Source organism: Pogoniulus pusillus, chromosome Z (assembly GCF_015220805.1).
Source record: "Pogoniulus pusillus isolate bPogPus1 chromosome Z, bPogPus1.pri, whole genome shotgun sequence".
Classification (NCBI taxonomy): domain Eukaryota; kingdom Metazoa; phylum Chordata; class Aves; order Piciformes; family Lybiidae; genus Pogoniulus; species Pogoniulus pusillus.
The window spans coordinates 66,818,897-66,963,075 of NC_087309.1; the positions used below are offsets into that span (position 1 = coordinate 66,818,897).

General features: G+C 43.1%; 1 protein-coding gene across 1 annotated transcript; it reads left to right on the forward strand.

Moving 5' to 3' along the window:
* The first annotated feature begins 952 nt into the window (after positions 1–952).
* Positions 953–118,370, forward strand: TRPM6 (transient receptor potential cation channel subfamily M member 6). The gene is made up of 38 exons (XM_064176336.1): positions 953–1,044; positions 1,844–1,882; positions 19,303–19,486; positions 19,843–20,056; positions 21,360–21,484; positions 22,202–22,373; positions 23,658–23,832; positions 24,936–25,059; positions 27,134–27,206; positions 27,327–27,427; positions 36,961–37,095; positions 37,593–37,646; positions 39,253–39,393; positions 42,336–42,470; positions 43,013–43,293; positions 44,515–44,743; positions 45,294–45,449; positions 47,312–47,446; positions 48,411–48,539; positions 50,445–50,696; positions 51,636–51,810; positions 57,672–57,786; positions 59,385–59,584; positions 63,354–63,486; positions 66,062–67,200; positions 67,867–67,979; positions 69,715–69,841; positions 70,736–70,833; positions 75,999–76,057; positions 77,523–77,548; positions 80,996–81,046; positions 83,184–83,249; positions 95,841–96,127; positions 96,337–96,419; positions 96,949–97,154; positions 98,664–98,715; positions 116,560–116,666; positions 118,109–118,370. The coding sequence occupies exons 1-38, from the start codon at positions 953–955 to the stop codon at positions 118,228–118,230; spliced, it is 6,105 nt and encodes a 2,034-aa protein (XP_064032406.1). The 3' UTR covers positions 118,231–118,370.
* The last annotated feature ends 25,809 nt before the right edge of the window (positions 118,371–144,179 follow it).

Genomic DNA, 144,179 nt, shown 5'->3' on the forward strand with positions numbered 1-144,179 from the left:
ATGAACAATGTTTGTTATTTGATTACTGTTTACCTGGAAGCATGCGATGCACATGAGAAAAAAAATTATCAGTATAATTATATTTACTCTTTCTGATATAATATCTCTCCACTGGCTGCCTCACCATGGGGGTAGTTCACTTTGATTAAAGAAAAAAAAATCATTCTAGTATTTACTGAATTCAGTCCCAAAGATGTCAGGCTTCAGCATCAAAAAAAACCCTGTCATTCCTTTCAGGGAATTTGATTCTGATAGGCCTGAAGAGAAAGAGGCTCACAGATTCCCAATGAGATTCTTTGAAAAAAAATTAGTCTACCACAGTGACTTTCCAGTTTACTCATCTGCAACAGGCTTCACTGAGACAGTTTTCAGTGTCCCAGTACATGAGTGGGAAAACCACAATGTACACTGTAAGTGCTAGATCTAGTCTTTGGTCCCTGCTTTTGCATTTCACTATAGTCCTAGGTCAGCAAACATATAATCAGGTTTAATCTATTCTTTACTCTGGTAAGAATACTAGAAGAAGGATTCATCTGTCCCTGTCAGGTCAAACTTTGCCATTTTTGACACAGCTTTAGTAAGATTTGGAATGTTTGCCAGTCTTCTGGAGGAAGTACATACAGTCTTTTTAGCAGTTCTGATTCCTCTTTACCACTTCCTGTATTATACCAGTGTTTGACAGCTCCTCTAAGTAGTTTTCATGTTTATTAGTAAGGGGTGTGAATAAATTTTATTACCAAACTTTTTCTGGAGCTGTCATAAGCTTGGGCATGAAGAGCTAGGATTTTTAAAAGATGTGCTTATGTTTCTGGTTTCATTTCACACTGTGATGAGAATCTTTCTAATTCATGGTATGCATAGATATGTACACAGCCACGTAGAAGTTCTAGTAGAAGTTATATGCTACTTCTAGCACTGTGCTTTTAAGTTCAGGAATGCAGTTACATTTGGAATGTCCTTTCAGTCCTCCAAATCCTGGATCGAAGAGGTCTTCAGTAAAAGAGAATGTGCACACATCATTCCCAGTTCAAAAGATCCTCACAGGTAAAACAATGAACTTCACTTCCTGTTACATTTAGAAAAAATCATAGTATTTTTTAATGGGCGTTGTACGTGGCTTGAATGAGGTTCTTTGGAATTTTTCAGGATCTCAGGTGATGGTTATGAGTTTTTATTGATGATATCACCTGTATGTTGTAAGTGAGGCTGTTAATTTTAGTTAGAAGTTAGCACAGCTGACCTTCCTAGGCTTTGCAGATGTGGTGTTCTCAGTCTTATTACCAAAACTGTGGTATGTTGAGAGGTTGAGTTATATGGAATTCTTAATCCTGTACCACTGTTTTCTCCCTTCCTCAGAATAATGCCCACTGCTGGTCACAGTCATCTAAGATAGAGGTTTCTGCTGGTGTAGCACATAAAAAGAATAGGGGAAAACAATCAAATCCTCAACCTGTGTTTTAGGATTTGAAAAAGCAAGCACAATTTGGCGTTTCAGATTGCGTCTCTTATAGATGGCATTGTCTAAGTAATTCAACGAGATCGTATTCTGATGGTGTGAACTTGTCATTTTTATTATATTGTTTTGAACACATGGATAGGATAGAACAGATAAAATAAAGAACTTATCTATAAAACGCAGATTTGATAGACAGTCAAATGGAGAACACCAAACAAGTCAATTAAATTACCCAGAAGTTACATCTTCCAGGGGTGACTGCAGAAGGGCATAGCCTTCAATGCCATTGACGATATTTTTTTCACAGGTGAAACAATAGTTTATGAATACCATTAAAGATGTTTTCTTTTAAACAAGCATGTATTAATTATCCATCTTGTATCACAGATGTCCTGCAGGATGTCAGGTGTGCCAGAATTTAATAAGGTAAGAATTCATAAATATTTATCTATCATTTTTATGATGCCCTGAAGTTATCAATAAATAGTGCTAGTCAAGGAAGTAATGACAACAAAAATGTCTTTCCTCCAAGATGATCAGAGCAGCATTTCTAGGGGTATGCTGGAGAATGCTTAGCATAAATCTGTGTAAAATAAATTATGTGATAGCCTTTAATTCACATACAATTGAAATGTTTATCCAAATACTTTGTGTGGATGTATTTATTTTCTCCTGAGAAATGAAAGGCAGAAGTGTGCCTTTTAAGTGAGAGACAATTCCAGTTCATAGGTCATATGAAGGAGAGTGAAATGAAAGCAGTGGTGAACAGTGACAACTATGGAAAGAGGAGGATGAAAGTAAAAGGTGAATAATGTAGTGTGACTGAATGAAGTACTCAGTTGCTGAGACGAACAGCTCTGATGCTGGCATGATCTGCAGCAGAGCACTCTGGCATGGTGCACAGGGCTGTTTTCCGAAGCAAGGTAACCTTGGGGAAGATTAGAGAGCTGCCAGGAGCCTGCATCTCACATCACAGCAATTGGATGTTGGAATCTGGGCAGGGCTGGGAGCAATGGCAGATTTAAACATGGTGTGACAGAAACTGGCACAGCTCCAGGTGTCAGGGTGCAGGGTGTGCTCTGTTCCTACAGCAGTGCAGGCCAGCAGCCTGAGCATATCCGTGGGAGGTGTGCACAGGTGGAGGAACTCCTGTGCTCAGTTACAGAGCTCTGGGAGGAGGCCACTAACCTGAGAAGTGTCAGGCGTGTGAAAAAGAGATAGAGTACTTGAATTTTATCCTGCCTTCTCTTGGACACATTCAGTAGGTGGATAGGATGCACAACACAGAGGATTCCCTATCCTATCCTCTCCTCTCCTCATTTAGCTGAACATAATGATTTGAAGGACAGGGGATAATGGCAGCAAGTTCCTGCCCAACACAGCAGTCATACCTCCTTTGTGATGACCCCACCTTCCCAGGTGCCCTTGCATAACAGATATAAGGCTCTGCAAGTGGAAGTGAACAATAATGAAGGACAATGGTTCACCTAGCTTGGAAGTGTTTCTGAAGTGCTCTTCATCAGAGGTGCTTTCTTAAATCTGGACAAGGTGTTGCTACAGGATGACAGGCACGACTGGAGTGCTATGCTGGGGGGATACAACCTCTTCATAAGATATAGGCAAGGGAGAAGAGGAGGAGGGGTGGCTCTGTATATTAGGGAGTCACTCCTTGCCACTGAGCTTGAGGTGAGGGACGAAGGGGTTGAGAGCTTGTGGGTTAAAATCAGAGGGAGGACTAATAAACTGACATCCTGGTTGGAGTCTGTTATAGACCACCCAAACAGGATGAGGAAACAGATGAGATATTTTACAAACAGTTGGAGGCTGTCTCAAGATCTTCAGATCTTGTCCTTGTGGGTGACTTTAACCTGCCAGACCTCTGCTGGGAACTTAATTCATCAGAGAGGAGGCAGTCCAGGAGATTTCTAGAGTGCATGGAGGACAGCTTCATGACCCAGCTGTTAAGTGAGCCTACTAGGGGTCAAGCTCAGCTTGACTTGCTGCTCTCCAACAGAGAAGGGCTGGTGGAAGATGTGACAGTGGGAGGCTGCCTGGGGTATAGTGATCATGAGATAGTGCAGTTTTCAATATGCAGGGGGATAGGGAGGCACTACAACAAAACCTACACCTTGGACTTTCGGAGGGCAAACTTCAATTTGCTTAAGAAACTTATTTCCAAAGTCCCCTGGGCAGCAGTCCTTGAGAACAAAGGGGTCCAGGATGGTTGGATCTACTTTAAACAGGAGCTCTTGAAGGCACAGGAGCTGGCAGTTTCCATGTGCTGAAAGATGAGCGGGCAGGGAAGGCGACCCTGGATGAGCAAACAGTTCCTGAAGGAAGTGGGGGAAAAAAAGAGGGTGTATCACCTCTGGAAGGAGGGGAAGGCTTCTCCTGACGTGTTTAAGGAGGTAGCCAGATTATGCAGGAGAAAAATTAGAGAGGCTAAGGCCCAGCTAGAACTTAGGCTGCCACTTCTGTGAAAGATAACAGAAAGCACTTTTATAAATTTATCAATGCTAAAAAGAAGGGCAAGAAGAGCCTCCACTGCTTACTGGACCAGGAGGGGAACACTATAACTGATGACGAGGAAAAGGCTGAGGTCCTGAATGCCTTCTTCACCTCAGTTTTCAACAGTAAGGAGGGAGGAGTTCAGGGCAAGTGGCCTCTTGAACTGGGGGATGGGGTTGGGGAGCGGTGTGTTCCCCTGGAAATTCATGAAGAAGTAGTTCAGGACCTGCTTGAGCCACCTGGACACCCACAAGTCCATGGGACCAGATGGGATCCATCCCAGGGTGCTGAGAGAGCTGGCAGCTGAGCTGGCCAAGCTGCTCTCCATCATTTTCCAGCAGTCCTGGCTCACTGGAGAGGTCCCAGGAGACTGGAAAATGGCCAACGTGGTCCCCATCCACAAGAAGGGTCGGATGGAGGAACCTGGGAACTACAGACCTGTCAGCCTGACCTCAGTGCCAGGGAAACTGATGGAGCAGGTTATCTTGGGGGTGATAAGAGCACACCTGAGGGATGGCAAAGATCTCAGGTCCAGCCAGCATGGGTTTAGGAAGGGCAGATCCTGCCTTTCTAACCTGATCTCCTTCTATGATCAGGTGACCCGCTTGGTGGGTGTGGGGAGGCCTGTGGATGTGGTCTATCTGGACTTCAGCAAGGCCTTTGACACTGTCCCCCACAGCAAACTGCTGGCTAAGCTGTCAGCCCATGGCTTGGATGGCAACACTCTGTGCTGGGTTAGGAACTGGCTGGAGGGCTGAGCCCAGAGAGTGGTGGTGAATGGTGCCACATCCAGCTGGCGGCCAGTCACTAGTGGTGTCCCTCAGGGATCAGTGCTGGGCCCCATCCTCTTTAACATCTTCATAGATGATCTGGATGAGGGCATGGAGTCAGTCATCAGCAAGTTTGCAGATGACACTAAGCTGGGGGCAGATGTGACTGGGTTGGAGGGCAGAAGGGCTCTGCAGCGGGACCTTGACCGCCTGCACAGATGGGCAGAGGCCAATGGGATGGCATTCAATAGCTCCAAGTGCAGGGTGCTGCACTTTGGCCACAACAACCCCATGCAGAGATACAGGCTGGGGTCGGAGTGGCTGGAGAGCAGCCAGACAGAGAGGGATCTGGGGGTACTGATTGATACCTGCCTGAACATGAGCCAGCAGTGTGCCCAGGTGGCCAAGAGAGCCAGTGGCATCCTGGCCTGCATCAGGAATGGTGTGGTCAGCAGGAGCAGGGAGGTCATTCTGCCCCTGTACTCTGCACTGGTTAGACCACACCTTGAGTACTGTGTTCAGTTCTGGGCCCCCCAGTTTAGGAGGGACATTGAGATGCTTGAGTGTGTCCAGAGAAGGGCGACGAGGCTGGTGAGAGGCCTCGAGCACAGCCCTATGAGGAGAGGCTGAGGGAGCTGGGATTGTTTAGCCTGGAGAAGAGGAAGCTCAGGGGTGACCTTATTGCTGTCTACAACTACCTGAGGGGTGGTTGTTGCCAGGAGGAGGTTGCTCTCTTCTCTCAGGTGGCCAGCACCAGAACGAGAGGACACAGCCTCAGGCTGCGCCAGGGGAGATTTAGGCTGGAGGTGAGGAGAAAGTTCTTCACTGAGAGAGTCATTGGACACTGGAATGGGCTGCCTGGGGAGGTGGTGGAGTCGCCGTCCCTGGAGCTGTTCAAGGCAAGGTTGGATGTGGCACTTGGTGCCATGGTCTAGCCTTGAGCTCTGTGGTAAAGGGTTGGACTTGATGATCTGTGAGGTCTCTTCCAACCTTGTTGATACTGTGATACTCTACTGAAGGGAAGAGAAGGCCCAATATGCAGAGTGGGGCCCCTTCATTTGGAAGTCTGGTGCTTCACTGGAGCCCAGGTTAAAGAGGAGAAAGCTTCCTATGCTGGTACAGCCCTCAGGTTACAATCCATGTTAACTTTTCAGGTAGGCAGAAATGAAGTTGCAAAAAGAATTTGAGGGCAATCAAGAGAGACTTGGCCTTGGGATGACTGATTGAGGGATCAGGAGCACAAGTAGTGTTCTCCTCTGTTGTTCCAGTTGAAGGAAACAGTAAGGTAAGAGACAGGCAGAGCCGGCTCTGGGTCTCACGTCTCTGTTGGCACTTCAGGTTGTTTGATCAAGGGTCGGTTTAAACAATACTAGGCCTGCTGACAACAGGTGGAGTCCCAAAGGGGTAAAGGGATCTTTGTATAGGAGTTAGCAGTACTCATGAAATGAGCTTTAAACTAGATTTGAAGCGTGAAAGGAGTAAAACCTGGCTCACTGGAAATAAGCCTTGTGGTAGCACACCAGTGTTTGTCTGTGACAAGGTGGCATGATTAGTGGATGAGGGAAAGGCTATAGGTATTGTTTGTCTGGATTTTAGTAAGTCTTTTGATACCATTTCTCACAGCATTCTCCTGGAGAAATTGGCTGCTCATGGCTTGGACAGGTATCCTCTATGATGGAGAAAGCCTGGGTGGATGACTGGGCCAAATAAGTTGTGAGGAATGAAGTTCAGTCCAGTTGGAGACTGTACACAAGTGGGGTTCTAGGGCTCTGTATAAAGTCCAGTTCTGTATAACACTTTTATCAATTTTCTGGGTGGGACTTTGAGTGTAAGTTTGAAGGTGATACCAAGCTGGGCAGGAGTATTGATCTACTTGAGGGTAAGGAGGCTTTAAAGAGCAGTCTGGGCAGGCTGGATGAAAGGGCTGAGGCATCTGGTATGTTAGTCAGCAAGGCTAAATGCCATACCCTACACTTGGATCACAATAACCCTATGAAATACTACAGGTCTGGGGAAGAGTGGCTGGAAAGCTGTCCCCCAAGAAAGTATCTGGGAGTGTTTGTCAATGCGAGGAAAGGAGATTGAGGAGAAACTGTATTGCTCTTTACAGTTACCTGAGAGGAGGTTGTAGAGAGTTTGGTGTTGGTCTCTTCTCACAAGGAAAAAGTGATAGGATGAGAGGAAACAGTCTCAGACTGCACCAGCAAGGATTTAGGTTGGAGATGAGGAAAAATCTCTTTATCGAAAGTATTGTCAAGCATTGGAACAGGCCGCTCATGGAAATGGTTGTTTAACTGTCATCTCTGGATGTATTTAGAAGCAGTTAGGGACATAGTGTGGACTAGTCAATGATAGTTTAACCATTAGACTAGATGATCTTCACGGTATTTTCCAGCCTCAGTGGAAATTATATCATTTATATTAATTCACTGTGTAAAGCAAGTTTCACTTGTGACACTATTGACTGTGAAAGAGGGTAATAGAAACATCCCTGTTGGCAGGCTGAGAATTTTTCTACCTTCTTTCTAGTAAGTATTTTGAGTGTATGCTTTTGGGGAGTCAAAGAACAACAATTACATCCTTTTGGTGTTTCTCAACTCACGTGGGCGTTTCAGATGCAGAGTACTTTGTGGCTTGTATTAATTGTTTTGTTTTGTTTTGTTTTGCTGTTCAATCAGATATTATTGCTCAGCTGGCATTGTATACCAGACTTCAATCCTGTATCAATGTGATCATGAATTATCAATTGTTGGAACAAAATTTTAAGTTTCCTTGGCATAGGCTTTGTGTCATAAGCTTTTGAAGGCTGGAGGAACAGGAAACAAAGAATTTGTGGTAGCTAGTGACTAGCAAATTGATGCAAAATAGCCCTGTCACCTCCATGAGTGGGATTATTTGTTTTTTACATTATATTAGGAAATAAGTGAGTTGAAATCAGAGCACTGTAAAGGGCTACATATACAGAATGGTATTGGCTTTGTAAGGCAAATGATCTTTAGAAAGGGTCAGTTCTGTCTGAGGGAATGGTCCTGGGTATATTTTGCTTTAGAGCAGATAAAGAGAGATTCAAAGATTTTTGCAGGTGTTCTGGAAGTAGAAAGGCAAGGAGGATTTTAATGCTTCCTGCTAACTTGTGGATAGCCAAGTAGGTATCTAAATTGAAGTTAATTTTTGCTTCAAAATCTAGTGGTTTAATCCCATGTGAACTGAGATTAGAACAGTCCTGCAGACCTCCCCCACACATCTCAGAGTGACTGTGTACTGTTTGGTCTGGAAAGGTCACTGGTATGAAAATTAACCTGAGGTTGTGGAAAACTAAGACTAACTTTCCAACGTATCAGCCTCATAATCACAGTTTAGCTGCATAAATGAGACTACAGTGGGAGAGGAAGAGAAGCTGGGAATGTACAACCCACAAGGTGGGTTTGTTTCTTTCTGGTAGTTGTTCTTTCACTTTTTATTCAGTATTTTCAGGCCATTTAAATGAATGTAAATCCCATTTACTGGTCTGTCATATGCAAGATGTGTGTCAGTGTTGGATGTTCATTTTAGTCAGCCATTATCTTGCAACATTTTCTTGAGTGTTAACTGTTCTTGTCCTCTTGTGTACACAGAACTTTGTTCTAGGAGAATTTTTCTGTTCCTAGGAAGGGGAAATAATTTTTACATGAGTGTTACAGCTGTATAATTGTATTCATTAGATCATCAATGAAAACAGTTTGGGTCCTCCTGAGGTCTGTAATTTTCCACGACAGTCCAAAAGTCATGTGAATGTACTTGATGCCTACTATAATTTGACTTAATATTGTAGACAAATGAAATCTGTTAATGATTTCTTACTTGCAGGGAATGTCCAAGGTTTGCAAACAGTTTATGAGTGAGTTATGCAACTATTTGCTACTTCTAAGTAAAATAACTCTGTTCAGTAGTAGCTAATTAATTTTCTCCCTAGTGTGTTGAAGTGACATCTATGTACTCTTCAGTACAGTGCTCACAAGCGCATCCCAGACAACACCTAGATCAATCTCACTTCCCAAATATTTGGGAATGTGGTGCCAAACTTCTGCATCCTTTCACATCTGGAATGTTCTCACAGATTGTCTCTGTTATCTGACCTTTTACATGTATTTTGTGGACACAGTTTCTAAAGTGCAGCTTGCTAAAGCACTAGATTTTGAAATCTAGCTACTAGGTTTACTTTCACCTCAGTGCTGACTCTCCAGATTTCACCTTGTTGCTCGAAGTGTGACTTACTCAGAGTTTACTTTTGTGTTACTGACATTGCTGCCTCCTTCACCAGTAGCTTAGTGAGCCTTCGAGGTGAGGAAAGTAAATTTATTGCAAAAATGCTTTGTATCAATCTGTATGATGTATAAATAGGAGCACAAGGTAACTCAGCAGGCACTTGTGGAGGTCTTCAGCACCAGTTTCTGCTTGAAACAGGCTCAGCTGTCAGTCAGGGCTCCTCAAGACGTCACTCATTGAGAGAGTGTCACCACCAAGGCCAGAGAAGAGCCTACCTTCTCCAGGCCACTGCTCCACCACTGGACTGTCCTCCTGAAAAAAAAAGGCCTTGAGAGCCATGGTCTAGTTGACTGGATAGGGCTGGGGGATGGGTTGGATTGGATGATCTTGGAGGTCTCTTCCAACTTGGTTGATTCTATGGTTCTATCTCCATCCTCAAGCTTTCTGTGTTTCAGCTTATGCTGTTAGCTTTTGCCCTCCTGCCATGGACCACTGTGAAGGGCCTGCAGCTTCCATTTTCTCTCATCAGTGCTTAAGGTAATGTTGGATGTCACTGAAACCACCTTTTTTTACAGCTGAATCATCCCTTGGTCCTGCTGCCTTTTCTCAGAGGGCAAGGGCTTCAACCCTACCACCTGTGACCATGATGGTCACTCTTCCCTGAAGTCCTTCTGATTTGCTGCTGTCTCTTCTGTGTTGGGGGCCCAGACTGGAGGCAGTATTCAGGCAGAGTCAGACAAGCACCAAACAGAGGACAGTCCCTGTCCTAACTAGGTTCTCAGGGTCATGTCCTGCTCACACAACCTCAGGCATCTCTGGCCTTTTTTGTGTCATTACACATGGGTGGCTGTGGTTCAGCTTGCTGCCCATCAGTGTCTGGGGTCATGCCTCAGAACTGCCCCTTCTGCAGGGCTGCACATGCCCTCCATTCTGTCCTCTTGGTCACTGGTGGAGATACTGAACAAAACAGGCCCTGCACTTCATACTGGCCTTCAGGCATCACCCACTCCGTATCAGGAACAGTGTGGCCAGTAGGACGAGGGAGGTTATTCTTCCCCTGTACTCAGCACTGGTCAGGCCACACCTTGAGTCCTCTGTCCAGTTCTGGGCCCCTCAATTCAAGAGAGTTGTTGAGGTGCTGGAACATGTCCAGAGAAGGGTGGTGAAGCTGGAGTCAGGCCTGGAACACAAACCCTATGAGGAGAGGCTGAGGGAACTGGGGTTGTTTAGGCTGGAGGCTCAGGGGTGACCTCATTGCTGTCTACAACTACCTGAAGCGAGGCTGTAACCAGGTAGGGGTTGGTCTCTTCTCCCAGGCAACCAGCAACAGAACAAGGGGACACAGTCTCAAGTTGTTCCGGGGGAAGTATAGGCTGGATATTAGGAGGAAGTTCTTGCCCTTCTAATCTACCCCAAAATTGCATTGGCCTTCTTGGTCACCAGTGCACATTGGTGGCTCATGGTCAACTTTCCATCCACCAGGACCTCCAGGTCCCTCTCCTCTTCAGTGCTCTCCAACAGGTCAGTCCCCAACTGATACTGATACCTAGAGTCTGTCTTTCCCAGGTGTAAGACTCTACACTTGTCCATGTTGAACTTCATTAAATTCTTGCCTGCCCAACCCTCCAGCCTGTCCAAGTATTGCTGGGTGGCAGCACAACCTTCTGGTGTGTCAGCCACTCCACCCAGCTTGGTGTCACCAGGACACTTGCTGACAGTGCACTCTGTGCCCTCATCCAGGTTGTTGATGAATATATTGAATAGTACTGTTCCTGGTACTGACCCCTGAGGTGCATTCCATCAGGACTTGTGGATTTATTGTGTGTCCAGATTACTTAGCTGTTCCCTAACCCAGTCCTCATTGACCAAGGAGAACTCCTTCATTGCCAGGTCTTCCTCTGGGGCCTTAGGGGACTGGCACTCCTGAGGACAGACTCCATCAGTAGAGATGCAACTCTAGTACCTTGCCTTGCTGACCTGTCTTTCCTAAAAAGGACATAGCCATCCATGACTACATTCCAGTTACGTGAGCTGTTCAACCACATCTCTGTAACTGCCACCAGATCATTAACCTCTTGACTGCAAATGGGAGGTGGTGGAGTCACCGTCCCTGGAGGTGTTCAAGAAAAGACTGGATGAGGCACTTGGTGCCATGGCCTAGATGACTGGCTAGGGCTGGGTGCTAGGTTGGAGCGGTTGATCTTGGAGGTCTCTTCCAACCTGGTTCATTCTATGATTCTGTGATTCTCTCTGCATGCATTGGTGTGCAGGCATTGCAGGGGACAAGCTGAGCACAGTGATTCCACCCTATCCCTCTAACCATGGTGTGTCATCCCTCAACTTGTCACATGAAGGCCTGATGATGTCATTATTCTCCTTCCCCTTAGCATCTACTTGAGCGTTCCCAGGTTCTACTGTGAGTCCTATCTCATTGATAGCCCTTGCATCTTCCTCAGTGCATGGCTCATTGTCCCATACCCCTTTGAGATAGCAGTGGAGCTGGCACTCTGCCCCACGAATGTCCCAGACTTGTTTCCAGTGAGTCTGCTTTTTCCCCTTTCTGCCTTCTGCTTTGGTTCCTTCAACCTTTCCGAGAACCAATTAGTCTTGGCTTTTGACCTCCTAGATTGCTTAGGAATCCTTAGTACCTTGTCCCTTCATGCTAGATGGCTAGAAAGAGTGCCAGCTTGAAGCAGAGAATGAGGTAAATGTTAAGCAGATAGTGTAAATGATGTTAATTACTAACATTAACAAAGGCTCAGTGTTGACTTGACGTCTCACTTTTGAGGTTATTGAACTGGTTTGTCTTGTCAGATTGTTAGTTCCTTTCCACAGGGTCTCTTCTTGCTGCTGTAATGTGCTAGGGTTTTGGTGATCAGTTAAAATTAATTCAGATTTTAGAAAATATAATCCAGTGAGGGTGAGCCTGGTTACTCTTCAGAGCTATCCTTCAGTCATTGTAACTTTCTGAGTCAGATTCAGACTGTGACATGGTATCTAAGTGAATAATATAAGGTATTGTAGTATTTGTCTAGGACTGATTTTGGTTCTCTGCATTTTTGAATGGCTTCTGGACAAAAAAAGCACTCTAGGAGCAGTACAATGACTACATGGTATTTTCAGGATGAAAGGACAATGGGATGTGTATGTTCTTTTTCCTATCTTTCATTTCAAAATATTTTTTTTTCTTTACATTTGCTGTCACCTGCCCAGAAAAAAATGGACCAAGGACCTTAATAACTCATTTGTAGAGAAATTTGTTCTCTAAAGACCAATAATAAGATCAAAACACTCTCTTCTGTTCCACCTCTTGAGTCATGCAGGGAAAATCAAAATCAACTGTTTGCCTCAGACTCTTTCTGAACAGATTTTATCCAAACCTGCCTCCTTTGTGCCATCTGCTTTGAAACTGCATTGCTCTGAAACACTTCTAATTGTGTCTCTGTAATGACTCTGAGTGTGGATTCTGAGTCTACATGTTATTTGATGACACATTATCAGAGATTATCTTCCACTTCTGCTGATCACTCACAGTCTTTTGAAATACTAATTTAGTTTTATATCCATAAGCAGCTTAGTGGCACTTGGTGTGATTCTCTTAAGTTCAGTTTGGATACTTTTTTTTATTTCATGAGCCTCGACCAGCTTGTCTATGAGAAGGCAAAATTACAATGGAGTATTGTTCTTCAAGTCATTAAAATGATGTTCCTGGATGAATATTTGTTTATTTGTTTTCAGCATGTCCAGTGCTCTCTCTGCTAAACCTTGGGGTTTTTTCCTGCCATTACAACAATGCAAATAGTTGCAGAGTCATGTACTGTGCCAGGCTGGACAATATTTCTGTTTAGATTAACTTGCAATAGCACCCCCTTATTGAGGCTTTTCCCTGCCCCAGCTAGTTAATTTCCTCTCCGTTTTTCCAGGATTCAGTTGTGAGCTCATTCCTGACTTCATTCTGTTGAGTCCTTGGATTTCCTTGATATCCTAGTTGTCTCCAAGAAGGGATAAGGCGTAGACATTCTAAGTTAGCTAATCCATATTGAATTATCTTAACAAAAAATGTGAGCATTTTGCCTTCTGAATTCTAGCTAACCATCATCACACATGAGACAACAGAACTCAAGTCTTTTCTTCAGTGTTAGGCTTCTGCAACTCTTCACTACCTAAGATAATTTAATTGAGTTATTAATTCCCAAAGGGACTAGGAGGCTTCCTTCTCGAGTCTGCTTTTGCAGACCATTGAATCAGCAAATGTTATTTGCCTGTGTTGAAAAATTGGAGCACAAACATAATTTCTAGGAAGGTACCTCTTCAGGATTTTGCAAGTAATCACAAAGTTAATATGTCTGAGTCCCAAAGCAGTCATTACTTTGGGTTGTTGAAGGCTGTTTGCTATCTTAAAAGAGGAAAAATGTAGAACATATATATATATATATATATATATATATATATATATATATATATATATATATATATCCATTTCCCAGGATATAGTAACTTTTGAAATATCTGAAGTAAAGCCAGACTGTCAGATGTCACTACACATTATGCTGACGTTAATCCTGCAGAAGAGACTGAACCTGTTGAAGCCTGTATTACAGTGATACTGACTGAATTTGAATCAGGGTTATTCATCCAATTGCAAACATTTAATGCTGACTAAGCTTCTGCTAATTTCTCTTTATGTTGCACTTCAGTCTGTTTATTTTGTATATTCACTTTGACAGTGTCCAATGGCTAGCGTAAAGATCCCCCTGAAGGTCTCTCTAGACTAGGGGTCCTCAAACTTTTTAAACAGGGGGCCCGGTTCACTGTCCTTGAGACTGTTAGGGGATGGACTGCAATTTGTCAGTGGTCAGACTACAGTTTGGTTCCAGCCCAGTAGTGTCAGGGGCCGGACTGTAGTTTGGATCCAGCCCAGTCCCAGTGGATGCTTGGGGTCTGCGGAGGCTGGCGAGTGGATTAAGTGGCAGGAAGTGGCTGCTTGGTTTACCTGGGGACTAGAGGACGGGGACAGGGGGGTTCTGTAAATACCATCAGGCCGGATTGAGGACCCTGGGGGGCCGTATCCAGCCTGTGGGCTGTAGTTTGAGGACCCCTGCTCTAGACTGATGGTTTCTTCTTTCCCTCTGATTCATGATAGTCGATCTCTCTCCTAGTAGATCATAGATCTCTCTTCAGTGCTTAGAATAATGCGGTAATACCTATAGCAAACCTGATGCCCTGAGATATTCCTCTGAAATGTGATATGTAAGACCTGAGCTGCGTTGCTTAGGTCAGAGTTGCTTTATGGGACTCTCAGACTTACAGAAGCACATAGAATCAGAGTATGCTTCAGAGGCTGTCCAACTCCTTGGCTGTTATTAGTGTTCTTCAGGTAGAAAGCAAATTTGTATCCAACAAAATACATTTATGTTTTAATTAAATCTCATTTTGCCGTTGTTGGGATTTTTTCAGCTGAGGTAATTTTTGTTATATTCTGTGTCAGAGAGCTACAGTATCCTTCTTTATAGAAAAAAAGTATTTGCACTATTCTGGTGGAGATCCTACAGTTGCTTGCAACTGTGTTTGTGTCCTGGGTTTGGCTGGGACAGGGTTCACTTTTTTCACAAGAAGCTGAGAGAGGGGTCCTTCTGAGGATAGCCAGTGGGGTATGCGATACCACAGATGTCATGCCTGATACATAACGGGGAAAGGAGGCTGGAGTGGGCAGCAGTGGTAGATGACTGGTGGTGAGTTGTGGCATAAGCAGCAAAATACAGGCTGCGTTGAGTGAGTACATTGCATTTTGTATTGCTGGTTTTATATGTCACTTCATTTACTGTTGTTATTGTTTATTCATTCTTTGCATTGTTCTTTTAAACTCTCCTTAACCACAGGGATTTATGTTTTGCTCCATTTTCTTCTCACCATCCTATCACAGGGAGAAGGTGGTGGTGGGGGTAGTTGTGTTGAGTGACTGTGGGACTCAGCTTTGATGTGGGGCTTAGTTTTGTCTGGGCTTAAAACCATAACTGTCCTTTTTTGGTACCCAGTGTGGGGCATAAAGAGTCGAGAAAAGATTGACTAAAGCCTGTTAAAACAATTTTGGCATGCAATTTTTGTATTAGTTAAACAGCCCATGCTCTTTGTGTGGGTCAATCTGTTTGCATGGTGGTACTATATAAATCCTAGTGTCCTCTATGTATTTTAGTGAGAATAATTACATCAGGGGTCCTCAAACTACGGCCCGCGGGCCAGATACGGCCCCCCAGGGTCCTCAGTCTGGCCTGCTGGTATTTACAGAACCCCCCTGCCCCCCAACTCCCCCCCACTGGGGGTTGGGGGGGAAACTAAGCAGCCACTTCCTGCCACTTAATCTGCTTGCCAGCCTCTGCAGCCCCCAAGCACTCACCGGGACTGGGCTGGAACCAAACTATAGTCTGGCCCCTGACACTGCTGGGCTGTAATCAAACTGTAGCCCGGCCCCCGACAGTGTCTGAGGGGCAGTGAACTGGCCCCCTGTTTAAAAAGTTTGGGGTCCCATAAATTAGATTACAGGCTGTGAAAAGGAAACAGTGGTGATGTCTACTTCACTCATAGGCTTGCTGGGATGTATGAAAACAAGAACACAAAACATAGATAAGACAGTCAGTGTGTGTGTCTCTGGCAGCCTGTGCTTTCACCCTGGGCTGCTTTCTGTGTAACTGATCCCTCTGCTTCCTAACCCTCCTGGCCGATTCTCCAAACTCACCTTGCATGTAAGGCAAACTGTGGGATAAGGTAGAGGGGTGGAAAGAAGGTGGAAGAGTGGTTGGGAGCCCCTCCTGGGGACTCTGATTTCTGGGAGGGGTGCTGTGTTTCTGTATTATCTTTAACTTGTATATTTCTGTATATAGCCGTAAATATTGTAAATATCTGCTTGTATATTGTGCTAAGATGTAAATATAGCTTCATTCCTTAACTTCCATCCCATCTGAGTCTAGTCTGGGTGATTTCATAAAAGTGGGAGGGCAGGTAACACCCAAACTGTCACAGGAAGACAATCAGCTGGGCTTTCTGTTAGGTGTGAGTAAAAGGTACTCCTTCAAGGATGATGTTACACGTACCCCAGCCAAGTGGGCCACCGTGGAGAAGAGGTATCTGGAACTTAATTGAATTATCTGTGCTGGAGGTGGTCTGCAATGATTGAAATGATGAGCAGTCACCCTCAGATCCAGCTGAGGTCCATGTGCACCACTCGTGGCAGAAGTTCCCATGAAGCATGCTACTATCATATGCCAACTCATCACAGTAATGTCCTGAAAAATAAGTCAGGCACAAAGTGTGACTGAATTGGCTGGCCAGCTTCAGCAATACTGAATACTTCTAAGTCTCTCTTTTTCCATATGGGCTTACAGTTTGTCTGTGGAGGAAGTGTCCCAGCAGTTCAGTCACTTTGAAGAGGACACCTCCTGCTCCATACCTCTACAGTCCTTTATGCCAGCTGTTAGGAGCAGACATTGCCCTACCCAAGTGAGAGAATCTGGGAGGTACGCGTCACAAGGCACCCTGTAATTTTGCCTGCATGACACAGAAGATGAACAGTTTTAAATGGTGCCCTGACAGCAACAAGACTTAGAGAAAGCTGAACAGAAGATTGTGCATACAGTAGCCTTCAGGCCAGTCTTAGCAGGACAAGATGTTACAAATGCATTGTACACCACAGATGAGAAGAGTGAATCCTATCTGAAGCCTCTGGCAGAGAATACCCAGGGAGACTTAAGTTGACCCCTAGGATTTTGAAGTTGTGGATACAAAGGATCCAAGGCAAACTATACTTCAACTGAAAAAGAGATTCTGGCAGCATATGAAGGAATTTGAGCTGCCTTGGAAGTGGTTGATAATGAGACACATCTCTTCCTGACACCCTGATTGCCAGCGCTGGGCTGGATTTTCAAAGGAAGGGTTTCCTCTGCACACCATGGAACTGATGTCACGTGAAATAAGTGGGTTACATTGATAACAATGATGGGGTTGAATAGGGAATCCTAGCTTCCTAGTCCTAGCTAGAAGAACTTTGGAACTAATAATGAACTGGCCAGAGGGCAAAGATTCTGGAATGTCACCAGAGGAGGGGGAAGATGTCCCACCATGTTATAAACTACCAGCTAACAAGAAGCAATGTGTCCTGTTTGCTGATGGGTCGTGTTGCCTTGTAGGGAAACACTGAGGGTGAAAGCCTGCTCTCTGAAGTCCTACACAGTCTGTGAAGATAATAAAGGAAAAGGTGAATCAAGCCAGTTTGCAGAGGCCAAACCCCTGTCACTGGCATTAGATGTTAGTGAGTGGTAAAGGTGGTGTCATGGATTGAGCTGATTGTGTTGAGCTGATGAATATATTCAAATACCATGGTACTGTTATGCCAGCTTCAAAATGAAACTGCTGGCTGCAGCAATGCATTTGTGGGGCTTGAAATTCAGGTAGTAACATGAGAGACTTCCTAATTGCTGTTGCTGTTTCTGGTTTCCAGTATTTGCAGTGTTGGCCTTTTCAGCTGGGCTGGCTTCTGTGTACTGAGATGGAGAAGTGTTTTATTGCTGGCTTCTGCTGCTGCTTCTGCATTTTGCTACACATTTTCTGCAAATAGGCTAAAGTAATTGCACATTGTATTATCTCAGTAAATCCTCAATCCAGGAGTTTTTTTTGTGTTACTTTCCTTGTGAGAGCAGGCTATGTTAACCCAGGATAGGTGGCTAGTGCTCTATCTCTGTATCAACTCAGGAGTGGCTGCATCAGTGGAAGAAAAACAATTGGCAGCACAGAGGTAAATTTGTCTAGGCTGCTGAATTACAGATGGTTGTTATGGCTTGGGTAGAGAACCTGACGGTGAGTATATGTTATATGGATGCACGTTTACGCAGGAGTTAGGCCACTGGAGAATGTCCAAAGAACCAGTGGCTGGACCAGGCTAAGACTGAAGTGGCTCAGGTGGATTTGGACTACCAGTGTAGGGGTGAATTATTTATAGCTCAGTGGGCCCATGTACCTCAGGTCATCAAGGGAGGGATGCAAAATACAGATGGTCCTGAGATCAAGGAGTGCACTTAACCATGGGCATTATTGCGCAGGTTGTGCATGACCATGAAACATGCTGCAGTAAAGCAAGCCAAGTGCTTAATGCATCGTGTGATATGGAGGATGATGGTAAAAATGTAATATGGAGAGACCTGCCAAGGTGAATGCCACATGCTCAAAATGGTGGAAGCAACTGCCCGATGGTTGGAAGCGTACTGTGTGCACCACACCACTTCCTGGAGCAATATCCTGGGCTTTGAAAAGGAAGTCTTATGATGATACGGCACCATAGAAAAAACTGAGTCAGATAATGAGACTCATTTCTGAAACAGCCTCATGAACACTTGGGCCAAGGATCATGGCATTGAGCTCAATGTGCTGCAGACCCTATCATGCACTAGCTGCCAGGAAAATCAAATGCTACATCAGAAGACTGCTAAAGACTACACTGAAAACAATGTGGGTGGAGCTCTTAAAAACTGGGGCAATCTTTAGCAAAAGCCACCTGATTAATTAGCACCAAAGGATCTGCCAATTGAGCTCTCTCTGCCCTGTCAAAACTCCCACATATCTCAGAAGGAGACAAATCCCTGTAGTGCATGTGACAAATATATTAGGGAAGACCTTCTGTGTTAGTCTTGCTTCAGGCAAAGGCAGACCCATCCATGAGACTGGTTTTGCCTTAGGACCTGAGTGGAGCTTGTGGGTTATGAAGAAGTATGGAGAATTCCACTGTGTACAAAATGATCTAATTTTGGGTGCAAACAGACAGTGAATTAAATTATGTAATGTTAATCATTAAATACATCTGCTGGGCAACGGATATTTCCATATGCAAAACTGAGCAATGTTCTAGGTTTGTTCAGCGAGCATAAATTTCATTTTCTTCCCAAGAAGCTGAGAGGGGCTACACTCAGGACAGCCTGCTAAGCCAGCCACTGGGGTATTCCATACCCTAACAGAGTCTACTATATAAAGGGTGTGGGGGGTGGGGACTGCTGCAGGGAGTGACCATGATTGCCTGGCAGTGGGTTCTGACGTGTGTTACATTTTACGTTACTCATTTTATGTATTACTTATTTTTAATAGTGCTGTTATTCCAGATGTTTGTTCTTTATACTGTTCTATTAAACTCTCCTTGACTCAGCCCACAGGGTTTTGCATTTTGCTCACCCACCTAAGGTGGGTGTGGGGCAGTTTTGTGAATGACTATCTGGGGCTTGGCTGCAGCTGGGCTTGAAACCATGACAGCTTAATATAAAGTAATTTCTTTATTTTTAATATGAGATGTTGCTGCGGACGGTTGATTGGAGACCACACAGGAATAGACTGTAGCTGGCCTACAGCTTATCAGGTTGCTCCACAGAAAGACGGTGAGGAATGGTCTGTGCAAAACCACACAAAGACAAGTCCAACAGATGCGTTTGGTACAATCAATTTCCAAGATGGAGATCACACCTACCATGCCAAGGTAATAGATGCTACATTTATGTGTCTCACTTCAGTTATCATTTCAGCATAAGAAAGGCAAAAAGTGGGTTTGGGTGAATATCAGATTGTCTTAAGAAGGCAGAGGAATCTGAAAGTAAGTTAGGTTAGACTGTGTGTATGATATTTTTACACTAAGCATTGCAGCAATTAAGCATAGTCTTTCTTGCTGCCTGTGTTGGTCACTGCTATATGCTTGTGCTATCATGTTAGTTGTATTGTGAAAGTTGTAATCTTTCACAAAATCTTTAAGACATTAATGTTAAGAATTTTGCAAGATACTGCATTTTTTTCCTCTTGGAATATTTAAAGCATCTTTGTTTTACTCATTTCTTACAGTATATTAGACTCTCTTATGACAGCAGTTTGGATCAACTGCTGCACCTGATGGTTAAAGAATGGCAGATGGAGTTGCCAAAGTTAGTGATCTCTGTTCATGGAGGCATTCAAAATTTCAAGCTTTCGTCGAAGATCAAGAAGGTTTTCAGCAAGGGATTGGTGAAGGCTGCTGAGACTACAGGAGCATGGATAATTACAGAAGGCATCAACAGTGGTAGTGTAACTGTTCTTTGTTTCAGTCTGACGTGGGTTAGGAACTTCCCCCCCACACCCCCTCTATTGGAATTTACCAGAGTAGCTCACAGGGCCTGGAACTAAGATGAAGCTGTATTTACAGAAAAGCAAAATTTACATGCATTTACACACAATACTTACGAGTATTCACAATTATATACAAATCAAAAATAATACTCCCAGACAAAAGGAACTGCCCAGAAGGGCTCAAAACTACCTCCCTCTTTCTCCCTCTCTATCTCCCGGACAGACAAAAAAAACAAGCAGCAAAGTTTATGTTGTTTTCTCTTAGCCAAAATTAATGGAAAGATACAAGAGCGGATTTAAGAGGGAGTGATTAGATCCAGCAACACAGACCAGACTGAGAAAGATTGTTTACATTTTAGCTTTTTATCCCTCTCAGCAAACCAATGAAAATTACAGACCTCATAATTATTTTCTTTTCACAACCAATGATCTAATTGATCTCATTAAATATTCCAATTAGCCTCAAACCAGCACACAGTCTTCCTCTGGCGTCGTTTCTCTGTGCATGAGCATATATACATGTAGGGTGCTATAAAGAATTTAGTTTTCTTTATAGTTTGAGATTTTATCACAAAATGTTCTTGAAAAAGAAACAATGTGTAATTCAGAGGCCGACGGCATGTTCCTTTGCTGTCCACAGGCATTCTGAATATTTTTTTCTATTAAAGAGCAGATTGTTCTGCCTGAAATATTGAAATATTGATAGTAGAAAACCAGAACCTATTTGCAGTCAATTTTACCTGCTTCATTTAAAACACTTTAGTTCTTAGGACTGTTGGTGGTGGTTTTGAAAAAGTTTTCAAAGCTAAATTCAACTTGTGTTTTATAATAAAGTAGGTTTTTTATTTGGATAATCCATTAACCAGCCTATTAGTAGTAACTGAAGCTCTCTGTAGGCTGCTCTCAAAAACAGCGAGTCAGTGAGTCACAGAACGAAAGAGTTTCACTTCCTTAGATTTTATTCAATCTGGTGACATTACAGGAGTACTGTCATTTGCATTTGTGTAAATAGTAAAGTTTTATGGAGGTAGAGAACTGCTTGAGCAACCTATATAGGTGTTATTAAATTAGAAATATGTGTTGAGTTTCAAGCGTTGGTGAATTATGTCAGTCTTACAATTCTTGCAGTGTGCATTAAATACATGATTTGAGTGGGGTTGTTTGTTTCTCATAACCACTGAATAAATTTAGTTGTTGGTGTTCTGTAGCAGGTCTCTGAATGTAGAAGAGAAATGATGATTTACTTATCTGTTTAGGAGTCTCCAGGCATGTTGGAGATGCACTGAAAGGCCTTGCCTCACCACACCTAAGAAAGATCTGTGCTGTTGGGATTCCTCCATGGGGTATCATTGAGAACCAAAGAGATCTCATTGGAAAAGATGTGAGTTGAAGACAAATTAATAATAAAAGCTTTTGTGTTCAGAGGATATTGCATCTTTCTTTCATACTTATTTTCTGCTTGTTGCAGTTTTCTGGTTTGGTATTTTTCTCAGTAATAGAGGCTTTCATTTTGCAGAGCAGTAAAATTCTGTGACACGTTGAGATTCTGTATTTTGCTTTTTAGTACATAAATTAGTACTTCTACAATGTATCTTCTGTTAGAAGAAATTGTCATTACTTTTTGAAATGTTGAAATTAATTAGGCAATTCTCTTGTGGATGCCAGTAATGTGTTACTTAATGCATGTGATTTTTACTCATAAACTAGAACTTTATATGAATGCCAGTGTAAGGGCACAATCTGCATAACTATCTAAAAACACTTCAGAGGTGTTTATCATCCCAAATAAATAATAGCTCACATGTTTTTAATGAGAATACACTCAGGAAAAATATGGTATTGTGGATCAACTGTTGCAAAGAAAGGTAACGCAGTGGCTCCTGCCCAAAGACTGCAAGCATAATCAGAAATGCTTTCTGTGGTATTAACTGAGGCTTTTTCTCCTAAGAGTCAAATGAAAGGCTATGTTTGAATGATGCAGCAAAGAAGTGTGATGGAGACTTTCAAAAGATCACAATATGATGAAGAAATACATACAAATCAGGCAATATAAATGGTGATATTTTGTTCATTTCATTGAAGATTTTTTTTTCTTTAGGTAGTTTGCCTGTACCAGACTCTTGGCAATCCACTTAGCAAGCTAAGTACCCTCAACAGCATGCATTCTCATTTTCTAATGGCAGATGATGGGACAGTAGGCCAGTACGGAAATGAAATGATGCTCAGGAGGAATCTGGAGAAGTACATATCACTTCAAAAAATACACACAAGTGAGTGCTGCTGTAGTCAGCTTTACAGCATAAGAACCTATCCTGAAAGCTGCAGTGGTACTTGACATTTCATGTTACATGTTGTGCATCTTCATTTGCCACAGATTTCATTGAGGTTGGAAGTTATTAATCGCAGGTGTCTTGAACTCTGAATATCAGGAGAATGAAAAGAACTGCATCTTTATAAGTCATAATGCATTTGGGCTAACTGGTATTCTGGTTTCTCAGTTGTAGACACATGAATTTATGAGATTATTAAGTATTAAATATTAAGTATTTGCTCACTTTGCAGCTTTGTATGGTCTCTGAATTAGCTCTAGATAGTTTCCTAGCATTTGCTATGTTCTTCCCCCATTCATTGCTTTTATCCTTACCACTCTTTTATATTGCAACCCTGTGATGTCCTCAGGTACAGAAACAGACTGATTATGAAAGGAATGTGTTCAGTCAATGTTTGTTTGTTTGTCAGATTGCATACTACCATTGCTTGCCTATACAGTAACTGGGTTATAATGTGGAAATCATGAGCAAGATATTTATTATACAGGCATGTATTTATTTTTGTGCACTAGATTGTATAAATTATGTGTGGAAATTCACTTTTAACCTAGAGATTTAAAATACAGGTTATGTTAAGAAGAATTTTACCAGGGTTATGATATTGAGTCCTTGCTCTCTTTACATGCTAACATGGCAATATTTACAGACTTCATAACTTACACAGTTTTTTTAACGTGTTTTTATTCAGATTTCCTTACTCAGGCTTTTGTTGTTGTGAGGTGTACAAGTCGTATTTTCTGGGTTTTTTTTTTTTTTTTTTTTTTTTTTTTTAATTTCTATTTAGTATTATTTAAGATTTTATTTTTGATTGTTAAACCCAATTCTGCTGCTGTAGAATTTCAGAAATTCTAAAGAAGTGTTTGATTACTTTGTGTGGAGATAAACAAATGGCTGCCGACCAGTTTTCATGTACTGTCTTGGTGTGTAAGAATTACCATAAAGAGCAAAGGGTTATTTTGAAGGATGTTTCTAGTTTTCCATGCTAGGGTAGCTTAAAATTTTGTCAGGAGGTGTTCATGGTCTTTTTGATCTGACTGCAGAAGTTCTGTGAAAATCTCCAAACGTGTAAGTCGAATTAGAGTCAGTGCAGGCATGATTTCCTCTCTATTGAACCGTATGTAAGACTTCTTAATGAGCACTTATTTACAAGATGTTCTGATTTTTTTTTCCTCTGTGTGTGTGACTAAGACCTGTTTGTAACTGGTTGGGTGTGTTCTGAAACAGGAATGGGCCAAGGTGTACCTGTAGTTGGGTTGGTGGTGGAAGGAGGCCCAAATGTGATCCTGATGGTGTGCGAATATGTGAGGGCCAGCCCAGCTGTCCCTGTCGTGGTCTATGAGGGCACTGGCAGAGCTGCAGATATCCTGGCTTTTACCCACAAACACATGGGTGATACAGGGTGAGTAGCGGCATAATGCGCCTCCTCCTGGGTCTATTGTGCTGGGAGGGTCTTGAAAACACCTGTTCAATACCGCTGAGATAATTTTTAATGATTGTAGCAGTGACTTCACTGTAGTCTATTTGCTGGGTTTTACTTCTGTGAAGCAAGAGCTGAATTTCTTCCTTCCCTGCCTCATACTAGTGTCGAAAGGATTGTTCTGCAGAATTTACTGTGACTTTTTTTGAGAGGGAAAAGAAATTACATCTAGCTGTCTTGAGATACTGTAACATTTCTTGCTTTTGGCAAGGGACACTGCTGGATGACCACAGAGTGCCTCCTTAGGTTTTGACTTAATCCTTTTTTCCTGCCGCTAATATTCTCTAAGTGGTCTGGGACTTGTGTTGCACAAAGCTTTTGAGATTCGGGCTGGGGTTAGTTGCTGTAGGAGCCTTGGACTGGGGGTAAGAGGTGGGCTGAGGTTCCTTGGATTTTGTTTACCCAGTGGTAGCTCAGATTTGTCATCTTTGTCTAGCTGTAACTTTATGTCACCTCCAGCGTAGCCTCAGCTGCAGATTCTATTAAATTTAACCTGATGATAATTTTACATCCAAAGAGGGAATAAATATATATATATATATTTATTGCCAATTAATATTTTTGTGGAAGTTTTTGAAAATCAGGACTTTTAAAATAAAATATTATCTCTCCTAAACATTGGGGATGGGCTGTGGATTATATTTCTGCCTAATGTGTTGCATTGTGAGCTATTTCATTCGTTTGTGTTTTCTTCCATATCTTTGATCTTTTAGCAAAAATAAGTTTGCTAAGCTTTTAGTGACTTTTATCTTTTTATTCACAGACAGTCCTTTGAAAATTAATTTTTTCCTTCATTCAGTTTCCAACACTTTACATGCATGTCAGAGTTCACGTTTGTGTGAATTATTATTGTGGAATACCATTGCTTTCTTTTGTTGAAGGAAGGCAAGGATAGGTCAACAGCGAAGCAGAAGTAAAAGATTTCTCATATGTCTCTGCTTTGCAAAAGTTTTGTCTTTTTATGAGGTGTGATTTGGGTTGGTAAGTAAGTATATATATATTCTTGCTTGTTAACTTTTTTCCAGGGAGCTGCGCCCTCAGGTGAAAGAGGAAATCTTAGTGATGATACAAAACACATTTAGCTTGGGACAGAAACAGTCCAGTCATCTATTTCACATTTTGATGGAATGCATGGAGCACCGAGAGGCTGTGAGTTGGGTTCATGCACTGAGTTTAGTATATCTTCATTTACTGTGGTACTTTTTGATCTTTTTCTACTGGGTTGGCATGGCAAAAACAGCAGTTGTAGAAGTAATGGTGTTATCTCTGATATAATGATAACACAAAAGTAGGCCAATTTATAAATCAAGTAGGTCCACAACTTCTCTTCAGTTAACTTTTCCAGTCTCAGTGGTTGCTTAGGAAATGACAGCCTTTCTGATTGTAGTAAAAGGCCAGAAATATTTGTTTCACAGGAAATGTTAAATAATTTTTTGGGGGTTCCCTTTCCCAGTCTCCTCCCCCTCTCCTTCTCAAAACTCCTTGAATCTCCTCTCATCTCATGGTACCTTAGTTGCAACTTGGAAATATTTCCGTCTTTTCTTTTACTTATATAAGAACTGTGCAAGAAATTGTCTCTGAGTATTAACATGTGTTTTTAAGATGTGCTGTTGTGTTTAGAGGCTCATGTGCTGATTTGTGAGTAGAGTCTTAGAATGGTTTGGATTGAAAGCAACCTTAAAGATCATGTAGTTCCAAAGGTAGAGTCCATCTTTCCTATAGGTCCCCTTTAAGTACTAGAAGGCTGATATGACATCTCCCGGGAACTTTTGCTTTTCCTGTATGAACAACCCCAACCCAAACTCTCTCATCCTGTCCTCACATGGGAGTTGCTTCAGGCCCATGATCATCTTCATGGCCTACTCGAACAAGTCCATATCTTCCTCATGCTGGGCTCCAGAGCAGGACATAGTACTCCAGGTGAGGCCTCACCACGTTGGAATAGAGAGTCACCTCCCTCGACCTGTTTGGGACACTTTTTTTTGATGCAGCCTAGTATATGCAACTGACTTTCTGGGCAGCAAGTGAGCATTTCTTGCTGATGTCCAGCTTTTTGTCCATCAGTACCCCAACTCCTTCTCCTTAAGGCTTCTGTCAATCTACTCATCACCCAGCCTGTATTTGTGCTTGAGATTGCCCCAGCTCAGGTGCAGGACCTTACACTTGGACATGCTGAATTTCATGAGATTTGCATTGGCCCAGCTCACTAGCTTCTTGAGGTCCCTTTGCATGGCATCCCTTCCCTCTGTGGTATCAACCACACTGCTCAGCTTGATTTCATCTGCAAACTTGCTGAGAGCATGCTCAATCCCACTGTCCAGTGAAGAGGTTGAATAATCCTGATGTCAATGTGGACCTCTCAGGCACATCACTCATTGTTGGTTTCTGTCTGGACATTATACAGCATATTCCTTAACTACTAAGTGGTCCACCTGTTGCTCCAGTTCAGATACAAGGTTATTGTGAGGGACAGCATCAAATAATTTGTGCTAGTCCAGGTAGATAACATCAATCACTGTTTTGTTATCCAGCAGTGTTGTAAGCCTCTTGTAAGAAGGCTACCAAGTTTGTCAGGCTCAATTTACCCTCAGTTACACCATGCTGCCTGTCACCAACCACTTCTCAATTTTCCCTTTCCTTTCCTTCCTGGTTTTCAGGATCATCTGCTCTATGATCTTTCTGAGCACAGAAGTGAGACTAGCCAGCCTGTAGTACCCCAAGTCTTCCTTTTTGTCTTTTTGTTAAAAATTAGGTCTATGTTACCCCTTTTCCAGTCACTGGAAACTTCACTGTTCTGCTGTGACTTTTCATGTTGGAGTGCCAAATGTTTGTCACAGGAGCGATGACACTTGCAGCAATAGTCACTAAAATGTAAACTACCCAGTATGTTTTTATTACTTTTGTTTTACTCTGAATGTCTGTTTTCTAGTTGAAAGCTGAGTAGATATTAGCCGTGTTTCATTTTTACATTTCTTAGTCTAATGAAGAGGAAATAGACCTGTGTTATTATGCAGTAGGGTGATCCTAGTTTGCCTGAGATGCTACTGCATTAAAAAATAAAATACTACAGTTGGTGTCTTGAATAAAGGGACCTTTGTCTGGGTCTTTGTCATTGCTTGTGCTGAAATGTGTATGATTTAATGTACTATGGCCCTTACCAAGGATAAATAGCTATGTGCTTCTCTGCCTCATCTCAAATAGTGTATTTCTGCAATCCTAACAGATAACCGTATTTGATGCAGAGTCAGAAGATCAGCAGGATGTTGATTTGGCAATTCTGACCTCACTCTTGAAAGGTACTGATCTAAAAATATTACCTGTTTTCATCTGGTGTGTATTCCCATTGGCTTACTGTTTCAAAGCAAAGGAGCAATACCAATATATGAAAACTTCTTGGTATTTTACTTGTTTCCTAGGTACAAATATGTCTGCTTCAGATCAGCTAGATTTAGCATTGGCCTGGAACCAGCTAGATATTGCCAAGAAGCACATACTGGTCTATGGACAACACTGGAAGGTATTGTGACTTTTCGTATTTTGCAGTGCCTTTATGCTTTATTATGATGACTAATTTCCCATGATTTGCATTTGTCAAGCTTTAATTAAGGAACACTTTCATGTTTGGTGTTACTCTTCTGAGGTAATTGTCTTCTATTTTGCAGAGGTGTTAATCTTAAAACTGAAGTATTCAACTGCAGAGTGTATCAGATGAAGAATAAAGCACATTTGTTTTTCCAAAGAAGAAGTGATATCTAAATTTCTTGTAGTTTTCACTGCTGGCTTTATAAATTTGTTTCAGTGTTCCATCCAGATAGGTATTTTACAAGTGTATTGGCAATTACTGGTGGTCAAGGATATTTCATTGAAGCTAGAGTGCTGTATTCTCCAAAGCATTATTGCCTCTATTTTCCTAGGTCTATAGAGAAATACAGAAATAATGGTCTCTTATGGTGCTACTACATTAAAAAAGGTAGAATTAGTTGTGGTAAGGTGGCATCATGGCATTATTTCAGAAAGTGTCTCTTAAGAAGAGCTGCAGTCAAAGCAAGCCATGTTTTAGACCTATCTTAACTCACTCTGTGTGAAAGAACATACAGTAGCAGTTGAATCAGCCCTACAAATTGTGTTTTTTAAGTTTTCAGATGTTACCCAGTATTTAAATATAACCCATCTTAAGTCAGTTTTTATTTTTATTAAGGTTTTTATTGATGGTAGATATAAAACTGTATGTGCCTCAACACAAGCCATTCCTGTTTGGCATGGGTTTTTTTTTTCAAGGAATTATGCTGATGCTCCTGGAAGTACAGATGTCTACAAGTAGGCATCCATAAACTAAAAGAATTTTTGTTGCTCTCTCTATGGATTCCATTCACTGTCGTTTCTTTGCACTTACATGAGAAAAGTGGCAAGTGAAACTTGCTTTGATTGATGAAGTAGTATAAATTATGTAGTAATATAATCGTAGGACAGGATCATAGAATTGAACAGGTTGGAAAAGACCTTTAAGACCATTCACCTTATCACTACCATGACCCAAAGAGACACATCTGCATGTTGCTTCATTTGATGTCTTTTGATCCTTGGCAACAAGGAGGCTGAGAGGAGACTACAACCCACTACAACTACCTAAAGGAGGTTGTCTCTTCTCCCAAGGAAGCAGCCACAGGTTGCACCAGGGAAGGTTGATATTGGACTTAAAGAAAACTTTCTTCACCAAAAGGATTGTTAAGCATGAAAACAGGCTCACCAGGGAAGCGGTTGAGCTACCATCCCTGGAAGTATTCCAAGGATGTGTAGTGGCATTTAGTGACGTGGCATAGTTGTGAATGTGTCAGTGTTAAGTAATGCTTAGACTTGATGGTCTTTAAGGTGTTTTCTGATGTGTATGATTCTATGTGTTTGGGAAAAAAAATACAGAAATTGTCCTAGTCTCTCTCTCTTTGACACAGAAAATCTTAAAGAATTACTGCATAGCCAGCCCCTCCTTTACTCCTGACTTCTGCAAAGCTTGTCTTTTGTTTTTTCCTTATTTCTGGCAATCTTTTCTGCTCTTTATGTAGTCATCTTTTGGGATAGGCAGACCAGAATTCTGCCTAGTATTTGAGATGTAGAATTCTTCATTGAGATATTTAGTGAAATACTAGTATTTAATAGAACATTTTTTATTAATCTAAGTATAAATTCTAATAGTCCGTTTGCCTTTTTCATTTGTGTCCCGGGTTTGGGCTGATCCCTCCCCCGGGAAGAAATTCACAACACAGACCCCCCCACCCCCCTTTTTTTTGAAAGTCAGGGAAAGATGAAATTATATTTTCTTGTAGTATAAGTATAACGATGTAAAGAGAGATAATAACTAGAGAAGGAAGGAAAAAAACCCAATACAATAACCTTAAGGGAGATGGGGGAGGGGTCAAGTGGTGGTGAAGCAGCAGAAGCAGCAGTAGCCAAAACAGCAGCCGGGGAAGATAGGCGAAGGCTGCAGCAGCAGAAGCCAGCGGGAGAAAAGAGGGAGAACAAGCTGTGCTTCTAGACATTGAGCTCTTGATGCTCCAATGAAATGATATTAATTTATCTATTGTTGCCATTATGTAGCCTATCCCTGGAATGTTCATCTCTCCCCTATGTCTGAGCTAGAAGATCAGCTCAAACAGCCACAATCCACCCCTTTAATATAATTTACCATTGCAGCATCAAGTCATTCTATGTAACTAGGGATAACATCAGTATCGTAGATGGTCATTTTCCAGGCTTCAAGCATCTTTCTTCAGTTTTCGGTCATTCATCTTCTCATTTCCGTCTGTCTCAGGCATTGGCTAGCTCAATGGTTTTCTAGAACAGTCAGATGTTTTCTTCAATGCGTGGAATAGAGCAGGACTCTTGGCACTCTCAGGGCTCATACTCATGGATAGCAGGCTCTTCATGGCTTTTGGGCACCACAATCATCTGCAAAAGAATTCATAACAACATATCTACATTCTTTCTGCCAATGTCAGATTCCTTTGTGGCACACATTGTATTTCACCGTTTTTCTGCTTAACCCAATATGTATGACCAGGTCCTTCAGCAGAAACCACCCTTGGACAGGTGTAGCCTCCCGTGAAGGGGAGAATACCCAAACAGACTTGCCCAACAAATTCTTTTCACGAATGACAGGAACCCTGTCACCTTCTACCTTTTATAGGACCTCTGAATGAGCTGGGCCAGCTCGTTGGTGGAACCTCTACTATTCACTACCCAAGTGGCTTGGGCTAGATGTTTCTCCCAGTTCTTTAAGGTTCCTCCCCCCATTGCCTTTAAAGTTGTTTTCAGCAAGCCATTGTAGCATTCAGTTTTGCCTGAGGTGGGTGCAAAATAAGGGATGTGATAGATCCACTCAATGCCGTGCTCTTTGACCCAAGATTTTATGAGATTGTTTTTAAAGTGGGTACCATTATCTGATTCAATTCTCTCTGAAGCACCATGTCACCACAGGATTTGTCTTTCCAAGCCCAAAACGGTGTTATGTGCAGTCGCATGGGAAACTGGATAGGTTTCCAGCCATCCGGTGCTTGCTTCTACCATAGTCAGCACATATTGCTTTCCAGTCCGAGAACGAGGTAGAGTGATGCAATCAATCTGCCACGCTTCACCGTATTTGTACTTTGCCCATCGCTCACCATACCACAAGGGCTTCAGACGCTTGGCTTGTTTAATAGCAGCACAAATATCACATTCATGTATAACTTGTGTTATAGTGTCCATGGAGATGTTGATTGCTCTATCCCGTGCCCATTGGTAGGTAGCATCTCTGCCTTCATGTCCTGAGGAATCATGGGCCCACCAGGCTAAGAACAGTTCACCTCGGTGTTTCCAATCTAAATCCAAATCACAATTTCACATCAGTTTGAAACACCTTGGCAGCCAAATCTGCCTGATGGTTGTGCTGATGTTCCTCAGTAGCTTTACTTTTGGGCATGTGAGCGTCTATGTGTCGTACTCTTACAGGGATTTTCTCTAGACGGGTAGCAATATCCTGCCATAAGTCAGCAGCCCAAATTGGCTTTCCTTTCCGTTGCCAATTATTTCTTTTCCAGTCCTTTAGCCAACCCCATAAGGCATTAGCCACCATCCACAAATCAGTATAGGGGTAAAGCATGGGCCAGTTCTCACATTCAGCCACATCAAGAGCACGTTGGATAGCTTTTACCTCTGCAAACTGGCTCGACTCACCTTCTCCAGCTTTTGCTTCAGCCACTGCTCGCATAGGGCTCCAAACTGCAGCTCTCCATTTTCGCTTGTTTCCAATAAGGTGACAGGAACCATCAGTAAATAGAGCATAGTTCCTTTCTTCTTCAGACAAATCACTGTAAGGAGGACCTTCCTCAGCCCGACTTATTCGCTCCTCTGGAGGATTTATACAGTTTGTACCTTCTGGCCAGTTGGTGATCATCTCCACTATGCTAGGTCGTTCAAGACTCCCCATGCATGCTCACTGTGTTATGAGAGCCATCCACTTAGACCAGGTAACATCGGTTGTATGATGTGGCTATGACCCCTTTCCCTTAAACATCCAGTTCAAAACTGGTAATCTGGGAGCCAAAAGAAGCTGAGAGTGTGCCTATTACTTCTGAAGCAGCTTTTACACCTTCATAAGCAGCAAGGATCTCTTTCTCCGTTGGTGTATAGTTTACTTCTGACCCTCTATATCCTCTACTCCAGACACCAAGTGTTCAACCACGTGTTTCTCCTGGGGCTCTTTGCCATAGGCACCAGGTTGGACCATTATCACTTGCAGCCGTATACTGAATGTTCCTAATGTCTGGACCAGTTCGAACAGGCCCCAAACCCATTGCATGAACTACTTCCTGTTTTATCTGATCAAAGGCTGCTTGTTGTTCAGGTCCCCACTGAAAGTTGTTTCTCTTTCGAGTTACATCATATAAAGATTTTACAATTTGGCTGTACCCAGGGATGTGCAGCCTCCAAAATCCAACTGTTCCTAAGAAAGACAATGTGTCCTTCTTATTTGTGGGATTTGCCATGGCAGAAACTTTATTTATCACATCCATTGGAATGTGACAGCGACCATCTTGCCAACGAATTCCCAAGAATTGAATCTCTCTAGCAGGTCCTTTCACCTTGTCTCACTTTATGGCAAAACCTGCCTTCAGCAGAATGTCAATTATTTTGTTATCTTTCTCAAAAACTTCTTGTGCCGTGTTCCCCCAGACAATGATGTCATCAATGAACTGCAGATGCTCTGGAGCTCCACCTTTCTCCAATGCATCATGGATGACTGCATGACAGATCATTGAGCTGTGCTTCCACTCCTGGGGCAAACGATTAAATGTATACTGAATCCCCCTCCAAGTGAAAGCAAATCGAGGCTTGCATTTTTCTGCTATTGGAATAGAAAAGAAAGCATTAGCAACATCTATGGTTGCATACCATTTGGCCTCCCTGGATTCCAGCTCATACTGTAGTTCTAACATGTCCGGCACAGCAGAACTCATGGGCGGAGTCACTTCATTTAGGCCGTGGAAATCAACTGTAAGTCACCATTCTCCATTTGCCTTTGGCACAGGCCATATGGGACTATTGAAAGGTGAATGGGTCTTTTTAATGACGTCCTGGTGCTCCAGATGACGAATCAGATCATGTATGGGCACCAAAGAGTCACGGTTTGTTCTATATTGCCTGTGGTGTACAATTTGAGTAGCAACTGGTAACTTCACATCCTCTACAATATGCTGCCCAACAACTGCAGACTCATCTGAGAGCTCAGGCCTAGCAGACAACTTCAGTTTATCTCCAACAGCTTCTACAGTTGCTATTCCAAAGGTCCACTTAAAACCCTTGGGATCCTTAGAGTGCCCTTCTCTCAGAAAGTCAATTCCCAAGATGCAAGGTGCATTTGGACCCGTTACAATGGCATGCCTTCGCCAATCACTCCCAGTCAAACTCATCTCTGCCTCTAACCTTGTCAATTCTTGAGAGCCTCCTGTAATTCCAGAAATAGTAATAGACTCCATTCCTTTACAGTTTGAAGGCATCAATGTGCATTGTGCACCTGTGTCCACTAGAGCCCTGTATTTCTGAATTTTCAAGGTACCAGGCCATTTAACATATACATTCCAGTATATCCTGTTGTCTTCCTGGTCCCTGGCCTCCTCCTGGTAAGAGGCAGGGCCCCCCTAATGTTGGCCATTACAATTGCAATTGGCACAGTGTTTAATGGTGTTAGTTGAATCATCGCCAGAACCATCTGAGTCATGTGAGGAAACTGAGGCAACTACTCTTTTAGGCTTCTCACTCTGTAACTCTCTCACTCTTTTTAGGAGAAGTGAGGTAGGTTTTCCATCCCATTTATCCATGTTTTCACCAAACTGGTCACATAAGATTAACCAAAGAGACCCACGTGACGGTTGTCTATTTTTTAGTGAGTTAGGCTGAACTGGTCTTCTAGGAGGACGCCTATCCCTGATGGCCGAGACATGTACCCACTCTGATGGTGAAGAAGAAAGTTCACTGCCCTTTGCCAACTGGGATAGGGAGGTTTTAAATTCCTCCTTGAGTTGTTTCATGCTATCTTTAATCTCTTCAGTCATAGTATTTATGGCTGACACCATAGCATTAACCCTAAGGCTATCCTCCATTTGCCTCATTTGATCAGCGAATTCACCCACAGTCATAGAAGTTGTTGCATCATCTTTCCCCACCATTTTACTTGCCAGTGTATGGGCATAATTAGAGGGGGCAAGCTGAATAAGTTTCTTTAGGAGAGCTCGGCTCATAGGTATCTCCTCAGGGTCCTCCATTGTATAATCTCCATAGATTAGCTCTCTTATGGTTATCTCTCTCAAGCACTGAACCCCCTGTTCAATTGTATTCCAGCATAAGGGCCTCCAGGGTAAATCATCCCTGTTAGGGTACCGCAGTACCACAGCTGTCAATACTCGTGACCAGAGGTTAGAGTTGCCACCAAGATGTCCTAAGTGCTTATCTATGCCATTGTCTCTCGAGAAAACTCCCAACTGCCTTACTGTCCGAGGGTTTATTTCTATGGTGTCCATGTCTCCATGCCAGCATCTGTTCAGCCAACTCATCAGCAGTTCTCGCTCTTTCCGGCCATAGTCTTGCCTAATATGCCTGACCTCCTTCCTTGGCAATGGGGCTTTCTCCTCATCATCATTATCATCTGTCTCCTGAATGTATTTTTCCTTTGCTTTAGCCTTCCCACTCCTTGTGCCCACAAGGGTACTGGCCTTCACACCAGCCAATGTACCTTCTCCTGGATCCTCTTCCCTTTGCTTACCCTGCTCTGTTTTATCCCCATCGTCATCTGAGCTATCACGACCCCCAAGGCTAGCTGCCATTTTTCTCCTCGGTTTAACCAGGGCAAGGGAGACCTTATCTAAAGTAAACTGTGTCTTACTCTGGGAGGTGGCTTTTACTGAATCATCTGAATTTTGTTTGTCTACCTGGCTCTGTACCTCACATGGTAGTGGGGCTGAGGCTGAGGCAGAAGGACCCTTCCCCACAGCAGCAACAGCAGCCGGCTCAGCAGAGACAAGCGGGGCTAAGGCAGGAGCAGTGGCATTAGCAGGCTTGATGGCGTTAGTGGGTTTGCCTTCTGAGGACCTTGCCACCTCCCCCAGTACTGCTTCCGGTCCCCTAGTTGCAGGCAAAAGAGTCTTTGCCTCAGCAGCCTCTCTGCTGGCAGAGGCTCTGGTGCCAGTGACCCTCCTACAGATCAAAACATTCGAGCCGCATTTTCCACAAACCAGTTCCTCAACTTTGTTTGTGTGAGGGACTTTGCCATAGCCCACACCGTCTGCAGCCAGATCCGGCGCTGCCTCAGCAGTCCTTTGTAACTGCACTTCTGCAGGGGTTCCATTGCCTCTACCTTTACTTTTCTCTCTTCTATTCGGTACGAACAGGAACCAGATTGTTTCCTGCCTCCATGCTTCAGGGTCAGTAGGGTATGGGCCATGTCCAACATTTTTTCCTTCTCTCAAAGGCTCCAAGGCAGGACATTTCGCTGCTCTGCGAGCAGTCTGTCTGCCCGGTGCCGTGGCCTTCCCTCCCCAGCTTCGGTCGCAGACTGTTTCTTTAACCCTTAGCTCCCTGCTATTGCCTCCAAGAAAGGTAAAAACCTCACTTACAGCCTGTTTGTTCCTGCATCTCTCTCGTCTCCACTACAACCAGACCTACAGTAGCAGTCAAAACCATCAAGTTCATACATATTAGGCAGACTACTGGGTAGCTCATCTCTTCCAAATAACTCCTAGTCTCTGACACCAGCATAACATACGGCACACCCTCAGTGACATTCCTAAACCCTAAAACATTCCTAACAACATCTCCAACCTTCATTAGCACAGCTTTTACCGAGTCCCAGACCATCTTAGCGAAGAATGAGCACACTTGATAGTGCACCATAGCTGTAAACCACTGCTGAACTGATAGAGTCAGAATTGAGGCAATAATAGGCCAGAATATATCAAACAACTTCATTTTTCCCTGATGTTCCTATTCTGATTATCAATCAAAAGGGAAAAAAACCAAGCCAAGATTGTGCCCCACATTGGGCGCCAAAAATTCTGTCCCGGGTTTGGGCTCATCCCTCCCCTGGGAAGAAATTCACAACACAGACCCCCCGCCCCTTTTTTTTTTGAAAGTCAGGGAAAGATGAAATTGTATTTTCTTATAGTATAAGTATAACAATGTAAAGAGAGATAATAACTAGAGAAGGAAGGAAAAAAAAACAATACAATAACCTTAAGGGAGATGGGGGAGGGGTCAAGCGGCGGCGAAGCAGCAGAAGCAGCAGTAGCCAAAACAGCAGCCGGGGAAGATAGGCAAAAGCTGCAGCAGCAGAAGCCAGCGGGAGAAAAGGGGGAGAACAAGCTGTGCTTCTAGACATTGAGCTCTTGATGCTCTAATGAAATGATATTAATTTATCTATTGTTGCCATTATGTAGCCTATCCCTGGAATGTTCATCTCTCCTCTATGTCTGAGCTAGAAGATCAGCTCAAACAGCCACAATTTGTTTCCGACTTATAGCCAACTTACATTCAGGCTTGCAGGAGGTACATCTACTAACATTTTTTTCTGAGTTATTCCCAAACTTTTCTGTGGATAGGGTTGTTTCACAAACATTTGCACATTTACCAGTTTGACCTGAGTTTTTTTGTTTGTTTGTTTTGTTCTGTGTTTTTTTCTTTTTCTTTTTTTTTTTTTTTTTCCATCTGATTAGCCTTTTCTGTACCTCCTCCCATTCAGTTTTATTATGATGGGTGCTTTTTGGTTTTGGGTTTTTTTTTTTTTTTCATATTATCAAATAGTATTGCTAAGTAAGTATTCAGTATGAGGGATTTCCTTGGTCTTCTATTGCTGTTATTCTTTTTTCATACTGTCTCTGTTTAGGGTAAATCCCAACCCCCCTGTAGAGTAAACTCACTACAACATGGATTTTTGGAAATTCAGGAAAAATGAAATTGTATTTCTTAAACTGAATATAAGAGTATAAGGAGAATAAACTACTACAGAAATATAATAACCACTGTTGTAGGTAGAGCTGTGCTTTGTGGTGTCTTTGAGAGAGTTTATCTTAACACAGACTCTATCTCATGCTTGAATAGAAGTCTGCTTTAAAGAACTTCAAGTTCTGTAAAGAGTTTGTGAAAATGTAGTACCTTGAAATGGCTTGTGTCATGGGTCAAAAAAGAAAGGCTTCCTACCACTGCCTGCATTATCATACATTAGCTTCTGAATAGAATTAAAGAGTAGAGAATGTATTATCAGTATGGTTACAAAGGTAGATTTGTAGAAGTATCTATAGATGTTGAATGCACAGATCTTCCAATCTGTTGGACTTTTTTCAAACAGGTGCTTCCTCCAGCAGATTTTTCTTTGTACTGTGCACTTTAAGTGTATGTAGAGGCAAGTTATTGTAATAAATCAATCTCTAGCTGTTCAGGAATGATTTTTTTTGTTAGTTTTTTTTTTTTTTTCCAAAAGAAGACAATAATCTTCTAAACTTTTCCTTCATTTCTGTCTGTCTGGAGGTTGGAGCCTTGGAGCAGGCAATGCTGGATGCTTTAGTGATGGATCGTGTAGATTTTGTGAAACTGCTAATAGAGCATGGAGTGAACATTCACCGTTTCCTTACCATATCTCGTTTAGAAGAACTCTATAATACGGTGAGTATTCAAAATCCCAGTGCACAACTTTGGATAAGAATGTGTAGAAAGAATACTGTTTTGTTTAAGAGATTTAATAATTAGGTCACAATTTTATTTGAAAACTAATGTATTTTTGTGATTTTTCATTGTAGTGTTGGATTTTTTATTTGATACCTCAATTTTTTCTTCTTGATTCGTTGACATGAACCAGACTTGTACTGTCCTGAAACTCATGAGAAATGTGTTCTGATTCTAAATTGGTGTGTGATATGTGCTTGTCTTGCTGAAAAGCATGTCTTTTAATCAAAATGAGTTCAACTTCTTTCTAAAATGTGTCAAGATTTAAGGTAGTAAAGGTGTTGAGAGTGGTGTTGAAACGTTTTTAAGAAGTTGAAAATATGAGTTTGAATCACAGTACCCTGTGCTGAAGATCTTTTAGCTGCTTGATTTTACTGTATTGATTTTCTAATGTGGAGTAACATGGTTGTTTGTTATCTTTCCTTTACACACCACAGAAACAAGGACCATCAAATCTACTATTGCATCACCTAGTCCGAGATGTGAAGCAGGTAACTGATATAGGAAAAGTTGGGAAGCGAAACTGGTAACTTATAATTTTAATGTCTAGTGGCACACTGCTATTAAGGTAATGCACGTTGCCCAGATAGATGGTAAACAACCCGTCCCTGGAAATGTTCAAGGCCAGACTGGATGGGAATATATGCCTGCTCATTGCAGGTGGGATGTAATTAGATGACCTTTAAGGTCCCTTCCAGCACACACCACTGTGTAATTTTATTAATACAGGGGAATTTTAGGAATAGAAGTGATGAGTTCATTACTATTTCCAGTAAATGGATTTATATTTATCCCATTGATTCCCCTAAGCAATTAACTAGCATACTATGACTGACTGTTTTTAAGGGTCTTGTACCTTAATTTCAAAGCCATGCAGTTCATGTCAATCAGACACTCTTTCTCAAGTTGCTGAAGTGATTGTATGAAAGACTTAGTGGAGTAGTGCAGTAATTATGCTTATTGCTTTAAGGTTTTCTTTTTTGTTTTTAACCCCGAAAGCTAAAAATTTCTGTCCTGATTGAGCAGGGAAAAAAAAAAAAAGAAAAAAAAAAGGATACTGTGACAAGATACAGTACAATTTTAATGTGCTGTGCTGCCTAGGAGAACAGAAGGTGGCAGTGGATGACTATTGCATGGAGCACTGATTCTGTTACTAGTTTAGTGTTTGCTTTGTTATTTAGCTACACAGTTAATTTATTTCGTGTTTCTTTTTTCTCTTGCACCTCACTGCACTGCTTAGCTAGGAAGGGATGAACTGTTTTATCTGCATCTAGTCTCCTAGATGCGTAGCATGCAGGAGATGCCTAAATCCAAAACTAGATGAATGGCCTAATTCTTTCCAGGGTATGAATGCCAGGATAAAATAAAATGGTAAATCTGACTGTTTGCAGAGTTCTGTGGTCTCATGTCGTGGGATTCTGATGTAGTTTTCTTATTGTGGGTGACTTTCATGTCAGTACCATAATGGTTCTATAAATAGGGCGTTCTGGTCTCCATGGCAAACTATTTTCTGTGTTTTCTCTCAATGGTGGACTTATTTGAGGTCTAATTCATGTGACAGAAATGGAAGAACTGAATGTTGAAAATATATTGAACTTTTCCAGGTTGAGAATTCTTTCTCTTTGATGCTGAAATGGTTTTTCTTCTTAATATGATCCCTGTCCTAAATTCCATAGCCTGATTACATCTCAGGGCACTGGGAAAATACAGGTGTGATCTAAAGGGGAGCTTTTGGCACTTTCAGTAGTAGAATTTAGGTAGAAAATGGGTACATAGTTTCAAAACTTTCTATAGCTGGATATGCTAAATTCACTTGGGACCTGTAAACAGGTCTAATTGCTGAAAAGCATTTTTCACCTGAGCTTTTCTAAGTTTCCATAAGTGCTCTGTGAATGAGTTGTGTCGTTGCAGTCTTACTACACATATTAACACTTACCAGAGTGGTGTGAATGTGGTTTTCAGAATACTTTCTTTATTAACACAGCCAGTTTTACTGCTGCTGCTGCTGCTGACTCATCTCATAGTGGTAAGGCTCTGACATGGTTGAATGTTGCATATAAAAGCATCATTAAATGCTTGTGACCTTACATATTTCAGAATACCCTTCCCTTGGATTACAAGATAACACTCATTGATATTGGGTTGGTGATAGAGTACCTCCTTGGTGGAGCTTATCGGAGCAGCTACACACGGAAGCATTTCCGAATTGTCTACAATGATCTCTACAGAAAACACAAGGTAACCTGTGTGACATGGTTATGACTGCTCATGAAGAAAAGCCAAAATATGTTATCTCAGGTTTTCATTGTGATTTGTCTGGAGAGCATCAGTTAAATGTGTGCAATCCACGTCTGTTTTATGAGTTTCTTTGGCAACTGTGGAGAGATTGCAAATAAAAGAGATGAATCTCTCCCCAGAGTACTCCCTGCTCCTCAAGACCACAGGTAATTGGTTCCGCCTGATAGCTGGATTGTGTGTGTTGTCTGTCATCCATCAATAAAGAATGACACATCTGTACCAACTACCATTTTATGGTTTGCAAAACTGTTTTATATTTCTGCTCTTGCAGCTTGCACTGCAAGTTCAGACATACTGAATTCAACAGGCATTAACTAGACTTAGAGCACATCTGCAAGGCATAGTGAAGAGTAATATGGAGATCCCTGACTCTAGTTTTGAGCAAGGTTTTTAATCTTTTAGAAGCAGTTCAGTGTTAGTGATAAGTCTTCCTGCCCAAGTGTTGTGGTTTAACCCCAGCTAGCAACTAGGTCAACAAGGCCACTGGCAGAATGGAGGAGAGAATTGGAAGGTAAATGTTAGAAAAGCCATGGGTTGAGGCAAAGACAGTTTAATTAAAAAAAACATGTAAGCAAATTAAAGCAAGGAATTTGTTCAGTAATTCCCATCCGCAGACAGGCATTCAGCCATCTCCAAGAAAACAGTTTCTTGGGAAGACAAACACCATCACTGTGAACTTTCCTCCATTCCTTCTTTTCCCCACAGCTTTATATGTTGAGCATGACGTCATATGGTATGGAATATCCTATTGGTCAGATGAAGTCAGCTGTCCCAGCTGTGTCTCCTCTCAGCTTGTGCACCCCAAGCCTATTCACTGATATAGTGCTATGAAGAACAAAAAAGGCCTTGAATGTGTGTAAACACTGCTCAGCAATAACAAAAGCATCTCTGTGTTATCAACACTGTTTTCAGCACAAATCCAAAGCATAGCCCCATATTAGCTACTCTGAAAAAAACCCTCTGCTTCAGCTAAACCCAGCACACCATGTTGAGCTGTTTGCCTGAAAAAGCTGTTTCCATGGTCATCACATGGAAAGTCTTATGGGTAGAGTGGCTTTGTGAATGCACAAGGTTGTGCTTGAACATTTGTGCTGTTCTGCACATTCTACACTGAAATGGGTGGGGAGGTTGACTCTCTAGAAAGGAGGGCCACCTCCAGGAGGACCTGGGTAGGCTCAGTGACTGGGCTAGCAAGAACCTCATGAAGTTTGTTGGGGACAAATATATGGTCTTAAATCTGGGAATCCATAATCCAGGGGCACAGCTGAGACTGGTATCCACCTGGCTGAAGGGTAGCCCTGTGGAAAGGGTCCTGGGCATCTTGGTGAATAATAAGCACAGCATGAGTGAAGAATGTGCTGCAGTGGAAAAAAAAAAAAAAAAAAAAAAAAAAACCAACCAAAAAAACAAAACCCAAACCCAAATCAAGAGGATGCTGGGTTGCAGCAAGGGCATTATCAGTACAGATAAAGAAATCATTGTCTCACTGTACTTAGAGCTTGTCAGGCCACACCTAGAATACTATGTGCAGCTTTGGTCCTCACTGGACAAAAAAGATGCAGACAAAGTGGAAAGTATCCAGAGAAGGCCCACAAAAATGATCAGAGGACTGGAAGACCTCCCATATGAAGAAAGGCTGAGAGAACTGACTTTGTTTAGCCTGGAGAAGAGAAGAGAGGAGACCTTATTACAATGTACCAGTACATCAGGAGGATGGAATCTCCCTTTTTTATGGGGATTCCTATTGGAAAGATAAGGGGTGATGGGTAACAGTTACTCCTTGGGAGATTCCAAATGGACTCCAGAAAAAAAAATTCACAATGAGAACAATTACAGATTGCCACTGTCTTCCAAGAGAAGTGGTAGATTCTCTTATATTGGTCAGTTTTAAGATTTAGCTTGAGAGGCTGCTGGGCCTTCTCTTTTAAACAATAGTAATAAGTATAAAGGTTGGACCAGATGATTCTTGGGGTCCCCTTCCAACCTAGCATTTTGTGTGACTGTACATCCATGTGTGCATATCAGTAGTGTAACTTCTACAAACAAACAAAAACACAAATGAAACTGCCTCAAAGCAGTGTGCAAACATGCTAACACTTTCCTGTTTTCCTCTTTACTTGCCAAAATCACTAACTTGAAAACTGTGTAAACTTCTCAATAAATTACCCAAATATTATTCCCAACATCACAGAATGAGCAGATACACTGCACAAGAATTCTTCCTGCTTTTTGAAGTAGAAGCACTTCCGTATGTTAAAAAGCAAACAACAACATATTTTCACCCCGTCATACTGTTGTAATGACTAATAGAACTTTTGGCTGATCAGGGAAAGTGAGAAATAATGCAAAAATGTTAAATGGAGTGACTAGAAACAGTTAGAGCTTCCCGTGTGTCACAGTCTTAATACAGTGAGTAGAAAGAGATAATTGAGCGGTTCTGACACTCTTCACTGTATACTCATTAAGTAAAATCTTAACAGAGATGAGTGAAAACATGTGACCATATATCTAGAAGCAGTAGGAAGGAGTGTTAGTGATTCAGATACTAATATTCTTCTGTCTCAGTCAACACTGAACAGAATTCCCAAGGATGCTGGACATGCCATCCTTCAGAGTAAATGATCAGGAAAAAGTTCAGAGAACTTCGGTCTTTTAAAGACCTCACAACACTAAGTAGTCACTTTGAAGAGCTTCCAGGTTGTGTGGTGAAAGTCTGGTTGGTGTTTTAATTGGTGAATGCTATTGAGCAATTCAGTGTTTGCTGACTCACTAGTCTTTGAGTAACATCCATTTCTACAGGCACTACTGCAGTGAGAGGTATGTACCAGCAAATCTGATTTCTAATTTGCATTTCTCTGCTTGTGTTTTGTGGTGATATATAGAGAGTGCTCTCCAGCTTTTCTCAGAGCCTCTCTCATTCCATTCATCCAAGTAATCAGTCGGGTAGCAGAATGGGATCTGCTGAAAGTACTCTGCATTCTCAGTTCTTCAGAACAGCACAGCCTTACAAATACAAGGTAATGTAACTGTTTATTCTATACTTTGCTTAGGACATATTAATCTGCTGATCATTTTATTGACAGCTTTTAGACGCACTTGGGTCAGGCTGGTAATTATCATAGATCTACTTAAATTTTGGTGGAACTGATGTACTGGTCACTGTTCACTGAGTGCAAATCCTGCAGTTTAACATTGAAATCAAGCTCAGACACCTTCTGTGATTTTTTTTAACTTCCATCCATTTGTTGCTAAGGGCTTTTGTTCAAGGAAATGTAGTATCACCAGATTTCTGAACATCAAGTCAAAGTAGGATCTTGGTATCACTACAGAATGGAAGGTTATAAATGGCATGAGTAGAGAGAAAGGAGTGTTTTCCTGCCACTAATGTTACCTCCTGCTTCACATTATTAATCTGATTGTGATCCTACCTGTGGTTTATGACCTAAATATATATAATAATCAAGTATCTTGGTTCTTGTGATTCAGATTTGCATGCAGTTTAATTTCATGAATCTGAACTTCAAACATTCATCAAGATTTTTTTTTTAACAATTTATAGGAAAGATCCACTGCTTTCCCTAAGTGTAAGAAGAAATCAAAAGAAGATACAAATTTTGCAGAGAACTATGAGTCATCTGGCTTTATCTACCCCTATAATGACCTCCTAGTTTGGGCAGTATTAATGAAAAGGCAGAAGTTGGCCATGTTTTTCTGGCAGCATGGAGAAGAAGCCATGGTCAAGGCTGTTGTGGCTTGTAAACTCTACAAGGCAATGGCACGTGAAGCTAAACAGAGCAACATGGTAGATGATACTTCAGAAGAGCTCAAGAAATACTCTAAGTATGAATTCTTAATGAAGTTCTGCCAGTTCTTAGAATAGTTAGGTGTTTTTTAAATATACAAAGAGTTTGTAAAATTTGAGGTGTCATGGACTATAGAGTGTAAAAGACTCCACTGTTCATATTATGTGATGGAGCTTTGTGTTGTTGTGTACTCTGGTTGACAGTTAAAGCTATAGCATGTTGTCTAGTTGCATATTTGAAAATTAAAATAGAAACATGTGGCTCATTGTTTGCTAAATGGCCAGGTGGGAGACTGCAATTTCCCTTACAGCTTTTCATGCTGTTCAGCTTTTCAAAATGCCATGTGGCACATATGTGTTGCAGTTTTCAGGTCTGTAATGTGGTAATGAGTACACTGAAACTGTTGCTTAAATCCTGCTCTATGTAAGACCTAAAGAAAAATGTATGCTGAAATAGCTGAGTGAACAAAAAATTAAGAAGACTAAGAATTTTCTTCAAGTTTATAGTGTCGTGTTAGTGTTTTCTGGTAGTTTGTGTTGTTAATGACGTGTGCTTTGTGGCCATCATGCCTTAAATTCAGAGTACAATAACATGTGCTGTCTCGTATCGTGTGCAGCACCAGACCTCCTTACAGAGATGCTTATGAGACAACATAAAAGAGGAGGCTTTTTCCACTGCCTGCAATGCTTTCCCACACTGATGATGAGTCTGTTGTTGAGCAAAATACACAGAACATAGAATCACAGAATCAACCAGGTTGGAAGAGACTGCCAAGATCATCCAGTCCAACCTATCATCCAGCCCTATCCAATCAACTAGACGATGGCACTAAATGCCCCATCCAGTCTTTTCTTGAACACCTCCAGGGACGGCGACTCCACCATCTCCTTGGGCAGCCCATTCCAATGGCAAATCACTCTCTCTGGGAAGAACTTCCTCCTAACATCCAGCCTACCCGCCCTGGCACAACTTGAGACTGTATCCCCTTGTTCTGTTTCTGGTTGCCTGGTGTAAGAGACCGACCCCCACTGTTTTGTTTGATTAAGAAGAAAACAAATAGCTCAGACAAGGATTAGGACTAAATTGTTATATTTACTCCTGAAATTATTTTTCACTAGATATACTGATAAAGCAATGAGAGAAATGAGAGAAAGCATACTTGGTGAGATTATTAGTTAATGGAGTTTTCAAACCAGCCTCTTTGTAGCAGTGATTTTGAGGTTTGCTTGATTTAACCATAAACTTCTTTTTACTCTAGGGAATTTGGCCAACTTGCCTTAGATGTGCTGGACAAAGCATTCAGACAGAACGAGCAGATGGCCATGAAGTTGCTGACCTATGAACTGAAAAACTGGAGCAACTCAACTTGCTTAAAACTAGCAGTGTCTGTGGGGTTGCGGCCCTTCGTATCCCACACTTGTACTCAGATGCTGCTGACTGATATGTGGATGGGACGTCTGAAGATGCGGAAGAACTCATGGTTTAAAGTAACATCACTTTTCCTGACCATTTAGATGCTGTTTGGGTGCTTTGTACATGTCTTTATGGTTATGAGTATGTTTGATGTAGCTTCAGACAGGTGTGCTTATTCATGGATTGGAATTTGCACATCTAGGACAGAAAAGAAGTGTGGAGAGGGAAGACAGTACTTGCTTCTTATCTACTTCTTTGCAAAAGCAGCTATGGGATGACACGGCATTTTGTGAGGTTGTTTTTTTTTTTTTTTTTTTTCTGTTCCCATTGTCTTACCACTCTTTGGTCCTACTTCTCCTGCTCTCCCTGCCTTATATTGGTGGTTCTCTGGTGGAGGTGCTGATGGTAGGAATGCCTTCCAGGCTTACGGAGCAGTATCTAAAGTACTCCCAGATACCACGGCACTCATCAAAGCCACATAAAGTTAAGAACTTCTTTAGGAGTATGACAGAGATTCCCTGCACTGGGTTTATATTGGCACCATGCATGGCTGACTAGTGCCTCAGGTCTATACTATCACTGCTGAATTGATTTTGTGCCCCTTTAATTATGTCTCTCTTTTAGGTCATTATGAGTATTCTCCTACCTCCCACCATCTTGATGCTGGAGTTTAAAAGCAAAGCTGAAATGTCTCATGTGCCTCAGTCTCAAGACTGCCACCAGTTCACATGGTATCATGGGGATCAGAGTCCAGCTAGCTCTAAAGATGCCTTGTCTCTGGTTAGTCTGTGATGATCAGTCATTCGTGTGTCAGAGTCTGTTTACCACCGTGTAATCCTGATGAATGAAGAGAAGGTGATCAGCTGGAAGTATGTGGTTCTCAAGAAGCAGGGGTCTGATCCCTGGTTTGGAAACAGACTGAAGTTACTTAATCCATCCTAGATGTCAATTCTGTACTGATCATAATGAGAAAATCCTTCCTAACTTCACAGAATTCTAGTGAGATTGTAATTATCTGTCAGTTGTTTTAGGGTAGAAGGCCTGCTCAAGCTGCAGATAAATACCTGCAGGCCACCTTGAATATCAAGTAATCTAAGAGTGGTTTCATATTATATGAAAAATCACTCTCATAGAACTCAGTTCAGGTTTCCGGTTAAACTGTCCAAAGGAGGAAACAGCAGATCTGAGGCAGTCCAGGTTGCATCCTCTCTAACTCACTCCTTCCTCCCACTTTGCCTGGCTAGCAGCTTCTGTCCCACATCTTGGCCACAGCCTCATCCCTTTTCCATGACCATCCTTCCCTCTTAATCTCTCTTTGACATTTTGTTATCTGAATTGCATCACAGTCCTTCCAGAAGTTTAGTGCCTACCCTCCCTGTAGAAAAACAAGGTCTAATTTCTACCACTTAAGGTTAGCGGAGATGCCATTTAAAGCACGAGATAAGCACTATGCTTTTATCTTAGTAACCTGAACTGAGTCTTGAAACACTCTGTAGGGACCTGGCTGTGCAAATATCCTTCTTAGGCCTGCCTGTGGGGAGTCTCCAGCATAAGTGAAGTCTTTGCCTTTTAGAATCTGAATTCACCCAGGCTTTTGCTACGGAGAACTGCCTGTCCTTTTTACGCTCCACAAATAATTCCTTGAAGAGAATAATTCCTAAAGTTGTCAGTCTGAGGGAGACAGCAGATGCAGAGAATTTCCATCCAGAGGGGTAAATGTTGGTCAGGTACTGACTAATAAAAGTAGCATTGTCAAGTGAGAGTTGCTCTGCTTATCCTAAAGTAGGTAAGCATTGTATACTGCTTGGGACCTTCTCAGTTAACTTTCAATTCATGTGAAATAGAAGAGTGTATTATCGTTGAGGGATTTTGCAGCAGTATGATAGGCCTGTCAATGTCATGCTTGTGTTTTCTCTCTCTGACACAGCACCTTCTACTCCTCTCTCAGTTGCTCACTGTTGTCTGTGTGCAGCTCATTTTAGGTTTCAGTGGTAATCCGGTGTTTGTACTTTTAGCGGGGTACTCACACAAATCTCAAACTCTGAATCAAGCGTGTTACCTCTATTTTTTGTAGGCAGATATTCATGAGAACTTACTTGTTCCATTCTCATCTTCTCATTAGGCATAAAATATGTGTTAATCTAGCAATTAAATTCTGCATTAAAATGTAATTATTTCACTGTCTTTACATGTTCTGTGCTACTGTAGACCTAAATGGAAATGTGGAAATTACTGCCTTATTTCAGAATGTACCACAGTCATCAGTGAAGCTCTAGCTAACTCAGTTGTTTTGTACTGAGAGTTATGATTTATCTGTATTTTAGAGATGAGGAAAGTGAGATATGGAGTATTTAAGTGACTTTGCTTACAGACTGAAGGAAATGTGCAGCAGGAACAGGAGTGGATTCAGGTTCAGCTGACATTCAGTCCACTGCCTGTAGTCATAAAAGCAAATTCTTAAGAGTATGCATGTTAATTATTGCGAATGAGATGCTTATAACCAGATGAAAGAAAGCTGTAGTAGTGTTCTGTATGTTCAGGACAAAGCTTAAAATCTCTGTCTGTCTTTGTTTAAACATGCCACAGCCTTTGCTATCATAGACTATGGTTCCTTTGATTTAAAATGCTGTTTCCTTTTAAAGAAGGATTATGATGTGGAGAAGGTTGCTCAGAAGTCTGATGAAAGCCAAGTAGATGGTGGACAAGGAAACCTGCCTGGCACTAGAAAAATCTATGAGTTCTACAATGCACCAATTGTCAAGTTCTGGTTTCACACGGTTGGTCATTACACTAGAACTTCAATTACCAAGCCCTCCTTTTATCCTTCAAATGCCACTTGATACTGCTTTTTACTTTGTCTAGCATGGATTTGTAGCCACTTATTGGTGGGGATGGGTGGGAAGATGCTTGAATATTATTCTCATACTTAAGTGAGAAGTTTTTCTACTAAAATCATGCAGTATCAGTAGAAAAACCCAGCAAAATGACTAAACCAAGCAAACAAAAAGAACAGTCATGAAGAATTAAAGAAAAATTCAAGCACAGCTTGAACAGTGGTTAATATCACAGGCAGAAATAAATTTGAAGTTGGGCTCAGACACGTTAAATACCTCACAGATATTTGCATCCTTGTCTTAAGAAACTGTTTATGAAGGCATGAATATTAATCTATGCATGATCATTTACTGTACAGAAATATACCTTTATTAAATCAACTTTAGCAATAAACCATTTGTCAGTAGAGCTTTGGATAAAGCACATATGCACAAATCTTAAAACGGTAATGCTAACTGCTTTGTAGTTTGTTAATCTATATTCCATGTGTGTCTATAGTAAGTTTTTGGTACTTTTTATGTATGTGCCTTCTACCTGATATTGCTCTTGCTGTGTTTTGTATGGCACTGATTAAACAGCAGTAATTCTTGTAGCTTTGAGAACGGTTACTTGCTCCTACAGAAGGTTAGAATAAAAGCATAGCACTGCCTTTAAACTCAAGAAATGTGCAAAGTGGTGTGTGTTATGTTACGGATTTGTGACCTAGTGGACATACGCTGTGTGCTATAGTTAATTTTCTGGTCCCACTTTCCTGGTAATGCCTAAGAAGGAAAGATTTTGGTCTCAAAAACCTGACAGTGCCCCAGCAGTTTGAATACAAACTGCCAGACTAATTACACATTAAGTTTGCAGAAACGCATGAAGACTTTTGTGGCTATGTGCTATATATGTCTGTGTGTTTCGCAGATGGCGTACATGGCATTTCTCATGCTTTTCACTTACGTCGTGTTGGTGAAGATGGAACCAAGACCGAGTGTGCAAGAGTGGCTTGTTATAATTTATATTTTCAGCACTGCTATTGAAAAAATCAGGGAGGTAAGTTTTGTCATTCACACTTCTTGTCTGTAGAGAATATATTATAAAGCAGTGAATGCCACAAACTGGGGAATGCCAAATTCTGTGTTCTTTCAGTAGAGAATTTAGAAAAGAATTAAACAGGGCATTTACTCAGAAGCCTTTTATTTGAGTACCAGTATTTAGGCTTTGAAAACACATTTTAAATGTTTGTCCTTAGGTATCTTATTTTTACACGTAAAGCCATTGGTAATGTGCAGGTTGCTTGACAGTGATTGTTGAGAGCGTATGCACCTTTTTCTTATCTTTTTTGAGTGGATCATTGAGCATGGAAAAAGTTATATTCCAATTGAAATTAAGTGCAATTATTCGATCCAATCTTCTGAACACAACTTGCACTCCAAACCTGAGTCTGAGGACAAATACCATATGTTTCCCATGTCGTTATACCTGATCAGGCTTATCTGTAGAATCAGCACATAAACAATAGTAGTGTGACTTTTTTTTTTCACATTTGATATGCTGTACATTTAGAGGAATAAAGATACAAAAAATAAGTCATAGTTCTGAGTGAAGGATGCTGTTACAACGCATACACACCCGGAAGACTGTGACATCAGTACAAAGGAGGCAAAGGATTTTGTGGGGCAGCAAAAGTGCTGGGAATGTATTTAAGCTTGGATAAATATATAAATTATGTGTTTGCTTGAAACAATATTGAAAGAAACATAATCTACCCAAGGATTACCTAATTGCAAGCACTTTGGAAGTCACTGTTGTGCTGTTGCATCATGTTGATAGTGAGACAGTGGAAACATCAGCTTTTTTTTCTAGCATTATCATTAATTGGAAACTTTCAGATTCACATTTACTACTTGATTTTCTTTGTCCATGTGCTAGTTCTGGTGTTCTGGTGAAAACTTTTTAGGACATTGTGTCTTACTTGTGCAGCTAATTCACTGCTGAGGGCCTTGTTATTTATAACTGAAGAAATCTCTATTCCTGTAGATTTTATCAACTGACAAAGCCTTAGGCCTGTATCCTGCGACTAGTTCCTCGTGTGAGTTAGTCCAGCTGAACTGAGCAGGATCACTTGTTTACACTAATGTGTTCATTTGCATAAATTATTGCAGGATCAGGGAATTCCATTTCAAAGTCTCAAATTTGCTTGCTACCGCTGTGATCTAAATAGCACTGCATAATTACCCTCACTTGTGTAAAGGTTTTATTTATGGCCTCCCAAAGATTCCACTTCGCACATTTGCTTAGTGATGCTTGAAATGCCTTTAGGGCACCTCAGAGTTCAAGGAACAACATTTCATTCCTTACCTTGCTAGTTGCTAGCACACCTTTTTTTAGCACGTCCTTGGTGGAATACCAGGATCTTTATAATTTCAGTCTGAAATAAAAGGCATCAGTTATTTTCCCACCAGCAAGGTTAGGTTGCTACTTTCCATGACTTAGGGGCTTTTGAAAGGGCTGTTGCAGATCGTGACCATTCCTCTAGAAAATGCTTGTTAATGTAAATGATGCATATGCATAGGAGTTCTATAGTAGCTGATTTTTCCACTGAGCAATGTGCTCTTTAGTGAGCAGGGTCAGGCTCAGAATAAATTTCTCCTTATGAAGAGCTAGTCTATCTGGTGTAGCATGCTTGAGCAATATGATACTATAGATTAAGGACAAACCTCAATTAATAGTGAAGGGCAACTTACAGTAGAGGCGTGGCATTAAAGAAAAAAAAAAAAGAAAATAAAAAAATTATATATTCCCAAATACCACAAAGCAGTTCAGGTAGAAAAGGTTAAAGAATGGAAAAGGTTAAAGAATGCATCTGTAACATTGTGGAGGCTTTTTATTTGGTTGTTTTTTTGTTTGTTTGCTTTGTTTCTTTTATTTATTTTCCCCCCCCCGCATCCATTTCAGGTATTTATCACAGAACCTGGAAAATTCTCCCAAAAAGTGAAGGTTTGGATATCTGAGTACTGGAATTTTACTGATTCCATAGCTATCATCCTGTTTATGATTGGTTTTGGCTTGCGCTGGTCTGACCCACCTATTCAAACTGCAGGGAGGCTACTTTACTGCTTGGATATAATATTTTGGTATACTCGTCTCCTTGATCTTTTTGCTGTGAATCAGCATGCTGGCCCATACCTGACAATGATTGGGAAAATGGTAAGTATTATGCTTTAAGCAGTATTTTTCTAGTTAAGGCTTCACGTAAAGGTCAGAAGCAAGAGAAGAGAGTGATAGACAAAGCAGAGGTCACCTAATAATTTGTACTGAATATGTTACCTGAAAATAGAATATCTTTTTTTCTGTGTGAGTTGACCATAATCAGATTTCAGTTCTCCCTAATTTAGTGAATGTTTGACTGTATTCACAAAAGCCACTTCATTATTTAGAGAAAGTTTGCATTTGAGTTAAGTTTCTGATCTAGCTTAATGACACAGGAAAAAAATCAGTCTCTTGCAAATGGGCTTACTGCTACAGATAATTCCCCTAGCTCTTGGAAACTGTCTCATTATTATTTTCCATTTCAATTCAAATAATTGTATCTCATTTTAGCAAGCAAAATTTCTCTGAGATCAAAGTTAATTTTTTTTTCTTCTCTTTTGGTGTGAGAAATACTGCTGAACTGCTGCCTGGTCTTGAGGGATATCTGCAGATTCCCACTGTAATTTCCCTCAGTTTTGGGAACTACCTTTTTAATCCTTTTATAGTCTGTCTTTCATAGTAAGTCCAATTCAGTGTTTGAAGGCAAAATAATCTTCACTCTTATTCCTTACTATTGGTTTGGAAGAAATACCACCAAAGGAAAGCACTATCATTAGGTCCTTGGATTTTTCAAATCTTGCTTTAGATTTTAAGGGAGACCTGAGACAAAAGTAGGACTTGTGGCCTTTTTCATTCAGGATAACCTTAACCTCTGTAAAATACTTAGGTAGTCCAGGTCATAGAAATAGATTACTTTTATTTTCTCCAGCATGTTTCAGATATTTGCCTTGAGTTTATATTCTGATTTGTAAAAGCAGTGATCGATACTCTTCCCTAAAATGTATGTCTCCTTTACACACAATTAACACAGCTAATTCTTTCATGCTCACATTCCAGACAGCAAACATGTTCTATATTGTGGTCATGATGGCCATAGTTCTGTTGAGTTTTGGAGTGTCACGAAAGGCAATCCTTTCACCAGAAGAGCCTCCTTCTTGGACTTTGGCACGAGATATTGTATTTCAACCCTACTGGATGATGTTCGGTGAAGTCTATGCTGGAGAAATAGATGGTATGTGCAGAAATGTGCCCACTAGAGTTTTGACTATTCATCGGGTCTATTCTTGTTCAAATATTTTTTTCCTGTGTACGTATGTCCTTTAATCATGAATAATACTGTGTGAATAAAGGTAAGCATATTAGTTTCTTTGTAAAGATAAAGACTAAGCTTTGAAAACTTCAAATTTAGCTTTGCGAAGGAAGTATGTTGCAAAGCTCGTAAAAACTAACACTCAGCTAATTCATGGTCAGGGGATCTGTCAGTGAGATTAATTTTTACCTAGGTGAATCCAAAGATGCTCATCAATTGGAGAAAAGACTACAAAGTTGCCTTAAATGGATAAAGAATAGAAGAAAAACATGACAGTAAAAATAAGGAAGTTTTGTGGGGTTTTTTGGGGTTTTTTTTTTTTTTTTTTCTGTACGTCAAGAATTAGAGCTGGGCTGGTCACTAAATGAACTCTTAACCCCTTTACTTTCCCAAAAGGGAGGAGAAAGGGAGGTAAGAGAGAGAGACTTAGTGACTGGAAAAGAAAACTGAAATTTAATTTCACAGTATCACAGTATCATCAGGGTTGGAAGAGGCCTCACAGATCATCAAGTCCAACCCTTAACCACAGAGCCCAAGGCTAGACCATGGCACCAAGTGCCACGTCCAATCTTGCCTTGAACAGCTCCAGGGATGGCGACTCCACCACCTCCCCACGCAGCCCATTCCAGTGTCCAATGACTCTCTCAGTGAAGAACTTTCTCCTCACCTCAAGCCTAAATTTCCCCTGGCACAGCCTGAGGCTGTGTCCTCTCGTTCTGGCGCTGGCCACCTGAGAGAAGAGAGCAACCTCCTGCTGGCCACAACCACCCCTCAGGTAGTTGTAGACAGCAATAAGGTCACCCCTGAGCCTCCTCTTCTCCAGGCTAAACAATCCCAGCTCCCTCAGCCTCTCCTCGTAGGGCTTGTGCTCGAGGCCTCTCACCAGCCTCGTCGCCCTTCTCTGGACACACTCAAGCATCTCGATGTCCCTCCTAAACTGGGGGGCCCAGAACTGAAGACAGTACTCAAGGTGTGGTCTAATCAGTGCAGAGTACAGGGGCAGAATGACCTCCCTGCTCCTGCTGGCCACACCATTCCTGATGCAGGCCAGGATGCCATTGGCTCTCTTGACCACCTGGGCACACTGCTGGCTCATGTTCAGGTGGGTATCAATCAGCACCCCCAGATCCCTCTCTGTCTGGCTGCTCTCCAGCCACTCCTACCCCAGCCTGTATCTCTGCATGGGGTTGTTGTAGCCAAAGTGCAGCACCCTGCACTTGGAGCTGTTGAACCCCATCCCATTGGACTCTGCCCATCTGTGCAGGTGGTCAAGGTCCCGCTGCAGAGCCCTTCTGCCCTCCAACCCAGCCACATCTGCCCCCAGCTTGGTGTCATCTGCAAACTTGCTGATGACTGACTCAATGCCCTCATCCAGATCATCTGTGAAGATGTTAAAGAGGATGGGGCCCAGCACAGATCCCTGAGGGACACCACTAGTGACTGGCCGCCAGCTGGATAGACAAAATCAATACTTAACACACCTCCCCCATGCATGCTGAGAAGGAAATTACATCACTGTCAGCACTTATGCCATAGAGCAGGTACTGGGGAAGTCCCAGACTGTACACAGTGGTACATGGGTACTGGGTTCAGAAGCTAGATTCTGGAAATGGATTCAGGAACACATGGTTTGGGATCAAAGTCAGAATGGACAGAGTCCTCCTTGAACGCCACCCACTGATGAAGGAATCTTAACTCTCATAATCCCTCAGCTTTATACTGAATATTGTCTACACTGAATCGAATCCCTTGCTGGTCAGTTTAGAATTGCCCATCCTGTCCAATCCTCCCTGCAAGTGTGACCTCTATTACTGCACCCCTAGCATGGCACACAAGATTTAGCAGTGGCCTTGGCCTGCATACCAATCTTTGGTACTATCTACATCAAGCATTATCCCTAGTTGAAGCAGACAGTGCCTCTGAAAACCTGCTCTAAATCTCAGAAAATGTAGTTACTTAGAAGACATTGAGCTAAAATCACTGTGTAGAATTAATTCTGCTATAATTCAAACCATATTAAGAGTTAGTTGGCATCATTGTTAAATAGATAAACCCATTAAATGTAGGAAATACAGAACTAATCAATGTAAATAAGAAAAATATTATATCCTAATTATAGAGTAAAAGAGGAGAAACACATGCTCAAGAAGGAGTTTCAGCATTAGAGGTGGAAGGTGTCGTGGAGGGGATTTCTCTATTCCTTCCCTGTTAGGGGGAAGTGAGAAATTAATTTGAGGTGGTATTAAATTTTTATAAAATTATTTATTAAAATTAATATTTACAAATTTGTACCACCCCCAACCACTATGAAATCAGGTTTGTTATGCAAGGTTATGAAAACAGCAGGGATATATTTACAGGGATTGATTATTAAATGGAAATATCAAATTATCAACAACTATAGACAGAGAGAAAGATTCCCTTAGGCTTAATGCCTCTTAACGACTATACTCATTGCCCAGCAAGGGCTGAAACTCTGTCTGCTCTTCAGTCAGAGGTAATTTATTTTACAAAGGAATTAAAGCTTGCTTAGATGTGTTGCCCTTAAGTATTAATTATTAATCACCCTCCCGGGATTGTGTCACAGCGTATGCCCAGTATTCGGGTCTTGGTGAAGATGGAGTCTGTCCTGGCTTGCAGGGGAATGCTAAGTGTTCCCAGTCTCTGGGGTAAACAGGGTTTCTCTGACCTTCTCTCCTGGTGTGAAATGGTCTCTGCCTTGGTGCTGCTGCTTCTGGATGCCGTGTGTGTCCAGGGATGATCAGCTGGCAGGATTTCCAGGTGCAGGAGCAGGATTTGTCTGTGTAGCTTCTGACACGGTCGTCTGTACAGCTAGCAGGCTGTGTTTGTAGGTTAGCAGACAGTCTGAAAGGGTCTGCTGAGTCTGGATCTTTCCAGGCTTACAGGACAGCTGGCAAGCAGGGTCTATGCCGGGCTGCAGGGAGACTTGGGCTCCGTAGATAAGTGCAAGGCAGCAAGCCAGTATGTATGGCTGCTGTAGGCTTAGGCAGGGGGCTCTCAGCTCCCCATATATGTATGAAGTGCAGGCGTGCATGCGCTCTGCTTCTCAAAGGGTTCGCAGACAGCTTAACTGCACCTTAAGATCAATGCAAGAGGGCTGAGCCTCAGTAATGTTTGCAAGAGAGTAAGGGCCTGACTCTGTGTCTAGGCCATGCAAGCAGGTCAGGGCAGCAGGGTGCTGCTATGTGGATCAGAGAGCTGAGTCTGAACATCTAAGTCTGAACCTCTGAACACTCTGAACACGTGGTGCTCCTTTGCACTCCTCTTTATAGACTCCGAGCTGAGATTTGTGGCTCATTTGGCCATCTAAAGTGACCAATCAGGCTGGCAGTAAGCCCAAACCTTACCTTAATAGGCAGTAGATGTTTGCCTGGACCCTCCCAATAGGGGATTACCTGGGCGGACCCCAGGGGTACACAGACTGGGCGTGTGTGTGTTACACAACCTGTTTCCTGCCGTAGGTCCCTGGCAAAAAGACATGTCCAGGCATGCAGAGGCATAGAGAAGCCTCAGTTTTGGGGCTGCTGCCCCTCCACCACAGAAGGCACTCTCTTGTTCGTAAGTGATGGATACAAGTAAAGCAGACCCTAAAAGAGAAGATGAAAGTATTTCAGATATCTGGTTCAGCATAGGTCTGATTCATTAAAATAATTTAAGATGTTGCATCTATTATTATTGCTGAAACTGTCACATGATGATGATGTACTTTAGTTCTGTAAGACAGAATTCTTGAATGAAAGCAAACTGTTAAGTTTCACAGTTTAAACCATTTAATTAGTTATCAAAGCTAAACTTTTAGAAATTGACATTTCCCAAATAAAACTCTGATTTCTCTGGTGACACTTTATGCTGTAAAATATGTCCTGAATTTAAGACTGCTGCCTCATAACTGTGTTTTAAAATGTTCACAAAGTTGTAAAATTTGATTATAAAGACTGAGAAAGTATTAATTTGATAACTTAAAAACAGCTGGGGATTGTGGGTTCGTGTCCCATCTGGGTCGTACCGCAGTTATTTTGGAGAAACCAGGAGGGGCATCAACAGAACCTCCACACTGGACTTCCGAAGGGCAGCCAGTCACAAGTGGTGTTCCCCAAGGATCAGTGCTGGGCCCAGTCCTGTTCAATATCTTTATTGATGATCTGGACGAGGGCATTGAGTCCAGCATCAGTAAGTTTGCAGATGACACCAAGCTAGGAGCAGGTGTTGATCTGTTGGAAGGTAGGAGAGCCCTGCAGAGGGACCTGGACAGGCTGGATGGGTGGGCAGAGGCCAATGAGATGAGATTTAACAAGGCCAAGTGCAGGGTTCTGCACTTTGGCCACAATAACCCCAAGCAGCGCTATAGGCTGGGGACTGAGTGGCTGGAGAGCAGCCAGGAGGAAAGGGACCTGGGGGTACTGATAGATAGTAAGCTGAAGATGAGCCAGCAGTGTGCCCAGGTGGCCAAGAGAGCCAATGGCATCCTGGCCTGCATCAGGAACAGTGTGGCCAGCAGGACAAGGGAGGTTATTCTTCCCCTGTACTCAGCACTGGTCAGGCCACACCTTGAGTACTGTGTCCAGTTCTGGGCCCCTCAATTCAAGAAAGATGTTGAGGTACTGGAACATGTCCAGAGAAGGGCAACAAAGCTGGTGAGGGGCCTGGAACACAAATCCTATGAGGAGAGGTTGAGAGAACTGGGCCTGTTTAGCCTGGAGAAGAGGAGGCTCAGGGGTGATCTTATTACTGTCTACAACTACCTGAAGGGGCATTGTAGCCAGGTGGGGGTTGGCCTCTTCTCCCAGTTAACCAGCAATAGAACAAGGGGACACAGTCTCAAGTTGTGCCAGGGTAGGTATAGGCTGGACGTTAGGAAGAAGTTTTTCACAGAGAGAGTGATTTCCCATTGGAATGGGCTGCCCAGGGAGGTGGTGGAGGCACCGTCCCTGGGGGTCTTCAAGAAAAGACTGGATGAGGCACTCAGTGCCATGGTCTAGTTGACTGGCTAGGGCTGGGTGATAGGTTGGACTGGATGATCTTTGAGGTCTCTTCCAACCTGGTTGATTCTATGATTCTATGATTAAGTGGTATCCATTTTTTTTATTTATTTGTTGCTTCATTGCATAAATATCATAGCCGTATATCCTTCTGCACATGAGTTGATGTGGTCCTGAAGCTCTGCATGAATAATACTCCAGTACTGATAAAGCAGTCTTTGCACTGTGTGCTTTCCAAAGTAAAGACTTTTACACTTGCTTGAAGGATCAAAGACCTGGATTTCAGTTTACTTCAGTGTGTACCATCTCCCAAATACATTTCAACTGCATCATTTTTCCCCTTAGCAAAATATCAAAGTGCCTATCATAAGAACTGCTATCTATGAAATATCAGTCGGTTGAGGCCCCGTCCCTGAAGACATTTTAGTTCAGACTCAGTTTGGCCCCAAGCAGCCTGATCTAGTTGAAGGTGTCTCTGCTCACTGCAGGGAAGGCTGAACAAGATGAGTTTTGAGAGTCCCCTCCAAACCAGTGCATTCTGTGAATCTTTGAAATGGTGTCAACAGCTTCTGAGTTGCAGTGGAAACTGTGAGAGGGTAGTATCACAAAGATATGTCAGATCTCCTTTACATGAAGGCAGAGTTTTTTAGTTGGAAATTTAGTAATGTAACTCTGTGAAAGTAATGAGGATGATTCTGTTACTGGGGCAAGTGAGGAGCATGTGCTATTGCTGTACTTTGCTCATTTCTGCATTAACCATGCTTTGTATGTTCTTCTCTTCAGTCTGTGAAGCCAATGAAGCCTGTCCTCCTGGCTCGTTCCTCACACCGTTCCTCCAAGCTGTCTACCTCTTTGTGCAGTACATCATCATGGTCAACTTGCTTATTGCATTCTTTAAGTAGGTACCATGGTATATTGTTGCAAAAGCAGCAAATGGAGATGTTCTGGCAGCACTTCTGCAACAGCCTTTCGGTGAAAATGCAGTAGCAGACTCATATTGATGGTGGTTGTTGTTACCTCATCTTCCGTGCGGTTCTGGCAAATAAAAAGTGGTGGAACCAAGGGAGCGAGAGGAAGGAAATGCCGAGCAAACATCTGAACTGTTGTGCTATTTAAACAAACTCTGACTACAAAAGTGGACAGTTGCATCTGGAAAGCAAGCAACATTAAGTCAGCTTTGAATTAATTTGCCCTTTGTTCCTAAAAGTTGTATTTGTTGTGCAGAGAACCTGTGTAACAGTCATCATAGAGGTAATCCAGAATTGAAATTGGCAGATAAGTGGAGGAGGTATTCAACAAAAGAGGATAATGACTTTGTAGAAGCATACTCTTAGTTTAGAAATAGAAAATTCCTATTGTTGCAATTTTATATGTTCTAGACTGCATTGGTTTTAAATATATGTTTTTTAATGCCAGCTGCCAGAGTAGGAATGGACTTCATTGTAATTTTAGAGTAATTAATTAGTGGCTGTACAGTAATTCTAACCCTTCAGATTTTAACAGGAAAACATTTATAGTTGATCAAGTTATAGAAAATGTTTGTAAAGAGCAGTTTAACTCAAGTACTCAACTACTTTTTCTTAGAGTTCTAGTTTTTCTGGGGAAGAAAAAAGTCAATTTAGGTTAAAAAAAATCTCAAATTAAGAAATGTAGTGATTAATATTTAAAAAAACCCTGAAGGATCAAAAGTCATTCCATTCCTGCTTCCAATTAGAAATCTCTTTCCTGAAAGTGTGGCAGTGCATCAATATTTTTAAAACTTTTTTTTTTATGCACAGCTTTGAAATTGTAATTTGAATTATTTCTAGGTTTAAACTTTCAGCAATAGTGATATGTAATTGTTCCAGAAGTGGGACCAAAAATGGGTATTTGCAACAAATTTAATTATGGTCCCAGAAGCAATACTTTTGTGGTTATATCCTGGGCATGTAATATGACAGTGCAACTGAAATTGCAGTGCCAGAAACCACAAACTGGCTTTCCTTTACTTGGGTCTTTGATAGTATATATGGGAAATTATTGAGTACCCTGCACAATAATTGCACCTACAGCTGCCACTTGCAGAACATACTTTGTTTAGTGAGAGTATACAGGACGTTAACATTCTTGCCGTAGCCTGACTCCTACATTGAATCCAGTCCAAAGAGGAGAATGATGCTGGCTTCTCAGTGAGGCTATATATTAAAGTTTAAATAATCTGGCTGAGATTTCAAAGACACTTCAGGGATATTCTTTTGAGCAGTTTCTATTAATGTGAATGGGAATTTGATCTCTAAATCCGTTAGGCAGCTTTGAAGATCTTGTTCTCAGAGCACTAGCTTCAGGCGCATGCTGCTGCCTTGGTAAGTGGAAGTTGCTAAGCTAATTTACTTCACTGGAGGGATGGGACTTCTCTTCAATGTCAAATCAGATCTGTAGACAAGCATCTTGTGCTGTATTGGGAATATTGCTTACAGCACTCTTTCACCCTTGTTTCCTTTCTGTCTCTTTTCGTAGTAATGTTTATTATGATTTGAAATCCATATCAAATAAGCTCTGGAAGTACAATCGATATCGCTACATTATGACCTACCATGAGAAGCCATGGCTGCCCCCGCCCTTCATTCTCCTGAGCCACATTGGACTTCTGATAAATCGCATCTTCCGCCATCAGCCCCGAAACGAGCTGGATCAAGAGGAAGGTGACGTTGGACTAAGTAAGTAGAGGAAAGCTGAAGACCAAAAGGAAAAGCTGACAAAGAATGTTTTGTCACCTCCCATCACTTTGCAAATCAGTTCCTCAAGCAAATAGATAACTAACTAACTAAGTAGGATCTGGGTAGGTTGCTGCTTTTATATGCAAATCAAAATTTAACCCACCTGCCTGAGAACTTTTGTAGGAAAAGTGACTAAAGGAATATTTTGGTTTGCATTTGGCTTTTGTTGTGCTAAATACTGTGCATCAGAGAATATACATGACAATTCTGAAGTTATAGTAGCTTATTCTAAAGGAATCAATAGCCCTAGTTTGAAAGGAAGTAAACAATATTGGAGGTATGCCTTTCTGAGTATTTGAACAATACCATCTGTTCATTTTTAATTTCTCAGAGAAAGTAGCCATGGAGTCTGAGGACAGAGGAGAGTGAGACAGAGAGCATAGGGTGCTCTCAACTCCTTGCTGAATCCTTCCCTTTGTGTACATGCTTAACATCACTTCCTTCATCTTTCACCTTTTCCAGGGTCTCACTGTTGCCAGCTCCTGCAGCTCTGCCTAAAGAAGCCCTAGCCGTTGTGGGGAGGGTTCCATAAGATGTTGGGTTGGTGGTTGGATAGTAAGTAGTAGTTGATAATAGATAATGGGTGAAGCAATGGAATGGTGAGAGGCTGATGGCTGTAACCTTATCTAAAAAAAAATTCTTGGGGAACATTGGTGAGTAGCATTGTGCACCCTCATGGGTTTTTTTTGCTGCAGCATACATCTTTGATGCCCAATAGAAGAAGTGAACAGACCCTTCCTGGGTTATGCTTCACTTAGGATTTTCTGTACAGAATGTGAGTCCCTGAAGGTATCTGGCATGCTCACAGGTGGTTACAGAGTTCAAAAAAGAGATTAAGTAATCGATGCTGAGGCACTTTACTGCTGTTCCCAGACTCAACTCCTCAACATCATGACTGGATATGTCAACTTGCCTTTGAAGTACCGCTGCTTATTTTATATGCTTGCATAGAGTAAGTCAACTGATATAGCATAGTGTCTTACTTGTAAAGTGCATTAGACACAAGGAAAACTGAAATGCTGCTTAGCACAGATAAAAGTTAGAAGAGGTTTCATGCTTTGCCTACACTTCTTTGGGAATAAGACTTTTTTTTTTGTTGTTCATGTACCTTTGTATGCCTTTTCTACATTTCTATGTATTGCTTGATAAATTTCTTCTATTTAAATTTTGCTGTGAGTATAATTAAGTGGTTTTAGCCATGACAAAGGAGTGCCACCCTGTGGAAAATCAATGAAAATACCAAGATGCAGGGAATAAAATCTTGGCGGAAAGAACACAGATGAGTTAGGGACGAAAAGAGCATAGGAGATGGCCAGGTCTCTCTCATTCACATTAAGGGGGGAACTCCAGCACACTGAGGGTGGTGCCCATCCAGAAGAAAGGTCAGAAGGAGGACCCGGGAAATTCCAGGCCTATCAGCCTGACCTTAGTGCCATGCAAGAATAGGGAACAGATCACCCTGTGCGCAATCACAGGGTACCTACAGCATGGATTTAGGAGGGGGAGGTCCTGTTTAACCAATCTGAACTCTTCCTATGACCAGGTGACCTGCCTGGTGGGTGTGGGGAAGGCTGTGGATGTAGTCTACCTGGACTTCATCAAGGTCTTTGACACTGTCTGCCCTAGCAAACTCCTGGCAAAGCTGGTGACCCATGGCTTGGACAGGGGCACTCTGTGCTGGCTTAAGAACTGGCTGGATGACTGGGCCCAGAGAGTGATGGTGAATGGAGCTATATCCAGCTGTCAGCTAGTCACTAGTGGTATCCCCCAGGGATCAGTGCTGGATCCAATCTTGTTTACTATCTTCATTGCTGATCTGGATGAGAGATTGAGTCCACCATCAGTAAGTTTGCATATGACACCAAGTTGGAAGCATGTGTCAATCTCTTAGAGGGTAGGAGGGCTCTGCAGAGCCTGGAGAAGAGGAGGCTTAGGGGTGATCTTATTACTGTCTACAACTACCTGAAGGGGCATTGTAGCCAGGTGGGGGGTGGCCTCTTCTCCCAGGCAACCAGCAATAGAACAAGGGGACACAGTCTCAAGTTGTGCCAGGGTAGGTATAGGCTGGATATTAGGAAGAAGTTCTTCACAGAGAGAGTGATTTCCCATTGGAATGGGCTGCCCGGGGAGGTGGTGGAGGCACCGTCCCTGGGGGTGTTCAAGAAAAGATTGGATGAGGCACTTGGTGCCATGGTCTAGTTGACTGGATAGGGCTGGGTGCTAGGTTGGACTGGATGATCTTGGAGGTCTCTTCCAACCTGGTTGATTCTATGATTCTATGACACAGTCCAATGCCATAAGTCTTAGCAAGCCCAAATGCAGGGTTCTGTATTTTGGCCACAACAACTTCACGCAGCGTTACAGGCTGGGAACAGTGGCTGGAGAGCAGCGAGGCAGAGAGAGGCAGCAAGGCTGGTGAGGGGGCTGCAGCACAAGTCCTATGAGGAAAGGCTGAGGAAGCTGGGATTGTTTAGCCTGGAGAAGAGGAGGCTCAGGGGAGACCTTATCTCTGTCTACAACTACCTGAAAGGAGGTTGTAGCCAAGTAGGGGGTGGTCACTCAGTGACAGAATAACAAGACAGAGTCTCAAACTGCTCCAGGGCAGATTTAGGCTGGACGTTAGGAAGAAGCTCTTCATGGAGAGAGTGACTACCCATTGGAATGGGCTGCCTAGGGAGGCATTTAAAAGGAGGCTGGATGAGGCACTTAGTGCCATGGATTTATTAATTAGAAGGGATAGATGATAGACGGGATCTCAAAGGTCTTTTCCAAGCGGTTTAATTCTGTGATTCCCTGCTGAGCTGTGGGTTGTGGCTGAGTATTGCACTCTTGTAGTAAACTGCAATGTTGCTTGGCACAGATACTCCACTAGGAAGTACAGTAAGGACTTTGATACTTGAAAAAGGAAACAAAAATAGAGCTTAAAAGATGTGAAGTTTGAATCAGAGAAGCAGCTTTCCACCGTATGCATTTCTTCCTATGGGCTTATAATTTATCTTTTCTCTCAGAAGTCTAGGTGTGCTAGAAGTTTAATATTTTAGCAGCCCAAGTAGTGTAGTTTTGAACTTTTGAATATATTGTCACTGAGTAATCTTGCTTAATGTTTTATACATATGAATACATGAAGCAATTAGGTGAAAAAAAGGTTTGTAGCTGAAAGGACTGTAATTGTTGCAGGTGACTAGCAGGTGAATGCCTGAATAAATTAGAAGAGAAATCTTTATAAGTCACACATATTTGTACCCAAGGCTTGTGAATCACACATGTGTAACAGAATACATTAAATGGTTTGGGAGGAAATACATCTTTGTGATCAGTCATTTGTATATGTACTTCTGAGGCTTTAAAAGGGTGTGCAGTGGAATTTTTATCAATGTGGTTTTGCTCCCTGTCTAAGGAAAGATAAAACCCATGTTTAGATCTGTTTGGCTTCTTGAATCATTATACATAACTCCAAGTTTTTTATCAGTGTGGTTTTGTTCCCTGCTAAGGAAAGATAAAACCCGTGTTTAGATCAGTTTGGCTTCTTGAATCTTTGTACATAAGTCCAAATTCATGGAGATAGGTATGATTCATTCTTGTTAAGGAAGCAGGAGAAACAGTCCTGACAGTTTGGTTTTATTTAGTTCCCCCTCCCCCTCACCCCGAATCCTTAAAACAGTTGCATTTATTAGCATGTTTCATACCAACTTCTACCTTCTTTGTTCAGAGTTGTACCTGAGTGATGAAGAGTTAAAGAAACTCCATGACTTTGAGGAACAGTGTGTGGAAAAATATTTTCATGAGAAGACTGAAAGCCTGAGTTCCAGTGACAGTGAAAGGATCCGTGTGACAACAGAAAGGTGTGTTTTACTGCAGATTTGTTCTCTTTGTATATATTTGTCATATGAAAAGACATTGATAAGCTAATGCTTTTGGAACAGGTTATGGCCATTGTGAATATGAGCTGCAGTAGCATGCATAGGCCTTGCCAATTTGAAAATGTGATGCATCTGTTTGAACTGCTGGCACGCCTGACTAGGGAGCCTTACTGCCAGAACTGTTTCTCATTGTGTGCAGCAGATGGATGTTGCTGTTGCACTTTTCCTGGCCAGTTAGCACCACAGAAAACCAAGCCAGATTACAGTGTACAACACCTATTTTTACTTAAAGGTGTGACAATGTAGGAACACTATGGAGAGTATTGCTTGTGATTGAGTGTAATCTCTGTTTACAGAAATAACCATATAGCCATTGTAGCATTATCTGCTGTGTGGTGGCTTGGTTTGCAAAGTGTCAGTACACACCAAAACTCTCCACATTGGCTTAATTTGACTTCCTTTTGAAACTGCTGGCAAAGCTGGCAATAAGTTTAATGGGAACAATTAAAGAAAGTGCTATAAAAAGTCTTAATGAACTAATCTAATAAATCTATTTTGCTTCTTAATCTTGCCTGTTCATAAACTTGTTTTCTGCATACTAAAACAAAACACACAAACAAAATTAATGTCCTCTGTAAAGGAAATTAAAAGAGTGGCTTTTTTTCAAAAGCAGCAGAATTGATTGCTGCAGGAAGATTTCGTTTAGTGGCTAAATATAGATCTGGAAAGGAATTTTTTTCAGTGTGCAAAGGTGAAACACTTTGGTGAAGCATTACACAACATTAAAATGAGAAATTAATTTCTGTGCATAAAATACTTTTGAACACTGCTCTTTAATTTTTTATTCAGCTATCAGATAGGTATCAAGGCCTTTAGTGACTTGGTGACAAAGGAAAGGAGCAGCTTTTGCATATTGCCTGCAGCTAGTTTATCATTGTCTTAATGACAGAGCACCAGAGAGAGTATCTCCAGGAAATGTGAAGATAATGACTTGGTTAGAAGTAGATCATACCAGTCCAAGAAGCCTGCACTGTTCACAGGAGATTTGAAGAGCATAGAAAATACTTTACTTTTTGTGCAGTCAAATTTTACCTGAAAATAACTGGTGGCATAGAGAATCTGTTCTCAAAGGCCAAATAAGTCCTTGGGAAGAGACTTTTCTTAGCAGTTTCTAGTATTTAAAAGCACAAGAGTGGATTTTGTGTGAATCTTGCTCTTCTGGTGCTTGCAGAAGAATGCAGAATGCATGATGACTGGCCAACCTGCATGATGTCATGTATGTCATAATGACGCATAAAATACATGATGACTTTATTAGCAGAGGTTAGGACCTGACTTGCTTGGAAAGCAGCTCTGTGGAAAAAAGCCTGGGAGTCCTGGTGGACAGCAGGATGCCCATGAGCCATCAATGCTTGAGGAAAGGGATGCCATCCAGAGGGACCTGGACAGGCTGGAGAGGTGGGCCCTGGCCAAAATCATGACGTTCAACAAGGCCAAGTGTAAGATCCTGCACCTGGGTTGGCACAATCCCAGGCACAGATATAGAATGGGTGGCTAATGGCCGGGGAGCAATCCTGAGGAAAAGGATCTCAAGGTCAGAGTTGACGAAAAGCTCAACGTGATCTGGCAGTGTGCATGTACAGCCCAGACAGCAACCGTGTACTGGGCTGCATCAAGAGAAGCATGGCCAGCAGGGCAAGGGAGGTGATTCTCCCCCTTTGCTCTGCTCTCATGAGACCCCACTTAGAGTACTGTGTGCAGTTCTGGAGCCCCCAACACAAGGACATCGAACTGTTAGAGTGAATCCAGAGGAGAGCCAAGAAGATGATCAGAGAGTTGGAGCACCTCTGCTATGAGGACAGGCTACAAGAGTTGAGAGAAGAGAAGGGTTCGAGGATACCTTGTAGTAGCCTTCCAGTATCTGAAGGAGGTCTACAGGAAGGCTGGGGAGGAACTGTTTGAAAGGTCCTGTAATGACAGGATGAGAAGTAATGGATTTACACTAGCAGAAGGGAGATTTAAACTAGGTGTTAGGAAGAAGTTCTTTACAGTGAGGGTGGTGAGACACTGGAACAGTTGCCCAGGGAGGTTGTGGATGCTCCCTCCCTGGAAGTGTTCAAGGCTAGGTTGGATGAGGCTTTAAGCAATGTGTTCCAGTGGGAGCTGTCTCTGCTTATGATGGCTGGTTGGAACTGGATGATCTTTGAGGTCCCTTCCAACCTAAACCGTTCTATGAATTCACTGATTCTCTGTGCCTTTGTGGCCAAGAAGGCTGATGGCATCCTGGGGTGCATCGAGAAGAGTGCAGCAAGTAGCTTATCCTTCCGCTCTGCTCTGTAATCTGAATAACATGTTGTAAGTCTGAATAATGAAAGTCACCATTAAAACAAACAGGAAAAAAAAAAACAAAACACCAAAAAACCAACAAAACCCCAAACACAAAACTGCTTGAAACATTGACTTTTTGAAATGTGTTGATGGCTCCCTTTATCCTCTGGCAAACAGAAGTAAAGGTCTTTGTTTTGGTATTGTAATTGTATTTTCTTTTTCCACCTAGAGTAGAGGAGATGTTTCTGCATCTTAAAGAAGTGCATGAGAAGGTATTTTATATCAAGGAGTCTTTACTCTCCATAGACAGCCAGCTAGGACATTTGCAAGACCTGTCTGCCTTGACAGTGGACATCCTGAAAGTGCTTTCAGCTGTTGACACCTTGCAGGTGAAAGAAGCTTTATTGACTGACACGAAACATCAAACCTGTAGGAAGTTACCACATAGCTGGAGCAATGTGCTCTACTCCAAGACCTTGAGCAGCCTGGAGTGTTTGTACGACAAGAAATACCACTACTACAGCATGCCACCCTCTCTCCTTCGGAGCTTGGTGAGAAGCCAGTGGCCGTCAGAGTGCAAAAATCACATTTCAAAGACTGAGAATATCAAGATGGTAGAAGACAGCTCTCAAAAGACAGAAATAGAAAGTGACACACTTACTTCAGGAGTATCCTCTGAAACTAAGTCAACCCATAGATATGGACAATTTTTGCTAGTGCCCCCTGACCATCAGAGAGGGTCTTTTTCTGAGGATGTTACCTTAAATTTCTCGTTTTTGAACACTCCTTCTATGTACAGGGATGAGGCATTCAGAGATGAACTTCAAAGTAGCATTGTGGTGCAGCAAAACTTGCAGAGTGTCAGCCTACTTGACAAAAACCCAGGAAACTATCAGTGGAGGTCAGGAGACTTTGTTATTCATTTGCCATCAGAAAATACCAATGACAAAGAGACTGATCGTCCTCTTGGTTTCCAGCCATCAATGGATATCGAAGAGAGTGCAAAACCCTCTTGCAATGACAGAAAAGAATGTGAAGGTGGTTATGTGAACTGGGGATTCTCTGAAGGTGATGAAAAAGGAGTTTTCAGCATAGAAACGAAAAAGAATGCTCTAAGCATACATGCCACTTCTAAGAGTGACTGCAGTGGCACGGGTAGCCGAAGCAGGCATGTCCAGATAAGAGAATCAAAGTCCTTCTCCTGCAGCTCTGACAGGTCGTGTCACAGCAGCTTCATCTCTCAGAACAAGCTGAAACGCAGCACCTCCTGGATCAGTCCGCTCTGGAGGGATTGGAATTTCTGCAGAAGCAACACCTTACAATCCCCTAAGAAAGAGAAAAGAGGAAAAACCTGCAAGTCCACAGGTGGTAATTACAAAGCACTGCATCTGTACAATATCTTTTAATGGGGAGCCCTAAATGTTTCCTTTACACACAGGAGGCATTAGCTTCAGTTGAATGTGGTAGCAGAAAGCAGAGAGTTACTTGTTTGCTTTCTTTGTGCTGAGTCTAGCTGCTGTAGGGAATGTCTTAAATGTGCTTGGTATCCAGATTGCACCACACCTGTCTGTCAGCTGCTGTGATTCATGGGATCTATATTGCTGAGGCTACAGAGCTAGAGTGACAGAGGGACTGTGGTCGCTCTGGGAAGTCTCCTGTTCTGGGTATGAGCACATAGGAGACAAAATAAATTACACAATCCCTATGAGATACATTAGTAGTATCATAGGTCATATAGATGGATGGAGAAAGAAGAGGTGCACATTCTTATACTCAGTATCAAACCCTACCTTGTCCACCACCAAGTTTGATTAAAAACAGCTAAAATATAGCAAATTCCATAGTAGGAGATGATGTTTCTGATTTGTTGGTTTGTGTCTTGTGATGATGCATGCTTTTGTGCTGGAGTTAGTGAGTGTTTGCTTTAGGTGCCACCAGTCTTTATCAAGTTCCTGACAGTCTCAGTCAATCAGACCTTCTCTTAGTAAACAAAAGCTCTATAGCTTAACAGTCTTTTTGACTCTTTTCCCACAGCGTCCTTAAGATCCAGTGAGGTCCACCATGCTGAGACAGCAAAAGTAAAACAACAAAACCAAGACATAAAGTCTGGGAGAGAAAAGAAGAATCAAAAACCTCTTCAGGTGCCGGTATGTGAAGATGCAAGAGAACCACATATCCCTTAGCTGTCCTTCCCATTCATTAAGAGCACTTCTGCAGCGTGGCTTAGCTGAAATTGTATACATTTAAAACATTGTGCATAAATTGAGGCATCTTTTTTTGTGTGTCTGACTATGGTTTAATTTTCCTTTTGTTTGAATATCTGGGATTTTAGGTTTTTTTTTTGTGTGCTGAAGTCTGTGGGCTTTGCTGGATTGTATACCAGAGGTCTTACTGATTTTACAAGGAAAATAATAGGTCTTTGTGCTTTTGCTGACAGGAGGCCTTAGAGAGGCTTCATATCACAGAATCATAGAATCAACCAGGTTGGAAGAGACCTCCAAGATCATCCAGACCAACTCAGCCCTGTCCCATCAATTAAACCATGGCACTAAGTGCCTCTTCCAGTCTTTCCTTGAGCAAGTCCAGGGACGGTGCCTCCACCACCTCCCTGGGCAGCCCATTCCAATGGCAAATCACTCTCTCCCGGAAGAACCTACTCCCAACATCCAGCCTATACCTCCCCCAGCACAACTTGCAACTGTGTCCCCTTGTTCTGTTGCTGGTTGCCTGACAGAAAAGACTGACCCTCACCTGGCTACAGCTTCCCTTCAGGTGGTTGTAGAGAGCAATGAGGTCACCTCTGAACCTCCTCTTCTGCAGGCTAAACAACCCCAGCTCCCTCAGCCTCTCCTCACAGAGCTTGTGTTCCAGGCCTCTCACCAGCTTCATCACACTCCTCTGGACACGTTCCAGCACCTCAACATCTCTCTTGAATCGAGGAGCCCAGAACGGGACACAGGACTCAAGGTGTGGCCTGACCAGTGCTGAGTACAGGGGAAGAATAACCTCCCTTGTCCTACTGGCCACACTGTTCCTGATACAGGCTAGGATGCCATTGGCTCTCCTGGCCACCTGGGCACACTGCAGGCTCATGTTCAGCCTACTATCTACCAGTACCCCCAACTCCTTTCGGCCTGGCTGCTCTCCAGCCACTCTGTCTCCAGCCTGTAGCGCTGCTTGGGGTTTTTGTGGCCAAAGTGTAGAACCCTGCACTTGGCCTTGTTAAATCTCATCCCATATGATCTAGGATAGGCTGAAGTATTACTGAGCCATAGGCAGGGAGTGTGCAACTGTAAACAAGCAAGACAGGCCTCATAATGTTGTCTTTTGCATACAAGAGTCTCAGTCTTTTCTCTGAATCCATCAAACATTTAACACATTGAAAACAGTATATTGATTGTGCAATATATATGGGGCAAGTTTTCTAATTATATGTGTGTGTATATATGTCTGTATTTATAGTATTATAAAGAGATTCCTGGGTTCTTTGTCATCTGGAAAGAGTTATCTTTTTTTAATAAGATGAAAGCAGAAGACTCATTTGCTTACTTAGGATACTCAGGTCAGCAACAGATCTTAGACTTTAACTTTAGGATCTAGTACTTCTGAAGGGGTTCTGAGGGACTTCAAACTTTGTCTTCAGACTATAGCTTTTAAAAAGCTATAGTGCTACATCTTTCATCAGTAGTATTTACTAGACAAAAACAATGTACCTTGTATGATTTGTAACAAGAATAAGAAAATCTGTTTTTCCATTGAGGATAAGTTCAGTTATTGGCATTTCAGTGGAGTTCTGAAAGGCCATGTCACAGGCTGACAGAGAAACTGCAGAGGTGCTAGTCATCCTGTAAATCATGTATTGTTTTGTCTATGTCTTGCCAGGTGATTAGAGTGGATGATTGTCCGCAGAACACCCAGGTGAGCTCAGAGCCTGCAGAGATCAATGTCTGGGATGAGCAAGAGAAACACAGCAAGAACTGGCTCACTGTGTCTAATTTCAGTCAGCTAAGTATGTGATATTTTGCAGATAGTGAATATCAGAACAACTTTTAAAAAATAAGCAGTGAATAAAAATTCACAAATTCATCACCACTTTCATATCATGGTAGAATTTTTGTAGAGTTAGACTAAGGTTGCAGCCAACATGACTTGGTTATTTGTTGTGTTGTTGCCGAGTCAAAAGGGACACAGGTTAGATGGCAACTCAGTTACAGCTTTCCATGAATGCTGCCTGTGTCACTTGGCATATAGTAGAGTACTAATCCTCAGGAATAAGTGAGAAACAAGGAGGGTGATATCCTCATCTCCTTTTCTGAGGTGTCTTCTAAAGTGCCGTGCTGGCTAGTTGGAAAAAATAAACTCTCTCATGAGTTTCTCAGGGCATTTACACTCACAGTAGTGTATCAATACTGTATCTGCTGGCAGATCCTCTGCATACATTATTCATTGCTTGCTTCTCAGAAACACATCCTCCAAAGTGAAGAAATTATCTCTATGTTGTCTGTGTTGGAATGAAAAGGGAATGACATTCTTGCTCTTGTTTTACTAATTTCCCAGCTCCTTCATTCTCAGAAATACTTCTCATAGTTCATCTTTCAGTTTTGCTGGGATGCAACCTTACTGGCTTCATCCAGTGAGCTGCTGGGAGAAGCACCATGGAATGCAATGACTCAGCACAGCATAGCCTGCGAAGGGATGTTGGTCCTCTGAAATCTCCTGACAGAAAATGGAAAGAAGCCATTTTAATGCTGTGAAATTCTGTTGTTGCTTTTATGGCCTATTATTTTGGGCCAGTAGGGTGTATAGGTTGTTTATTTTGTAGAATTGCGTAGACATTTAGTTTGTAATAGCAGAGCTGTTCATTTGTGCTGTGGAAATAGCTGACACTCGCTTTTTTGGCTAGGTTTGGAACGTCTCAGTTACATGCACCAGAAAATGAAAAATCAAGACATCAGTAGACATACAATACCATTCTGTGATTACCTGAGGCATTCTCAAAAGGTAAGACCTCAGATTGCCTGTCCTAGTCTGCAGCTGTGACTGGGATGAGCCCAAAGTTGCTCTAGTGATGTCCATGGACTTGCTGCTATAGGTTTTTTTGACAAATGAGGAGCTTTGTTGTCTGCTGGCCCAATGCATGTGTGTGTGTAAATTAATAACAGCTGTTAACACTCTGTTAGTATTACTGAAGTGGGATATTAAACAATTGAATCACAGAGTGGTTCTGAGTATGAAGAACCTAGTCAGAAATTACACTTGTTTCATTAATCAAGAAGCGAGCACATAGCTTGGTCTTGAACCCCTTGTCAGAATTGGTTAGCAGAGTCCAGTAGATTTTGGAAATTTAACTACAAAGCTCTTAGTCTGTCAAACAGAGAGCTATTTTTTACTAAGAGGGACGTAATAACTGAAAAGCTTAGATTTCTTAGCCACAGACTTATAAACATCATACCTTATTAGTTATTAGAATTAATTTTCAGCTCCATAATATAGATGTGTAGCTCAACATTGACTTTGATGGTCCTAGCCCAGTTTATATTTCCTGAAGACTAGGAGCAGGAATCTGGATTATAGAAGTGTTATTCTTCTGAATAGGAGTCAGTTTCTGACTAACATATTAGAAGGAGCCAACGGACTAATCTTCCCTAATATAACTGAAAGATTAAAAGACTGTTTGAGTGTTTCATTAACTATAAGACATGGGAAATGTGTGATCTAAGTGTCACTGGAAAGATGCTCAGTGTGTTGCTTTCTTCTGTGATAGAAGTTTAGATTGTATTTTATTTTCAGCCACTGTAAAGACTATCCCTAAATCTGAATTTTCCAATATAGAGTTCTCCAGTACTGTCTATATTAGAAGACCTTTAACATATCTTGATAGATGTATTAAAATATAGATGGCTACCTTGGTATTTTATTCAAATGTATAGAGACTGCATGGAAAACTGTATTGTGAGAGAATTAGTTTCATTTTGCATAAATATGGCAATGCTGTAATGCATTTGCCTGTCAATCTAACTCATGCTAATAATAAGCATATCATTAAGTGTTTTCAGGACTATACCTTTCTGAGTTGTGCAATGTCCATACTCCATGGGTGGTGGTGCATGGCTGTTCTTAGTTGGTGGAGTGATTTGTCTGGTTAATTCCAATAACGAACGAGACTCTGGCATGCTAACTAGTTACGCGACCCCCGAGCGGTTGGCGTCCAACTTCTTAGAGGGACAAGTGGTGTTCAGCCACCCGAGATTGAGCAATAACAGGTCTGTGATACCTTTAGATGTCCAGATGTTTTTTTTTTTTTTTTTTTTTTTTTTTTTTTTTTTTTTTTTTGTGACAAAGGATGAGGAAAAGGCAGAGGTGCTTAACACCTTCTTTGCCTCAATCTTCAGTAGTGGGACAGATTGTCTCCAGGACAGCTGGACTCCTGAAGTGGTGGATGGAGTCAGAGACCAGTACAGTCCCCCTCTAATCCATGAGGAAGAAGTAAGGGACCTGCTGCATCATTTGGATCCTCACAAGTCCACGAGACAGGATGAGATCCACCCTAGGGTGCTGAGAGAGCTGGCAGATGAGTTGGCCAAGCCACTCTCCAACATTTATCAGCAGTCCTGGCTCACTGGAGAGGTCCCCAAAGGCTGGAAGCTGGCCAACGCGATACCCATCCACAAGAAGGGTCAAAAGGAGGAGCCAGAAAACTACAGACCTGTGAGCCTGACCTCAGTGCCAGGCAAGGGCATGGAACAGGTCATCTTGGGTGCCATCACAAAGCACCTACAGGATGGCCAAGGGATCAGGCCCAGCCAGCATGGGTTTAGGAAGGGCAGGTCTTGCCTCACCAACCTGATCTCTTTTTATGATCAGGTTACCTGCCTGGTGAATGTGGGGAAGGCTGTGGATGGAGTCTACCTGGACTTCAGCAAAGCCTTTCACACAGTCTGCCACAAGAAGCTCCTAGGCAAGCTGGCAGCTCATGGTTTGGACAGATTCACCCTATGCTGGGTCAAGAACTGGCTGGAAGGCTGAGCCCAGAGAGTGGTGTTGAATGGTGCCACATCCAGTTGGCAGCCAGTCACTAGTGGTGTTCCCCAAGGATCAGTTCTGGACCTATTCCTGTTCAATATCTTTATTGATGATCTGGACGGGGGGATTGAGTCCAGCATCAGTAAGTTTGCAGATGACACCAAGCTAGGAGTAGGTGTGGACCTGTTGGAAGGTAGGAGAGCCCTGCAGAGGGACCTGGACAGGCTGGATGGGTGGGCAGAGGCCAATGGGATGAGATTCAACAAGGCCAAGTGCAGAGTTCTACACTTTGGCCACAAGAACCCCAAGCAACACTACAGGCTGGGGACAGAGTGGCTGGAGAGCAGTCAGGCAGAAAGGGACCTGGGGGTACTGGTAGATAGTAGGATGAAGATGAGCCAGCAGTGTGCCCAGGTGGCCAAGAGAGCCAATGGCATCCTGGCCTGCATCAGGAACAGTGTGGCCAGTAGGACAAGGGAGGTTATTCTTCCCCTGTGCTCAACACTGGCCAGGCTACACTTTGAGTCCTGTGTCCAGTTCTGGGTTCCTCGATTCAAGAGAGATGTTGAGGTGCTGGAATGTATCCAGAGAAGGGCAACAAGGCTGGTGAAGGGCCTGGAGCACAAACCCTATGAGGAGAGGCTGAGGGAGCTGGGGGTGTTTAGCCTGGAGAAGAGGAGGTTCTGGGGTGACCTCATTGCTCTCTACAACTACCTGAAGGGAGGCTGTAGCCAGGTTGGGGTCAGCCTCTTCTCTGGGGCAAGCAGCAATAAAACAAGGGGACACAGTCTCAAGTTGTGCCAGAGTAGGTATAGGCTGGATGTTAGGAGGAAGTTCTTCCCAGAGAGAGTGATTTGCCATTGGAATGGGCTGCCCAGGGAGGTAGTGGAGTCATCGTCCCTGGGGGTGTTCAAGAAAAGACTGTATGAGGCACTTGGTGCCATGGTCTAGTTGGTTGGCTAGGGCTGGGTGCTCTTTTGGACTGGATGGCAGTGCCACTGAGCCGGAAGATGAGCCGACGAGGGAGGCAGCCAGGCTGGATGGGCAGGGAGCTGCTGAAGGAATTAAAGATTAAAAAGAGAGTGTATCACCTTTGGAAAAGAGGGGAGGTGTCCCAGGAGAAGTTCAAGGAGGTTGCTAGGTCTTGTAGAGGAAAAATTAGAGAGGCAAAAGCCCACTTGGAGCTCAGGCTGGCCACGGCTGCCAAGGAAAATAAAAAGTGTTTCTTTAAATATATGAATGGCAAGAGAAGGGCCAAGGACAACCTCCAGTCCTTACTAGATAGAGATGGGAACATAGTGACAAAGGATGAGGAAAAGGCAGAGGTGCATAACACCTTCTTTGCCTCAATCTTCACTAGTGGGACAGGTTGTCTCCAGGACAGCTGGACTCCTGAAGTGGTGGATGGAGTCAGGGACCAGTACAGTCCCCCTCTAATCCATGAGGAAGCAGTAAGGGATCTGCTAAGTCACTTGGATCCTCACAAGTCCATGGGACTGGATGGGATCCACCCTAGGGTGCTGAGAGAGCTGGCAGCTGAGCTGGCCAAGCCACTCTCCATCATTTTTCAGCAGTCCTGGCTCACTGGAGAGGTCCCTGAAGACTGGAAGCTGGCCAATGTGATTCCCATCCACAAGAAGGGTCGTAAGGAGGAGCCAGAAAACTACAGACCTGTGAGCCTGACCTCAGTGCCAGGCAAGGGCATGGAACAGGTCATCTTGGGTGCCATCACAAAGCATCTACAGGATAGCCAAGGGATCAGGCTCAGCCAGCATGGGTTTAGGAAGGGCAGGTCCTGCATGACCAACCTGATCTCCTTTTATGATCAGGTTACCTGCCTGGTGAATGTGGGGAAGGCTGTGGATGTAGTCTACTTGGACTTCAGCAAAGCCTTTGACACTGTCTGCCACAAGAAGCTCCTAGCCAAGCTGGCAGCTCATGGTTTGGACAGATTCACTCTGTGCTGGATCAAGAACTGGCTGGATGGCAGAGCTCAGAGAGTGGTGTTGAATGGTGCCACATCCAGTTGGCAGCCAGTCACTAGTGGTGTTCCCCAAGGATCAGTGCTGGGCCCAGTCCTGTTCAATATCTTTATTGATGATCTGGATGAGGGCATTGAGTCCAGCATCAGTAAGTTTGCAGATGACACCAAGCTAGGAGCAGGTGTTGATCTGTTGGAAGGTAGGAGAGCCCTGCAGAGGGACCTGGACAGGCTGGATGGGTGGGCAGAGGCCAATGGGATGAGATTTAACAAGGCCAAGTGCAGGGTTCTGCACTTCGGCCACAACAACCCCAAGCAGCGCTATAGGCTGGGGACTGAGTGGCTGGAGAGCAGCCAGGAAGAAAGGGACCTGGGGGTACTGGTAGATAGTAGGCTGAAGATGAGCCAGCCGTGTGCCCAGGTGGCCAAGAGAGCCAATGGCATCCTGGCCTGCATCAGGAACAGTGTGGCCAGTAGGACAAGGGAGGTTATTCTTCCCCTGTACTCAGCACTGGTCAGACCACACCTTGAGTACTGTGTCCAGTTCTGGGCCCCTCAATTCAAGAAAGATGCTGAGGTGCTGGAACATGTTCAGAGAAGGGCAACAAAGCTGGTGAAGGGCCTGGAACACAAATCCTATGAGGAGAGGCTGAGGGAGCTGGGGCTGTTTAGCCTGGAGAAGAGGAGGCTCAGGGGTGATCTTCTTACTGTCTACAACTACCTGAAGGGGCATTGTAGCCAGGTGGGGGTTGGCCTCTTCTCCCAGGTAACCAGCAATAGAACAAGGGGACACAGTCTCAAGTTGTGCCAGGGTAGGTATAGGCTGGATGTTAGGAAGAAGTTCTTCACAGAGAGAGTGATTTGCCATTGGAATGGGCTGCCCAGGGAGGTGGTGGAGGCACCGTCCCTGGGGGTCTTCAAGAAAAGACTGGATGAGGCACTCAGTGCCATGGTCTAGTTGACTGGCTAGGGCTGGGTGATAGTTTGGACTGGATGATCTTGGAGGTCTCTTCCAACCTGGTTGATTCTATGAGTCTATGATTCTATGATCTTGGAGGTCTCTTCCAACCTGGTTGATTCTATGATTCTATGACAGATTTTACCGATAGAAGTATCTCTTTTTTTCACAGGACTTGAGTAAAAGTATCTCATTTTTTCACAGGATTTGAATAATAAAGTATTTGGAACCACCAAGAAAAGTAATCTGAACAGGAACTCCTTGTACGTATTCTTAATATATTAAGATATTCAAAACATGCTTTAGAAAAGAGACTTCTGTACTTTCTGTACTTCAATACTGTAATATACTTAGGATGAGAAATTTACATGAAATGAAGAATTAAGGTAATTCAGTCCATTTAAGTTTCTTTAAATTAACACGTATCCCTGGAGATAAAGAACATACATTTAAACACAGTGTATAACATTAGGTGGGATAGACACCCCTTTTTATTCTAACAATAATCCAATTTTCTAATTCAGTTACTAAAATCATCATGGCATGTCTAACTAGCTATTATTCCAATCTAGTGAGCATGAAAAGTTTCATTTGCTTTTGCTGTGCAAATTGCATGTTTCCTTTTGTAAAAATTTAAATGCTAGCAGCTCCATAGAGGTTCCTTTAGTTTCTGATTAATCTCTTTTGTATTTAGTCCATACATTTACAAAATGTTTAGCTTGGTTTTCTTAGTGGGTTTTCAGTAGTTATTAAGGTTTGGTTATGTAATGAAAGTATACTGATTTCAAACATACTTCAATTTCATTGTAATTTTTTGTATGGTTGTTTTTGGTGGCTTGTTGGGGGATTGTTTGTTTTGTTGTGTTTTTATTTGGTTGGGTTTTTTTTTCAGTCAGATTGATAGTTATAGTAGTATTAAGGGTATTTTTCCACATGCAGTGCTGCCCCTGTATTCTTTCTCCTTTTCTTTATTATCATCTATTTATTTTGTATCACTCTCACACAGTAATATAATAAATAAAAGACAGTAGAAAGCTTCCCATCCTATGTCATTTCATCATGGAAGAAGGAAAAAATACACCATGGTTTTTATCCGTCCTGTGGTTGGGGGTATTTTAAACTTGGTTTTTTTTTACTCAGCCATTTGTAGGCAGTAGGCAAACTACATACTTACCAGAAGGACTTAGAGGCCATGGAGTGGCCTGATTCTGTCATTTAATTTCTTGTCTTCAGTGTGACCTCTGTGGTCTTTGAGGTGAATCACATCCAGTATCTTCCGTAACAGACAATTTAGCGCTGATGGTGTTGTCTTTCGGTAGCCTTGATAAACCAAAGGACCATCAGTTTAAAAAGTCAGTGGTAGGTGCAGGTGAAAAGTATCTGTGAATACATCTCAACACTCACTGAAAAATGAATGATTGTGATTGAAGTGGTCTTTAACTGATACCGTTATTGTAGTGTAAACAATGAGCACAGTGCAGAATCATAAGAGCAATTCAATATAAAGCAGAGAAAGAAACATGCAGAAAAATGTGGCTATTATTCAGTAACTGAAGATTATTTGCTGATTGTTGCAGTGAACAAAGATGTGCTGAGAGTTATTTTGTTCTGATTGCTGATCAAACCTCTGTGAGTTTTGCCTTCACATAGATCACTTTTTTTTTTTTAATGTAACAACATGATGACAGAAATGTCCAAGTAAAATATCAAATGTTTGCTTTTAAACAGATCGAGAACTTCAGAGGAAACCAACAGTAAGTTTTTGATTGCTTGTCGCTCATTTTAATTAATCTTTTCAAATCTTATTGACAATCCTGAAGTAAAAAATCCAGAAGGAAATTAATTTATTATAGTTGGTGAGTTATTAGAAAATATTCACCTGCTCTTTCATGTGCTAGTTACTATTTTCTACCTTAAGTTAAAGTTGTTTTTATTTATAAGGAGATGCTTTCTTCATGGTAACTACCAAGATCTTAAAAGAAAAAAACTCTTTTCACTTTAGACTACTCAGTTACATTGTCCTTCTCAGCAGGAAGAAACTCTTTAAGGTGGTGGTGCTGCTTTCATCTCTGGCAATCTAAGGGACCTCCTCAGTTAGAGTGTATTCCTGAGGATAGATTGTGTTTAATTTTTGAAGTTGCAGTTTGCTGTAATTCCTCTGTGTGTGTGGTTTCTCTGAAATTATGAAGTCAGTGAAAGACTGAATTTATTATGAAATGCTCAATGAAGAAAATTGAGATTATAGCAAATAATTACTTTGTTCCAGTAGAGTTCCAGTTAGCTTCACTTGCATTTTTTGCCTTTTTCGTAGAATTATAGAATCAGTCAGGATTGGAAGGGACCACAAGGATCATCTAGTTTCAACCCCCTTGCCATGGGCAGGAACACTTCATGCTAGATTAGGCTGTCTAGAGCCTCATCCAGCCTGACCTTAAACACCTCCAGGGATGGAGCTTCAACCACCTTCCTGGGCAACCCATTCCAGGGTCTCACCATCCTCATGGTGAAGAACTTCTTCCTAACATCCAATCTGAATCTACCAATTTCTAGCTTTATTCCATTCCCTCTAGTCCTGTCATTAGCTGATGTTAAGGAGGGGAGTTCTCAGTACCTACGCCTATTTGGCGGAGGGGAGAAATTAATTGGGACGAGATAATTTTATATAAAAATATATATTTATTAATCTTAATATTCTGAAGTCTCTCCACCCCCAACCACTGTATCTTAATACTAATATTTGGTACATGGTTATGAAAACAATCTAGGATAAAATATGTACAGAAACTTGTTATTTAACTAGCAAACATTCAAACTATAAACAGAGAGAGGAGTTTTCCCTGCTGCTCAGTGCCGTTTGGGGTCTCTATGCTATTCGCCCAACAGAGCGGGCTGGAGCCAATTCTGCTCTACAGCAGAGGCAACAGATATTTACAGAGGTATTAAAGCTTTTACTCACAATCCTTATTAGTTATTAATCACCCTCTGGGGCTGCGTCACAGCCTGTGTCTAATGTCCAATTCTCCATAGTCTCTGCCTGTGGACTCTGAGGCTGGAATCCTCACAGCTTGAGGGGAAAGGATAAATCTTCCCAGCTTCTGGGGAAATGGGCTTTCTCTAACCTTGTTCTCCTTGGTGAAGAATGCGATCTCTGCCTTTGGTGCTACTGGCTTCTTCTGGATGCTTCTGTCCAGGAATTCTCAGCTGGTAGGATCTCAGGAGCAGGAGGAGAATATCACGCTGTCTGTCCTGGTTCTTCATGGCTAGCAGGCCGTGTGTGTGTGTAGACAATCCAGAGTCTGCTTCCTGGTTATCTCAATGGCAACAGCTCTTAGCGGGCAATGATAGGGCAGCAGGCATGCAAAGTGTGCGCAGCTGCTGGGAGTCTGAGCTCCATAGGTAAAGGCAATACAGGATCTGGTCCTGATAACGCAGTAGCATGCAGATGTGCACAGCTGGCTGTAGACTATAGGGTCCTTATATATATATTATGTGCAGGCTTAAAAGAGCTCTGCAAGAAAGGTATGCAGGCAGGTGAGCTGTGAATGAGTCAGAGCATGAGTGGCTGAGCTATGCAAGTGAGGGTCAGAGCCTGAGCTGTGCAGGGGTCTCAGCTGAGAGTGGGTCAGAGCAGGTTGTTTACCTGTACACCCCTATTTATTAAATGTGGGCTGAGATTAATGGCCTCTTTGGCCACTAGAATGACCAATCAGGTTGGCAGTCAGCCAAACCTTACCATAATAGGCAGAAGCTGCTTGCCTGGACCTTCCCAAATATGGAGTTCACAGGGGTTTACCCCAGGGAGACACGAGCTGGGTGTGTGGGGGCTTACACAACTTGTTTACAACCAGAGGTCCTGGCAGAAAAACATGTCCAGGCAAGGCGTAAATAAGCCTTTTGGCCTACAGGCCCTCCACGACACCTGACATCTTAAAAAGTCTCTCCCCAGCTTTCTTGTAGGCCCCCTAAAGGTACTGAAAGGTCACAATAAGGTCACCTCAGAGGTTTTTTCCTCTCCAGACTGAACAACTTCAACTTCCTCAATCTCTCGTCATAGGAGAGGCTGTCTTCCAGTTTTCCTAACACAATACTTAGCTGTAAGAGGCTGAGGAGCTGGGCGTGTATCTTTCTGAGGCTGTTTGTGACACAGAAATTAATTGCTCTTAGGCTTACCTCCCCTTCAAGAGATGCTCTTTTTGGGTTCAGATGTATGCTAAACATTGCAGTGCTAAAGCACACTGATGCAAGTGTAGTGAGTTGTGGGCCTGCTCTCTAGAGAATCCTCAAAAAATAATTACTTGGTTCCTGCACCTCTTTTCATGTTCATTGTTTTACAGCCTATGAAATATGATAAGACTACTCGAATCCAGCAAAAGGGAGCTTGAAACATCAAAGGCACTCAGTGGAAATGCTGGCCCTGTGCCCAACAACTGTTTATACACTTCTTATTTAAGATCTGCTTTGCTAGAAAAGGGAATACTAGCAAATAAAATAGAATAAGAAAAGCATAACATTCAAATATTTTGGCAAAGGTTCAATTATGATTAGGTCATTTTTCATAATTAAAATTAGCACATTATATATATTTCCTGGCATTTTGAAGGATTGTTTTCCAGTAGAACAAAGTTAATATAAACTAATTAATGGAAACATGCCCAATAATTTTGGTATTATTAAATAAAGATTTTTTGATCAAATTTCATCTGCTTATGCCTGTTAAATATGTAACTACAGAAATTGTTTGGCTGTTTTCATTTTAACAGCACTTTAGATATTCTGGGTTGATGGAATAGTATTATCACAACTTTGGTGTAGAGTAAATGGAATGCTTAATGACTGAGCATGAACTTGGAAAAATTGTGCCTTTGGGAGATTGTAAAGCATGATGGACAGGAAAGAGCATTTCATATCCCAGAGGTGTAATTGACTTAGAGAAGCTACTTGTCCTTGAGGTTAATATTGCAAGTTTGCCACCGTTTCCCTGAATAAGTAATCTGGTGATAACTGCATTGATGACCAAAGTCTGCAAGTGTAGTGTGTGTTATAATGTAGCTAAAGACTAGTAGTAATTGTATTTTTTATAATGCTGAGTCTTTCTGATTAATCTGCTTCATAACAGACTCTGGGATGGAGGGAATGAAAAAAATAATGCATTTGCCTCTGCTACAATTACTAAAATAACAATCCCTTAAATATTATTTCAGACACCTTCACATGCTTGAAAGCATCTCAAGATCTGCATCATCACTACTCAGGTAAAAAAGAAGGCACCAGAAGGATAGCAGAATAATTTAACAAATTAATACCATTAGTTCTTCCCCTGTCATCTTCTGTAATTTTAATTTTGAAGAGTAGCACAATTGCTCACTGCTAAGAAGGTTCTGCTTAACACTGGTAAGGAAATTAGGGATTATTTTCTATCTGCTAATTGCTCTATTCTGGGTACTTCTGACAAATCTAGAGCAGAATGTAGATAATAGCTTTCAAAATATTAGTGGAAACAATGAATAGAGTTTGAAATCCCCACGGAGCAGAAGAGGCACTCATTCGTTTATAGCTGTCACTTGCTCTCACACCTCCCACATCCTCCTATCTGCTTGCTGGTACTGGTTTCTTCAATTAATTGGTCCTGTACTACTTAATCTGTGTTTATATACCTATGAACTCCTGGACATCTGGCAGGAAATAAATCATTTTCATGCTAATTGCCAGCAGTCCTGTCTTTCCCTCAACTGAGTATGCACAGAGTTTCCCACAAAGCTTGGATTTCGTTTCCTTTTCCTGGAGGAGAACAGGACAGAGTTTGCCAGTAGATGTCTCTATTGCCCACAGGACCTGGCCTCCTTTGAAGTGAAGCCTAGGGTAAATCGGAAGCATTATCAGCCTCCCGAATTCAAAGAACCATACAGTTTTCACTCGGAATAACACCTCCTGGTTTGTAATCAGTGTACAGGAGTAATTTCTCTGACATCATAGCGTTAATGCAGTGATTAATTTGGCTCTTGCCAGGCACGCTATTAAAGTTTAGATAGCACTTTTTAGCACAGATGAGAGTGGTTCCATTGTTGGCAAACGTCTTGAGCTTATTCAGTGTAAGTTTTCCTTTGTCAGGAAGATCAGGATGTAATTTAGCCAACTAAGCTCAAAAGGTTGTTACTAAAATCCTGCACCATACACAGTTCATGCATTGTTTTTGCTATCATATTGTGTTAGCAAATACGATTCTGCCTCTCTGCACACTCAAAAGAATTTGAGTTTTCACCCAAGTTCAGCAGCTGGTGGAAGTCCACTTCACATTGCTTCTCAACACTCTAGAATGAGTTGCTGTCAGAATATGAGAGACACAGATCTGGCAGCTGCCCTGTTGAAATCCTCCTCCGTGCTAATTTTGTGACGAATTAGGAGGCATCAAGGGAGGACCCTGATGTTCAGTCTGTGCTCCAAAACTACTCAGGCATTTTAGCCAGTGCCTGATGAATTTGGAATATGTAAACAAACCTTGGAGTCCGAAATGTAGAGATCTTCTCAAATGGGGATCCTAATTCATGAGGTGACATGCCATGGGTCCCCTTTGATCTCTCCTTTTGGGCTAAATAATCTCTAATTAATTTTTGCTCAGAGAAGTAATCTTAAAAAGAACAGACAATGTCTAAGATTTGAAGTAGTCTTTCATAATTTTTTTTTTTTTAAATTTGGACAGTAGTTTTATCTTCAACCACTGAACAGAAAAAATAGGAACTATACCACCCAAGTTTCCTTCTTATTCTAGTCTTACCCTCTTTATGGCTTACTTCACACCTCTCTCCCTCTTCTTCATAACTTGAGTCATTGTGAGCACAAATCCATAAATACTGAGTTAGCACTTGAAAGTTTTGAAGGCGTTTGCCTGAGAAATAAGCTGCTAATTAGGGAGATATAATAATGTTAGTAATGTTTGGCAACATCTCTGTGCAAGGCAAGCTTGGATTTTCCTGTGAGGCTTTGCTAAATATCTCTGTGTTTCTGTGCCTGATGAGACGGGCAGTGAGAGCAGCAGGGGCCAATGCGTCTCACTGGCACAGTGTGAATGTTGCTGCCAGGGGAAGTAGTGACAGCTCTTGGAAGGAGGAGGATAAAGAATTAGTAGAAGCAGTCATTCGAGCCATGGTGCAAGGGGCCTGTCCCACAGAAAGAACTTGTCATCTTGGAAGGGCAGAATGAACAAGGAAAGAATGGTGTTTGTAAGATGCAGTGAGCCTGCAAAGGGAAGTTGCTGTCTGGGTGGACTGGTGGTCATATCTGATACAGAATCACACTGGAACCACCTTGGCTTTGTACACTACAGTCAAGTGCTGCCAGATGCTTTTGAAACTTAGCCAGCTTCCTTATAAGAGTGAAATCTGTCATTTGCAGCTGTTGAAAGAAACAACTTAATGAGACTTGCTCAGACCATACCATTTACACCAGTCCAACTCTTTGGTGAGTATCAGCTTCATGGTTGCAGTTTTTTGCTTTACAAATAGTCTCTGTTTTATTCTTTTTATAACTGTGTTTGAGAAATTTCCTGATTCAACTCTTTCTATAGCCAAGTCAGATCAGATTGAGGGCCTGTAAAATTGCATTTTGTAGAGGTTCATAAGTAGAGATTCGTCAGATTTGCTGTCGTGGTAGATTTGGTGTAGTGGTTTGAGAGTTTGCCTCACCCCAAGATTCACAAAACTAACTCAGCTGTCTGGAAGCCAAGGATAAAGCTCTATTTTACAGCATAGCACAAATTTACAAGCATATGTACACCATATTTACAGATATTCACAATTACATACAGGTTAGAAGTAATGCAGAAATTCAAAATCTCTCCATAACAGCCAGATTGCCCGGGAAGGCTCCTGACTAACCCCTCTTCTTTCCACCCCACCCCTTATCTCAGAAATAACCAGATAAAGCTCTGTGTAGCTCAGTGATTAATTTGTGCAGAGATCTGAGGTGAGATGTCAAAAGCTGACAAGGAGTTATAAGGAAATGGTTAGCTCAGGTTACATAGCTTTCATGCAGAGAAGTTAAGACAAGATGCAGCCAGGCACACAGACCAAAGAAGAAGTGGGAGTCTTTGTTTATATTTTGACTATTTTACATCCCTCAGCAGAACCAGTGAGTGATATAGACATCACTATTATTTTCTTTTCACAGTCAATGATCTAATTTCTCTTATTAAAATATTCCAATTAGCCTCAAACCAGCACAACCTAGTATTTTCCCCAGTATTTGTTGAGGTTTCCTTTGCTGTAGCTTGGATCCGTTGTCATTCATGTGATTACTGTTAACTCAGAGATTAGTCTAACCTCAAATTCTCCATATCTATTACCAGGGTAGCTGATGACAGGAAAGCGATTCCTTTTAACCTTCATTATCTTCATCATCTCTTTGTTTCTCTCTCTCTTTCTCTCTCTGCCCTCACATATGCATTTATATATGTACACATCTAGTATATCCAATCAAGATGAAAAGCAGTTACTGGTTGAAAGGACATTACTCCTCTACCTTAGACTTGTGAAACAGCTGTGCTGTAATTGAAGAGTGAGGGAACAATACATAAATCATTTGGGAGAGTTCTGAAATTAGTGGGCAACATTGCCTTACAGCAGAGAATTTTGGCCTCTAGACACTTGAAATCTAGGTTCTGTCTATTCAATGGGTAGAATATTTTGTCTCACATCATCTAATTGCTGATACTTGCAGCATCACAGGATTTATTGGACCAGATTGCTGAAGATAATTAATATAGCTATGAGCATATTGAACATTCTAATCTTTGAAGCTCCCAGGAGACACCTTTCTGGGTATTAAACTGTCAAAAGACAATAAAATGAAGAATTAATGTAAGATTAAAAAACGTGTCTCATTATAGTATCTTATTCAAGTGTCTGTCACTGACACTGACTTTTCCATTGCTTTATTTTAAATTAAAATGTGTGCCAATTGTGATATTTGACAGCATCTGCATTTGTGAAGGATCTACTCATGAAAGTAGGTAGTTGCTAGCACTAGTTGGTGCTTCCCTGTGACATGCCTTGCTATTTTGCAGTTTAGTTACCTCATCATACTTGCCAGTGAAAACCTGTTTCTTGGAAATTTACACTAAAAAAAAAAAAAAAAAAAAAAAACAACAAAACAAAACAAAAAAAAAACCAACCCAAAAAACGAGCTGCAAGAAGAAAAACCAGGATTGAAAAGGCTGGTCCACTTTCCTGTTTACAGAATCACGGCAACAGAAAATCAACTGTAGAAACCGTTGAGGTCTACTCTTGGAATCCTCTTCTCCAGACTAAACAATCTCAGTTCTCTCAGCTGCTTCTCAAGAGATTTGATCTTTAGATCCTTCTCTGGACATGCTCCAGCAACTCAGTGTCTTTTTTGTAGTGAGGGGCCCAAAAATGAGCACAATATTTGAGGTGTGGCCTCACCAGTGCTGAGTACAGGTGCATGATCACTTCTCTATGCCTGCTGGTCACTCTATTCCTGATTCAGGCCAGGATGCTGTTGCCTTTCTTAGCCATCTGAGCACACTGCTGGCTCATGTTCAAATGGCTGTCAACCAGCACGCCCAGGTCCTTTGCCATTGAGCAACTCTCAGACACTCTGCCCCAAGCCTGAAGCATTGCATGTGGCTGTCGTGATCTAAGTGCAGGACCTGGCACTTGATTTTGTTAAACCTCATACAACTGACCTCAGCCCACAGACTCAGCAGTCCAGATCCCTCTGCATAGTCTTCCTACTCTCAAGCTGAATATTAACACACCCACACAATTTGGTGCATTCACAGACTTACTGACATGCGCTCAATTCCCTCATGCAAATCATTGATGTAAGAGAGCTGGCCCCAGTCGTGAACTCTGGGCAACAGCACTTGTGACTGGCCACAAGCTGGCTTTAACTTCATTTACCAGAACTTTTTGGGCCTGGCAATCTTGCCAGCTTTTCACCTAGTGAAGTGGATGCCCATCCAGGACATGAGCTGCTGCTTGTTCTCCTAAGATTCCTTCTCCAAACACAGTCATGTCCTTTACAGTCTAATTTCCCTAGCTCATCATGAACAAGTCACCACTTCTGAAACAGACTGGTTGTCTGTATAAAAAGGTGGTGCTTTCCAGTCCTTTAATTTTGCAGTTGATAACAACTGTAAGCTGGGTGTATTTGTTTACCTTGTTTGTTCAGCACCTTCTTTCCTTTTCCTTTTCTTTTTTTTTTTTTTTTTTTTTTTTTTGGGTTAAGCACAGTTATGTGGGAAATACTGCAAATATTCCATGATTTCGAATATCTTTGAAAAGTTCTTGTTGAAAGTTACCCTACTGTCATAAATAACAGGCACAAACTGGTGTTCATGCAAGTTAAGGCTTTAATAAAGTTGCAGGAATCAAGCAATGTACAGGCCTGGGTGCGAGGAGAGATTCTGCTCTACCCCAACGCACACCCTTTGCCTTCAGTTTTCTCCTTTTATACCCTATTCTATTACATATTTACTAAGCTCTAAGAAAGGTTGGGTTTTCTTTATCAGTTCTTAGGAATGTGAAATGTCTCTTCCACACAGGTCTCCTTTCATCCGGTGGTCCCTCTGGTAATCTTTGATGAAGTAAGGGGTCTTGCTTAAGTGTCTTCTTCATGAACTTCAAAGTCCTGGTTCTTCTATTTGCTCATACAGGAAAGGTGGCAGCCGGAGGAATGCATTTCCATTTAAATATGCAAAAGACTATTTCTACATGCCTCCCTCCTTTGTCCATCTAATTACTCTTATCTTTATGCTTATTGAGATGGTGGTGCAAGCAGGAATGCAGTTCCATTCAAACCCCCTTCCTCCATGTCTGTGACCTTTTACCACGAATTGATCGGATCAGACATATGATTCTATATATTTATCACAATCCCCCATTTGCTTTTTGATCAGATTGATTCGTGTTTTAGCTTCAAATCGGGCAATTACTTGCTCTAGAGAGTTTAATTCTCCATCTTTCCTCCTTTCTTTTATCGCCTGAACAATCATTATAGGTTGGGGTTTGGTTTTCTCTTCTGGGTTGTGGGGTACAAGAGTCACTTGCATTCCTTGCACAACCATCGTGATCAGTCTTATAAAACATGGTATGAGACAAGGTACAATTAGTATCACAATCAGCACTCCCCCTCCCACCAAAGCCAATTTAGTAAGCCAATTGCTTACCCCCAGATTATTCCACCAGTTCCCTAAGTTTACTCCATTCCAGGTTTGTACCGGGACGTGAGCAATTTTCTTCATCTCTTTTACCAGTTGGTTAACAGCATTTCCTTCTTCATCTATTCCCAGGCAGCAGTTGGTTAGGTTGAATTTCCCACATACACCCCCTTCATGAGCTAGTAGATAGTCTAATGCTAATCTATTTTGATATATGGCAGTTCTCATTTGGGTATTCTGCTTTGCTATTAGGTTCAAAGCATCTCCAGTTTTGTTTACTATTATTTCAACTACTGCTTGCAGTCTAATTATCCTATTAAGCATATATATTGGGGTTCGATAGCCCCAAGATCCATCTTCTGCCCATGTTGCAGGGTCATAATAGGCAATGATCCTTTCAGGAGGCCACTCGTTGTCTTTCCAATTTCCTATTTGGAGATCCCTCTTGGCCCTTCTTAGCTCATCAGTCTCAGTGTATAGCTGTATGCCTAACTTTTCTCCCTTGGAGATAGGTAACAGGAAGAAGCTGGGTCTAATTGTCCCTAATACACATGATCCTACCCAATTTTTGGGTAGGAGAGCATAGGCTACTTTCCCACATATCCAATAATATCCACCTGGGGCTGGCCACCCATTTACAATTGTACTTCCATTGGTCCAGTTTCTTAGTTGGAATGGCATTTCCAGAGGAGTGCCCCATCTTTCCCATGTGTTTTTAGTTTCATTCCACTCATAGCCTCCTTCACATTCCAAATTCCCTACGAATTTACCATCACCCAGTCTCTGCCAGCAGCTCCTTCCAATTATACTGGTTTGTAGGACCCACTGCTGCTTTCTGTTACCTCTCTCTACTTTCCAGGTGTTGGGATCAGAGATGTTTGCTTCCATTGATTCCCAGGGCCATCGATCTCCTTGATTGGTACCTCCACAGACATAACAATTGGTTACATTCAAAGATTTTGCAATATTCTCAGCCAAATTCACAAACAGATTTTTTGCAACTGTTGGAATTTCATACTTAACTCCTGATTCTATCTCATGATAAAATGAATGAAATACTAAGTGTTGTGATTTCCCTTCTCTGCTCTTTTGTAGTACTTTTACATCAAGAATCACCCCTGGGTCTGACCCCTTTCCTGCAATTCTGACTCCATATCTTGTGTACTTTGCTTTTTCCCATTTTTCTATGTCATATATTGTTAGATTCACTGGATTACAGGTTTCAGCAGTGCAATTTGCTGATGGTATTCCCCTTTTTACTCCTGCTCTCAGACCTACACATGAATTTGGTCCCTTCTTCCAGGTGGCCCAACACACACAATTCCACCCTGTCTCCCCACAGTAGTATTGGGCTCTTTCCTGGATTGGCACCCAAGGTGCTTCTACCACATATACAGGTGAATTTCGATACTGGCGGCATTGGCCAGGATCCTCTGGGCAAATATATTTTTCTTGTCTACTATAATAACGTCTCCATCCCATATTCCCACAAGTTGAAGCACCATCGTTGTCGATAGCCTGGCAAGCATCAAAAGTTACCCAAAGGGGTTGACTGCGGTTGGTGGTCGTTTGGCTTCTTCCTAACAATTTCCCTTTCCCATCATTTGCCCTTATTTCTACCCACCATAGATAGGGAACTTCCTTTGGATCATAACAAATGATTTTTCCCTTCTCATTGCATCTGGCATATTCTGTTTGATTGTGATAACAAGAATCTAATCTTTGTCCATTACACTCATAAATCGTATGGTATACCAATGTTTGGGACACAGTTTTGCCCCTCCGGGTTGCAGTAATGCAGTCACTGCAATTCTGAGCTTGTCCTAGGGCTAGAAGGCTTAACCCAAATATGCACAGAAGAGGTCCGGTCAGGGCCATGTTACTCGGCGGTCACAGCCCAGAGGGGTTGCAGCCCTCGGCAGACCTTCTTCAGCCGCAGCACTGGTTCCCACTCCGGTCTTGCCCTCTTTTTATTTTATTGGGTGCCTCTCACTGCCCTTTTGCTCTTTCTTGAAATATGTGTCCCAAATAAATAAAATCTTAAACCAAACCAAAATTCCCCTTTTTCTTTTTTTTTTTTTTTTTTTTTTTTTTTTAACACCTGTTGTCAGTTTTGAGTATTGACTCTGGAGTCCCAGTCCATCCCTCAGGAGTGATAAGTGTTTAGAAATTCCATCAGTGCTTATCTTATTGCCTCCTTAGTGTCACTTTTGTTTCTCCTGGATCCGAAGTTACTCGCCACTCCTGGACAGGTCCTTTCACTCGCGAGGCGTGCGTCCACCCTCTTTCCGCTGTTCTGATGGCTGTTTCTGTAGTGAGCAACACAAGAAAAGGGCCTTCCCACGTAGGTAACAAGGTTTCGTCTTTCCAAGTCTTTATCAGTACCTTATCACCAGGTTTAATTTTATGTATTGCAAACCCTAGAGGTGGAGTTTGATCCAGCATCCCTATTTCCCGTAATTCTTGTTGCTTTTTGGCGATTTCTATTATATATTTCTGGATGTTCTTGTCCTCTATTAATTTGTTATCCATGGGCATCCCAGCCGAATATGGCATTCCGTATAGCATTTCGTAGGGGGAAAGTCCCGTGCTACTATGTGGCTTTGTCCTTATGTTTAACAATGCTATAGGCAGACATTTAACCCATGATAATTGAGTTTCCAACATTAATTTTGCTAATTGTTGCTTCAGTGTTTGATTCATTCGTTCAACTTTCCCTGAGCTCTGGGGGTGCCATGGAGTGTGATATTCCCACGAAATACCTAAGATTTCCGATAGTCTCCTAATTATTTTTGAAGTGAAATGTGTCCCTTGGTCTGAATCAATGTGTTCCACCACTCCATACCTTGGTATTATATTTTCTAATAATACCTTTACCACCACATGTGCAGTTGCTCGGCTCACTGGGTAAGCTTCCACCCATTGAGTTAAGTGGTCTACTATGACTAATAGGTATTTTATCCTTCCTGCCTTAGGTAATTCTGTAAAATCTATTTGCACCCGTTCGAATGGTCGATATGCTGTTTTTCTCCCTCCCCGAGCCTTTTGCTTAAATACTGCCTTGTTTACCCTTTTACAGGTCGGACATCCCTGTGTGATCTGTTTTGCTATATCGTATATCCCTATACACCCATACTGTTTCAGGAACTGGTCCCCTAATGCTTTTGTTCCCCAGTGGGTCTGATTATGCAGTCTCTGAAGAATTTGTCGGCTGTATGCCTTGGGCAGAATCTCCCTCCCGTCTGGGAGCTGCCACTTCCCATCTTTAAACCCAGCTCCCATTTTCTTGATCTTATCTTCCTCTTCTCCTGAAAACTTTTTCCCCATAAATGTGTTCATTGCCTGTTCTTGGTGAAGTGTATAAGTCTCACAAGGGCTGCCTTCACCTTGAACTGCAGCCTTTTGGGCCTCTATATCAGCCCTGTTGTTTCCCCGAATTCGTAAATCAAATCCCTGCTGGTGACCCCTTATATGTACTACAGCAACCTCCTTTGGTCCTCTTAATTCCTTTAATATCAGGGTTATCAATTCTTGATGGATCAATCCTTTCCCTTGGGTATTTATGAGTCCTCTTTCTTCCCATATTTTCCCAAATGTATGCACCACTCCATAGGCATATTTAGAGTCTGTGTAGATAGTTCCTGTTTTGTTCTTTAATAATTTAAGAGCCCTGTAAAGGGCGTACAACTCACAGGCCTGAGCTGACCACGATGGATTTAGGGATCCTGATTCCACTAGCTCTAATTCCCCATTAATTATTGCATATCCTGATTTCCGTTTCCCTTCTATAACTCTAGAGGATCCATCCACAAATAATTTTTCCCCTTTATCTAATTCACTCTCCTGAAGGTCTGGTCTCACCTTTGTCTGAGTTTCTATAACCCTTATGCAGTCATGTTCCAAATTGTCTGGGGGTCTCCCATATAAGAATTGAGCAGGATTCTGGGCAGCTGTTACCTTTAATTCCAAACTCGGAGAGTCAATGAGTATGGCTTCATATTTCAGTATTCGGCTGTCCGTGAGCCATCTCTCTGCTTTCTGTTGTAACACTCCTCTCACATTGTGAGGGGTGTAAACTGTCAGTTGGGCATGTAGGGTTATTCTTCTTGCTTCCTCAATTAATAAAGCTGTGGCCACCAAGGCTTGAAGGCAAGCTGGCCATCCTCTGCTTACCGGGTCCAATAATTTTGAACAATATGCCACTGGTTTTTTACTCCCTGCCCAATCTTGAGCCAGTACCCCATAAGCTGTTTGGTTTGAAATATTTACAAACAAATAAAAAGGCCTTCCCAAATCTGGTAAGCTCAAAACAGGGGCTTGCAATAAAATATTTTTAAGGTCACTCAACCTCTGCTCATCTTCTTGAGTCCACCTGGGACGTTCATGTGTGAGTTTTTCATATAAAAATTTTACCCTATCGCTATATCCTTCTACCCATTGTCTACAATATCCCAGAAGTCCCAATAACTGTCTGACTTCCTTCTTACTTTCTGGAGTCTTCATCCCCAAGATTCCAGATATTCTTTCAGGATCTAGTTTCTTTTCTCCTTTGCTCAACCAGTGTCCTAAGTACTTTACTTCTTGTTCTACAAATTGTAGCTTTTGTTTTGATACCTTAAGTCCTCTTGCTCCTAAAAAATTTAGAGTCTGTATGGTGGCTTCTCGGACTGCCTCTTCAGTTTTTCCAGCTATCAATAAGTCATCCACATACTGCAGCAATTTTATCTCTTCTGGAAACACCAGCTGTCCTAACAACTTCTCCAATGTTTGACCAAATAAGTTGGGGGATTCTGTAAATCCCTGAGGTAATACCGTCCACCTTAACTGTTGCCTTCTCCCGGTCTCTGGGTCCTCCCACTCAAAAGCAAAATAATCCCGTGATTCTTCCTTTAGCGGGCAAGCCCAGAAGGCATCCTTTAGGTCTATTACACTGTACCACTGAAATTCTGGAGGTAGGTTGTTTAGTAGGGTATGAGGGTTTGCTACCACAGGAAATTTAGTGACTGTTCTCTGATTTACTGCTCTGAGATCCTGTACCATCCTAAAGGAACCATCCGGCTTCTTAACCGGTAAGATGGGTGTGTTATGTGGGGACATACAGGGTTCCAAGAGCCCCTGTTGTAACAATCTGTCTACAATTGGTTTGAGTCCTTTACGTCCCTCTTGGGAAATTGGGTATTGCTTTATTCTGATTGGACATTGAGAATCTCTTATATGTATTTCAATGGGGTCCATTTCTATTTTCCCCATCTCTTGACCATCATACCACACGGATGGATTTATATGTTCTTCATCCCTTTGTGTTAAGGCATACATCCTCACCTGTAATTTGTTTCCCTCGCTCTGAATCCCTAGTTTTAGTTTCAAGATTAAATCTCGTCCCAGTAGGTTATGTTCTGCTTCCGGCAATAATAACAAATCATTTAGACAAATTTTATTCTCCGTTTCTATTTCTACTTCCTTTAAAATAGGTACACTAAATGGTTCTCCCTTAGCTCCAATGACTGTTGTGTGATTCTTCCCTTTTTGCACCCCTGTTGGGAGTTTTTTAATGGTGGTCTTTTCAGCTCCTGTGTCCACTAAAAATTCCACTTCCTCCTTATGGGGACCTATTAATAATTTTATCAAGGGCTCAGTAGATGGTGGGGTCCCCAAAAGATATAGCCCCTGACTCCCCTAATCTTCCTTAAATAATTTCTCATCCTGTGTCCTTTTACGGCAATATTTCTGGATATGTCCCTTCTTATTGCAATAATAACACACAGGAGGTTCTCTCCCTCTTGTATTCTGATTTTCCAAAAGCCCTTTTGGCCCCATCCCTTTTAATCCTTTAGTTGTAGCTTGTACTTTCTGACTCTCTCTTACTGCTGCTACAAGGATCTTAGCTTTTGTTTTCTGTCTTTCTGCATCCCTTCGGACATACACCTTTTGGGCTTCTCTAAGTAACTCCTCCAGTCCCCTCTCCTGCCAATTTTCTAATTTTTCAAGTTTCCTTCTAATGTCTTCCCAGGCTTTTGCCACAAACTGTGTCCTCAGGAGAGTTACCCCTGCCACTGAATTAGGATCTATTCCTGAGTACATTTGTAAACTCTTTCTCAGCCTTTCCATCCATAATGTGGGGGATTCATCTTTTCCTTGTTCTTCCTCAAAAGCCTTGTTAATATTCTGTCCTCGGGGGACTGCTTCCTTTATTCCTTGTATTATTAGGGTTCTTAGGTCTCTCATATTCTGTCTTCCAAGGGGTTGCTGATGATCCCAATGGGGATCCACATTTGGCCATTTCTGATCTCCGGGGGGGCCATTCTGATTCTGGTGTTCCCATATTCTCATTCCTGCTTGTCTGATCATTCCTCTTTCTTCAATAGTAAATAGGATACCTAGAATTGACTGTATTTCCTCCCACGTGTATGTGCTGAGACCTAAAAATTGGTCTAGTCTCTCAGCCACTCCTAAGGGATCATCTAATAACGTTCCCATTTCCTTCTTAAAATTCCTTACATCAGTCGTATTTAATGGTACGTTCACGAACCCTATCCCTCCTAGATTACCTCCTAAAGGGACTTCCCTTAGGGGATACAAGTCAGCCCCTACGTTTTCCCTTGTCTTGCTCCTTGTTCTAGTGGCTGGGGGTTGGTCATCCTGCAGAGGCGACGCGGGGACGAGGCGGGGAGGAGGATCTGAGGGGGCAGCGAGGTGAGGAGGAAAAGCGGCGGCGGGGGGAAGAGGAAAGGCGGCGGGAGAGGATGGAGGAAAAGCTGAGGGGGCAGCGAACGGGGGCGGAGGATCCGAGGCGGCGGCGGCAGCAAGGGGAAGAGGAAAAGCGGTAGCGGGGGGAAAAGGAGGATCTGAGGGGGCAGCGAACGGGGGAGGAGGATCCGAGGCGGCAGCGGCAGCAAGGGGAAGAGGAAAAGCGGTAGCGGGGGGGAAAGGAGGGGCTGAAGCGGGCGGTAAGTTATCTAAGGGCTCCCATTCCTCCCTACTTTCCCTTTTTTCTCCTTCCGCTGTTAGAACACACAGTGCTGTAACTCTTCTTTCTGCTGATAGTTTCCAGAGGTCAGCATACTCACCCTCCTCCGGGCTAAACATTTTCTTGCTGCCCACATATTCTATCAGGGCTTGACAAACCCAGTCCTCAAAGGACCCAAACATAGGCCAATACACATGTGGCCGTATTGCTTCCTTTGGCCATATTTTCATACAATAATGGACTAATTTCGTTTTTGTTTTTCCTTTTCTAGGGCCCCTATCATCCCAATTTTTAAGCATTAATCCCAACGGGCTCTCTGGGGGAATATCTGGTAACTTTGTTTTGCTCCCTTTGTTAGGGTCTTGGGTCCTCGACTTAGTTTGACCCATCTTCCTGACTGCCTAAAAGAGTGTCTTGCAGGGGGTTAAACGACCCTCTTTTAACCCACCCACGAATCCTATAGGAATCGCTTTGAATCCTTTACCGGCCAAATCCCTCGCGGGAGTTTGGAACCGCGGCTTATCGGACCTCCGCACTCGCTTCGGAGTCAGACTCCGTCTCAAACACACTCTTTCACACCAGGCAGTCGAATCCCACCCAACCGAACGGTTTCCGCAATACTCACGACTCTGTCGTCTTCGCTCGGGTCTGTGCGCACAGAATTAAGGGTCTATAAAAGCGGCTGCAGCCTCATCAGGGAGCTCAAAAAAAATGTATTGGTTGATTCCGGCAGAGTTCAGGATATCACCAGCCCCGTATGGGTCTCCCCAGGGAGCCACCAAAAAGGTGGGGCGCCCCTCCCTAGGTGAACCCTCAGAATCTAGTGATCTCCTGGACGAGCCCCCAATTTGTCATAAATAACAGGCACAAACTGGTGTTCATGCAAGTTAAGGCTTTAATAAAGTTGCAGGAATCAAGCAATGTACAGGCCTGGGTGCGAGGAGAGATTCTGCTCTACCCCAACGCACACCCTTTGCCTTCAGTTTTCTCCTTTTATACCCTATTCTATTACATATTTACTAAGCTCTAAGAAAGGTTGGGTTTTCTTTATCAGTTCTTAGGAATGTGAAATGTCTCTTCCACACAGGTCTCCTTTCATCCGGTGGTCCCTCTGGTAATCTTTGATGAAGTAAGGGGTCTTGCTTAAGTGTCTTCTTCATGAACTTCAAAGTCCTGGTTCTTCTATTTGCTCATACAGGAAAGGTGGCAGCCGGAGGAATGCATTTCCATTTAAATATGCAAAAGACTATTTCTACATGCCTCCCTCCTTTGTCCATCTAATTACTCTTATCTTTATGCTTATTGAGATGGTGGTGCAAGCAGGAATGCAGTTCCATTCAAACCCCCTTCCTCCATGTCTGTGACCTTTTACCACGAATTGATCGGATCAGACATATGATTCTATATATTTATCACACTACTATATAAGTGAATAAACAGAGGATCCACACTAAGGGTATTTAAAATTGATACGTGAGATAAAGTTACGTGAGATAAAGTGGTAACTCTCCACTCTCCTAAAACTAAGTACTTTAAAAGCTCATTGATGATCTTTAAATATTTTAAAAAGTGTGGCAAATGAGACTGTTTTATGCAGGCCAGAATATCAGTGAGCTTTGTCTGTGTGGAATTATCCAGAAAGCCTTAAATTCATCTCTGTTTAGTGGCTTAATACAAGGTCTTTGGACTACTGATGTTATCACAGTAGATCTTTAGCAGAATGTATAACTATATAGTCCAAGTTTTCACACAGATGAACAACATTGATAAAAATGCTCTTTTTAAAAGTGTGGCTTACAAAGGTATGTGAATTGGAATGTTGTATGAGGCATCAAATCAAAATGCAGTTCTCTTTTGTTTCTGCAATAGTTGACTTCTGCTAAAAGCATTCCTTTTATTTAAGCTGGAGAAGAAGTCACAGTCTATCGACTAGAAGAAAGTTCCCCTATGAACCTTGATAAAAGCATGTCTTCCTGGTCCCAGCATGGCATGGCTGCGATGATCCAGGTCTTGTCACAGGAGGAGATGGACGGTGGTCTACGAAGGGCCATGAAGGTCATTTGTACTTGGTCTGAGAATGATGTGCTGAAACTGGGACAAGTGTTTATTGTGAAGTCTTTTCTGCCAGAGGTAGTTCAGACTTGGCAAAAGATCTTTAACGATGGCACAGTGTTGCATCTTTGCCTGAGGGTGAGTTTGGATCTTTAATGTTGCACTGCATACATGTGAATGTCTTCAACATGGTTGATGTGTGGTTTGATGTTATCTTTTGGAAAGGAAGAAGGTTTTGAGGAAGGTATGGCTCCCATTGATAAAGAGTGTGTGTATTTGTTTTGATGGATTCATAGAACCTTTCTTCACAAAAATGAAAGTGATCTTTGTAATGTTAATTTCCTCAGGAGATCCAACAACAAAGGGCTGCCCAGAAGTTAATCTATACCTTCAATCAAGTGAAGCCTCATACTATCCCCTATACACCAAGGTAAAAGCACTGCCTCTAAGTATGAGGTGCCAGAGGTTTCTCTTTTTAGCTGTGTCCTAGGTCTAGTGCAGCCTTCTTTTCTATAGCAGGTTGAAATAGCTGCTGCTTAGACAGTCTAATAATGGTGAACTTTTTGAGAGGAAGAGTAGTCATCTTTGAACTTTGTCATTATGGCTACCTGTGATGGCAAAATAAACTTCTTCATAATGCTGTTTGTTAGAGTCAAGAATTGCCTAATATGCAACTAATGTAAGACAATTTGATGCAGTTCATTTGTAGTGGGCTGGAATAAATTAGATTATGTTGTTTGTCCATAAATTATACTTTCTGATTGAGCAGTTTGTTTTGAGAGCTGAGAAACCAATCATGCCTTTGTGCTGTCTTCCTTTTGGTACCTCCTGTGGTTTGAGGTGCTCAAGCTAGGGAAGATGTGTCCTTTTGTTGTACTTACTCTGCATAATGCTGTGTGTTGACTGCCGGGGTGTTCATTACCCTGCTGGCTCCTGACAGAGGGTGTTTGTATCTACAGGTTCCTGGAAGTTTTCCTTATCTACTGCCATTCAGCAAACCAATGGCTGACCATTGAGAAGTACATGACTGGTGAATTTCGGAAGTACAACAACAACAATGGAGATGAGATTAGTCCTAGCAGCTTGCTTGAAGAACTGATGCTGGCCTTCTCTCATTGGACCTATGTATACACCCGTGGGGAGCTCCTTGTCCTGGATTTGCAAGGTGACTACTATCATGGGATCGCTATTTGGAATGCAATGAGAAACAATTCTCTCAAAATAATCTGCCAAATGCTGTTCTCATTTGTGTATTGGCAAAGCTCAAGAAACTCCTTCACAGATAAATGAGTGTCCACAGAAATCACCTACATTAGCGTAGGTGTGTTGGGAAAATGATTGTATATGTCCAAGTGGTAACATGGTATATTTTAAAGAGATAACATGGCTGACAGTGTTCAGAAGATGCTCATCTGTGTTCAGAAGATACATCAAAGTGTTTCTGTCGTTTCTGTCAAGGGAAATGTGTATGAGTAAACTTAACATACTTGCATTTTACAGTATCCAGAAGCTGTGAATTACAAAAAAGACATGCTTGTTATGCAAAATAAACCTCTGAATGCATCCTTGCCTTCATTTGGTTTTAGCTGCACATGAGAAAAAAATAGTGCAGAAAGACTTCTGTCTTCACCATAGCCTATGGGAATTTGTCTGAAGCGTGCTTGGGTTTATTTTATAACTTGACAGTTCCAGACCAACTGTGTCAGCTTAAAGATGGAGAGTTTTAAACATCTATGTAAATCTCATCAAGACTGGAGCTTGAGTACTATTTCACACAAACCGAAATCTGCTTTAGTTTGGCCTTGTATTTGCCTTGTTCTCAAATCTGGAGTTCTAGAAAAGTGTAAGGGCTGATCCTCTTGGAATTATGATAGGATTCATCTACAATCTACTATGTAATATCAGTGCCAGCTCTACATACATACGCACTACATACTGTCTAATTTATATCAAGCAAAATGACCACTAAAGAGCATTGCAGTTTGGGGTTATTTCAGTCATGGTAAGGTATTTCCACATTCTACTGATTTAGTTTGCAGAATATATGTTTGTGATCAGTGGCCTATTGATCTAAAAATAATTGTATATCATACGGTCATAGTTTTATCAAATTTATATAAAAGCACAACAATTTCCTCAAATGAAAAAAAAATGAACTTTTTTTGGTACCATGGTACTACATCATCAGTTTGGGAAAAAAGGCAACATAGGTATCAGCATTCAGGTATTGTAACAAAATTATTTATTTAACATGTACACATGACTACCCAGAAGAAAAAAGAGATAACAGGCCTAAGCATTTGCATATCATGAAGTTATGGCTGCTTGTGTTTGCTACCTTGAAGAGAATGTGCATCATTATGATCCATATCTTTACTCCAATTTCTATAGCAGTCTTGTGCTTGCTCACGTTTTTCATTGTTGAATTTCTGCAAAATACTCAGTGCATTTGCTTAGGCTTTTTGTCTAAATATAAATAAACTTCAAAGCCAAAGCTATAGTAAGACCTCTGTATTATAGTTTGTCAATATTTAACAGCTTTCTTTTTAACTCATAAAAGCACTTTTAGCTATGACATTTCATGATCTACAGAGAAAATTAGTATTTTTTGAGTGCCAGATTATGAACTTGCAACTACCTTTCTTTGTAATACACAATTTCTATTTTATTATAGGTGTTGGGGAAAATCTTACAGATCCATCTGTGATCAAACCAGAAGACAAAAAGTAGGTTTCTTTCTGATGTAATTATAATTCACCTCAGATATTGTGCCAATAGTCCTTATTTGTGTGTGTGTGTATGTGTGGCCGTTTGAGCTGATCCTCTAGCTCAGCCATAGGGGACAGATGAACATTCCAGGGATAGGCCACATAAATGGCAACAATAGATAAATTAATATAATTTCATTGGAGCATCAAGAACTTAATGCCATTTATGTGGCCTATCCCTGGAATGTTCATCTCTCCCCTATGGCTGAGCTAGAGGATCAGTTCAAACGGCCACAATAGATAAATTAATATAATTTCATTCTACCACTGCACCACAACAGTATGTATGCTTTGCTTTGAGAGTTTTAATTGTTTTTCTTGTGGCCTTTGGGGTAAATGAAGATGATATGGCAGTGGAGAAACTACACCATCTGTTGTGCTCCAGAGGACTGTGGACTTAGGGGGCTATAAGTATCCTAGCTCCCAGCGTGTGGTGAGCGATCTAAGAAAGGTGGGAAGAGTGTGTGTTGCTGTTCTGGGAGCATGTGGTTTTCTCAGGGCTATGCAGAGGGAGACCAGAAATGTGAGATAGAGAACTCTGTAAATCTCTTAACAAATTTGTACCAAAGGTGGACATCAGTAACATAAACATGACAGACCAGATTCCCCTGCCTCATGAATCACTTTTTCATGAAGTATGTAAGTCATATGAGCCATCTGGCCTAAGAAGGATAAGGAGAGGGCCTCTGGATATCTCATCTTTCTGATAAGTCATAGTGGTTTCCTCTTCTTTGACATGTGTTGTCTCATTGAAAGAATGTCTCGTATTTGGAAGTGTGATAGTTAGGGTGTTACCTGCCCCCCCACGCTTTGTAAAATCACCCAGACTAGGCACAGAGACTCTGGAAATTGAATGAAGCTTTGATATTTACAGCTTAGCACAATATACAAGCAGATATTTACAATATATGCAGAAATATACAAGTTAAAAAAGTAATACAGAAACAGAACACCCCTCCCAGAAACCTGAGTCTCCAGGAGGGACTCTTCCACCTTCCTCCCACACCTCTACCTTACCCAAGACTTTACCTTATGCTCAAGGTAGTTTGGAGGGTCAGCCAGGGGGGCTAGGAAGCAGATGAATTAGTCACACAGACAGCAGGTTAGGTTAAAGAGAAGTTCATGCAGCCCCAGCCAGAGAGCGACTCCATTATCTGTGTTTGTGTTCTTGTTCTTATACATCTCAGCAAGCCTATGAGTGAAGTAGACATCACCACTGTTTCCTTTTCACAGCTTGTAATCTAATTCTTCTCACCAAAATATCCCAGCTAGGCTCAAGCTGGCATAGGAAGGGAGAAATCTGTAAGTATGAATGATCTAGATATAATACAAAGGGTAATTAACCATAGAAATATCAGATGGATTTTTTTAGACCTCAGAAGAAGGTAATTTTGGAAGTAAGTACTTTGTTCAGGGACCATTGTTAATATTTCATTAAGATTAGTAATAAATAAATATTAATGTTGTATGGCATATTGGGCATATATTTGTTTTGCAAGCAACATGGAAAGTATGCTGAGCACTTCAAAGTGACAAAGTCTTTACCTTAAGTAGGTCATAGGACTGTGATAGAAGCACAGAGATTGCAAAATACAGAGGCAGAGATGTTAATCAATCATAGAATCAACCAAGTTGGAAGAGACCTCCAAGATCATGCAGTCCAACCTAGCACCCAGCCCTATCCAGTCAACTAGACCATGGCACTAAGTGCCTCATCCAGTCTTTTCTTGAAGACCCCCAAGGATGGTGCCTCCACCACCTCCCCGGGCAGCCCATTCCAATGGCAAATCACTCTCTCTGTGAGGTACTTCCTCCTAACATCCAGCCTATAGTTCACTCAGCACAACTTGAGACTGTATCTGCTAATTGTTCTATTACTGGCTGCCTGAGAGAAGAGGCTGACCTCAACCTGGCTACAACCTCCCTTCAGGAAGTTATAGACAGAAATGAGGTCACCCCTGAGCCTTCTCTTCTCCAGGTTAAACAACCCCAGCTCTCCCAGCCTCTCCTCATAGGGTTTGTGTTCCAGGCCCTTCACCAGCTTTGTTGCCCTTCTCTGAACATGTTCCAGCACCTCAACATCTCTCTTGAATTGAGGAACCCAGAACTGGACACAGGACTCAAGGTGTAGCCTGACCAGTGTTGAGTACAGTGGAAAAATAACCTCCCTTGTCCTACTGGCCACACTGTTCCTGATGCAGGCCAGGATGCCATTGGCTCTCTTGGCCACCTGGGCACACGGCTGGCTCGTGTTCAGCCTACTATCTACCAGTACCCCCAGGTCCCTTTCTTCCTGGCTGCTCTCCAGTCACTCTGTCCCTAGCCTGTAGCGCTGCTTGGGGTTGTTGTGGCCAAAGTGCAGAACCCTGTAGAACCCTGCACTTGGCCTTGTTAAATTTCATCCCATTGGCCTCTGCCCACCCATCCAGCCTGTCCAGGTCCCTCTGCAGGGCTCTCCTATCTTCCAACAGATCAACACCTGCTCCCAGCTTGGTGTCATCTGCAAACTTACTGATGCTGGACTCAATCCCCTCATCCAGATAATCAATAAAGGTATTGAACAGGACTGAGCCCAGCACTGATCCTTGGGGAACACCACTAGTGACTGGCTGCCAACTGGATGTGGCACCATTCACCACCACTCTCTGGGCCCAGCCTTCCAGCCAGTTCTTGACCCAGCATAGGGTGAATCTGTCCGAGCCATGAGCTGCCAGCTTGGCTAGGAGCTTGTTGTGGCAGAAGGTGTCAAAGGCTTTGCTGAAGTCCAGGTAGACTCCATCCACAGCCTGCCCCACATTTACCAGATGGGTAACTTAATCGTAATAGGAGATCAGGTTGGTCATGCAGGACCTGCCCTTCCTAAACCCATACTGGCTGGGCCTGATCCCTTGGCCATCCTGTAGGTGCTTTGTGATGGCACCCAAGATGACCTGTTCCATCACCTTGCCTGGCACTGAGGTCAGGCTCACAGGTCTGTCATTTCCTGGTTCCTCCCTCCGTCCCTTCTTGTGAATGGGTATCACATTGGCCAGCTTCCAGCCTTTAGGGACCTCTCCGGTGAGCCAGGACTGTTGATAAATGATGCAGTGTCTTGGCCAACTCATCTGCCAGCTCTCTCAGCACCCTAGGATGGGTGCCATCATGTCCCACGGACTTGTGAGGATCCAAATGTCTCAGCAGGTCCCTTACTTCTTCCTCATGGATTAGAGGGGGATTATATTGGTCCCTGACTCCATCCACCACTTCAGGAGTCCACTTGTCCTGGAGACAACCTGTCCCACTACTGAAGACTGAGACAAAGAAGGTGTTATGCACCTCTGCCTTTTCCTCATCCTTTGTCATTATATTCCCCTCTTTATCTAATAAGGACTGGAGGTTGCCCCTTCTTCTGCCATTTATATATTTATAGAAACATTTTTTATTCTGCTTAACAGCCATGGCCAGCCTAAGTTCTAAATGGGCTTTTGCCTCTCTGATTTTTTCCTACAAGACTTAGCAACATCCCTGAACTCTTCCTGGGATATCTCCCCTTTTTTCCAAAGGTGATACATAATCTTTTTTTATCTTTAATTACTTCAGCAGCTCCCTGCCCATCCACTCTGGCTGCCTCCCTTGTCAGCTCATCTTCTGGCTCAATGGCACAGCTGCTCCTGTGCCTTCAGGAGTTCTTTCTTGAAGTAGGTCCAACCTTCCTGGTCCCCTTTGTTTTTAAGGGCTGTTTCCCCACGAACTTTCTGAGTTAGTTTCTTAAATAGGCCAAAGTTCCCCAAGATCAAAGAATCCAAAATTTTTGGTGACACCAGCCTCTGAGCCACGTGTTAATCAAATACAATTTCCTATTCCTCTCTGCATTCCAACCTGCAACTAAGGGTATAGATGAAAAGACTACCTGTGCCCCTGATCCCTCAACTGCTTTTCCCAGTGCCTTGAAGTCCCTCTTGACAGCTTTTATCCCTCTGTTATCAACCTCATCATTTCCTGCCTGTGTAACTATCAAAGGATAGTAATAAGAGGGCTGCACTACAATAGGCAGCCTTCTGGTAACATCCTGTGGTGGTTTGGATGTACCCCACCCCCCCACACTTTTAGAAATACCCAGTTAGAGTCAGCCGGACTCTGGGAATAAAAATGAAGCTATTTATTTACAGCTAGCACAATATACAAGCAGATATTTACAGTATATACAGTTACATACAGAAATATACAAGGTAAAAGGTAATACAGAAGCACAACTCCCCTCTCAGAAACCTGAGTCCCCAGAAGGGGCTCTGAACCACCCCTGCACCTTCCCCCTGCCTCTCTCAACCTTACCCCAGTCCTAAGGAAGAATAGAAGTTCAGCCAAGAGGTTAAGAAGCAAAGGTGAGTGGAAGGTGAGGTTAGGGAGATGCAGCTCAGCCAGAGCCCGGCCAGAGAGTGCAGACAAAATGGCGAAAGTGTTATCTAATGTTTAAATTCTTCTTCAGCGAGACTCTGAGGGAAGGAGACATCACAATTGTTTTCCTTTCATAGCCTATCATCTAGTTCTTTTCACCAAAACATTCTAGCCTGCTTCAAACTGGCACACATCCCTGACCCGGGCCCCAGGAAGGCAGCAAAGCTCCTTGTCGTGGGGGTCTGGCTGGCACATGGGGCCCTCTGTTCCCTTCGGAGGGAGTGACCAATAACAAATGACCAATAACAATTACCCTCCTCTTTTTCTTTTGGGTACTCATTCTGATGTGAGGAGGGAACTGATTCACTTCAGTCACCTCCCCCCTCACCCAGCCAGTGATGCTTCTGCCTCCTCCAGAATCACCTCACCCTCAACCTCTAGTGCCTTATATCTGTTGTGCAAGGGCAACTGAGGAGATGAGGATGGCTGGAAGGTTTTTTCCTTGCCCCTTCTGACAGGCACCTGCGTCCATTCTCCCTTGTTTCTTGGTTCATCTCTTTCTGGTAAGGGGGACTGCAGAGCATGGTGCCATAGATCCAACTCTCTTTCAAATTCCCTTTCAGCCCTAAGCCTTGAAGCTAGCACAGCCCTTCAGTTCAGCCACTAGGTTAAGCAGACTATTAATCTGCTCACACCTAATGCAGCCATTGCCTCTTCCATCCTGTTTCCTGGATTTTAACAAAACATTTTTCAGGTACTGCTAGAGATGCATAGAAGTCTGGTTTACTGCTGTTCAAGTGGATTTTTTTAATCAATGGTAGCATGAGCTGTTGTGACAGTTTGGGTGTTACCCAACCCCCCCCAGCTTTGGAAATCACCCAGACTAGACTCAGCCAGCTCTGGAAATTTGAATGAAGCTTATATTTACAGCTTAGCAGGATATACAAGCAAATATGTACAGTATATACATTTATATACAGAAATATACAAGGTAAAAGGTAATACATGAACTCAACACTCCTCCCAGAAACCTGAGTCCCCAGGAGGGGCTCCCAACCTCCCTTCCACCTTCTCTCACCCCTCTCAACCTTACCCCAGTCCCAAGGAAGAATGGAGTTTCGGCCAGGGAGTTAGGAAGCAAAGTGGATTAATCAAAGAGACAGCAAAGAGACTAGAGAGAGAAATGCAGCTCAGAGCTCCCAGGCAGAAGAAGTACCTTATTTATGTTTTGATTCTTGTTCTTACACATCTGAGCAAGCCAATGAGTGAAGTAGACATCACCACTGTTTTCCTTTCACAGCCTGTAATCTAGTTCTTCTCACATTCTAGGTAGCTTCAAACTAGCACAGCTGTAAGTTATTACTGGAGACTGGCTCGTCATTGCCTATGTATGGCAACATGGCTTATCACATTTAAAATAAGAGTACATTTTATCTACATTATCTTGAAACATATGTTTACTAGTGTCCTTCTGGATTATTTTTGCTGTTAAATAAATCTGTCTTACTCACTAAAGTTTGATCATGCAGATCTTACTTTAATAACTTTTTGTTGGTTTATTTTTTGTCATCTGCAAAGCAGTCAAGCCTTAGTTAAAGAGCAGATGTTAATTATTCAATGCAAACTTGATTTTCTTATGTTCAAGGAAATCTTCAGAACAGCAGGTTGTGAAAATATATTGTTTTGATTCAGATATCTAAACGATAAGGCGGTGAAACCTTAGATGGATTCTTTAAGCAACAAACAGATACCCAGTTCTGAAAAATTATTTCTAAAATAATAACAATAACAATGGAAAAGCACCATCCCTGCTCTAATCTTAATTTGCTTACAAAAGAAACACTTCTGGCAGTAGAAAGACCTGCTTTCACTTTTAGGTAAGATACTTATGCAAAACTGCCTTCAAAGTTGCTTTGAGCTCACGTTCTCTTAGAAGCCTGGGTGAAAATAGATAGGACAGATTCAAATGTTACAGAATCACAGAAACATTCAGGGTGGAAAAGACCCTCAGGATCACCAAGTCAGTGGATAACCCTGCTCTGCAAGGTTCGCCCCTAAGCCATATTCTCAAGCACCTTTAAACACATTCAGGGTTGGTGACTCAACCACCTCTCTGGGCAGCCCATTCCAGTGTCTGATCACTCTTGCTGTGAAAAACAAATTTCTTATTGTCGCAGCTTGAGCCTGTTCCCTCTTGTTCTATCACTGTTTACCTGTGAGAAGAGACCAGCATCAACCCCTCCACAATGTTCTTTCAGATTCCTGTAGACAGCAATGAGGTCTTCCTTCAGCCTCCTCTTTTCAAACTAAACAGCCCCAGCTCCCTCAGTCACTCCTCATAACATTTATTCTCCAGGCCCCTCACCAGCTTCATTATCTTCCTCTCCACTCACTCCAGCACCTCAACATCTCTCTTGTAATAAGATGCCCAAAACTGAACACAATACTCGAGGTTTGGCCTCACCAGAGCTGAGTACAAGGGGACAATCACCTCCCTACTCCTGCTGGACACGGCTTTTCTAGTACAAGCCAGGACGCCACTGGCTTTTTTGGCCACCTGGGCACACTTCTCATGTTCAGCTGCTTCTCAATTAGAACCTGTGGGACCCATTCTGCTAGCCAGCTTTCCAGCCACACTTCCCCAAGCCTGTAGCATTGGGGTTGTTGTGACACAAGTGCAGGACTTGGCATTTTTTGAAGCTCATCCCATTAACACTGGCCCGTCACTCCACTCAAACCAAGTGCCTCTGTAGTGCCTCGCTACCCTCATGAGGATCAACACTGCCACCCAACTTGGTGTCATCTGCAATCTTAACTGATGTCACACTCTATGTCTTCATCAAGATCACCAATAAAGATGTTAAACAGAGGTGGTCCCAACATTGAGCCCTGGGGGACACCGCTTGTGACCACCTGCCAGCTGTATTTAACTCCATTGGCCACCACCCTTTGGCCCCTTTCATCCAGTAATGCTTTATCCAGCAGAGCTGTGCTTGTCCAAGCCATGAACAGTGGAGAACAATGTCAAAGACTTTTGGAAAGTGTAGGTAGACAATATCCACAGCCTTTCCATCATCCAGTACCCAGGTAATCTTGTCATAGAAGGAGATCAGGTTTGTCAGGCAAGACCTGGGTTTCCTAACCCCATGCTGTCTGAGCCTCATCCCCTGGTTATTTTCTATCTGAGGTGTAATGGTATGTGATATGACCTGCTCCATGACCTTCCCTGGCACCTGACAGACTGACAGGTCTATAGTTTCCCAGATCTTTCTTTCTTCCTTTCTTGTAGACAGGTGTCACATTTACTACCCTTCAGTCTGTTGGCACCTCCCCAGTAAGCCAGGACTTCAGGCATTCAGTGTATTTGTCAGTGACCTGGATGAGGGCATGGAGTGCAAGTTTACTGATGGCACTAAACTGAGTGGAGTGGCTAACAAACTAGAAGGCTGTGCTGCCATTGAGTGAGACCTGGACAGGCTGGAGAGTTGGAATAATTTTAATTAAATTTAACAAGGGCAAGTGTAGAGTCTTGCACCTGGGAAAGAACAACCCCAGGTATCAGTATAGGTTGGGGACTGAACTGTTGGAAGGCAGCAAAGGAGAAAAGGATCTGAGGGTTTTAGTAGATGGGAAGTTGACCATGAGCCAGCAATATGCTCTTGTGGCCAGGAGGGACAATGCCATTCTGGGGGGTAGTAAAAGTGGTGCAGCTAGTAGCTTAAGAGAGGGCCTCCTACCCCTCTACTCTGCCCTCATGAAGCCACATCTGGAATATTGTGTCCAGTTCTGGGCACCCCAGTTCAAGAAGGACGTAGAACTGTTTGAGAGAGTCCAGCACAGAGCCACAAAGATGATTAATGGAGTTGAACACCTCTCTTATGAGGAGAGACTGAGGGAGCTGGGGCTCTTTAGCTTGGAGAAGATAAGACTCAAGGGTGACCTCATTAATGTTTATAAATATGTAAAGGGTGAGTACCAAGAGGATGGAGGCAGTCTCTTTGCAGTGATGCTTGGTGACAGGACAAAGGGCAATGGGTGGAATTTGAGGCATAGGAAATTTAATGAAAACCTGAGGAGGAATTTTTTCACTGTGAGACTGACAGAACAGTGGAACAGGCTGCCCAGGGTGGTTGTGGAGTCTCCCTCTTGTAATGGAGAGGTAATTAATCAATGTGAGATGGTATTTTTTCAAAATTAATATTGCTTATTAATTTTGATATTCAAAACTCTCACCACCCCAACCACTAATTTTAATAGTAATTGGTTCTGTTGCAACAGTCATGGAAACATTATAGAGATGAAAACATAGGATCTAGAACATTTAAGAAATGACTAGCAAAAATATAAACACTAAACTCAAATGAACTGGAAGAGAAGGTTCTTGCAGTCAGTATACCACTTGTCTACTACATGGACATGGGAAGTGCCTTTCTGCTTATCACAGAAGGCAATTGGTGAATTACAAGGGGCTTTAAGTACTTACTCACAAAAATTATCTCCCAACTCATGGGGCTAGCTACAGCTTCAGACAGTACCCAAAACACATGCAGGGAGTTCTCTTGATGTCAGCTGCTGAGGCTCGTAATTCTTCCCATGTTTCACAGGATGCTGGGGAAAGGAAGCAGATGATCTCTGACCTTATCCTGGCCCCTCTGGATGATCTGTATCTCCCTCTTGGCAGGTGTAGGCAGGATGTCTTGCAGTATGCAGTCTTGATGCTATGTCATGCTGGCTATGCAGGCCTATTGCATGGAGGCATTTGGAGCCTGCTTGCTGCAGAAGGCAATGGCAGAATCACTGCCAGAAGCAGAGAGCATGATAAGCAGGAACAATGGCAGCAGCAAGCAGCAAGCAAGCACAAATGCAATGGCAGAGCACATTGTTTTACTTGCTCATCTCTTTTATTGATGTAGCCTGAGACTAATGGGCCTTTGGACACAGAATAGCCAATCAGAATGGCAGTTATCCAAGCTTGACCATACTAGGTGAAGCTATAGACTTACTCTATCCAAATTTGGGAAAACATATGCCCTGCATGAGGCAGGCACAAGCCAAGTGTGTGTATCTTGTTTACCACAGGATGTAAACAGGAGTAAAAGAAGTCTGGGCAAGCCAGGGTCCTTAGTGGCTCCAGGTTCTTTGTCCTCTTTCCCACAGTTGCTTCTCCCCAAAACAAAAGGAGGGAGAGCAGAAGAGCGTGTCTGGACAGCCAGGACATGTATAAGCCTTTTTGGCCTGTTAGGGCCTACCACAACACCTCTCTAGAGATATTCAAAACCTGCTTAGATGCATTCCTGTGTGATCTGGTATAGGTGATCGTGCTCGGTCAGGAGAGTTGGACTGGATGATCTTTAAAGGTCTCTTCCAGCCCATGACATTCTATGATTCTGTAAATAATGGGGAGTGGCTTAGGGAGCACATCTGGCAACTCTTCAGCGCCTCTGAGTGTAGCCCATTCAGCCCCATAGACTTGTGTGCATTTAAGTGGTGCAGTAGATCACTGACCAATTCCTCGTTTATTGTGATGACTTCATTCTCATTCCCCTCACAGTTCGTGATGTTGGGTGTCCAGAGAACTGCTGGTTCCAGTGCTCAAGACTGAGGCAAGGTAGCCATTGAGCACCTCAGCCTTCTCCTTGTCCTTAGTTTCTCTCTGGATGCAATAAAGGATGGAGATTTTCCTCAGTCTTCCTTTTGTTGTTAATGAATTTATAGGAACATTTCTTATTATCCTTAACAGCTGTAGCTAGTTTGAGCTCTAGCTTTGCTTTGGCTCTCCTAATCTTCTCCCTGCATAGCTTCATTGTATTTTTCTAGTGCTTGTGAGAGGCCTGTCCCCTCTTCCAAAGGCCGTAGACTCTCCTTTTGTTCTTGAGGTCCAACCAGAGGTCCCTATTCAGACGGGCTGGATGCCTTCCAAATGATTCATTCTTTGGCACACAAGGACAGCCTACACCTGTGCCTTTCAGACTTACCTCTTGAAGTATGCCCAGCCTTCCTGGACTCCTGCATCCTTCAGGGTGGCCTCCCAAGGGACTTTGCCAATCAGTCTCCTGAACAGGCCAACGTTTGCCTTCTGGAAGTTCAAGGTGGCAGTTTTACTAACCCCTCTCCTTGTTTCCCCAAGGATAGAGAACTCAATCATCTCATGACCACTGAGCCACAGTCTCCAAGCTTTTCTTCCCTGACAAGTTCTTCCCTGTTCATAAGAAGTAGGGCCAGGAGGACACCTTCCCTGGTTGGCTTCCTCACCAGTTTTGTCAGGAACACTCCATGAACTTCCAGGACTGTTCTCCCTGCTGTATTGTGTTTCCAGCAGGCATCTGGGAAGCTGAAGTCTCCCACGAGAACAAGGAGTAATGATTATGAGACCTCTCTCAACTGCTTATAAAAAATTCATCTACCTCTTCATACTGATTGGGTGGTCTATAACAGATTCCCACCATGATATCACTCCTGCTGGCCTTACACATGATTCTTATGCATAAAAACTCAACCTTATCATCATGTTCATTAATCTGTAAGGTTTCATATGTCTCCCTAACATAGAGGGACACTCCACCACCTCTTCTTCTTTGCTTATCCCTTCTGAAAAGCGGTTACCCGTCTATTGCAGCACTCCAGTTGTGGGAACCATCCCACCATGTTTCTGTGATGACTGCTATATCATAGTTTCCTTGTAGCACACTAGCCTTCAGCTCTTCCTGCTTGTTACTCATGCTGTGTGTATTTGTCTATAAACATTTCAGGGAAGGAGCTGAGTACATAATTTTTAGTCTTGAGTAGGGGTAGACCTTCTGGTTATCTAAGATGCCAAGGCACTGCTCCACAATTGTTGGGCTACTACTCCCAGGATTCTTGGTGGCAGGGTCAGCTGCATTCCCATCTCCCTTTAAAACTAGTTTAAAGCTATGTCAATGAACCCAGCCAAATCATGTGCAAGGATTCTTTTCCCCTTATAGGACAGATGAACTCCACCTATCACCAGTAAACCTGGTGCCAGGAGAACTTTTCCTGTGGTCAAAAAACCCAGAGTTCTGTTGATGGTACCCATGTCTAAACCATCTTTCCTTTGATATCTCTTCCTGTCACTAGAGAGATAGAGGAGAACACCACTTATGCTCCCAAGGCATCAAGTAATCTCCCCAGAGCCCTGGAGTATTTTTAAATTGCTTTTGTGCTCCTATCTATTACCTCATCACTCCCAGTCTGCATAACCAGCAGCAGGTAATAGTCTGATGGCTGCATCAGATTTGGGAGTCTTAGAAATGTCTCTAACCTGTGCTCCAGGCAGGCATCAGGTCTTCCTGTGGGATGGATCAGGCCTGCAAATCAGGCCCTTAGTTGCCCTTAAAAAGGGAATCTCCTACTACTGCCATCTTTCTTTTTTTCTTGTTTGCAGTACTCCTAAGTCACAGGACTGGCTGACAAGTCCTGAGTATCTGCATGCACGGACATTCACCTCCTTCCTCATTCATCTGGCCCACTGTTTCAAGAGGTCCATTCCTGCTGTGTGTGGGCAACTGGGAAGGCTGAGTGGGATTGGGAGGGGACTTCCCTGCTGCTTATGCCTCATTGCAGAGGGACCTACCTCCATTTCCTCCTATCTCTTGGGTCTCTTTCTGGGTTATAAGAGGACATGGGTTCCCCTACTTCTTTTGCCACCCACAGCTTCTGTCTGGCCTCAGGTGTGGCAGAGCTGAGCTCCACAAATCTTCTCTTCACATTCCTTCAAAATCCTTTGCTGTGCAGCTTCTTCCTTCAGCTCAGCTACCAGGCTGAGCACATCATGCACCTGTTCACATCTGAAATAGGTGTCCTCCACTGCAAGTGCCAGGCTCTGGCACTCTCCATAGCCAGGGGTCTCGACACTTGCATGTCTGTGCAGAACCTCTGTGCCCTAGCGCTACTTACTAGTAAATTATTTGTTTTGCTTCTTTAATTCCATAGATTCAGTAGCTAATGCCATTATGTCATTATCTTATAATGAGTCTTTTCTTTCATTCATCCTTCTGCCTTGAAATGGACTTTGTAATGGCAAAAAGTGACCTCCAGCTGTGTGGTAGTGCACTATTTTACATACAGTTTGGAAGTGTAGCGGAGGGGGTTCTCTATGCCTAAGCCTATTTGGTGGAGGTGAGAAATTAATTTGAGGCAATATAAATTTTATATAAAATTATAATTTATTAAAGTTAATATTTATGAACTCTCACCACTCTCAACCACTGTGTATTAATATTTAGTTCTGTGCAAGATTATGAAAACAATTTAGGATAGAATATATACAGGGATTCGGTTAATAATTAGCAAACATTCAAACTATAAATAGAGAGAGGAGTTTCCCCTTTGGCTTAGTGCCACTTGGGAGCTTATGCTATTAGCCCAGCAGAGGGGCTGAAACTCTTTCTGCTCTAAGGCAGAGGTAACTTATATTGCAGAGGAATTAAATCTTTACTTATAAGTGTTACTATTAATTATTAATCACCCTTCGGGGTTGTGTCACAGCCTGTGCCCAGTGTCCAGACTTCACGGGATCTGTCTGTGGACTCTTTGAGGCTGGAATCTTCCCGGCTTGAGGGGAAATGATAAATCTTCCCAGTCTCTGGGATAATAGGCTTTCTAACCTTTGTTCCCCTGTCGTGGGATGATCTCTGCCTCAATGCTGCTGTCTTCTTCTGGATACTGTGTCCAGGGATTATCAGCTTGGCAGGATTACAGGAACAGGAGAAGAATGTCTGTGCTGGCTCTGGCACTATTCCTTCACGGGTTCAGGCCGTGTGTGTGTGTGTGCAGACAATCCAGAAGTCTGCTTCCTGGTTCTCTCCAGGCAATAAGCAGTGGGCATGCAAAGTGTGCTAGGCTGCTGGGAGTCTGAGCTCCGTAGATAAAGCGAGACAGCTTGCAAATGTGCACAGCTGATGCTGGTTTAGGAGGCTATCGGATCCTTATATATGTATGTGCAGGCTTAAATGAGCTCTGCATCTAAGGTACGCAGACAGGTTAGCTGTGAAAATCAAAGCATGAGACCTGTGCCTCTGAGCATCGAAGCTATGCAGTGGCTTCCAAGTGTGTAAGTATGAGCGGCTGAGCACTTCAGGTGAAGGTCAGAACTGTGTCTGAGCCTTGCAGGTGAGTCAGACTGCTGAGCTGAACAGAACGCATGGTTCTCCTGTGCACCCACCTTTATGGACTGTGGGCCGAGATTAATGTGCCCTTTGGCCACCAGAGTGACCAATCAGGTTGTCAGTTAGCCAAACCTTACCATAATAGGCAGGAGGGTCTTGCCTGGACTCTCCCAAAGATGGGGATCACATGGCTTTGCCCCAGGGATACACGAGTTGTGTGTGTGTGTTACACAACTTGTTTACAGTCAGGGGTCCTGGCAGAAAAACGTGTCCAGGCACGTAGGGGCATAAAGAAGCCTCTGTTCGGGCCTACAGGCCCTCCATGACAGGAAGGTGTTCGGAAAGTGTGCTTTGTCCTGTGACATCTCAGCTAGATCCTGAGCTGATGTAAATAAGTGTAAGTTCATGGATATTTACCATCCATTGAAGATCCAGCCATGTGCACTATGTAGGATGTATGCAAGGATAAAATTAATATTTCATGAATAATATTAATAAAAATATTTCCTTTGAAAGCAGAAGTAATCAAGGTACAGGAGCAAGCTCATGACACAGCACAGTTACTGCAGACTGCCATACCACCCAAATTCTGGGAAGAATTGCCTCATAAACAGAACTCTGGGTGCTCTACTTAGTGTGTATTGGTTGCCAAATCCACAACAAATGATGTGTGGGTAAAGCTTTCACAGACACTAGATACAGAGTGTCTGCAGTGCATACTCAGACATAAGGAAAATAGTGGGCTGAGTTACAAGTTAGAAAGAAACAAAGGCATTCTGAGTGAGGTTGGAAAAACAGTGCTCTTTTTTAGACATGAAAAGGAGGTCCCTTCCAACCCCTGATATCCTGTGATCCTGTGATCCTACTCCCTTTGAAACCTCTCAAGACAGTGAGGAGATGAAGGTTTTTGTGAAGAATAGAGACTCTGTCCTCTGAAGCTGCTCATTAGCATGTGTTTTGAAGAGCAGATTTATTCAGTTCTACCCAGGTATGCAATTCCAGCCAAACAATTTATAGTTGCATTGCTGTCATTAGATAGAATCATAGAATCATAGAATCATAGAATCAACCAGGTTGGAAGAGACCTCCAAGATCATCCAGTCCAAACTATCACCCTGCCCTATCCAATCAACTAGACCATGGCACTAAGTGCCTCATCCAGTCTTCTCTTGAAGACCCCCAGGGATGGTGCCTCCACCACCTCCCCGGGCAGCCCATTCCAATGGCAAATCACTCTCTCTGTGAAGAACTTCTTCCTAACATCCAGCCTATACCTACCCTGTCACAACTTGAGACTGTGTCCCCTTGTTCTATTGCTGGTTACCTGGGAGAAGAGGCCAACCCCCACCTGGCTACAATGCCCCTTCAGGTAGTTGTAGACAGTAATAAGATCACCCCTGAGCCTCCTCTTCTCCAGGCTAAACAGGCCCAGCTCCCTCAACCTCTCCTCATAGGATTTGTGCTTCAGGCCCCTCACCAGCTTCGTTGCCCTTCTCTGGACATGTTCCAGCACCTCAACATCCTTCTTGAATTGAGGGGCCCAGAACTGGACACAGTACTCAAGGTGTGGTCTGACCAGTGCTGAGTACAGGGGAAGAATAACCTCCCTTGACCTACTGGCCACACTGTTCCTGATGCAGGCCAGGATGCCATTGGCTCTCTTGGCCACCTGGGCACACTGCAGGCTCATCTTCAGCTTACTGTCTATCAGTACCCCCAGGTCCCTTTCCTCCTGACTGCTCTCCAGCCACTCAGTCCCCAGCCTATAGCATGAAACTACTGTTTCTGTACTGTAGAAGCCTGCACAACTGAAACAGGTGGGCTGGAAACTACCTTCCATCAGTAAAGCCCTGTATATGTCATATTGTCTGCTTTAACCTTTTGTAGCTCTGGACCATAAGGAGTACTGTTTGCATTGTCACAGTCTGTTTTGCCTACCTGCTGTTTATGGCCAGTCTGGCACAACCTGATAGGCATTTTTGGAGCAGAAATATTAGGTAATGTTTTTTACAAAGAAAGGAACATTATCACAGTATCACAGTATCATCAGGGTTGGAAGAGACCTCACAGATCATCAAGTCCAACCCTTTACCACAGAACTCAAGGCTAGACCATGGCACCAAGTGCCACGTCCAATCCTGCCTTGAACAGCCCCAGGGACGGCGACTCCACCACCTCCCCAGGCAGCCCATTCCAGTGTCCAATGACTCTCTCAGTGAAGAACTTTCTCCTCACCTCGAGCCTAAATCTCCCCTGGTGCAGCCTGAGGCTATGTCCTCTCATTCTGGTGCTGGCCACCTGAGAGAAGAGAGCAACCTCCTCCTGGCCACAACCACCCCTCAGTGTCCATTAGCTCACATTAATGCACTTCCTTGGTAAATTGGAAAGCTGGGCTTTCGGGTCCTTGGAGACAAAACTGAAACATTTTTTAGGATTAGAAGAAGAAGAAGAAGAAGAAGAAGAAGAAGAAAGAATTAATCTGGTTCTTCTGCACCAGGTCATTCTTTCCTATGCAAGTATCTTAGGGACAATTTTTAAGGTCTTCCAAAGATGACCTTAAAAGCTTCCCAGAACATCTGTTTTCCATAGTTTGCTGTTGTCACTATGTGAAATATTTTTCCTGATTTCCTTATTGAAACTTTCACTTTCTAGTCCTGTCTACTGATGACAGAGGCAAAAAAAATAACATTACAAGCTCAGAGACAGTCACCAGCTTCTAATTTATTTACCTAATATTTTCATGTATGTAGTGTTTTCTGGACTGCTGGTCATTCTTGTTATGCTCCCGATCTATCCTCATTATTCTTGAAATGTTTTTCCAAAATTTAATTGTGACATTCCTCTTAAACCGTTGCCAGTGCTGGGCAGAGAAGAAGGCTTACTTCATATATGTTGCAGACAGTGTTCCTGTTTATCGTCTGTCTTGTCCTATTTACTGCACGTTTCATGGAGTAACAGTTAGATTGGAGGAAGTATCAGAGTGGTTCTGTTGCCTTGCAGTTAGTGACTATCTTCTCAACTTTTATGCCTGCCCAAGCAAGTATTTTGCTGTTCTTCTGTTTTACCAGATTATACCAAGGGTTGGAAATGGCTATACAGCATCGTGGTATTTAAAGTGTGCATATGGCATTTAAATAATATTTAACTTCTTGCATTGTTTGGTGTACTAATTTGCAGTAAAGGCTGATTAAACGAATCTGTCAGGTGATCCTGAAGACAAATAGTCTTTAGTGTCTGCCAGAAATTGGAGAAGTACTAAGTTTTCTGTAGTAGTCATTGCTTTTCTCCTGTGTGAAAGGGCAGAGTGCCTTATTTGAAAACTCTTTTCTTTAAAGACAGTATATTGTGTTAATTTGGATTACAGATAGATTTGAGAGAGTTAAAATCTTTTTCCGTAAGTTCTCTGAGCTGTGATTGATTTCAGATTTTAAAATGTGTTGTCTTTACTCTGCATACCATAAAAATAAAATGCTAGTATTCATAAAGTTTCTTTGGAAGCATTTATTGTGTGCTGTTCTGTGATACCTGGAATGTCAGTTAAATTGTTGAGAATAATTTTGGAACAATATTAAAATTGATTAACACTGATCTTTCAAACTGCTTGAACAATCTCTTATATGGTACTTAAGGTGCATGTGTGGATATAGCCTGTTTCTATTTGTATTTGTGTCAGCTTCATTCAGAATATGCAATGAACGTCTAGTAACACTGCTGAATTGGACAGCATGCAGACATGTGAAAATGAATGTAGGATGACTCCAGTAAATTTCAGTGCTATGCTGTGGCTTGGGGGTGTTTTCGTTTGTTTGTTTGTTTCCTCTGCATATTGATATGACTAGGGTTCAACTTGCCTTTGGCTTTTTTGTTCTTAAAGTAAAAGCAAACTCTTGCTAACTCTGGTTTGTCCCATCAAAACTGGAACCAAACTATTTGTTTGATGAGAATGAGCAATGGCTGCTGCAAAGTCACTCAGATTCTGGCATGTTGTCTGAATGTCACTATGTCTGAATTTCCATAGAGCGTTTTGGTAGCAGCTGCTAGATCTATCTGTCTCCCATTAGAGCCTTTCTATGTTGTAGCCAGAAAAAAGTTTGTGTAGAGTATATTCAGGCTAGTTACCAAAACTGGCAGTTTTTTTTGTCCCAGAGCTAAGGAACCTATGATGTATGCTAAGCTTTGACTATGGCAAGTAGTACCATGGACTAACTTTTCTCTGATTTAAAAAATTGAAAATGTCATCAGCTTCCTCCCCTACACTTGCTTTATTTTGAGTTAAGTGCTTATTTAATAATATTTCTTTTAGATCTGGAAAGATGGTATTTGGACCAGCGAACCTAGGAGAAGATGCAATAAGAAACTTTGTCACAAAACATCGTTGTAACTCTTGCTGCAGGAGGCTGAAACTTCCTGGTATGAAAAATAAAGATTAATTTTTAATCTATGTATAACTTTTTATGTGCAAGAAAGTAAAGGTCTAGGTGTGCTATAAATACAAGTGCTATAAGTACAAGAAATCTTGTTGAGCTGGAAGATTATGGCAGGCACTATCATTCTGTGCAAAGGTAGATATGAGAACATTGATGTTATACCTTGTTCTTTCCCCCAGCAGCCATTTAATGATTGCAGCCTATCAACCTGATGTTGGCATTCAACACAAAAACTTGTACTCATTAAACTGTTTCCTTTGCTTTGCAAAGTGGTAGCTCATTTTTTCCGGTGTCATTAGCACAGATAACATGAGCAATGCTTTTTAAAATTAGAGAGTAGCAATCTAAAATTTTGCTGTACATTAGCTGGGGAAAATCTCACAGGACGTTCCCTGACTCTGAGATAAAGTGCTACACACTACAGTGATTTTTTCTGCTTAATTGGATTGCCTGTTGTTTGTGTTGGATTTGATAGAATATGCTTCTGTTTGATGTGGGGCAGATTTAAAAGATTCAAAACCAAAACAGATTGTTATTTTGGATGAATTTCCACCCATCTATTCCTTTTTCCCTAAGGGAAACCTCTGTCATAGAATCATAGAATCATTTTGTTTGGAAAAGACCTTTAAGATCAGTGAGTCCAGTCATTATCTAACTCTACCAAGACTGGTGCTAAATCGTGTCCCTTAGCACCACAGCTGTGCACCTTTTAAACACCTCCAGGGATGGTGATTCAACGACTTCCTTGGGAAGCTTATTCTAGTATTTGATAACCGTTTGAGTAAAGAAATTGATATCAAGTATAAACCTCCACTGGTACAACTTAAGACCATTTCCTCTCATCCTGTCATTTGTTACTAGGGAGAAAAGACCAACCCTCAGTTCTCTACAACCTACTTTCAGGTAGTTGCAGAGAGCAGTGCGGTCCCCCCTCAGCCTCTTTTTCTCCAGCCTAAACCCTAGTTCCCTCAACTGCCTCCTGTAAGACTTGTTCTTCAGAGCCTTCACCAGCTGTGTTGCCCTTCTCTGGGCTCTCTCCAGTACTTTAATGTCTTTCTTGTAATGAGAGTCCCGAACTTGTAGTGAAGATGCCTTTCCTTGCAGTTCCTACATGGAGTAATAATTGCTCTTTTCTTCTGAAACAGTAGGGCTAGTTTTGATTGTGTCTGTGGCAGCTAGAAATAATAAAGGGGGAAAGAGCTGAATGAATACAGTCAGGGAAGGTTCATTCATATCAGCTCACACCACTTTGAGTCTTTCCAAGGGCTCTTACCCTCTGGCTCTGATTTGTCCCGCTGCTGATGTTCTTCCTTCTGGAAACAGCTAACTGACTGCCACCAGTGGCTGGGCTGGACACTGCCTGGGGTGTGTGTGCTTTTCAAACACTTACTTGGCTGCATCATTGAATTTATTTTCTTGCCATAGATTTGCGACGAAGTGACTACACACTGGGAAGGGTCAGTCCAGCCTTTAAAATCGAAATGGAGACAAGCACCAGAGGAGCTGACAATACAGATGAGCTTTCGGAGTATGACACGCAGCTATGAAATAGTGGCTGTGAGCAGAGCCCATGTGTTTACGTGCCTGAAAACGTGCCCTGTATCAGAGACATGGGTTGGTCTGAAAGAACTAAATGCAAGTGACTGACTGCAGCATCTGCCTTTGACAGCCTCTGTAGGCAAGAAATAAACCACATTACCTTTATTCACTCTCCTTCCATGCTCTTGTGCTGGTCTTTCTCATACAGTTCAGTGAATGACAGGAGCAGGTCACTTCCTAGCTATAGAAACTGTCACATCCGTGCTTGTTTTTAAAAAACAAAACAAAACTTTGGTTTATGTCAATTATGGTTCCACACTCTGTTTTCTTAAGAAAATCACTGCAACAAGTGTATTTCCAAAGGAGACTGATTCAGTGGTTCTCTCTGCTCTTTAGTGAGTGACTTGAATGTACACACACGTGAAATTGATTAATTTTCAGAGTCAGAGCCCACTAAGCTGTATGCTCACTTGCTTTTGGGCATAGGAGGCTCCCAGGAAATTGCAGAAATGCTACTTTTTTTCTCTGTTTTTGATTTTGATGCAGAGACAAAACCAGAATGTATAGATAGTGAAGCAGTGATTTATACAGTAGTCACTTATATAGCAGGTAGACTGAAAAATGTTATGGGAGCTTCACTCTAGTGTTTTTTTCACATGTTAAGAACTAGCTGAACAACGAATGGTTAGATTATTATAGGCTTTTCTGATTTTTGGGGATGATGAAATCTGTGAACTTGAATTTAAAAAAAATTTAAAAATCCAACTTTTAACCAGGACCTTCTTTAAAAACTTTCAAAGTTGCAACTGGAAACAAAGATTTTAGAAGTCACAAATAATTGTGTGTTCTGTCTGGTGCTTAACTTCTGTTGTCAGTGTAAGGCTGCACGTAGTACTTTCACGTAACAGTGGTACAATTACAAGTATGCTTTTGCAGCACCTGCATCTGTTTTTGTTTATGTCATCTGATTTCAAAAGGTCACAAAACAGAAATATAATGTGCCATATAGTTGTTGTTTTTTTTTTTTTTTAATAAAGAGTGAAATCAAGCACTTGGCAGAAATATTTCTAATACACGAAGTGTTGTATCACAGATCACAGCTATCATTATACTTTGTACTTTTGTAGCGAGGAGAATTATCACACAATGAAGTGTAAGTCAGCAGAAAAATTGATACTTGATTAAGAAACAAGATCATATTTCCACAACAGCTGCTAGTAAATGTTAATGTGTAAGGAGGATATTTGTTGTGGTTCATCATTCATTGGGTATATTCAGAAAGTGCCTGTGTACACAATAGGAATTCAGTACTGCCATCAGTTTTTGTGTTGATTATGTTATTGATGATGGCGTTGAAGTAATCACCTCATTATGATCATCTGAGGTGCATTCAGTTCCTGAGAGCATGTTGAAGAGATTGTTCTAAGGTTTTGTCTTTTAAAAAGGTTTTTATAAAGTTATTTTGGTGGAAAACATCCACTCTTCTCCTATTAGATTTTACTGTTCATTTTGCAAAAAACGTAATTCCCTTTGCTTTTTTTTGGAAACAATTAAACATATTGGAAGGCTTGGCATGTCTGTGAAAGAGATTTTGTAATTGCATCTCTACATAATGATTTTGATCCCTTTACTGGTAAAGCGGTAGTTATGCTTCCAGTGGTTATAATCTTAAAACTTGGCTTCAGGGAGATATGTCCTTGCATGTGTACAGGTATACTTTCAAAGTGGAACTTACTCTAAGGTATCTCTAACTATTGGTATGCCTTTAAATACACTTAAGTTTAACGACACATAAATGTATCTTTAAAGCCAAAGGCAATTTTAAGTTATGCCCAGATTCTGTTGTTTTTACTTATTCATTGCCATAAATTCTAAATGCATATACACTGGACACACACACAAAAAACATGAACTCTGCACCAGGCTGAGCCTGAGCTCCTTTTACTTCTTTTTAACTTTTGAAGATGTGCACAAGTTACACTTAGATGAGGTTTACTTGACAATCCTCCTGCTGCCTTCAGAACTGAGTGCCTTCTGCATTCATAGCAATAATTATGGGAATTCTTACAATATACAGCTCAGTGTAGATTCATCTAATTCCTTTTTGTTAATATTCAATATGGCACATTCTACCTTCTTTCCAAATCTGGGATCCTTGCAAGATACTAATCTGCGTTGTTGAAATATAGCAGATATTAAAATACTTGATATTTAGTTTTGATCATTATAGTAATGTGGTGAAACAAGAAAAGGAGATATTCAAAGCTATTCCACTATATATTATTGCTTTCAATGTTTGCTTTTGTTTAAAAGCCCATACAGGATTTCATTTTATACTTATGGTGAATTCACAAAAAAAAAAACCAAACCCACCAAAAAACCAAAAAACAAAACAAAACAAAAAAACCCCAGCAAACCAACCAGGAAAGACAGAAAGTAAATAAAGGTCCTGATTACATTGCTCAAATAAGTCAGACAGTAAAGTTAAGGGGGAAAAAATATTTATAAACTCACTTTTTAATATGAGCTTAAAAGAAGCATACTTAAGAATTTGGCTGAGGCTACTTAAAGTAAACTATGTTTCTGGCAGGTACTGCACTGGAGATGTAGCTTAAACATGAAATATGAAAAATATTCAGAAACTGCAAACTTCGTTCTCAGGAAGGGTTTTTTTTTTTTTCATAGTTGTGCATTTGTTGTTAGTACAATAAACACAGGGGATAATATATGTGTATTTTGTAGAAATGGGTTTGTAATTCTTGTAGTTTTGTCAATCTGTTTCATTCTGCTTCAATATAATAAAAGCACATTTTCAAAATGTTTCTGTCCTTGATGTGTGTAGAAAGAAATAATATGTTTTCAAGCACTCAGGGAAACAGGTGAGAAAGTAAGATGCAGAACATAATGCAGTTCTTTTTATTTCTAATCTGAAGATGATAATTAGTTATTAATTCTGTAGTTATGTGTTTTCCAGCTCTTGTTTTAATGGTGTAGCGGCATTAGTTTCTGTTCTTATGGTCGGTATGCTTGCAGAAAGAAATTTCTTCATCTGCTTGTATGTAAAAAATTCTCTTTGCAAAAGCAGAATGTAGATACTTTATTAGGTATTTTATTTATTAGATATTTACTAGATGTTGAATAGCCTCTATTTTTTTTATTTGAGCTGAGATGCATGCTCAGTTCTCAGAAACCTTGATAGTTAGTAAACAAAACCAACATTACATACTTAAGAAAAATAAATATTCTCACCTTATTATGATAGGCTATTTTTTTAAAAACTCTAATTCTAGATCTGTGTTGCAGAGAGCAGGAATACGTGGCCGAGTCGGGAATTTATCAAAAATAGATATTTTTTATTTTCCAAAAAAAAACCCCGCCCCCACAACTATATATACAAAGATTAATTTCGTTTAATAAGCAGATTCAGTTGCATGAGAATTAATCTACAAGGATACCATCAATAATCTGACTATATTGGAAGTCAGAAGTTGGAAAAGGCATCGGCTATTAATTAATAGCGGTTTCTTACTAAATTAAGCTAAGCCAAATAACTCACTCAGGCTGGCTCGTGCGGTCTGTGTTCCTCCTCCAGTAGCTGCAGGTGAATCGTTAAGGGTCGTTAGGCACACAAAGGTGTCAGTAGGAAAGTGAATTCCTGAAGGTCTCTGCAGTCCAGCCGAGGGGAGTGTGTGAGCTCAGGCAGACACATACGTCCAGGCACGGGCAGAATCCAAAGCGGGAACCCCAAAGGCGGGAAGACCCCCAATATTTATAACCTTCACTAGACAAAGGGCAGAGTTACCACACCTTAGGCGTGAAAGCGCACGGCCAATCCCAGCCTGGCTCCAGCGTGGGAACTCACGGGTCAGTCGCCCCCCCCTTCACGGGGCAGTCCTCCCCCCCTTCACGGCTGCAGGGCAGGCGAGGGGGGGGGGGGGGAAACCAGGCGGCTTTTCCCCTTTCCCCCCGAAGTCTGGGCAGGAGAGGAATTTAGGGGTACAGGACTCCAGGACATCCCACCCCGGTGGTAATGAGCATCTTTGTCTAGAACTTGAGTGATAGGTGATCCCCTTTCAATTTAGTAACCTATTAATATATATATATATAGCTTAGCCTTTTCCAACATTAACAATATATAACACATTGATCGCCCCAACAATATTTAACAATACTTAACAAGGCTTAACAATAGCCCCAAACAGTATTAAATAAAGCTACACAGTCAATTGAAGATTGCTCTGTTCCTGGTAGAGCAACCAAGTTCATGGCAGAGCCTTGGATGCTCTGAGTCCATGGCTGGAGGTCACAGTCCATGGGTCCTGATGCCATCATCCACTGGCCACCCCGGTGATATGACTCCATCTCTCGTGTAGCTGGCTCTCCCTTTCCCAGGTGCTGGTCAGATGGTCAGGAACTGGTCCTCTGCCTCAACCTTAACCTGTAAGGAGACAAGACCTTGTCCTGGAGTCCTGTACCCCTAAATTCCTCTCCTGCCCGGACTTCGGGGGGGAAGGGGAAAAGCCGCCTGGTTTCCCCCCCCCCTCGCCTGCCCTGCAGCCGAGAAGGGGGCGGGGACTGCCCCGTGAGTTCCCGCGCTGGAGCCGGGCTGGGATTGGCCGTGCGCTTTCGCGCCTAAAGTGTGGTAACTCTGCCCTTTGTCTAGCGAAGGGTATAAATATTGGGGGTCTTCCCGCCTTTGGGGTTCCCGCTTTGGATTTTGCGTGTGCCTGGACGAGTTCGCTCACTCTCCTGTGCCTGCACTGCAGAGAGACCAAAGGACTTGCCTTGGTGTTAGGCACACCTTTGTCTGCCTAACGACCCTTAACGACTCTTAACGACTCCTGTAGCCGCTGGAGGAGGAAGACCGACTGCACGAGCCAGCCTGAGTGAGTTATTTGGCTTAGCTTAATTTAGTAAGAAACCGCTATTAATTAATAGCAGACTCCTTTTCCAAAAACTGACTTCCAAATATATATAGTCAGATTATTAATGGTATCCTCGTAGAATTCTCATGCAACTGAACCTGTTTATCAAACGAAATTAATCTTTGCATATATAGTTGTGGGGGCGGGTTTTGTAAAAATAAAAAATATCTATTTTTGATAAATTCTCGACTCGGCCACGAATTATTACTGCCCTCCGCAACATTATGGCGCAGTGTATGCTGGGTAGTTCAATCATAGAATTTCTACAAGAAAAGGGATGCCTAATCACAGGTCTTGATTTAATTTGGGCTCAGAAAAATTGTAAAAATCCGGAGAAAATCCTGGAGAAATTAGCTGAGCGCTCAGACCCTGTGATTTCTGAGTCTCCAACGGAGCATTTCTCTGTTGTTCTGGGGTCAGTCGTGACCCAGACTCTGGCCGAATTTGAAAATTATGAAAAAAGAATTCAGGCCTTGGAAAAGGATTTATTAGCCGAAAAAGCTAAATGCCAAAGTATCTGGGAAAGCATGCTGGCGCAGACAAAGAGCCTGACCGCGGCACTGACTGCCCAGATGAAAGAAAGGCTTGTAACGCCTGCAGACACCACCTCTTCGGTCTCCGTGTCTGAATTTGAATGGAGTGATTCGCGGGAATCAGGGAGAAAGGCAGAGAATGCCCCGAGGGGCTCTTTGGGGGAGAGGAGTTCCCCGAAACCAGGCACAAAAGACTCTGCCAGAGACTCAGAGAATTCCTCTGCACATGCCTCTGCGCGGCAGAAAGCCTCAAAGCCACGCAGAAAGCGCAGGTCCCGACCGGACTCCCCCGTAGACAGCGGTGAAGAGAGCTCCGGTGAGGAGGGCGCCGCGGTGCACAAGCACGTGTTGCCTGTGATCAGGACTGAGTCCGTGAAGGGCAGGAAAGGCGGTGCAGGGACCACCGTGATCAAAAAACAGTTTACAGATGCACAGCTCAGTGACTTACAAGTCAAATATGCGAGAGATCCTGGGGACTCAGTCGCTGACTATGTGTATCGAGTGTCCCGAGCCGGTGGGGACCGGGTCCTTCTAGACTCGCAGGAAGCTGCTGGAGACTGGGGGGACGATGTGTTCCTGACACGTGAACCCGAGGGGACACACAGCCTCACCGCCCGGATAGCCTACTGGGCAAGCAGTGTCCGTCCAGCCTACCGGGGGGAGCCGACGGAACTAAAGGTCACCAGCTCCTCTGAGCTCATCACTGCTCTCCGCAGACTTGCCTGTGTCCAGGCTATCTATGATAAGGGACATTATGATTGCCCATTTTATGCCCCTGTGGACCCGGAGAGACTGCACCCTATTATGAAGGGTTTGCCAGCAACTCTGCAAATCCAACTAATGAAGAATGTTGAGAAAATTGAACGTGTGCTTGGAGAAAATGCAGAGAACGATGGTGCTAAAGAGCATGTAATGACTTGGGCTGAACTGTTAACTGACTTGAATGCCCACGGGCTGCAGTTTGGGTTTGGGTCTCCTGAAGGAAAAGGGGCTGGGGAGAGACAGTCTCGTGCTTCTCCCCCAGAAAATCCCAGGACTCTGCGCAGGCAGGTCCGGCCAGTGCAGGACTGCCCCCCCAGGGGGACCGGTCCTTCAGGCTTCTCCCCGAGGGAAAGGGGCAGAGACCAACAGAGTGACTGGAGACCCAGAGAAAAGAACAGCTGGTATAGACAAGCCCTGACTTTAGGGGTACCAAAGACTGTTTTAAGGCAGCTGGCAGACTGGCAGCTGAAGGATCTAGTGCGGTGCCTTCAGAAATCGGCTGCAAAATCCAGAGGCAGCCGTGAGAAACCCAGGGCCAGCGACAGCGGCTCGCCCAGCGGTGGCTCCGGGAGCGGCACGCCCAGACGCGGCAGCCCCCCCGCGACTGTTTCAGCTGCTTCTCCGGGTAGGAAGGTTAACTCTTCCTTGCCTTCCCGGCAGGAGTCAAAAAACTAAATGAGGCGGTGACTGCGTCAGGCCTCTGTCACCGCTTTGTAAACATCTGTCAATGGTCTGACAACGATGAGCCCTTTATCCTAATCCCCACTGGACCCGGTAGAACGGCCGTAAAATTCCTAATTGACACAGGTGCTCAAATTAGTGTTTTAAACTTAGAATTGGCAAAGAGCCTGGGGATATATCCATCCCGTAAAAGGATAAGAATACAAGGTGTTACAGGGGCACCTGATAGCTGCTACCTAGCTAAAACAAGGGTGTGGCTCCCAGGGGACAAACGCAGCACCTTGGTGGAAGTTGCCTTAAGCCCCTACCCGGGGAATATATTGGGTTTTGATGTGCTGGCTGGCAAGAGGTGGCATCTTCCAAACGGCTCTCTTTGGAGCTTCGGTGCCTACGGGGTGGAGTCAAGGAAGGTGAGAACAGCCCATGTAAACACCTTGCAGTTGGCTCCAGCGTTACCTCAAGCTGGCATCACCTATGCATCTCAATATCCCTTACCTGCAACAGCCAGGCAAGGCATCTCTGAGGTGATTGCCGACTTGGAGAGGAGACAGATAATCTGTAGGACTCACTCTCCATATAATTCCCCGGTCTGGCCCGTTAAAAAACCGGATGGGCGCTGGAGACTAACAATAGATTATAGGAAGCTGAATGCTAATACTCCTCCCCTCGCAGCAGCAGTGCCTAGCCTAACCTCAGTGGTCACAGCCATTCAGGCTGCATCCCACTCGTGGATGGCTGCCCTGGACATCCGGGATATGTTTTTCATGATTCCCCTGAGAGAGGAGGATAAGCCTCAGTTTGCTTTTACCTGGCAGGGGATTCAGTACACCTTTAACCGTTTACCCCAGGGGTACAAGCACTCTCCTACCATTGCCCACAATGCACTGGCAGTGCTTCTGGACACTATCAAGGTCCCAGAAGGCATTGTCATTTATCAATATATAGATGACATATTAGTGGGTGGGGACAACAAAGACCAGGTGGGCTCCGTAGCAAAAGCCATCTGGGAACTGCTGACCCAGAATGGGTTAGACATCCCCTCTGCCAAGTGCCAAGGCCCAGGACAGGAAATCAAATTCCTTGGGGCCTGGTGGATAGCAGGAGCAGTGGCAGTGCCTGCTGACACCCTGGAGGAAATTGAAAAGGGCCAAATCCCCGGGAACAAAAAGGAACTGCAGAAGTTATTGGGAACCCTTGGATATTGGAGGAAGCATATTCCCGGCTTCTCGGTGATTGCCAGGCCACTGTATGATCTGCTGAAAAAGCACAAGGCCTGGGATTGGACAGCAAAACACGGTGAGAGCCTTAAAACCCTTAAGGACGAGTTAAAGGCCTACCAGAAACTGGGCCCACTACACCCACAGGATCCCTTAAGGGCAGAATGGGGCTTCTCTGAACACGCTTCCTATTGTGGAATCTATCAGAAGGGACCTGAAGGCCCCACTAGAGCCCTGTTGTTTTCCTCTACAGCGTTCAAGGACACTGAGAGGAGGTATTCTGAATGGGAAAAGGGGCTCCTTTCCCTTACAAGGGCTGTTAAGGAGGCAGAGAAGCTTCGCACCACACAGGATATTGTGGTGCAAGGACCTTTCCTCCTGCTTAAACCAATTCTCAAGGGATCCCCTCCACCAGAGGGGATAGCCCAAAAATCCACTGTAAGGAAGTGGTATGCCTACTTAGAGGGAATTGCCCAGCTCATGCCTCTAAGAGAGGGCCCGGCCAAGGTGTCCAAACTCCAGCAACCAGTAAATCCAGATACAACTTTACTGGGACAGCCCTATAAGCCATCTCCAATAGATGTAGCTCCAGAGATAACCACAGACTCTGACACTGAGGGAGTGTGGTTCACCGATGCCTCTTCCCAGAGAGTGGGCTCACAGTGGCACTACAAAGCAGCAGCTTTAGAAATCAGTACAGGCAGGACTGTTACTGAGGAGGGTGAAGGCAGTGCTCAAGTGGGTGAACTGCGGGCCCTCATGTTAGCTGTAGAAAATGGTGCCAAAGCCATCTACACAGACTCCTATGCCACCTTTAAGGGAGCTACGGAGTGGATTTGCCAATGGGAGGCAAATCAATGGGAGATTGGCAGCACCAAGGTCTGGAGAGCTGGAGATTGGCAGAGACTGCTGGAGATAGGCCGGTCGAGACCCATCAAGGTGGGGTGGGTCAAAGGGCACTCTAAGAAGGAAACCCCTGCTGCAAAATGGAATCAGCAGGCTGACTACCTGGCACGTATCCATGTAGTGGGCAGTGGGGAAAAGGATTGGGAGAGATTAGCTGAATGGTTGCACCTTAAAAGGGGACATTCAGGCAAAGCTGATCTCTACTATGAGTGCAGGTCTCGGGGATGGCCAGTCTCACTCTCAACATGTGAGACCATTGTTTCAGCCTGTCCACAATGCCAGATAAGGCTGAAGGCCAACCACCCAAACCTTGCACCAGCCCAGCATATCCGCCAGGACAAAAGTCTCTGGAACACCTGGCAGGTGGATTATGTGGGACCCCTCAAACCATCGCATGGAAAAAAATACATACTGGTTGGCGTAGAAGTGGTCTCTGGTCTAACCATGGCCACTGCCACCAGTGCAGCCTCGGGAGCTCAAACCGTTGAGACTCTCAAACACTGGTTCGGCATCTTGCCAATGCCTGAGTGCATCCAGAGTGACAATGGATCGCACTTCACTGCAACCTCAGTGCAAGACTGGGCACGTAGTGAAGGGGTGAAATGGGTGTTTCATACCCCATATTACCCCCAGGCAAATGGCATTGTCGAGAGGGCAAATGGCCTGATAAAAAGACATGCAAATGTGTCTAAGGGTGGCTGGGACTCGCGTTTGGCCCAAGCAGTCTTTACAGTCAATAATCGTTGGGGAAGCTATGGAAGCCCCAAGGTTAAGGCCTTCTGCCCAGCTGAGCCTGTAGTGGACAGTGACCTTGTGCCAGGGGGAATTAAGGATAAATCCTTGTCCCAGATGCAAGTGGGCCAACCTGTGCTTGTCAGGCTACCCTCTATAGGGGTGGTGCCAATGACACTGGGTAAACCCAGAGGCTTATATGCCTGGGAAGCCCTAGATGCAAATGGAAAAGGCCACCGGATCAGTGCACGGTGGATCGTCCCCAATTATTAATTGTCAAGCCTGGCCTTTATAGGCCGAGGCAGATTTTGTCTCCTTACAGGTTAAGGTCGAGGCAGAGGACCAGTTCCTGACCACCTGACCAGCACCTGGGAAAGGGAGAACCAGCTACACAAGGGATGGAGTCATATCACCGGGGTGGCCAGTGGATGATGGCATCAGGACCCACGGACTGTGACCTCCAGCCATGGACTCAGAGCATCCAAGGCTCTGCCATGAACTTGGTTGCTCTACCAGGAACAGAGCAATCTTCAAATTGACTGTGTAGCTTTATTTAATACTGTTTGGGCTATTGTTAAGCCTTGTTAAGTATTGTTAAATATTGTTGGGGCGATTAATATATTACCTATTGTTAATGTTGGAAAAGGCTAAGCCATATATATATATTAATAGGTTCCTAAATTGAAGGGCGATCACCTCTCACTCAAGTTCTAGACAAAGATGCTCATTACCACCGGGGTGGGATGTCCTGGAGTCCTGTACCCCTAAATTCCTCTCCTGCCCGGACTTCGGGGGGGAAGGGGAAAAGCCGCCTGGTTTCCCCCCCCCTCGCCTGCCCTGCAGCCGAGAAGGGGGCGGGGACTGCCCCGTGAGTTCCCGCGCTGGAGCCGGGCTGGGATTGGCCGTGCGCTTTCGCGCCTAAAGTGTGGTAACTCTGCCCTTTGTCTAGCGAAGGGTATAAATATTGGGGGTCTTCCCGCCTTTGGGGTTCCCGCTTTGGATTTTGCGTGTGCCTGGACGAGTTCGCTCACTCTCCTGTGCCTGCACTGCAGAGAGACCAAAGGACTTGCCTTGGTGTTAGGCACACCTTTGTCTGCCTAACGACCCTTAACGACTCTTAACGACTCCTGTAGCCGCTGGAGGAGGAAGACCGACTGCACGAGCCAGCCTGAGTGAGTTATTTGGCTTAGCTTAATTTAGTAAGAAACCGCTATTAATTAATAGCAGACTCCTTTTCCAAAAACTGACTTCCAAATATATATAGTCAGATTATTAATGGTATCCTCGTAGAATTCTCATGCAACTGAACCTGTTTATCAAACGAAATTAATCTTTGCATATATAGTTGTGGGGGCGGGTTTTGTAAAAATAAAAAATATCTATTTTTGATAAATTCTCGACTCGGCCACGAATTATTACTGCCCTCCGCAACAGACCTGCCTCGGCCTATAAAGGCCAGGCTTGACAATTAATAATTGGGGACGATCCACCGTGCACTGATCTGGTGGCCTTTTCCATTTGCATCTAGGGCTTCCCAGGCATATAAGCCTCTGGGTTTACCCCGTGCCATTGGCACTACCCCTATAGGTTGGCCTTTTGTACTGGGGCAGGTGGTCAGTGACCACGTGGCTCACCTAGGCAGCAGGTCTTTATTCTGGGGGCTTCTGTAGCTCTCCCCGTGACTGCTGACCATTAAAAGCTGCCGAGCCACTATTACACTAATTCAGTGTTTTGCCTCCCGTGTGGGAGACGAGAAAGAGTTAACCTTTCTGTCTGGGGACGAGCTGCAGTTCTCAGCGGGGGGACTGCCGCTTCTGGACGAGCCGCTCCGGGAGCCACCGCTGGGCGTGCTGCTGCCGCTGGCCCTGGGCTTCTCGTGGCTGCCTCTGGGCTTCGTAGCCGATCTCTGGAGGCACCGCACTAGATCCTTCAGCTGCCAGCTGTCTTAAAACAGTTTTTTGGTACCTCTAAAGTCAGGGCTTGTCTATACCAACTGCTCTTCTCTCTGGGTCTCCAGTCACTCTGTTGGTCTCTGCCCCTTCCCCTCGGGGAGAAGCCTGTAGGACCCATCCCCCTGGGGGGGCAGTCCTGCACTGCCCGGACCTGCCTGCGCAGAGTCCTGGAGTTTTCTGGGGGAGAAGCACGAGACTGTCTCTTCCCAGCCCCTTCAGGAGACCCAAACCCAAACTGCAAACCATGGGCATTTAAATCGGTTAACAGTTCAGCCCAAGTCATTACATGCTCTGTAGCATCGTCCTCTGCATTCTTTGCAATCACACGTTCAATTTTCTCAACATTCTTCATTAGTTGGATTTGCAGAGTTGCTGGCAAACCCTTCATAATAGGGTGCAGTCTCTCCGGGTCCACAGGGGCATAAAACGGGCAATCATAATGTCCCTTATCATAGATAGCCTGGACACAGGCAAGTCTGCGGAGAGCAGTGATGAGCTCAGAGGAGCTGGTGACCTTTAGTTCCGTCGGCTCCCCCCGGTAGGCTGGGCGGACGCTGCTTGCCCAGTAAAGCCCAGGCGGCTTTTCCCCTTTCCCCCCGAAGTCTGGGCAGGAGAGGAATTTAGGGGTACAGGACTCCAGGACAATGTGTGATGTGGAAAGCCTGTACAGCCACTGGTGTAAATGAGCTGCCTATAGAAATTAATGGCTTTCCCTTGACTTCACTGTCAAAAGGATTACATCATCTACCTTTTATCTGTTCTCCTCAAGATGTTGACAGCAGTCACTTTTGGCTTGAAAAAGTGATCTCAGAAATGAAAGTGGGTATGGAGTGATCCAGGACTTCACATCAGCTGTGATCACACCAGAATTGTCATCAGCCTCAGGCTGCGCCAGGGGAGATTTAGGCTCGAGGTGAGGAGAAAGTTCTTCACTGAGAGAGTCATTGGACACTGGAATGGGCTGCCCGGGGAGGTGGTGGAGTCACCGTCCCTGAGGCACTTCAAGGCAAGGTTGGACGTGGCACTTGGTGCCATGGTCTAGCCTTGAGCTCTGTGGTAAAGGGTTGGACTTGATGATCTGTGAGGTCTCTTCCAACCCTGATGATACTGTGATACACTTTTCCTTGTTGTTTTACAAGATCTCTTCCTACTTTTCAGCTTTTCTTTACTGTATTGTGTATTTAATTGTTCTAGAAGACAGATATTCTAATTTATGGTAACTTTTTCTGGGAAAGAAGAATTTCAAACTAAAGCCAAACAAAAGTAATTTTCCTGTATGATTTTGAAGAGTGGGTAAACAGATGTGGTGCTTCGTACATTTGCCTACTTGGCATCAGTTCCATTTGCAGTGACAGAGCAAATAAACTAGTCTTTTAAAATCACGCAAATCAATCTAGATGTTGCTGCTAATTTGTGATAATGTGCTAATGATTAAAGCAGAAAAATCAGAGAAAAGTCCTGCAGAAATCCAGTAATTTATTGCCTAAAGAAAATCTGGCTATGTTATTTGCCAGTAATTTAGGTAGATAATGACTTGGTTAGAAGTAGATCATACCAGCCCAAGAAGCCTGCACTGTTCACAGGAGATTTGAAGAGCATAGAAAATACTTTACTTTTTGTGCAGTCAAATTTTACCTGAAAATAACTGGTGGCATAGAGAATCTGTTCTCAAAGGCCAAGTAGGTCCTTGGGAAGAGACTTTTCTTAGCAGTTTCTAGTATTTAAAAGCACAAGAGTGGATTTTGTGTGAATCTTGCTCTTCTGATGCTTGCAGAAGAATGCAGAAATGCATGATGACTGGCCAACCTGCATAATGTCATGTATGTCATAATCACAGTATCACCAAGGTTGGAAGAGACCTCACAGATCATCAAGTCCAACCCTTTACCACAGTGCCCAAGGCTAGACCATGGCACCAAGTGCCACATCCAACCTTGCCTTGAACTGCCCCAGGGACGACGACTCCACCACCTCCCCGGGCAGCCCATTCCAGTGTCCAATGACTCTCTCAGTGAAGAACTTTCTCCTCACCTCGAGCTGAAATTTCCCCTGGCGCTGCCTGAGGCTGTGTCCTCTCGTTCTGGTGCTGGCCACCTGAGAGAAGAGAGCAACCTCCCCCTGGCCACAACCACCCTTCAGGTAGTTGTAGACAGTAATAAGGTCACCCCTGAGCCTCCTCTTCTCCAGGCTAAACAACCCCAGCTCCCTCAGCCTCTCCTCATAGGGCTTGTGCTCGAGGCCTCTCACCAGCCTCATCGCCCTTCTCTGGACACGCTCAAGCATCTCAGTGTCCTTCCTAAACTGGGGGGCCCAGAACTGAACGCAGTACTCGAGGTGTGGTCTGACCAGTGCAGAGTACAGGGGCAGAATGACCTCCCTGCTCCTGCTGACCACACCATTCCTGATGCAGGCCAGGATGCCACTGGCTCTCTTGGCCACCTGGGCACACTGCTGGCTCATGTTCAGGCCACACATGATGACTGTATCAGCAGAGGTTAGGACTTGACCTTCTTGGAAAGCAGCTCTGTGGAAAAAAGCCTGGGAGTCCTGGTGGACAGCAGGATGCCCATGAGCCATCAATGCTTGAGGAAAGGGACGCCATCCAGAGGGACCTGGACAGGCTGGAGAGGTAGGCCCAGGCCAACCTCATGACATTCAGCAAGGCCAAGTGTAAGGTCCTGCACCTGCATCAACTCAATCCCAGGCACAGATACAGGCTGGGTGGCCAATGGCTGGAGAGCAGCCCTGAGAAAAAGGACCTGGTAGCCTGGGTTGATGAAGAGCTCAACATGAGCTGGCAGTGTGCATGTGCAGCCCAGACAGCAACCGCATGCTGGGCTGCATCAGGAGCAGCATGGCCAACAGGGCAAGGGAGAATCCCCCCTTTACTCTGCTCTTGTCAGATCTCACTTAGAATACTGTGTGCAATTCTGGAGCCCCCAACACAAGAATGACATGGAACTGTTAGAGTGACTCCAGAGGAGAGCCACGAAGATGATCAGAAGGTTGGAGCACCTCTGCTATGAGGACAGGCTACAAGAGTTGGGGCTTTTCAGCCTGGAGAAGAGAAGTCTTCAAGGAGACCTTATAGTAGCCTTTCAGTATCTGAAGGGGGCCTACAGGAAGGCTGGGGAGGGACTGTTTGAAAGGTCTTGTAATGACAGGATGAGGGGTAATGGGTTTAAACTGGGTGAAAGGAGATCCAAACTAGATGTTAGGAAAGGATTCTTTACAGTGAGGGTGGTGAGACACTGGAACAGGTTGCCCAGAGAGGCTGTGGATGCTCCCTCCCTGAAGGTGTTCAAGGTGTTGGATATGAGGACTTGAGTGACCTGTTCTAGTGGGTGGTATCCCTGCCAATGGTGGGGGGTTGGAACTGAATGACATTTGAGGTCCCTTCCAACCTAAATCATTCTATGATTCTGTGATCTTCCACAATACAAAGAATGCCTGTCAGCTGAGGTGACAAGTAAGCAGAATATAAATGCTGAGATTAAACTCAGACTTACAATAAATCAAACCAAGATCTGATCTCAGTTGAACAAGTGTAACATCCTGCACCTGAGTAGGGGCAATCACAGGCACAAATACAGAGTGGGAGTGGAGTCACTTGAGAGCTGTCTCAAGGAAAAGGACTTGGCAGTGTCACTTGATGGAAAGCTCAGCATGAGCTGGCAATGTGTGCTTGCAGCCCAGAAGGCCAGGGGTATCCCAGGGTGCATCAAAAGAATGACCTGCAAGACAAGGGAGGTGATTCTCCCCACCTATGCTCTTATGAGACCCCACCTGAAGTACTGTATCCAGTTCTGTTTCCTCTAGCATAAGAGGGACATCAGACTGGTGGAGCAGGTCCAGAGGAGGACTATGAGGATGATCAGAAGGCTGGAGCATCTCCACTACAAAGATAGGCTGTGGGAGCTAGGGCTGTTCATCTTGGAGAAAAGAAGACTTTGGGGAAACCTTATAGTGGCCTTCCAGAACCTGAAGGGGACCTGCAAGAAAGCCAGAAGGGAATTTCTCAGAAGGACATGTTGTGGTAGGATGAGAGGGAATGGATTGAAGCTTGAGGAGGGTAGATTTAGACTGGTTATTAGAAATTAATTCTTTACAGTGGATAGAAACACTGGAACAGATTGATTATGGAAGATGTGTATGCCCCCTCCCTCGAGGCCTTGAGCAATCTATTCTATGGCAGTGGGGCTGGGGCTAGATGATCTTCAAGGTCCCTTTCAACCCAAACCATTCTATGAGTATATGAATCTGTGAGCTGGCAGTAAAGTCATAGCCTTGGATCTGACTGAACTCAACTGACTGTTGAGCAAAATGAAAGCAGAAGATGGCCACATATTATCTAAGCCTGCAACCCACCTCGGGAAGGATTTGAATTTTTTGTGACATCCCCCTCTGTGATAGTTTGAACCTAGCTAGAGTGTTTTGGTGAGAAGAATTATATTACAGGCTGTGAAAAGGAAACAGTGGTGATGTCCACTTCACTCATAGGCTTGATGAGATGTGTAAGAGTAAGAACACAAACATAGGTAACAGAGTTACTCTCTGTCTCTCTGGGGCTGAACTTCTCTCTCTAACCTAACCTGCCATCTGTGTGACTAATTGTTGTGGAGGGGGTTTTCTCTATGCCTCCCTCATTAGGAGGAGGTGAGAAATCAATTTGAGGTGGTATTATTTTTTTATTAAAAATATTTATTAAAATTAATATTTACAAACTCTTGCCACCCTCAACCACTGTGTAACAAATTCTAGTGCAAGGTTGTGCTAGTTTGAAGCAAGCTAGAATGTTTTGGTGAAAAGAACTAGGTAATAGGCAGTGAAAAGGAAAACAATGGTTGTGACTCCTTCCCTCATCAGTCTTGCTGAGAGTTCTGGGAAGAAGAAGGAAAACATTAGATAACATTCTCCATTTTGTTTTTCTTTCTGCTTTGAGCTTCAGACCTAGCCACATCTCCTTAACCCCACTGCCACTAACCTTCCTTCTTAAACTCTCGGCTGCACCTTTATTCCTTTCTCAGGATTTGGGGTAAGGTTGAGAGGGCAAGGGGAGGTGTTGGGGTGGTTTGAGAGCCCCTCCTGGGGACTCAGGTTTCTGGGAGGGGAGTTGTGCTTTGGTATTGTTTATCCTTTGTATATTTCTATATATAACTATATATACTGTAAAGATCTACTTATATATTTGCTGCTGTAAATAAATAGCTTCATTTATATTACCAGAGGCCTTCTGAGTTAGCTGGGGCAAAGACAAAGTGTGGGGGGGTGGGTAAGAGCCCAAACCATCACAAAGGTTGTGAAAACAATTTGGGTGTGATATATATATGTACAGGGATTTGGTTAATAATTGTTAAATATCATCAACTATAGACAGAGAGAGATTTCCCTCAGGCTTAATGCCTGTTTAAGAGCTATGCTGTCTGCCCAGCAGGGGCTGAAAGCTGTGTCTGCTCTAAGGCAGAGATAACCTATATTACAGAGGAACTAAAGCTTACTTAGATGTGTTGCCCTTAACTATGGATCACCCTCCCACGGTTGTATCACAGCCTGTGCCCAATGTCCGGGTCTCTGTGAGGCTGGAATCTTCCTAGTTTGCGAAGGGGAAACTAGATGAATCTCCCAGTCTCTGGGGTAAACAGGTTTCTCTAACTTTTTTTTCTCCTGGTGTGGGATGGTCTCTGCCTCGACGCTGCTGGTTTTCTGGATGCTGCGTGTCCAGGGATGGTCAGCTGGCAGGATTCCAGGAACAGGAGAAGGATTTGTCCGTGCAGCTCCTGGCACGGTCCTTTCACAGCTAGCAGGCTGTGTTTGTGGGTTTGCAGACAATCTAGAAGGTCTGCTGTCCTGGTCCTTCTTACCAGGATGAATCTAGGAGTCTGGGCTCTGTAGGTAAATCGAGATAGCAGGCCAGTATGCACAGCTGGCTCTAGGCTTAGGGGGCTATCGGCTCCCCATATGTATCAGGTGTAGGCTTGAATGTGCTCTGCTTCTAAAGGTATGCAGACAGGTTAACTGCGCCTTGAGATCAAAGTAAGAGGCCTAAGCCTCAGTGGGTATCGGAGCCTTGCTTTGGCTTCTGAGCATGTGGGTATGAGTGGCTAAGCACTTCGGGTGCAGGTCAGAGCTGCAATGTGGATCAGAGAGCTGAGCTGCGCTGCAGGCAGGGTCAGAGAGCTGAGTTTGAACAGCTGAGTCTGAACACTCTGAACACTCTGAACATGTGGTGCACCTTTGCAGCTCTCTTTATAGACTGTGGGGCGAGATCCGTGGCCCTTTTGGCCATCTAAAGTGACCAATCAGGTTGGCAGTAAGCCAAACCTTACCTTAACAGGTAGGAGCAGTTTGCCTGGACCCTCCCAAATATGGGGATCACCTGGGTGGACCCCAGGGATACACGGACTGGGTGTGTGTGTGTTACACAACCTGTTTACTACCGTGGGTCCTGGCAGAAAAGCATGTCCAGGCATGTAGAGGCATAGGGAGACCGCTATTTCAGGGCCGCAGCCCCTCCACCAAGCTAATCCATCTGCTTCCTAACCCCCCTGGCTGATCCTCCAAACTACCTTGAGCATAGGGCAAAGTCTTGGGTAAGGTATAGGGGTTGGAGGAAGGTGAAAGGGTGGTTGGGGGCCCCTCCTGAGGACTTTGTTTTTTGGGAGGAGTGGTGTGTTTCTGTATTACCTTTTTAACTAGTATATTCCTGCCTATATTGTAAATATCTGCTTGTATATTGTGCTAAGTTGTAAATACAAAGCTTCATTCAATTTCCAGAGCTGCTGAGTCTAGTCTGGGTGATTTTCCAAAGGGTGGGGGGGTGAGGAACACCCAAACCATCACACACTCAAATTAGGCCTGTAGCTGAGATTAAATAGTCATAAGGCACAGAAGTGTTGACTGTGACCACTCCTAGTCTGTAAGAAGCATGAAAGGGCTGGGGTTGACCTATGAGCATTAACATTGTACTGAGGCAAAATATACTACAAAACAGTGAAGAGAGAGAAGGCCTAAAATGGATTTTTTTGTTCATATCTTCTACACAGCAGAATAAGGGAATGGGGTGAGGAGACATAAATTTAGAGGTCAGCACTGCACATGAAATGACCAAGGAGAGCAAGAGTTGTCTTTAAAAACCCTATCAAATGAAAGCTATAAATGGGCACAAACTACTACTGTACTACTATCTGGAGTTAAGGTTGGTCTTAAAGTGACCCTAAGTAAATGTCGTTGTGCTAGTTTGAAGCAAGCTGGAATGTTTTGGTAAAAAGAAGTAGATAACGGGCAGTGAAATGAAAACAATTGATGTCAACTTCTCTCACAGTCTCGCTGAGAGCTCTGGGAAGAAGAAGTAAACTTTCTCCATTTTGTCTTTCCCTTCTGCCTTTGCCTTCAGACCTAGACACATCTCATTAACCTTGCTCCTACTAGCCTTGCTCCCTAACCTCTTGGCCGCACCTCTCTTCTTCCTGAGTACTGGGGTAAGGTTGAGAGGGCCAGGGGAGGTGTTGGAGTGGTTTGGAAGCCCCTCCTGGGGACCTTGGTTTCTGGGAGGGGAGTTGTGCTTTTGTATTGTTTATCCTTTGTATATTTCTGTATATAATTGTATATAACTGTATATATTGTAAATAGCTGCTTGTAAATTCTGCTAGCTGTAAATAAATTGCTTCATCTATATTCCCAGGGTCCGTCTGAGTTAGCTGGGGCAAATACAAAGTGTGGGGGGGCGGGTAAGAGCTCAAACCATCACAGTGGTCAGGATTAACTTCAAGTGACCTCTGAGTACTGAAAAAGGCCAGACTGACTGCAAATGATCATTTAGGATAACTAATTGAAATGAAACATAATCTTAGAAGATACCCATGCAGGTTAACTGGTTCTGAATTTGAGCTCTGATAACTTGTGAAATGAACAAAAGGGCTGAGAGTCACCTATTGAGCCTCAAGCAACTTACTGAGTGTAGATGATCTTCAGTGACCTTCAAAGACCTCCAAAGGCTACGTGTGATGAGAGAGGAAATTAAACTTGCCTGTGATAAACAGAGGGTCAACTCACAATGTTTAGAGGGAAGTGGTTCTATCATGAACCCTATTGATCAGGCATGTTGTACTGGTTTGAAGCTAATGGGAATATTTTAGTAAGAAAAAATGAGAATATGGGCTGTGAAAAAGAAACAATGGTGATATCTACTTCACTCATAAGTTTGGTGAGATGTATAAAAGCAAGGACACAAACATAGATAAGACAGTGTGAGGGTCTCTATCTTTCGGAGTCAGTGCCTGTGCATTTCTCCTTGCCCTTTTGCTGTGTAACCCAAGTTGTTCTGCTTCTAACCCCCCTTGCCAATCCTCTAAACTCACCTTGCACATAAGGCATACTCTGCAATAAGGTAGAGGGTTGGAAAGAAGGTGGAAGAGTGGTTGGGAGCCCCTCCTGAAGACTCTGATTTTTGGGAGGGGTATTGTGTTTCTGTATTGCTTTAAACTTGTATATTTCTGTATTTAGGTGTGTGTATTTGTACTATATTGTAAATACCTGCTTGTGTATTGTGCTAAGCTGTGAACACAAAACTTCATTCCTTAACTTCCAGCCAGCTGAGTGTAGCCTGGATGATTTCATAAGAGTGGGGGGGTGGGTAACTCCCAAACCATCACACATGTGCTGGGTGCACTGCTGCACAGTCACAATTCAGTGAAGGTCAGCTAGGGGCTGAAGCAGTAGAAGTCATCAAGAAAATTGCTGTGAAATACTTCAAGGCTCTTCTAAGAAAGAGGTGCAGACAACTGCCCAGCTGAAGTGTTTCTACATGAACACATGCAGAACGAGCAACAAACAGGAGGAATTGTAAGCTGTTGTGAAGATGGAAAACTGTGACTTGATCACCATCGTTGAGATTTGGTGGGATGAATTCTGCAACTATAGTGTGGCTATTGATGGCTGCAGGCTGTTCAGAAGAGACAGGTGAGAAAGGAAGGGTGGAGGCATTGCCCTTTATGTCAGAAAGGATGTGAAGAACTAGTTCCGAAGAACTACCCTTAACAGCTTGAAGGCTTATTGATACAAACAGGAGACAAAGGGAATAAAGAGAATTTTGTGGTTGGCATCTACTACAGGCCATCTGATAAAGGGAAGCCCACTGATGAAGCCTTTCTACTCTATCTACAGAAGGCTTTGCAGTCACAGGCTCTTGTCCAGATGGGGGAATTCAAATACCTTGTTACCTGCTAAAGAAGTGGCAGGGCAAGTTGTAGGCAATCGAGGAGACTCCTGCAGAGGCGCAATGATATTTTCTTGAGCTAGATCATAGACAGCCCTACCTAAAGGAATGCAATACTGGACCTGATGGTCATGAATGCAAGTGAATGCATGACATCAAGCTGACGTCAGGTGATCATGTACTGGTGGACTTTGCAGTCCTAAGGAGCAGTCAGGACTCTAAATTTTAGGAAGGAAAGCTTCCAGCTTGTTAGGAAGTTATTCAGTAGGACCCCATGGAAATGATCCACAGGTAGAGGTGAGCAGAGCTGGCTGATCTTTAAGGACATTTTCCTTAGAGCACAAGACCTTTTGAGGCCCAAGTGTAAGCAAGTGGGTGGGGAAGAGAAGAGATTGGCATGGCTGAACAGAGAGAAAGACTTACTGGTCAAAATAAAGAGTAAGGGGAAGCTGCACAGATAGTGGAAGCAGGGACAGGTAACCTGGGAGAAGTATAGCAACAGTGCCTTGTTGTCTAGGGATGAAGTCAGGAAGGCATGACTGGAGCTGAACCTGAGAGGTCTACAAAGAATACCAAGAAGGGCTTCTACTGGTATACCAGCTGTCAAAGAAAGGTTAAGGAAAATGTTCCCCCTCTGAGGAGTGAGAATGGAGAGCTGGTGTCAGCAGATAAGGAGAAAGCTAAGCTACTCAATAATTGTTTTGCCTCAGTCTCCACTGGCAATCTTTTTCTGTCCTTCTCTGGGATTGATGGACCTGCTCTGGGTTGCCCAACACAAGAGACACATAGGCTACTTGGAACAGGTCCAAAGGAGTGCCACAAGGATGATCAGAGAGCTGAAGCACCCATCCTCTGAAGACAGGCTGAAGGAATCTGTTGTGAGTTTAAGACTGGATGTCTTAACCATAGAGTTGAAAAGTCCTCCAAAGGACTAGATAGGCACAGGAGATCGTGATCTTATCCCGTAGGCTCTGCATCTGCTATGTAAACAGGTTGGAGAGTCAATTCATCCCTTTCACTTTTTTGCCTCTCCTTTCCCAGTGCAGATCCCTTATCTGCCACAATGTGGGGAGGTTTGCATCATGGCTCGGCCTTGGCAAAGCTGGTTTTATAGTTGCACCATTCCATTCGGCTTAGGTAGGGGCCATAGGGAGGAGTGGTGGGAGGCATAGGGAGGGCATTGAAGCGTGGTTTATTGGAAGGTTTTCAGCTTAATGAGGTTGTTGTAGGCTGAAATGGGAATTTGGGTGGTTTGCATTTGTGTAAATAGTGTAAATATTTGTAAATAGTATTTCCAATTAAATTTCCAACTCTGTGAGGAGCAGGTTTATGTTACTGCCTTGAGGAGGGTTAAAATATCTTTCTCTCTGCTCTAAAACTAAAATTAAGACAGAATTGGTGCTGTTCAGCCTGTGGAACAGAAGGCTTCAGGAAGATCTTATAACTACATTTCAGTATCTGAAGGGGAGCTACAGGAAGGCTGCAGAAGGAATATTTAGAAGAGCTTGTAGGATGGAGGACAATGTTTCTAAACTGGAGCAGGGCAGATTTAGGTTGAATGTAAGGAAGAAGTGTGTTACAATGAGAGTGGTAAAATGCTGGAACAGGCTGCTGAGGAGACATTCAGGATCAGACTTGATGTGGCCCTGGGCAGCTTGATCTAATTGGAGGTGTCCCTGCTCACTGCAGGGCAGTTGTACAAGATGACCATTGAGGGTCCCTTCCAACCCCATGCAATCTGTGAATCTGTGACCCCAGGCATCAAATGACAGCATTGCTGATCTCAGATCACCACTTTTAACTAACTTATTAGTCTGTTGACCTTAGATGAGCCTTAGGGGTCAAAAATTTGCCAATAGTACCTTAAGTGATCCTCATAAATAATTAAAATACTTCTTTACCTGAACTGACCTGTGCTACAACCACGATTGACCTCATATGACTCTCCAAGAGAAAGTTCCATCTCAGATTGAAATCAGGTGACCTCAGACAGGACAAAAGGACTGTGAATCACCTCTAATGACCTCTTGACACAAAATGAGGACCAGGTTGTCCTGAAATGACAAACCAAGCAATTAACTGTGTCTCAGATTTACCTTGAATGACCCTTGGGCACTGAACAAAAGCCTCTCATGAACCCTAACAGGTTCTCTGATTGACCTTAAATGAACTTTGGCTGCTTAATTGGATCTCAGGCTGACCTTAAACAATGGCCTCTCCTCTGAATGAACAGTGTTGACTTAAAGGACCCCATTGTAGGGAATTGTAATGTCAAGTTGAACTCAATGATTCTGGGCTCCAAACATGAGCCTAGCTGACCTCAGAAAACACCTTGCATATACCTGGGTCTCATGATGACTGACAACACCATCCCAGACAGGTTAATTTGCCCTCAAGTTGACCTCAGATGACTTTCCTGGGTGGAAGTCACCTTCAGTGACCAAAGACAGGTCAGTTGACTCTAATTTAATCACAAATGGCCCCAAAAAAGTAGGTGGGTCTCATGTTCACCTCAGATGACATTTAAGCCTCGAACTGTATCCTCAAGTTTATTTCAAATGACACCTAAGAAGGAAATGAAGGCTAATGACTTGCCTTAAGTGAGACCCAGAAAGCTGGATGGTGCTCTATTGATGTCAAATGGCCTGAAATGACATGTAGGAAGCGAAATAAATCTCAAGCTTTACTTCAAATGACTCCTAGGCAGTATGACTCCCGATGGCAAATGAACTCTTGTCAACTGGTTGCACCTCAAGTTAACCTAAGACGGTCCCTGGGCAAAACATGTGGGTTGTTTTCACCTTAATTGGTACTAAGGTAGACCTCAGTTTACATCTATGAATATCACTGGGCTTAAATTAGAGTTTAAATGACCTGCTAGGCAGGAAATAAGGATTGTGATTGACCTTACATGACTTCTTGCATAGATAGTTGGAGCTAAGGTTGACCTGAGATGAATCCTGGTCGGGCAACAAAAACTGGCTGACCTTGAATGACCTCTGTTCAGCTGATTGCTTCTCATATTGGCCTCAGATGATCTGCATTGAGCAAATGACAGTAAGGACTGTCCTAAATCATATGAACATAGATTAGCCCAGTTTGTAAGTGTCCTCTGAAGTTCAGCTAGCCCAACTCTCTGCACAAAGCAGATACAGTCAGACCCTGCTGCTCATGCCCTTTCCCAGCTAATTATATATTTTTCCATCTCAGGAGATTTTACAGCACCTTGTTCCAGTATTTCATCACTGTTATTTTTTTCTGTTGCCTTTTAAATTGTTTGTTTAAAAGAATTTTCAGTGCATCCTGTAATTTCCCTTGCTTCAGCCTGTGTCTGCTGCAGATCTTGCTGTGCTGCTGCTAGAAGACCCTGGCTACATTTTTCTGTCCTCGTCTGTCAGTGCTGCCTGTTAACGTGTTTCTTGCTACTGATAGCTAGGCAATGCTGCAGTGATTAGGCAGGTCTGACATCCAGCCATGAAGTAGTGAGGCCTCAGATTGGGGTCTAGCCAGGCACATAGCAAGCACAGGCAAGAAGCAAGCCTGAGGGCCTCAGCTCCCAAGAGAAAAGACAGGGTCCCCTGTAAAACCCTTGTTCACATAACTCTTTTCGCAGTGATCTGATGCCAGATTACTAGCTATGCTGTGTAAGAGAAGATGCAGCTTAACTGCACTGAGTGCACTGAGAGCACTGATATCCTTTTTACCATGTAGGCACTCTGTTAATTTCTGTTATCTTTTTTGGTTGCTAAAAAATGTAGACTCGTAGATCTTTTTTTTCCACTAAAACATCAGGCATCATTCTGCAGAGGTCTTTCTCCTCCAGCTGGCATTCAGCCTGTACAGCTGGATGAAGTGAGTCCATCTCATGTGCAGGACTTTACATTTGCTTTTGTCACACTTCACAATGTTCCTTCTGGCCCACTTGTTTCCCAGCCTGTCTGTGCCTGTGAAATAGATCATGCATGAGCTACTTACCTCAATTTGTTATCCTGCACTAACTTGCTAAGAGCACAGTTTGTCCAATCATGCTGGTTGTCTCTGTGTAATTTTACTTTATTTTGGACAGATGTTCTAACATATCTTGTTTCCCAGCTCCCCTGTTTCCCCAGTGATGTCAGCTGAGGCCATGTGTCTGAGTGTGGGACCTGTGTACCCAAGGCAAACTGGAGTTATGTCTGATTTCAATCAACCTCTGAGTGGCAGAAAGTTGTTTTCTGAAAAGGACCACAGTGTTTTGAACTGCGGACAGTATTGGGCTATGGGTGACCCCTGATCAACAAAACATATGCAGCACTTAAACTGCAAGAAACACTGACTGATAAATTGGTGTGATATGTGAGCTCCTCTGTGCATTGTATTTAAGAGGAGAACAGAAACAGAGCTTATGCTGGGCATCAATACCAGGCTGGTCTCACTCTTCAGGTAACTGCTTAATTCGAAAAAGATGGTGCCTTTCCATTTCTGTGGTTCTTGCTCAAGATACTGCAGTTGTGCTTGACTGCAGCTGGCTGCCCTGTATATGGATGTGGGCAGGACAGATCTTTGTTAGACCAAAGGAGCAAAATATATGTCACAGTAGTGGCCCTTTACTGGTAACTGTGCACAGAGCTATATCAGTATGTTACTTGAGAGAACTTCAGATCACAGAGTTCACCTGTGTTTGATCTCTACTGATCTCCTCAGCAGAAGATTAAGGTAGTATTTTACCTGAATATATCTTTCAACATGACATTTTTCATTTGCTTAACTTCATTAACCTCCACTACCAAAGTAGCTGACCTCAGATAATGCCTGAGCAGAATGTATAGTATATAGATCAGTAACTGTTGCATCTGACAAGCAGTTTGGAACAACAGTTAAATTATGTTGACCTAATTACAAAGTTTTGGGCAGGTGGGTTTTACAGTGTATCTACTTCTGAAAATGGGGCAGTAATTGTCCCTGCTTGGGCTCTGCAGATATTTCTTGGGTATCATTAACATTTGTATGTCCTGATTCAAAAAACTGGGTCAGCAATTGGTATTTGTTGACCAGT

What these genes read in the sequence shown, in the direction of transcription:
- TRPM6 (XM_064176336.1), top strand. Translation starts at nt 953, where the DNA reads ATGTCCTTTCAGTCCTCCAAATCCTGGATCGAAGAGGTCTTCAGTAAA. An exon ending in ATCACACCTACCATGCCAAG is followed by an intron (nt 19,487 to 19,842) that starts GTAATAGATGCT and finishes CATTTCTTACAG; the next exon opens with TATATTAGACTCTCTTATGA. An exon ending in AACCTGCAAGTCCACAGGTG is followed by an intron (nt 67,201 to 67,866) that starts GTAATTACAAAG and finishes CTTTTCCCACAG; the next exon opens with CGTCCTTAAGATCCAGTGAG.